General features: G+C 41.4%; 4 protein-coding genes across 4 annotated transcripts; 1 reads left to right on the top strand and 3 right to left on the bottom strand.

Annotated features, from left to right (window-relative positions):
• Window positions 1-1146: 1146 nt before the first annotated feature.
• On the bottom strand, window positions 1147-34556 carry slc8a2a (solute carrier family 8 member 2a). Its single transcript, XM_028594988.1, has 12 exons — window positions 34375-34556; window positions 14511-14927; window positions 14035-14172; window positions 12962-13189; window positions 12597-12875; window positions 11352-11786; window positions 10618-10979; window positions 9340-9443; window positions 6000-6112; window positions 4161-4260; window positions 2458-2730; window positions 1147-2258 (listed from the first exon to the last, which is right to left on the bottom strand). Exons 2-12 carry the CDS (start codon window positions 14862-14864, stop codon window positions 1882-1884), a joined length of 2763 nt encoding a protein of 920 aa, XP_028450789.1. The 5' UTR covers window positions 14865-14927; window positions 34375-34556; the 3' UTR covers window positions 1147-1881.
• A 2901-nt stretch (window positions 34557-37457) lies between these two features.
• Window positions 37458-44706, bottom strand: nccrp1 (P1, F-box associated domain containing). The gene is made up of 6 exons (XM_028596355.1): window positions 44429-44706; window positions 42810-42890; window positions 42270-42366; window positions 41606-41701; window positions 39564-39702; window positions 37458-37879 (listed from the first exon to the last, which is right to left on the bottom strand). Exons 1-6 carry the CDS (start codon window positions 44568-44570, stop codon window positions 37733-37735), a joined length of 702 nt encoding a protein of 233 aa, XP_028452156.1. The 5' UTR covers window positions 44571-44706; the 3' UTR covers window positions 37458-37732.
• Window positions 44707-63313: 18607 nt separating this feature from the next.
• ckma (creatine kinase, muscle a) lies at window positions 63314-68944 on the top strand. The gene is made up of 8 exons (XM_028596503.1): window positions 63314-63413; window positions 64730-64937; window positions 65124-65278; window positions 65518-65650; window positions 66436-66607; window positions 66888-67011; window positions 67410-67599; window positions 68424-68944. Exons 2-8 carry the CDS (start codon window positions 64745-64747, stop codon window positions 68600-68602), a joined length of 1146 nt encoding a protein of 381 aa, XP_028452304.1. The 5' UTR covers window positions 63314-63413; window positions 64730-64744; the 3' UTR covers window positions 68603-68944.
• Window positions 68945-73142: 4198 nt separating this feature from the next.
• On the bottom strand, window positions 73143-111959 carry mark4a (MAP/microtubule affinity-regulating kinase 4a). The gene is made up of 18 exons (XM_028595107.1): window positions 111706-111959; window positions 108556-108753; window positions 107551-107604; window positions 98681-98729; window positions 98208-98273; window positions 92641-92711; window positions 92485-92541; window positions 91465-91701; window positions 85512-85631; window positions 85326-85425; window positions 84424-84533; window positions 82150-82336; window positions 81044-81255; window positions 79920-80023; window positions 78588-78872; window positions 77401-77483; window positions 73423-73467; window positions 73143-73272 (listed from the first exon to the last, which is right to left on the bottom strand). The coding sequence occupies exons 1-18, from the start codon at window positions 111757-111759 to the stop codon at window positions 73208-73210; spliced, it is 2097 nt and encodes a 698-aa protein (XP_028450908.1). The 5' UTR covers window positions 111760-111959; the 3' UTR covers window positions 73143-73207.
• Window positions 111960-113468: the final 1509 nt, after the last annotated feature.

Raw genomic sequence — 113468 nt, 5'->3', positions numbered from 1 at the left:
ATACAAAAACTGGTGGCAGACAAGTAGGTACATATGAATGGTATGGATTTCTGACTCTGAGAAAAGAGTCAATCTGGCTTTGGAGCCCTACACAGCACAGAGACAGCTCTGTTCTGAAATTCCCTTTGGACCTTAGCACAGCACTGGATCCAGTCACCAACCCATCCTGCAAAAATGCTTTAAACATTGGATTGGCGTCTCAGATAGGGATTTTATCACTATCTTATATCTTACCTGCATGATAAATGTTGCTGCGTTGCCATGGTCTCCCTCCACAAAAAATTACTTTGATTGTATCTCAGAGTTCTGTTTTGAGTCCATGTTTTTTAGTCTCGCTTTTTTCATGGTTACACACTTAATGAAATATTCGGAAAGATTTCTATCCTTTTAAGACTCCTGAAGCCGCTATCTTCTTTTTTGGATGCACAATCCTAAAATACATGTTTTATAGCATGAAACAGAATTGAAGAGCATAACAAGTATTTAAGTCAGTGTGTGTCAAACCATAACAAATGCCCTTAATGACAAATCCAATTGCCTTACAAAAATCTTGATATTACCGTCTTCAAATCCAGAGACAATCTGTCTTCTTCTGCACTAATGAGGAAGTAACACTTCTAACCAGTGTGGCTGATCCAATTGAGACACACTCAGTTAAAATTTCAATGTAATTATTACAGCTTACAATAAATTACAATATATTTTTGTTCATATCAGCTTGTATACATTATATTACAAAGACATTAAATTACATAATTAATAAATAAACAGATAAGACTTCAGGGGTGAATAAATCATCACTTCTACACAATCACACTCAATGGCAGATACTAGGTACTTTTTTTTTTCATTCTACGGCTTATTAGAAATTCATTGCCTGTGTACTTCTTTGTCAATTATACATGTCAATACTATTATCAATACTTATATAGTGCGACTGAATTCAGTTGGTAAATAACATTTCACTATACAATGCCTCGTGTCACATAATTTAACAGGGAAACACAATTCATCAGTGTGAGATACTACAGCAGCTTATCTCCCAAACTGTGGACTGTGCTCCGATTTTTATACCACAGCCGCAGAAAACACCTCTAATTGGCTGGCAGTTCCATCCAAAATTGTACACCAAGACAACGCAAACACTTCCAGTCAACAGTTTTATTACTATTGTTCTAAATGTGTGCGCAGAAAAAACTGGAGGTAACCATAGCAACATCACTTTTGCTTCGAGCTACGTTACAGACCTCTAACTGGTCAAACAGACCTAATTATGGGGTAATGCTTACTGACGACAAACTTGGATGAAAGTTTCAACACAGCTTCTGTTTTTGCCTGTGACAAGCGGCCATGGTATAAGTGTGATGATATACTCAGAGGTGTCCCTACATTGCAAATCTGTGTAAAAGCAGCTGTCGTCATTTTTATCATTTCATTACTAGCTGAGGCAGTCTAATCTGACCCAGCCTCTAGAAGCGTGAGGAGAAATAAGACCAAACTTGAAATCCATGTTATGAGCCATCAGGCATTAAGCCAGTATCAAGCAAAATCCAGTGACTTCACAGAGTACATGCGTTCCTGCTTTGCTCTCTTTTATCAAAAAACTGCATGTTATTTAGTCCACTTACGTGAAAATGAATCAGTGCTGTCACAATAAATTGGACTGACTGGAACTGTCCTGCAGTGGATGTGACGTACAGGTTTGTGTGTGCGAAGTCTGTAGTGTGTGTGTGTGTGTGTTTTATGAACCATGGCAGCAGATGTAAAGTGATGATATGTCTTCCCAGTGGTAGTTACTGGAACAGAACTGTACAGGCGAACGGTCCCGGGTATGTGTGTTTGTTTGTTAGTGCAGTCGTTACTCTCCCCAGCTGTGCTCCCTCAGAAGCCCTGTATATGGCAATAGGCCTCCAAGCTGGAGAAGAGGATGTAGAGGAACCAGAGTCCACAGAGAAAAAGTGAAGTGAGGACTCTGGGGATCCGCGGGCCACCCAGTTCGCCGCCTATGGACGGCCTCCGGCGTATCATCAGCACTCCCATGGCGATGAAGGCAAAAATAGTGAAGAGTGTGACGGAGAAGGCCAGCGAGCCGGGGTCAACACGGAACACCTTACCTTTGACTTGCCAATATACGGCAGCCACGGACCAGGCCACCCCGATGCCCAAAAACACATTAACCGCGTTGCTTCCTGTCACATTTCCCACACATGCATCCGCATACTGGTCCTGAGTGGCAGCCACTTTACTGGCAAAGGTATCTGGAAAAAAAGTTAAAAAGAAAAACAATAGTCAGTAGTTCAATAGTTTAATCCAACACAAAATCCTTTCAGTACTTATAACCCTAACACTATTGGATTACATGCACTAACTTAAACACTGACATTACTCTGTGCGCTTCCCAGTTAGAGATTTACTGCATATTGCAAAAACTTGAGACTCACTAGTAGGATCACTTACCAGGTAGTGAAGTCCCCAGTGCTACAAAGACCACCGCAGTGACAGTGTCTCTCAGGCCGACGGTGCAGCCAAAATGGGAAGCTAGGTCTCCAACAATGGCTGTTAAGAAACCAATGACAGAGATTGACACCATGAAGCATGCCCAGCCATTCCAGTACTCTGTGGGTGGGACGCAAGCAAACAGAATCTTCCAGAAAATGCACGTTATGTGCATAAAGTAGTCGAAGCAGTTCGGCATTCGCTGCTCCTGTCCCTCCTCCTCATCTCCGTTACCTGTTTAAAGGAGACACAGTGAAGATAAATCAAAGCACACCTTCCTAGTCTTGCATTGCCAACTCTATCTCCACAGCGCTGTGGAGTAAGGTCTGGCTACACCACACATACATTCTGTGTTGTTTGCATTTCTTTAAACCAATCACGATGGTCTTGGGCGGCGCTAAGCTCTGGACTCAGTGACGGTGGCTCTGCTAAATAGTCTCAGGAAGGAACTTGTTTTGGTGGAACATTTGCACCCCGCAAAAGAAAATGCCACATACAATATTACATGAAGTTATTTGCTGACACAATACAGTAACGTGAGCTATTTGAATTAGCTGATACATGGTTAAAATCAGATCTTACCAGTGTATCTCCGTGTGTACTTTGTCCACAGCAATCCCACCAATCAGTTAGAGAGTAAACGCCGTAATGTTCTTTGTAAATCTTTACAATCATTCCCAGAAAGAACCAACCAGGCCTGACTTGTTGCACCATCCAAATGCTCTTCAAAACTTTCCTTTTTCAGCGTGTAGCTCGCTAGCTCGGATTTTGTTGTTGTTCCCCGAAGCGAACAGAGTTTGAGAATGACAACACACAGAGAGCGGAAGGTGAGGGACATCCGGGGTGATGTCAGGCAATTACCCTGGAAATGTACTGTTGATCTAGACTCACAACCTCCTCCTTGGTATTTCCCAAAATGTTGAACTATTCTTTTAAATTGGCAAAACAAACGCTTCTTGTGAATGTCAAGCTAAGGTAGCTAGCTGCAATGTGGGAGAAATACTTAAGGTCATATTCCTTCTCTGTTCATTGTTAGTAGAGCCCTGACGTTTTTTTTTTTTTACAGATCGGGCTTGGGTCGGACTCTGGCTTATTTTAGCTTCTCTCCTCATTGTGCCCATCTTAGTAGTGTGTGACGTGTGTGTAGCAGAGACAGCGCACATCAGAGAGCGTGCGTCAGAGAGAGAGAGCGCATCAAAGAGCACGCGCGTCAGAGAGCGCTTAAAGTGATTGATGTTGGTCTAGGGTCGGGCCGGGTTCGGGCTGAAAAAATTGCAGGCGTTGTCGGGCTGGGGTCGGGTAGGGCTTGAACACCACGGGCCAGGGCCGGGTTAGGGCTGGAGTTTTTGGCCCGTGCAGGGCTCTAATTGTTAGTAACATCAGCTATAGTGTGAAAATGAGTTGTGTTCACGTCCGGTCTGACGGTTCACTTCAACATTTACAAACTGATGTGAATGAACCACAGTTCATCCCTGGCCAGCTAACTAAACAGAAGAAGCAAACCTATTCAATTATAAACATTTATTCAAACATGAAACCCTCTAACGTCACATCTGAAATTGAGTAAATGTAAAACATAATCCACACGAAGAAAAAAAGAAGACAATATAAGTACACAAAAAACAAACTATATGATGTATACAATGTAATATATAGCCACTGACCTGCACTGACTGTCACTGCTTCAATGAACTGTTCTCTCCACGAGTGAGTGCCGAGCACTACAGCCAGATTTGTGTGCTTCAGGAGTTTGTCCACTGTGTTCTGTTACAACACATTAAATAAGTCAGTCCTGAGGCAGAGGTAGTATACGCTGAACAGATGGGTTTACATTTCTGTCCCTTCGCCCTTTCTGGATTGTTTGTCTAAACATCTCAAAAGGTTTAAACCTATCTTTACATTAGAAGAGAATTTAATTTGCGGGACTAACAGCAGCATGATGAAATAAAAAAAGTTGCTTATGGTAAGCTTGTTTCACAGGCTGGTTCATGCAGACTCGGCCCAGAGCAAATGTGGCAAATACGAACATGGCACATATTAATAGTATAAACCACTGGCTTCACTGTTCTGCTGCAGAATTTGAATTTGATTTGGAATTAACTGAGCCAAAATGTAACACACAGCACAAACAAATGAACACACATCTCAAATCAGAATGCATGCAATGCATGAGACAAGTTGAGAATGGAGAAAGGGTAGATATGAATATATAATGTTTTTGTAATGAGTAGAGTATAATGAGATTGTCATGAGGAAATGAGATGAGAAAAATCTAATCACTACCATCACACACAGAATGCTGGCAGAAAGTGTACCTGGTCTAGTACTCCATTGGGAGTCTGATGAGTAAGAGGGTGTGAGGTGGTTAATGAACTAAAACACAATTACTTAAATAACACATGTTTATGTCTGCAACAACCCCAACCCCTGAGGTGCTTATATTTGTTAAAGCTTTAAATTAAGAACGGATTGTTAATAAACTCGTGTGCCACCCGGATGTCAATTTACGCCAGGAACACCGTGAAGTGAAGATTTGTGCCTGATCGCGTGCCTGGCTGTTCATATCAGACGAGCAGTTCTCCTCTCCACTCTACAAAACATCTCTCTCTCTCCCACTGTGTGTGTGTGTGTGTGTGTGTGTGTGTGATGTGTCACTCTGTCTGTCCGTCTGTCCGTCTCTCTCCTTGTGCCTAATCGCGAGTCTTGCTGTAGACACAGCTGAGAAGTCAATACAGCCAAAATCACCATAAACTGGGTGTTTTATTTTGAAATTTGTTTTATTTTTGTAAAGCATCCGGCTTCACTGTGGCCTTCCTGTATGTGATTACCCGCCTGGCGTGACAAATTTGGTCGCGGCTCGCGGAAGAAACAGAGGAGACGGCGAAACGATCGCTGCAGTGCGCAGCCCCTCCGCGCCTGATCGCAGCCGCTGTGGCTGGACAGATTGGATAACATGGGCGCCGAAATGAAAATAGCTCCGCTTCACTGTGCTTCGCGGCTATTTTGTGGTGTTTCGCTGCTATTTGAGGCGCTTCATGGTGTTTCTGGCGTTAGACAAACTTCAACTTATGCCTGAAGCAGATAGTAGCTTATTCCACAAAGATTTAGTCATGAAACACGCTGATGTAATTATACATTAAAACCTGCCTTTAAAGCAACACTAGAGCACTTTCCCCGCTTTGGTCCCCCTACAGGTTGGAAACGGAATTGTTTGCCAGATTGGGGAGCGGATCTTTAGTCCGAATGAGACATAATGAGACATTACAACAGCAGTAATGAACAATTTCGCTTCCAAGCTGTAGGGGTACCGAAGAGGGAAAAGTGCTTTAGTGTTGCTTTAAGCTGCATATGTTCACTCAAATTTTCCAAAATAAAAACAAACCAATGAGCTCTGGTTCATATTTCCTAACGTACTTAACCTAAAACATACTTGTGTGTCCATTGTATTAAGTGATCTATTTGCTCACAGTAGGTGTAATGCCTTCTATCAGCCACTCACACACCTTAAACTCACAGGACTCCTCTATGATGACTTCTAGCCTGCTGTGCTCTCCTAGAATGGGTTTGCCCATCTCAGCGATCCTCCTGGCCTCTTCCTCCTCAGGGGTGGGGTTGCCTGTCAGGGAGCATTTCATTATCATGTCTATCCATTTATATCTATTGTGTCATTCACAAAACACACAAAACTAAACCTTGGCAAGCAAGGGTACAGGCATAAAGATGAAAAAACAACACTCCACACTGTCAAACATTTTTAAAGGCGCCGTGAGCACATTGAGAGGGAATTTTTCTTACATGATTTCATGTATTTCCCGTTGAGACAGGGTGTGGAGTGGCCCAAGAGGACTTTTTTTTGGCCCTAAATTGAGTATCTCAGGAAGCTTTATTTTCACACCTCAAACCCCAATCTTCACCCTGACCATACCCGTCTATAACTCAGAGCATATGAAGGACACAGCTAGCACTGCCTGTAAGTTTCTGTTTGAGAAAAATAGGCCCAGGCATAAGAGGAGGGATCATTCAAAGGTGTACACCAGTAGGATAGCAGTTAAAGAGAAAAGCATCAAGTCCCCACCCCCAGTCGGCCCTGAACATAGAAACTGGGCCCTGTCCCACCAGTGCAAGCAGCTGGCTGCACGGTGACAGGCCCCGCCCTCAGCCAGCACAAGTACAGGGGCACTTTCAATCTCAAAAAGGTGTGCATCGTTTTGCTACGGTTTCCGCTTTGAACGACATTTTTCCTCGGAACGGTGTGAAACGGTGTGCAACGGGCTTTGAGATATGTTTTCTCTCATTTGGTGGGTGTGTCTCTCTCGTTTAGTGGCTGTTTCACAGGTGATACCCGATCAGCTGAGACGTGTCTGTAAACTTGTGGTAACAAAAAGGCAGAGCGCCCGGCACACAACAGGGTGTTCAACCCCCCGTTTCAGTTTAAAATAAATGCGTTGCTGCGTTTTGTCGGGGCTGAACGTGGCCCTGATTTGCTGTCTTCCAGGAAGTAGAAGTAATAACATAATGTTTGTAGCCTATATCACAAAACAAAAGAAAAGTTGCATAAATGGAGCTACAGACTTCAGAGTTTCTGACAATGAAAAGTAGTGGAAGTGATGGAAGACTGAAACCACGTTTATGCTCCTCTTTTAAACATACATGCACAAGGCCAAGGAGTGTAAAAGGATAATCTCTAATCACTAATCTCAAGGAAAAGGTTTTTATCTAATTCAGTTTGATTTTTGGTGTGAGACTAAGGCCTCCAGTTGCCTCAGCAGATTTGCAATTTCACAATGATGTGTTGGTTAGGGATGCACCAAAATTCTTGGCCGAAGCCGACTACAATTTAAAACTTGGCTGAAGGCTGAAGCCGATAACCAAACGCGTTTTTTTCCATTTATTTTGCCAATTTTTTCATCATTGCATAAATTAAATAGTCAAAACGTGATTTTTACGATTTTGTCTTGCTTTTCACAGAAAAAATCAATTACAAAACTACAATTTAAACATATTTATTTAACACTGAACATTTTTTAACATTGCAGCAGACATTATACCAACAAAGCACAACTAACTTACAATAAATAAATTAGTAAAGTAAAATGTTTGGCCATCTTTGAGTCCCTCTTCTTGAATATACTATATTAGGCCAATAACTATGTGCTGAATGCTAATCTGTACGCCTACGTGCATTGAAAAGAGTGCCAAAAAGTGGATGGACCCACAACAAATGAATAATCGTACTTGACATAAGCCTACTTCTTCAGGAAAAGTGGCAAGTTCTTCTTTATGAAAAGTAGCTTCTCTGCTTTCTAACATGAAAGTCGGTTCCTCGTTACGAGAGTAGCGTTAAGTTAGAGCTGGAATGGCAAGGTGCATTGCCTGGGCAAGGTGCGTTGCATCAGTGAGTGTGTGGACATGGTGTGTGGAGCGAGGATTGAGAGTAGAGTAGGCTACGAGTGCTGCTGTGAGAGGGACCAGATAGCAAAGATGGTGTAAAGTGAGCAATAACAGTGAACAATAAAACAACAAGCTTCTCAAGACACGGGGGCTTCATCTGTTCTTAATACCGCCGCATCCCGACCCCGGTCTGGGCGATGACATGAGATGCAGCATCTCTCGCTGCTGCTGCTTGTGAATGGAGCAGTCGAGTACCTACGATCGGGAATCGTTAAAAAGTGCTGTTTTTTGACAGTGTTTCCACACTGCCAACATGCTGCATTTATAAAGCTTGCACGCCTCTCACTGGTTGCTATTTGATCGCGTCATCAAAAACGTAATTGTTCGGTAAAATGTAATCAGCCTTTTCACTTATTCGGCCAAAAAACAGAAGGAACTTTATTTGCTCTTTTCGGCCGAATAATTTCAATTGCCAAACATTCGGTGCATCCCTAGTGGCGGTATATAAATATGCTGCACATTGCACCTTTAAAATCCACACTATCTTACCCTGGTTTAGCAGCAGTGCTGTGAAGAAAGACAGAAAATGATTCAAAACAATATAACAACGCTATTGTCAGGGCCTAATACATTAGAGTGGCTTGAGAGAATCTAAAAAATGCAACAGGAACAAAAAACTGTATACTTTGTTGATGATATAAATGACTGCGCATTACAAACTGCTTCTTTTGACCTCCACTAACAAACACATATCCAGTTCCTGCACCGTTCTGTTGACACCTTGACAGGGAACAGGCAACTAAAGGATACTGCATTTTACAGTTGGCTGTGGCGCCTGCTCCACAGTGAAACAGAGACAGCAGTGAATGGCAGTATGTAATCTTCAGTTACTGGCTCTGACGCAGGTGCCCAGCATGTTGCTGCTGTTGTTTTGATACTAGATCTTATTGCTATATTGCTGCCCTCTACTGAGTGTACTATCTTATGCTAGTGTAAACGGACAATTGCTCTTTATCTATCACTTCATTCAGCCTTACTTCTAGGGCTGCTCGATTATGGAAAAAATCCTAATCACCATTATTTTGGTCAACATTGAAATCATGATTATTTAACACGATTACTCATTGACTTTTGGGAAAATGTTGCATTTATTCTACTTAAAATAAAAGTGAAACAGTACAGTACAAATCAACAGTGAAAACACCTTGAACTGTGAAATGTACCTTCACTTTTCCCGTTCATTCCGAACATGAGACAAAATAAGTACCTGCAAAACGTAATGTGCATTTTTTGGGTTTTCTCGATGACAGTGTTTTTGTGATCGTTTGGAAGCTGAAATTGCATTAGCGATTACAATTTGATTAATTTCACAGCCCTAATTACCTCATTACCATAACCATTAAAAGCCACATGTCACTTTGACATTATAATAGTGACATTTAAAATGCTTACCTGAGATTCCTCTCTTCAGCCATTTGGGGTCCTCTAGCACAATGAAGAAGTTTTCCTGCTTCTCGTACTCTTCCACATTTATAATGTGCACCTGTAAGGTCTGACTGGAGATGGAGACAGACACACACACACACACACACACACACACACACACACACACACACACACACACACACACACACACACACACACACACACACACACACACACACACACACACACACACATTACTGAATACACAATACCTCCACATCTTAAACATTCGTCCATCTAAATCACATCGCAAATTGAAGTGACCTAAATAATTAATTGCAATGGGCCTTTAAATAATTCATGCTTAAACAGTGTGCTTTTGCTCCTCAGTGGGACAAAGAAATAGCGCTACACTAAATTACTTGAAGCATAACAACAACACCCTGGTTAATCAACATCGGTATGGTTAATTTGTGGAATATTTTGATTAATTCTCGACAACGTGGAAGAAGAGTATACATGTAAAAATGGCATCATGGTTCCAGCAGGAAATACTATAACAAGGCTACAAACCCTTACACCTCTCCATTAACTATCATCTACAAATAGTTTTACCCTTTACTGTGCAGCATCTATTGCAGGGCCATGTTACAGCAGAGTCCTGCACTAAGTGTACAATTGTGCAAACACAGTTTATATAATCTGAAAAGTTAATGTGAAAAGGATCTGTCAGTTTAAACGGGGTGACTGGAGGTTCCCACACCTGATCAGGGTTTGGATAATCTTTAGGTGTCAGGTCGCCTCGTCATTCTGTCTAATTGGACTTTCTCCACCTGGTAATCTTTCAGTGCGGGTCAGACACGTTTCCTAAACACTAATGGGCCAGAGTAGCATAAACACATTTGTGATTGGTTTGCAGACAACCCTGAGCGTTTCTTCCCCTATACCAGAATGTTAACTCGTGCAATTAGACCCTACTCCTTCGCTGGCACAGGGGTTTCTGGCAATGCAAGACTACTAGTGCACCAAATCCAGGGCGTAAAAAAAGTTCTCCAACACATTTACTTCTTTTTAAACTACAGTGACCAGCTGTTCTATGAAAATCGGTAATGTAAAATAGGTAATGCAAAATGCCATGTTTTAATGTATAGTAGGTTGAAAAATGGGAAGATGTGACCTCATTAGTCGCAATGTCTGGCACTGCCTCCTTCCAGGAAAGGAAGAGATTGATGTTCAAAGTCAAATACACCCATTAGACTCTGTGGCTCTTGCAGTCATTGCCTCTGGGTGCTGACTGGGCCTCACCTAGTCTTTTCATTGGTGAATTCCAGCTCCCCTCTGGCCTCCTCGTAGTCCACCCCAGCCTTTGCACTGCCATCCTCAGTATGGTAGGGCACGGCGACGGTGCCCCTGGAGCCCGAGTTCCTCACCACGGTCACCGTCAGCGTGCCTGTGCTCTCACTCACCCGCAGCACACGCTGGCTAAAGGTGAAGATGCCAGCGTGGTCATCGTCCAAGATAGTGACGGTGGCCACCAGTGGCTCCACTAGCCGACCCTTTGGGGGAGTTCCTGCCCCTTCATTTCCACCTTCTTCTAACCTCAGGTTCTGAAGACGCACAAAGAAGTGCTCGTCCTCCTCAAAGACGTCATCATCCAAGATGCCCACCTGGAGGGCACAGAGTATTGTAAGTTCACACTCATGCAAGCATAAAGCCATAACAGTGTGAATGCAGACACCCGCTATAGAGACAGAGCGCACCACGTCACACTCTGAAAGCCACGGCCACCAGAGGGGAAAACAACTCTCCGCTCTCCATTGACTGAGGTTTCCTCCTCGTCTATTCCGTCTGATAGCAAACAACAGAAAAATGCCTAAAAGCTGCTGTGTGATGACTTCAATTCGCTCCGTCTCTATAACACAACTTTTAAAGTTGCTATTCCAGGGTCCCATTGATATAAAACCCTGAAACATTAGTTGGAAAGACCACCAGTATTTTAGAGTTTGTATAATATACAGTCCTCTTTTCCCCTTGCTCACCTTGATCTCTTTGTGGCTCTCCCCCGGCTTAAACACCAGGGTTCCCTTACTGAATTCATAGTCTTCCCCAGCATTGGCGGAGCCATTTTCTGTACAGTAGTCCACATAGAAAGTGTTCTGGCCTGTGCCCCCCTCGAGGATCACCCCGAGGCTCAGAGAGCCACAGTTCTCTGTGCACTGGTACTGGGCACTTTCAAAACAAATGTGCGAGCATGTGGCCTTGTCAGAGTCCTGGCCTGCTGAGCGACGCGAGTGATCAGCAGCATGTTTCTTCAATATGTTGCCGGCACCGATCAGCATGCGTGTCGCCTGGACACGGTAGAAGGCGCGGCTCTTCTTCTGGTGGACCAGGGAAGAGTAGTTGGCCATCTCAATCAGCTGGTCCAGGTCTTTGTCTGGGTGTTTCTCCTTCAGGTCTTTCAGGATGTGGACCACCTATCCAGGAGAGGAAACTGGTGTTAAAATAATGCACCATATTCATAAATATGTACAACAAAATGTTCTGTAAAAAATGCTCTTGGAAACACAAACTGCTCCAGTGCCTAGAAGTTTTAAGTTGTGACTACACAGACTGGGTGTGCAGTGTGGTCCTGCAGAGGGTTTGGTGGGATTCAGCGGCAGAATGAGAAGACATGGCTTAGTTAATAATGACAAAAGTATTGGTCTTTCTTGGGACAACATTTTTATGAAGAGCAACATGCAGACTAATGCAACTTTGGACAGTCCTAATGCTCAGCCTCCAACCGATCAACTTCCTGCTGTTAAAGACTCCTGCTGTCTGCACTCCTGCCATTCAGACTCCTGCTGGGATTGAATCCTAATAGCTCCAGGAAACCTAATATTACCCTTACATTTCCATTAAGTAGCTTAAAAGTTAGAAAAACATCATCCACAAGTGGGCCTGTTCCCCTGCTAGTAGCTTTCTTGCGTTCCTTCGGCCTTTTTTTATTTTTTTAAATGCATTTTTATTGGATAGTGCAGATAGACAGGAAAGTGGGGACAGAGAAAGGATGACAGACAGGGATGCACGCTCTACTGGGTGAGAATGTCCTCTTTCATCTTTGAGAAAATACACAAGCAAATTTGAGTTGAAAAACAACAATGATATGATTTAAAAGCTCTAAATACCAAATAGATGCCAAACCTGACATTAAAGGAAAAATAAGCTATAATTTCACACCATTTAAGCTTCAGTCTTGCAATGTGTGTCTACAGCAACATTTCTCCCTGAGCCACTTGTCTTACCTCATCATTGTTGTGGTCTAGTTCATTGCCTGTCTGCACGGAGACTGTCACACTGGAGGAGTTTCCAGGGCACGAACGGGCGTCTGACAACTTTCTATCCATGATCACGTCAATGCCTTTGGCCTCGAGGTCACCTTCCATTTCAACCACAATGCCGTGCCTCTTGTCAGCACGGTAACGCTTGTGCATGTATTTGTAGAAGAGTAGGCGACGGTCAGCGATCCAAGCCAAGATCACACACACCGGGAAATAAAGCAGTGTCACTATGGCCTCCCACACCTGGCGATACAGGCAATATGAGCATTACATAATGTATCCACTTGATTTGTTAGAAACACATTTATATGCAGTCAGTGGAAACACACCTCTACAATCCCAGGTGAGATGACAGCCAGTATGAGGTAAAGCCAAATGTAGGCAAAAATACTCCAGAAAGCCGTTATAAAAAACACTCTCAGGTGTTTGATGTGGCGAGACTCATCGTTTGGGATCACCCACACACACAGACCAATTATCACAAACATATTGTAGGCTGCACTGCCCACTATGGTGCTGGGGCCCAGCTCCCCTGCATCAAAGTTGTGCCCACACACCTGTCGACATTTAAGGGACAAAAAAAGACAAATGTTACGCACAAAAATCAAAGACCTTTCATAATGCTAACTGGAACTGAATTTAAGTATGGTAATAACCAAAATAACACAAATCTATTAGAATACGTTTTTTACTTTTGAGTGGGGGATACTCAAATATTAAATATAAATGAATATACTGTATAACTAGAAAAAGAAAACCAGAAAATGCCAGAATAGAGATTATCCATTTATAGGCTGAAATAAATCTATGTATAAATATGAAGTAAGTTTTGTTCACATTGGTGGTTGCCATGCCTTACAATTAACAAAGTGGTGCCCAGAGTGTACCCTAATTTTTATGTATAAGTCTGTTTAATCATGTAACATAAACAACTCCAAGACATACTTTTTGTGTCATTCTAAGCACTAGTGCAGTGCTTGTTTGGAGCATGTGCCTGTTCGGAACGGGCCGATTGCTTAGTTCCCAGTATTTGTTTGCGTGTAAACTCTCAACAACACAAAATGCAGTTATTAAACGCTTGGTTACAGGTATTACTTGGTACACCTTTCCTGTTTCAGGCTCAGGGGAGACGTTCCCTCAAGGGCCAATGCTCTTTCGGGGGTAACACCCTTCACTTTACTTTATAGTATTGTGCTTCCCGACCACGGTCTGGGAGCCTGAAACAGGAAAGGTGTGACAAGCAATACTGGGAACCAAGTGTTTTATAACTGCATTTTGTGTCACACGTTTGTGAGAATTTACACAATAAAGTTGTGGGGGAAAAGAAATCATCAGCCCGTTCCAAACAGGCCAAACGGGCAGTACACTAGTATGTTAGAAGGATGTGAAATGTCTTGTGTACCTCAATAACAGAGAGCAGGATCTCAGGCGCCGAGGAGCCCAGGGCCATGAGCGTGAGGTTGGACACAGTCTCATTCCAGACTCTTACTGTCGTTACTGTTGTTTCCCCATTGGGTTTAGTGATGGTCACCTCTTTCTCCTGCAAGGACACAAGTTTGTGAAAATGTCAAAGATGCTGTTCCTTCTGAACCCATGCACACAAGTTCCAGTTACTGCAATCAATAAAACATTTTACTCAGAGCATTTGATATCGACAACCTATTGGCTGCATTCAAGAGAGCCTGCAACATGTGGAGAATTAGGAACTTGTGGGGTATATATATATATATATGATATTTCTGAAAGGACACAGAGGATAAGCGATTCATTCTGTTTCATCAGTGTCTCATTTTTTCCCAGTCTTGAACAGAGAGAAACAAAACTGAGTAAGATCTTTGACCAAAACTGTACTTAATCCTGGCTGCAGTTCAACAATACCTGAGAGGTGATGACTTCTATGGATGCCATGAAGCGATCTGCGATGATGGATATACCCATGAAGATGTACATGAGACAGGTGAAGTAGACAAGAGCCCTCCCTGTCTGCTCACCCAGTGGAGGGTTGAGTGGCAACCAGACCGGGAGCAGGATACCGGGTCTACACACCACGACGCCCGGACAAGTCCGCTTACCAGACCCTGTAGAGTTAGCGAGGGACTGAGGCTGCTCGGAGGCAGATGCTCGCTCCACAACCTCGGGCCTGATGGAGGTGCAGGGCTGGGCCAGGAGGAGGAAGGAGAGGAGGAGGAGGAGGAGGAGGAGTGGGGAAAGGTGAACTGGGGGGGCTCCCATGATATTCCTGAGTGAGATGGGGGCCTGGGGGTCACTGGGGATGCGCTGGGTCAGAGGACGCTCCTGGGGGAACAGAGGAAGGCACATGGTTCTAATAAAAAGAGATACAATGGGGTGTAACAGACTTACAGTACATGTTTGTTTACCTCGCTTTTGTTTAAAGAAAGAATAATTTAATTGTATACAGGGGTAAGGTTTCTAAAAGAAAACAAAAGAAATCACCAAAATCTTTACAGTTCAATTAGCTGTTTGATCAGTTGTGATACTGGTTGCAAACTGTCTCTCTGTCTGTCTGTCTGTCTTTCTGTGTGTGTGTGTGTGTGTGTGTGTGTCTGTCTGTCTGTCTGTCTGTCTGTGTGTGTGTGTGTGTGTGTGTGTGTGTGTGTGTGTGTGTGTGTCTGTCTGTCTGTCTGTGTGTGTGTGTCTGTCTGTCTGTCTGTGTGTCAGACTGAAGAGAAAAAGTCCCAATACCTACTAATAGTTAGAAACATTTTGAAGTTAGTTAGTTACTCTTCTTGGTGTGTTCGGCCCTTTAGTCTTACTAAATTCCACTTTGTTGTTGAATGTTATATGTAAAAATAGTTTCATGTCATAAAAAACACCTGCATGATTACATAAAAGAACATGTACATGCAGTACATACATAAAGGCATTATATAACCTCACATGTAAGGGTTGCTTGTTTCTTGTTTCTAACGAGAGCTACGGTACAAGTGCCATTTACTTATAAGACCCATTTAAGTGAAGCTTTTAAGTGAACACTGCCCTAAAATGGACCTATTTTTAAATTTGCACCACCTCAGCTTTTTGTGTAAAAATACACCAAAAACGTTAACAGTGGCTGTAAAACACCTCAGCATTTCTTAATCAAAGCACCACATCTTCAACCTGTAAAAGTGAAACCTGAGCCTACTGCGTAGTATCAGTTTTGTGAGTAATTTGAGTATAAAATGTGCATTACTAACACTTGCCAAAACATTCTTTTCCTTCCTGTATGATAATCCCATGTAATACCCAGCAGGTGATGATTAGCCTACTAACTAATGCACACCCCCATGCATATTGTTTCAGGGATGTCTTTTGGGGACTGTGCTGCACTGTTTGCCAGGAAGCAGTTTTTTTTATTTTTTATTTTTTACCATAGCCACCAACACAAAGGCATCTTAATAGCAATTAAAAGTAAACTGAGCCGACGTAATTGAGAAGAGTAAACTCAAGCCAGGTTGTTAAGGCTCCTGTGGTTATCATTCTCTAGCACTAATCACTGAACCCTGGTGGTGAGAATGAGCGCTAATTTATAACTCGTGGTGTTTTTCTGCCTGCAGCCATGCAGCGCTGTGTCAACACCTCTGTGTGAATGCTACTTGAAAGCTAATTTTAGACAAACTTCTGAAAAGCCTCTTGAAAACCAGTTGAGCCAGCTGGTCAGCTAATAATATATGATAATAAATGGCATCTGGAGATGAAAAAGAGAAATGCATTCGATAAATATTTAAATGCAACCACTAATGTCCCTTTAAAGAATGCAATTATTCAATCAAGTCAATAATTATTGATACAATAATATAAGTTATTATAATGGTCATAAATCATCACAAGAGTAGCTTACTTCCTTGTTTATTGCTGCAATTAATAAAATGCAGAGGAGGAGAAAAGAGCATCTGTCTTCACAAAAATGATCTGTTGTGTTTGATGGTAATTTATTTGTGCTTTAGAACGTTATCACTGGGAAACAATAGTGAAATAAGCTTTATTTCTCTCTGTCTACTGTACAATGATAAATTAATTTGATCTCAACTGCTGCCAGAAAACGCTTGGTTATGTTGTGAACTTGGTTCTCTGAGTGAAGAGACTCTCTCCCCACCGTACATATGGAATAAGTTACGTTGTAACCTTGGTTCTCTGAGTGAAGATACTCTCTCCCCACCGTACATATGGAATAAGTTACGTTGTAACCTTGGTTCTCTGAGTGAAGATACTCTCTCCCCACCGTACATATGGAATAAGTTACGTTGTAACCTTGGTTCTCTGAGTGAAGATACTCTCTCCCCACCGTACATATGGAATAAGTTACGTTGTAACCTTGGTTCTCTGAGTGAAGAGACTCTCTCTCCACCGTACATATGGAATAAGTAACAGTGTAACTCATAGTTACACAGGAGAGAAGCCAGTCATTTGAGTTTGTGGCAAAACCTTTCAGTGCTCGTTTTTCATTTTGTGACTTTCAATTGAATTTTTCCAGTCTTATTTCTTCACTGAAGTTTTCTGTAAAATAGTGTTAAAATCTCGTCTCGTCTCGATCTCGTGAACACAATTTTGTGTCTTGTCTCGTGAGCTGGGTGTCTCGTCCCACCACTAAACATGTTTTAGTAGAAACACAAAATACAAGTATGGACTATATAATAGGTCCCCTTTAATCTGCCACTGTCCTCATTGACACCCATCACTGGTCAGTTGCACGAGTAAACTTTGTGTGTGCTATTTATTTATTGGCCATTACAGGTCATTACTAATCCCTGAGTTGTGATGTACGTGTCTTAATGACATGGTTCCGTTTTTTTTTGTTGTAATTGTAAATTGTTGTAAAAAAATTGTAATCACTAACCACAGTCAAGACACTAGCAGTGTAATATACTACCTAAACAAAGCAAGTGTTGATGCTTAAATTTAAGGCCTATCAATTGATTCAAATATTTAATCGCTTTTAATAGTACGATTGTCCTAGTTATTTTTGCGATTAATCGCAAATTTAATAGCACATTTTTATCTGTTCTAAATGTACTTTAAAAGGTTTTTTTTCTCACGTTTTTAAAGCTCTTATTAACAAAGGAGCGGAGAAATATTTATGCAAATGTTTGTTATTATTGCAACAATCCAAAACAATTACAAATACTGCCTAGAATAACCTCAAAAGGTATTGTATGCTCCAAAAATAAATGCTGAAATAAAATTGGCAAACTGAACACAACAGATGGGCATTTTGACCTGAATGCATCAGCCGTATGCTCGGCCAGCAAGTGGTATCTGAGACTGGACGTCCTCGGGTGGTAACATCGACACAGCTACAGTACATGAAATAACTTTAGTCTTGTGGAGAGTGCCATCTGGAGGGGCTTTGAAACTCACAGAACGCGTGTTCGGTAAGAAAATAGTGGCGTTTAAAGGAATTTGTGTTAACTCGTTATTACTGCATTCATTTTGACAGCCCAATACATTTATAAAGTTTCATTTTACTTTTGAAAAATGTGTTCTTTTAGAGCATTTCTAATGCATGTTTTGGATTAAAGGAAGGCTTAATAATGTCAAAGTACAGACATCAGCGGAGCAGACACATGTTAAAGGGTAGCAGGCAGTTTACAGCCTGAGCTTGTCTGATGATGTATGGGTGTGAGTACAGCTGGGTGGTAGAAAGCTTTCAGTCCCTCTGTGCTGCTCCTGGGCCCACCCCCTCCACTTTCCCTGCACAGGTGACACTGCACTATTGTGCAACGAGAGTTGAAACAGATACTGGGGTGCTGCATCTTTGATGCAGCCTGAGCTCTGCCAGCTCATTATGGAGTTGTGATTCAGAAACATAGCCCAGAGGGCCTGTCGCATCGCATTTCACTTTCCAAGGACTGCTATGGTTACCGTGACCTCAGACAGAGGGCCACCTTACACCAGGGGGTTAACTTCCTTAATGTTCATATTTTGGACAACAATAGTGCACAAGTAACAGAGCGGCGTGGCACAAGGCAGGGGGATTAGTAATAGAAATATAGATCTTCCTGTTAAATCAATTCTTATACGATATGATGGCCCCAGTGAAATATTATAATACTGCTAGGCTGTGACGAGAGTACCAGCTTTGTTTTTACCATTACAGCCAACACTTTCACATGAAACCAGCAATGTGTACTCACACCACCTAAGCATAAAGTGTGTTAACAAATACTTTCACATTTTCCTGGTTATACAACCTGGGCTACACAAAATACATTACATGTCATTTAGCTGACGCTTTTATCCAAAGCGACTTCCAATACACTTTTCATAACATGCTGTCTTTCGAGTCTACGTATGTGTGTGCGTCATTCTTAAGATCCAAGAGCAGATTTGTTTCGTAAGGGTTAGTGGTGCATTTTCCTCGCAGATAGGCCACGGAGGGCAATTTATGAGTGCTAAATCATCAAGGAGCCAGTGCTGGAAGAGCTGGATGCATTATTGATTGATGCATTCATCTAAATATATCTTGCTTTCATGTCACCTACAAGCCGCTCTGTAAACATCATTCAGAAGAGAAGAAAAGGGAGTCCTTCTTAGTCTTTCAATTTAAGAGAGATAAGTAAATAAGCGAGATAAATGGGCAGACTACTGCCACTCCCTGCCCTCACCTAAATGGATCAAAGCTTTTCTCTTTGTTGACACTGATTCAAGTCAACCTTATTTGTTTTTGCTCCAGGAACAATGTTACTGGGCACATACCTGTCTAACTGTTAGGGTCAGGGCTTCAAAAAAGGATAACAATGCTTTAAAAGTCATAAATGTTAAAGGTAAAAGGTGAGGGTAGTGAACAACATAAAGCAGGGGGGGAAAAAACTCTATTCTTACAAGCCTTTCTTATGCCTGGGAAAAGGGGCCGGTGGTCTCCTTGTCTTCTTAGCACACAGGAACAGTGAGCTGGGTGACAGCTCATCTTCCCTTACTGCCCAACACGTCCACTATCTGTCACCACCATCGATAAGTGATTGCCTGGGGTTATCTTACACTGATAGGAGTGACAGCAAAAAAGGGAGTTAGCACCTTTAACAGTGTCATATTTCCTGTAGCTGTCAGGTGAGGGGTGCAGAGCACTCAGGTGTGAGGGTGAGGCAGAGAGGATTTATCCAAGCATCAATGGGAAAATAATAAAGGGACACTTATTGAAACTTGACAAATGCTGCTCCACATGTTTAACTACTACCGTAAGAATACTTGATGTATAATACAGATTTACTTCACCACTGGTAATCTAGTCTATACCCACGACATTCCACTTCCAGGATTGCCCGGAAATTCCGCCGGATGTCCCTCTTTTCAGCCGGATGTCCCTCTTTTCAGCCGGATGTCCCTCTTTTCAGCCGGATGTCCCTCTTTTCCGCTGGATGTCCGTCACCTTCCTCTTTCTTTGTGTTGTAATTTTAAACTGGTGGATTTGTGAGGACTATGGTTAACTGCTCCTCAGATCTCTGCAGGGTAAATCCAGACAGCTAGCTAGACTATCTGTCCAATCTGAGTTTTCTGTTGCACGACTAAAACTACTTTTGAACGTACACGTTCCACCAAAACAAGTTCCTTCCCGAGGCTATTTTGCAGCGGCATCGTGGCTCCGTCCGCTTTCAGCCTGTCAGATTTTTTAAAGATATTTAGGCATTTCTGCTTTATTGGATCGTGTTAGCTATAAAATGAGTGTAATCTGGACACACAGTTAAGTCATCTTGTGATTTATTCCACTTGGTTTCAGTTTTAGTGAAATATGTAAAAAAAAAAAAAAAAAAGAAAAGAAAAGAAAAAGAGCATTGTTTTTTGAAAAAAGAAAGAATCAGTTAATGAATTTGGTCCAATTGGACAGTGCATTCAGAAACAGGGACCTAACTCATGTCTGTGTTAACACACACATGCACACACACACACACACACACACACACACACACAAACACACACACACACAGCTGATCTCAATCACCAATCCATTACAGACAGGAAGAAACTGCCTGAAACAAGCGGCTTCAACATTACCACTGACAAAGATCATCTTTCAAGAAACATTCCATGTATTAATTTCACAGACAACCAATTAAAGTCTGTGCTTGTGTTTATTCTTGAACAGTCACTTAGTAAAGCCCCATGCTGAAATGTAGAGAGTATTGCATTGCTGTAGCTCTCTGCAAACAACAAGGTTAATGGATACATCACTTGAGCCAGTGACTACACTGCCGGCCACAGCCTTGCCAAAGCCTTTTCTGCTGGCTGCTACCACAAGAAAATACCTAATGTATCCTAAAGAATCAAGGGGTTTCAATTATGCCCAAAGTCAGCAATATATATAAAACACATAAATTACCAAAAAAATACAAAGGGAACCTTGTAACCAGACATTAGATCATTTAAAACAATGTGCCAGATGCCTGTGTACACATCCAGCTGACACAGAGCAGCATTAGCATTCATTTGGAGTTGTATTTTGGGCCATCTCCAGTTTCACTCTCCTTTAAGCTCTGTTTATGGTCTTCATTAACTGCTAAGGGAAACATCTTTATCTGCCTGTAGTTTGGTGCTGGTCAGGTAGGGTGTGCACTGGGTTTATGGGAACTCTTTCACTGAAAACAGCTGCCTGCAGGTTGTGGAAAGCAGCTGTCAAACCAAAACAAAGAGCTAAAAAAAAATACTAATACACTGATAATTCTCTCTGTGGGGTCATCATTTGAACCATTTAACATATTGATTATAGTAGCTTTAAATAATTCTTCTAGGGAGACATTTAGGGCTAACCAGGCATTAGCCTAGCCTTTATTTCCTTTAAACTGCTAATTCTCCTGGGACAAGATAATGCTCTTTCTGTCAAGGGAATAATAATACAAAACATGATATTTTCAAGCAGCATATCTTAGTCCTTATTACAAAAATATATGTGGATGCTGTTTTTTCATTTACAATACTGAATGTGCAATCGAGACGGACTGATGATGACTCAGGGTTTTTCAGCGAGGACACCTGAGTCTGGCCAACTAGTTACAGTATATTCTATTGGTTTTATCAAACTAGTTTAGCTTAAGTTCCTTTTTGTGCAATCAGGGCAAATAAAGATCCTGAGAGGAGGTTTTATATCGTTATTAAAAACTCTTTTGTGGCACAAAAGAGTTGCACCAAATGATTGATCTGCTGCTTCATCAGAAAGGTTAGGGAATGTAGGGGAGAGTAACATGGTCATTCTTGTGGTGCTACTTAATGGTGGGTTTGCACTGTCCTTCACGGAGTAGGCAGTTCTTTCATGGGTTTTATGATGATAAAGTAGGTTTCGTAAGTGATGCCCTATCTTTGACTATTTATCTATGTTGGTTATTCTTGTTCATGTTAACTAGTTCTTCTGTTTCTATCACTGTTTGTTCTGAAACTGTTTCTTCCCCCTTTGTTTCTGTGTATCTGAAGTGTTCGATGTTGGCGCATAGCTAAGATGCTACTAGTTGTTTTGGTAGTGTTTGGATGGTCAGATCGAAAGGCTCTTACATGCAGTGTATTTGAGAAAATGAACTCAAGCAATGTTCCCTACAGGTGATTCAGTCTTTGATTTGAGCAATACAGTATAAAACATCCAATTACAGCACAATGATGCAGGGCTTTCCCTGCCATTTTGAGGTTTAGGTGCAGCACCCGAGCTAAGCCGGATTAATGTAACTAAAAGACTTTTCGGTAACGCTTTACTTGAAGGTATCGACATAATCGTGACATGACACTGTCATAACTATGACATGACACTGTCATGAACGTGTCATAAACGTTATAAACAAGTCATAAACGTTTATGACTTCTGTCATTAAGTGTCATTCATTTTTGTCATGACAATTTGACATTCAATTTGTTTGGGATGTCTTTGTAATGACAACTTGACATTAACCAGGATGACATTACCAGAAGATGTATTTGTCATGACAAGTTGAATTTCTTTGGAGTGTCCTTATTAAGACAATTTGACATTAAACAGGATGACATTATGTCAAGTTGTCATGACAAAGACATCCTCTGGTAATGTCATCCTGGTTAATGTCAAGTTGTCATTACAAATACATCCCAAACTAATTTAATGTCAACTTGTCATGACCAAGACAACTTCTGTTAATGTCACTTTGATTAATGTCAAGTTGTCATAATCAAGACAACCCAAACAATGTCAACTTGTCATGACAAAAACCAAATGGCACTTAATGACAGAAGTCATAAACGTTTATGACTTGTTTATAACGTTTATGACACATTCACGACATGTCATGTCTAGGGCTGCCACCTCTTAGTCGATTAGTCGACTAATCAGTCGTTTTGGTCTTAGTCAACTAAGATTTCTTTAGTCGATTAGACATTTTTTATGCTTATTCATGCTTAATTACTTATTTCCAAGAAACTTCTGAGCACATTTATGGTAAACACAAGATTTAAAGTGGTGCTTTTGCAGGATTAATTGTGGAGAAACTCAGTTTTACAGATGGTTAATTAACTACATTTATATTGTGCTTTTCTAGTCTTAACCACCTCTCAAAGCGCACAGCTCTGTCAATTAAATCTACTAATCCATTAGTCGACAAAATCGTATAAGTGTTAGTTGACTAAGAATTTCTTTAGTCAAGGACAGCCCTAGTCATGTCATAGTTATGACAGTGTCATGTCACGATTATGTCGATACCTTCAAGTAAAGTGTTACCAACTTTTCTCAGATCTAATGATTGGCGTTGGACTTCTTTAGCGAGTTTTGTCTTTAAGCTTTTTGAGAGTTATTTATTTATCATCTGCTCTAGCTTTTCCACCGTTTTAGACACAGACATGGAAATAATAATGGTCAAATTGATGTGAAAAAGAGACGCAAAACTACCACAAAGGGACACAAACCGACTACAAAGATACGCCAAATGACCACAGAGACCCAAAGCAACCCCAAAGAAAACAGAAATGACCAAAAAGAGATGCAACACGACCACAAAGAGACACAAAATCTATGGGCAAATAGCATTTTTTTTTTTTATATGAAAAACTTAAACTTTTCTTGAGGAAAGACGCCTAGCCCGACCATCAAGTACCCGTACCTAAGTCTTCCACCAAGCTAAGGGAAAACACTGTGATGTCTGTTCAAGTTACACACAAATCAAGGCAGTTAGATCTAGTCTCTGTTTCCGACTTTCTCTCTGTTTGCACTTAGAGCAAAGAAAGGAAAGAGATCCATCCCTTTAATAAGTAACACAGGCTTTGGCTTGCTGCTGTGGGCCTATCAATGTATCTGATGTATCCGAGTGTAAGATAATCCACTGGCCTACACAGACACACAGACAGATACAGATAGATACAGACTGGGCCAAACTACTAATGTGGCATTAAAGGTCTCTTGTGGAGGTTTAAATTGTAAACAAACATGGTTTAGTGTACATTCAACATTTCTTACTTTTACCACCAAACGCTGCAGTGTGTCACTGTCACACAGATGAACTCAAAATGGTGTCTCGCGGGTGCACTGTAACCAATCTTGACTTAATTCTTTTGATGTGTGTCAACCAGAAGTCTTTTCAAATGATGTAATTATGGGGTGCAACTGACGGTTATTTGCATTGTCGATTAACCTGGTGATTATTTTCTTGATTAATCGATTGGTTGTTCTATAAAATGTCAGAACATGGTGAGATTAATCAGTCAATCAGTGTTTCCCAAAGCCCAAGATGGCGTCCTCAAATGTCTTGTTTGGCCACAACCCAAGATATTCAGTTTACTGTCACAGAGGAGAGAAGAAACTAGAATATAGTCACATTTAACAAGCTGGAATTTTCTTTTTTTTTTCATAAGAAATGTCTCAAACCCAATAATTGATTATCAAAATAGTTGGCGATTCATTTAATAGTTGACATACTTATCGATGAATCAATAAATCTTTGCAGCTCTAGAAGTAATACAACATGTTGAAGAGTTTTACACATGCATGCCCTAAATCTGGGTCCTATAAAGAGATGCTATGCAAAGCAGACTAGGGGTTGTTAAAGAGTTATCCTGTTAACTGCTGAGTTGTTTTCCACTCTGCAAATGTTTAAACAAGTTTAAAACATGTCTCACACACACACACAGACAGACACACAGACACACACACAGACAGACAGACAGACACACTTTAAATTTAGCAATGCTTTAGAGACAAAAGCAAACTACTAAGCATTTCGTAGACACCCAGATCTTAAACTTTTCAAGAGTCATACTTCAACATGAGTAGCTGTCTCTTATACCCCTTTCCCACTAGCCAAAAAACCCACTAACACCCACTAACTTGTGACATGTACTAAAGTGATTCTTGACATTGTGCTGCTTCGCCGTCGCCACAGCTGCCCTGCAAATAAGACATACATACATACACTCTTCTCTTTTGGCGCTTTTCCATTACATGGTACCTACTTGCCTCTACTCTACTTGCCTTTTTTGGTTTTCCATTACGAAAAAAAGTCCCTGGTACCTGCTAACAGGTACTTTTCTTAGTACCTCCTCAGTTGAGGTTCCAAGCGAGCTGAGGCGAGCCGAGAAGGTGACGTGAAACCCTGCAGGCTACAGATTGGTCGGAAAGAATCGTCACTGATCACTGCATTGCTAGCGACAGATGTCATTTTTAAATAGTTTAGCCAGCGGTGTTTTTTTGCTGCCGGAGGCTCCACGCAGAGCTTTCTCTGTAGCATACAAGGGGCCTGATTTTTATACTTGTGCGCTGGTGTGTGTGTCGAGTCGCCGTGTGCCAGGACTCTAGAGTCATATAGTGAGAGAAACAAAGTGTCTCCCCTGTTCTTTCTGACCACGGTGGGAAATCTGGAGCAGTAAAAGTTAACTATCTTGTTGATTTCATGTTGTTGGTTGTTTACGGAGAAGGAGAACCAGGAAATGAGTCGGGGGAAATGCAACGCTACCAAGCCACGCCCACGGCAGTCGCTATGACGACCAGCCACGCTGAGGCGGTAATAAAATCTGCAATGCAAAAGGGACGCACAGTGCGAAGAGGCGAGTCGAGGCGAGTAGAGTCGAGGCGAGTCGAGCAAGTACCATGTAATGGAAAAACGCCATTTGACTGCTGTGAAAAATAAATGTTCCTCCCACTCCTCGAAAATGGTAAGTTTTCTTTTGCTTTTCTGAAATCTTCTATATAAACCGCTGTTGCTCATGTTGTGCCCGCTAGCAGTCCACAGGAAAGAGTGTGGGCGCGTGATTCTCGCGCGTTAACGTGTATATACAATAATAAATTGCTTGTTTTTAAAGGAACACGCCGACTTATTGGGAATTTAGCTTAATTCACTGTAACCCCCAGAGTAAGACAAGTCGATACGTACCCTTCTCATCTCAGTGCGTGCTGTTACGCTGTCTGACGGCTCCAGCATTAGCTTAGCCTAGCACAGATCCTGCAGGTAACTGGTTCCAACTAGCCTACTGCTCCCAAATGTGACAAAAGTGACAAAATAACGCCAACATGTTTCTATTTACATGTTGTGATTTATAGAGTCACAGCGTGTACAAAAAAACAACGTATATTATATATATATAGTTCCCGGTTTGTTTACAGTTAGAAGACGGCTGTGTCTCATGTTACGTTGTTTTTTGTACACGCTGTGACTCTATAAATCACCACATGTAAATAGGAACATGTTGGATTTATTTTGTCACTTATTCGGAGCAGTAGGATTACTGGAACCAGTCACCTGCATGTTCTGTGCTGGCCTTACAGCACGCGATGAGAAAGGTATGTATGGACTTGTCTTACTCTGGGGGTTACGGTGAATAAGCTAAATTCCCAATAAGTCGCCGTGTTCCTTTAAAATGTTGTATGCAATGTTAACCTTGTTAAGCTCAATTTCTAGTGTTATAGATTATTGGTGACTCATGCTATTTTAACATGTTCTGCGGGCAACTCATTGGGTTCTTGCGTGCGACCAGGTGCTCGCGGGCACCGTGTTGGCTACCTCTGGTTTAACCCCTTTTAAAAAAAAAAAAAATACATGTATACATGCAAATCTTGGTGAAAAAAGGGTATCAGAGTGCTGTATCATGTCTCTGTGCTGTGTGAAATCACTCTGTGCATACATTAACTACACTGGCTCAATCAGTACCCCAGTGGACCTAATTGCTTTTTGAGAAGTCCATGTAGACGAAAGATAACCCCAGTCATGCACAGTCTCTGTGGCCAATGGGTCGAAATTACCATCAATCTGGACAGCAGCAGTGCAAGCTCGGCTGAGCACGAGGCTTAGTTTACAGCACGGTGACGGCGGGCACGCTGCCACGCTGTTCACTTCCTCAGGTATGGTGATCTACTTTCAGTCACCACAGTTCAACTCCTATTTCTCCCACTGCTATATGTACAGTCCAATGGTGAAACTTTCAAGGTCTACGACAATAATCTTAAAGAATTTTACTTTAGAAATCTGACATCTATCTTGTGGGAAACTAGTCTTCTTGCCCTGTGGCCAACCCGTGATGTCAAAAACTGAAAAAATGGGACTGTGACATACACAGAATGATGCTCTGTGGATGAAAGAGCACTCCCCTAATAACTGTTAGCACTGTCAAAGTTTGAAGATCACATACAACAAAATAATCTGAAAAAAATAAAATCGAAAGATATCGAAATAATCCCATTCCAAAAAAGTCTCTCAATTTAGTTTCTTAGTTCTAACTTTTGAAGACCATTACTCTACTCACTGGGGCTTTGATAGGGATTTACATGTTTGAAAGTCATCACAGACTGTTGTGATCTGTAATAGGTCTTTGTAAACACACTTTATAGCCCACTAAATGGCTCATACCCTAACATGCAGTCTCATTTTTGGACACTGCCATAAAACTGCTCAATTATTTGGCCATGATGGCCTAGACCACAAGATGTATTATAGGTCTTTTATTATGTACTATATTACGGGTTTGTTCTTCATTGTACTAAGCTTATAATGTTTGTTACTGAAGTCAAAGTTGCAGTAGCAATGGTGTTGTTACATTATATTGTATTATAATAAGTTTCTGATATTCTTCCCCTCTCATGTTTGTAAATGGGGTGGACTAAACACCTAGTATAGTTCAATGAACAACATATAGTTCAATGAATAACTCCTATTTATACCTTGAAACCTACTATTATAATTTTTGTTACTTAGGTAGAATGTAGATGTTACAGGTGTACCTAATAGCATGGCCACTGAGTGTGTGTGTGTGTGTGTGTATAAATTTCTCTCTTTTTTAATAGCTTTTGTTTTCATGCAAATACGTATTATATTGTTTAGGTAATTTATATTGCATAATATGTGGCATCTCACTACACATTGCACTTTAATAATGATGTGACAAATACATTTGTTTTATTTGATTTATAATATTATATCATAATATTATATCATATGACCATGCTACTAATGTATATCCAAGGGTGATTTCAGGTTAAGCAGGAATTACATACTGTGAGATTTCAGAAGAGGCCCCTTGAGATATGGGAGGTGGGGGGTAGTTAGAGAGTTTAACGTCACTCTTCTCTAATCACTTTGACTCTGAGATAAATAATCCATTTGGCATCTCTAAGCCCTTTGCAGCTCTCGTTTCTCCCCCTAGAGTCATTCGGCCTCAGCTATAAACGTTACACATCCTTTTCTCGAGATTTCTCCTGCACATGTGCCTCAGGCTGGGCGCACTGTAAAACGAAGAGGCAGGTGGACAGAGAGAGGCCGCATGGGGCCGGAGGTAAGGTGGACAGAAAGGGGTTCGGTAGACTAACAGCTGACAGCCAGCAGACAGCAGCTCCGGAGGTTTCCATTACCTGAGACACCCTGCCCAGCCACTGGCAGCCCTGTCACCTTAGAAGGAACAGCACTTTTAACTCCAGTACGGACCCAGACAGGGTCACCGGTTTGGCAATATTCCGGTTACTGTCAGAAACATCAATAAAGGGCCGTCCACGCGCCAAGAACAATAACTATAACCAGAACTATAACGACGTAGGGGTGCTACGAATCACCAAACTCACGGTTTGGGTCACGGTTTGGAGTCACGGATCGGATCGGTTTTCGGTTCAGCACAAACACAGCAACCAGTGCTTACTGTGATATGAGAAATACTTTCAAAGTACTAATGTTTCAAAATGTCAAAATACACGGAGCTAAAGCAGGGCTCGACATTAAGGCTTGTCCGCTTGTCCGGGACAAGTGGATTTTTTGTAGGGCAAGTGGAAGAGAAATTTATTTGTCCCACTGGACAAGTTAAAACTCAAACAAACTCAAATGCCATGTTAGTTCACGTCATGTGCCACTCATTACGTCTATGTTACCGATTTGAAACAATAATTTCTTTCCACCGCAATCCCGGTCAGCGGACCGCTAACGTTAGACCCAGCCTGCTGTTCAGCTCGTTCTCTGTAAGCGATGCAGCATGAAAGCACGGTGAACCTGCCGGTGTTAGTTAGCTAACGTTAGCTTGCTAACTCCGCCTTAACGTTACCTCCTCGCCACATCGTTGACAGGAAAGGAGAGACCCGGTGCTAATACGGCACCGGTGCCTTAACCACCTTTATCTACCGGATCGAATTGCAACACGGTGCCACTGAAATGCCTGCGCTTCTCTCGGATGCTCCGAAAACGGACGTTAGAGGCAACCTAAACATCGCCGCATGTTACGCTAGTTAACACTACACTCAACAGCAAGTAACGTTAGCCTATCGTTAGCTAGCAGCTGGAGTAAACAGTTAAAATGCTGACAGCTAAACAGTGTAAAAGTGTGTCTGTATTTCACTGGAGAGGAACATATGGCAGTGTGCCGCTGCTGTTGTCGGAAAAACACAGATGTTGCGTTCACTTGAAATTCGCCCCACCAGCGTCGTGCTGCTTCAAAGTTGTTGTAAAATACCCTTTTCCTATCCAGTGGTTGTTTTTGTCGTTTAACAGGAACTTACTGGTGAAATAAGTTATTGTTATAAGTTATTGTTGTTACATTTTTAATAAATCATTTAATTTTGCCTTAGCAATAAACAAGCCATTCTATAATGTCGTTTTTTTGCTCCTTTTTGAAAAGAAAATATGCAGATTAAATATCAGGTAATAATCAACTGTAAAGTAGCTACACCTTTTTAAAAGGATCCTTTCGGTAAATCAGCCTCTGCCGGGTAGAAATTTGTGAAATTGTATAAAAAAAGTTAACACCAACATTTAGTGGCAAAATCCATTGTTAGGTCTACAAAATTATTTTAGATATAGTAGAAGTTCAAGTCACCACTACCTCTGGTCAAAATATTGATTTAGTATCTCAGAATATAAACTAAGAATCTCAAAGTAATGAGAAAATGTCAAATATTGACTTAGAATCTCAATATATTGGCTTAGTATATCAATATATTAATTTATCTCAAAATATTGACTTAGTATCTCAATATTGACTTAATATCTCACTATACTGGTTCAGTATCTCAATATATTGATTTAACTCAAAATATTGACTTAGTAGGCCTATCTCAATATATTGACTTAGTAACTCAGAATATTGACAAAGAATCTCAAACCAATAAGAACATTTAAAATATTGACTTACAATCTTAATATATTGACTCAATATCTCAAAGTATCGACTTAGTATCTCAATATATTGACTACGTAACTTAGAATATTGACTAGGAATCTGAAAGTAATGACAAACTTTAAAATACTGACTTAGAATCTCAATATATTAACTTCTGCACACCGGCGTACAACATATTACTTTGTATTATGGAGTCTGGAGATCCTTTTTTCTTGTTGAAGGGGAAATCTATTGTTGGGACACGTTTGTTTCTACTGTTTCAACTGAATTGTATTAATATTGATAGTTTGGATGCTTTCAACGGTTTGTTCAAATTCTGCATTAGCAAAACACAATTTTTTTTATAAAATGATGAATAGCCGGACAAGTGACTTTTATGCATGGACAAGTGAAACGTAAATGTACTTGTCCGAAGGACAAGTGCCTCAAAAAGTTAATGTCAAGCCCTGCTAAAGGATACTGCTGGCTGTGTGATGGTGTCGACTACACAAACACTGCTGCTTGCACTTTGACTATCACTACTGGACCTCCGTGAGCAATCACTAATCTTAGAAATGGAATTTTTTTTCCACCCGATGTAACTCATAAGGAGAACACCTCTACTTATTACCCAGTCTAAGGTAACATATTGCTTATAATGTACATGGTTGAGCAATCTAAATTACAACAGAAAATGAAAGCAAGGAAAAGTCAATAAACCACAAACTTTTTTTTTTTTCCATTTGAAACCATTTGTGGTGCCTTTTAGTCCTCACCACGGCCGCTTCAATTCAGGGCAACAATCTAGTTTAGACCAACAAAATGTTAACAAAATGTGCAGAGGCAGCCAGCAGGCCTGAACACACAATAGGAGTCAATGAAAACAAAACAGACCCCACAACAGGCACTCACTAACTCTCCTCTCCTCTCCCACTCGCTCACACACACACACACACACACTCACAGAGGCTGGTAAATACTATCCATTACAGCATGTACACCGCTGTAACCATTATAGTATCATTGCTTCAATAACTAAATGAGGTATAGTAATCTAATTCACTCAGGGTCAAAGAGACCCAGCCGCAGGTTTTCACTTCCCAAATTCAAGTGGACAAAAAGTCAAATATACAGTTTGACTGATTGATCGTAGAGGAGATGTGAGGTGTTGTATAGCCCTTTGTCCTGTGGCACCTGCGATGGGCACACGTCCTGTATCTTTTCCTGTATACAATGCCGCAGCATTGGTTTACTTGAGCCGTCACATACGGGAGATAAGTGTCAGTGAGCTGTTTGTATTGAGAGTCTAAACCCCAACACATATTGTCTTCCAGATTTCACGAAAGACAAGAAAGTCCTAAGACATTAAACTGCATACTGACAGACATCTTTTAAACGAGGCTGCCTGCAACTAACGATTGTTTTATTATGGATAAATCTGCAGATTATTTTCTTGATTTAATCGTTCTGTCTATAAAATGTGAAAGAGTTGTGAAAAAATTCCTAAGGACACATTTACAACAACGTCCACAGTCTAACATCTAAAGGCATCAAATTCACAATGATTTAAGAACAAAGAGAGAAGCAAAGGAGAAAAGAGAAAATACTCACATTCATGAAGCTGGTAACAGAAATGTTTGGCTTTTTTGCTTAAAAAGTGAACACAAATAAATTATAAAAGAAATAGTTGCTGATTATTCAATCAGTCCACTAATAATTTCAGCTCTATGTGTAAATCTACTCATAGCCAACAAAATAAGTTTTGTATTAATATAACAAAGATTTCCTGCAATTATGTGGCCAGGTTGGCTCAGTGGGTAGAGCAGGCGCACATATACTGAGAGGTTTATACCTTGACGCAAAGGTCCAGGGATCAAATCTGACCTGTGACATTTTCCTGCATGTCTTCCCCCTCTTTCTCACCTAGCTGTCCTATCAAAATAAAGGCAGAAAAGCCCCAAAAAGTAATCTTTAAATTTGCTGTAATATCACAGTCTATTGCTTTTGCCATTAATTATGTTGAATTATAGGGATGGAAAGATGCATCGTGAATCGGTTACAAATCGACAGAAATGTGTAAAGATTACAACCGGTTGAGATGAAAACTGAATGGCGACGCAATTTTTAAACAGCCTGGGGCGTAAACATGCTGTACGTTTGATTTCACTTGTTTGACTTCAGACGTCACTACGTCTTCTTAGTTTATTTATTTAAAGAGATTTGTTTCTATTTATTTCGTTATTTTGATGTGGGATTTGTTTTAATAATCTAATTATTCATTTGTTTATTTCATGTTCGTTTTTGAGGACACATCTGTTGTTTTGCACAGTTTATAGAAATGAAGGAATCATTTTCGGTCATTTGTCTGCAGCTCATTCTGTTGAGAAAATCGTATCGTGAACTATAAATTGGGAATTGTATCGTGAGTTGAGTGTATCGTTACATCCCTAATGAATTATCTGAAATGTAAGTGTTGATAACCTGTTGTGTGGTGCTGAAATAACCCAAAGTTCGTTTATTGTTATCCATTCGTAAACACTGCATATATGAATATTAAGTATAACGTTTCCAGAGAGCAGCCACAAAAGGCATGTATGAGTAAAAGAGAATGCAAAATCGAAAAAAGAGCCTTTTCGGATGCTTATCTGAAAAGTGATATAAGCGATATCATCTGGGTAATCAAATATAATGGATTGAAACTGGGGGGTGGAGCTGCAGTCAACGCCTGCTGTCTCACACATCAGCAACTCTCAACAAGCCTGTGGGCAGCCAGCACTCGTGGACACAAGAGATGGCCGAGTGGGACAGTGTATGTGGCAGACAATCTGCTAAATGAATGATGCTTTTATAAATATAAATATAAATATATAATGTCGGCTCGGAAGTTCAGCCCTCATCAGAAAATGTCAGGGAGAAAGCAAAGTGATCTTTCCGAATCAAACATTTTTGAAAATTTAAAAAAATTTTAAATTAAAATTTTTAATTTATTAAATGGATTTCTTCAACCAGAAGAAACTGGCAAAAAATGCTGCTGTTAAACAAAAACGAGCAAGCAGGGCGTTTTTCGGTAAGTTGGTGTTATTTCCTCAACAAAAAGTTTCATTACATGTCGATATTTATAACCATTAACCAATACAGCCTACAGTGGTGATACTCATTTTACAGTTGTGGAGGTACATTATGGTTTTGTATTATTGCACTAATGTCCCGTACATTTCTTCCTTTGTTTGGGAATCCAGTTGTTTCTTGTGCCAACATTTTTGACAATTTGAATCAATTTGACAAGTTAAGTATATTGGAAAAACCGTTAATAATAATTTTAAAAAAGGTTAGTTAAAAATTTACTAGCTGTACTTTTTTTTGTATTTCTAATGTAGATTCCTACTAGTGATTATGGTTTAACTGGTCCCCAGCAATAACAAAAAATGGTTTCTACTAGGGCTGCACAATTAATCGCAATTGTATCGAAATCGCAATATGGACTAGTGCAATATCCAAATCGCAGGGGGGTGCAATATTTGTTAATGGCAAAATATGTGTCAAACCATTGTGAATTAAGTATTGTGGCGCTACAGAGATGTCCTGGCCGACAAATCCTATCCTACAGACTAAAGAAAAAATCTCTGTTTGGTACAGATCCTTGCAAAAATCACACTATAATCATTTTAATTTCTTTTAATGTTAATTATTTCAATGAAAATTAGAATAATGATTTTTTTTTAAAACGATCATTCCCTCCAATATCGTGAATCATATCGCAATCGCGACATCACTCAAAATAATCGCAATTAAATATTTTCCTCATATGTGCAGCCCTAGTTTCTACTCTGATAGACAGTCTCTCACTGATATTTTCATTCTTAAAGATTAGCTTTGCCACTCTTATTTTGTATTTTTGTCACTTGTTTTACTGACCTCAGAAGTTAGCTACCTCTTATAATATGCATTTCTGTGCTGAATAATGTACGATAAGGATTTATTGAGACACTAACTAGCTATCTAATGAGTTTGAGAGGGCTAGCCAAATTTAACTCTGTCTTTGTGGGGAAAACTTTAAATAACCCGCTTCTCTAGTCTAGTCATTTAAGTCAGTATTTCGTAGGATATAGCTAAAGGGGTTGTGTACCTATTTAATATCACTAACAATCAATCATTATCAATCAAAACTACAGATGGGTCACGAGGGCGTAGCCTTTAGCAGTGTCCCCGCACCTGTTCCTCTACCCTTCCCTTCGGCTCTTACCTTCGGCTTTATGGCACAGCTCCACCAAAGGCTGCCATTGCTTCTGAAAGTCTGGAAACACACGCCCGGTAAAACTATCCCCGTCTCGACACACAGCTCAACTCACAGACTGAACTTTCCCGTTAACTCACATTGCCGTTTAACTAACGGTGGTGATGCTGCGAGCACACGCGGAGGATAACCATGCTGCGTTCACGCTCTCCTCCGAAGTTCCTGGTTCGGACATTGTGAAGTTGCAAAAGCGACTTATTGAGGCTGATTTAAGTACTTGTGCTCGGACATTATAACAGAAATGTGTACTCTGTGGCCATTGAGTATTCAGTGAAATTAAGCGTGGAACTGCTAGTTTTTGTTTCAGCAGAAAGATGCTGCATGAATGGCGTAATTGTATTTTATGACATGCTCTTCTCTTCCGAGTTGTTTTCGAGAGCATTTGAACGCGGCACACGCAAAGGGAAAGTGCGCAGCTGCGAAGCTGATAGATTGCTGTGGTAAGTGGGCTGCCTCGTCCGGTCGCTGTCAAATCTGCGTTTAGCTGCTCAGTTATTTCTCCCTTATTACTGGGCCAATGCTGCATATTTGCAACGCATAGCCTACCTGCTTTTTTGGGCCGTATTTCGACTGAGTGAGAGCACTCAAACAAAGTGAGCGCTCTCATGCTCACATGCATTCTTTTTGTCCTGCACCAGCAACTGGATGTGCAATATTGTCTTTTTTGTTACATGTTTTTTTCTTTTCTTTTTTTCTGAATGTGGGAAAGGACATTTATAAGTAGCATATTCATCCACTGGGTTTATTACAACTAGGGGTGCACCGGATCGGTTATCGGCCCCGATATTGACCAAACAGCTGGATCGGTGAATCGGAAAAACTAGCAGATCCACGGTCCGAGCCAGTTTATTTATATTTTCACTCCGTGACAGCACTGGGACCCATGTTAACTGCGTACCCCTTTCACTCACGGTAGTAACTTCATAACACAACAATTAATAACCCACAACTAACTCTCTTTAAAAGGATAAAACACCATAGCATATAGCAATTTGAGACAAACAGTTTCTAACACTAATAATTTTACATTTACAAATGTAGCTACACCGCCGAAGGGCATGCTGGGTAACATTACAGCTGCTAGAGGCTCCGGCCGCTACTGCACATTCAAGAACCGAGAAGAAAGTTAGCTAGATGATGAAGAAAGACCGGAGATACACCAGAACAACGTGTGCCCAAGAGAGGAGCCGTCTGTTGTTCCCAAGTTTTTTGTTTCTAACAAATCGGACATAATTTAGCCACTGTTGTTGCCCGTCGCTCTAACGTTACTCGGCCGTGCTAAGACCTGTCACTTCAAGCATGCAGCGGAGCAACATTATGAACGCAATCCACCTCCGGTCCCGCTACAGACCGTTGAGAAAGACGGGTTCAGAGCAATGATTAAAACACTGGATTTAAGAGGTCTGGCCTCGCTGTTGATTGTATGTGTATTCATTCGATTTGAGTTTATTTTACTACTTTCCAGTTTGCACAATACAAATAGTTTAGCTTCTGTAACTGTTTCATGGATTCTCCTTCATATAAAGTTATTGTATAATGTCGTGGAGCCAAACCCTTTAGTAATAAAAGCTTTTAGTAAACATGTTTTTGAGATATTCTATGTACTCCTGACAGTAAAATAAGCCATTATAAACCTATATAAAGGTGGCCCATTATTATTTATTTAAATTTATTTTAATGCACAGTTGTTTTTTTAAGTAACAAATAAATAAGAATTCAATACATTACATCTATGTTATTTTGTCTTAGTTAGGAAAGTAATGCTTAGTTAGGAAGGTCTGGTGCCTTTACTCTCTTCCATATGGTGGAAGGAAGGTATAAGGTGGAAGGTATACAGTTTATTATTAATTCAGCAACGGTATCGGATCGGTATCGGGTATCGACAGATACACAAAGCCCTGGCATCGGTATCGGTATCGGGACTGAAAAAGTCGGATCGGTGCATCCCTAATTACAACTCAGTTCAGTGTGTATAGGCTACATTTCTTTTATTTTTTTACAAGACAACTTTTTTTGTGTGTGCCATTTTCTCATAAGACGCCCTTTATACTGCTCATCCCAGTAAACAAAGCTTAAGGTCCCTTGTCGTTATCTAGGAACGTTTTCTTGACGTCCTGGGGACGTTCGTTATTGGTAGAAAACTTACGGATCAGGGAACGTTCGCGGAACGTTGTTCCCGAAAGGTTGTTTTCCTAACGTTCCTTAAGAGAACGTTCAGGAAACGTTCCCTGAAGGTTACCTGTTTGCTGGGGATGGCTTTATTAATGGTTAATACTGAATCCTTGAATGCTTTGTAGAGTATGTTAAGCCATTACTAAGAACATAGCCTACTTTATTTGGAGTTTCCCCAAGTTATGAATGTTGGTAGTCCATTGATATGTTAAAAAATAATGCCGCCAAAGGAGTTTTCACAACGTGGAAACCCAAAAGTTGTTCTATCAATGGCTTATTTTATTTATCAAGCATTAATAAAGCCATTAGTTACAACTCCCAGCCCCCTTTATAATGTAGCCTACTGAGCGAGAGTTTTACCTTAATGTCAAAATATTTCTGAATATATTAGAAAAGAAATAATACATGGAAGAACTTTACATAGACTACACAATTCTAACCCAGTTTCACGGTCAAATAAGATTTGTTTATGAAATGGATTTTCACTAAAACTACCTCATATTTTTGTTTTTCTATTTATTTATTTTCTTCTTTTGTTTGCTTGATTTGGCCCATTCACCTTCCTCTGTACATATTCAGATTTAATGCAACTACGTTTATATATTTTATTTATATATTGTCTAAATGAAAAATAAACTACCTCCTAATAATATTATTTTACCTAAATAAGTAGTCTATTTCTCAGTCATTCAGGACAGGATCATTCCCTACAGTAACATGTAAATCAGTCAAGAACCCACCATTTACATTAGACAAAATATACAGAAATCTCTAAATAAGGGTGCATATTTGTCTGTTTTATGTAGATTATTGTTTTAAGACACAGGTTTTCACTGCTAGTATGAAAATAAACTGTGAAATAAGAAAATTGGGTTTTATTATTGCAAAAAACAGTGTTTCTTAAAGAACAAAACTGAATTCCTTCCCCCCCCTTTATTTTTTATAAGACCTTAAAAGCAAATGTAAAATGAAAACACATTCTCAATATCTACCCCAACAATCAGCATAAAAAAGAAAATCAAATGACTGATGATTATTATTTATTTATTTGTATTCAAATCAAACCTATGTCAACTATTCTAAAAGTAAATGTGTTGATCTGGTTAGTGACATGGCAGTATCAGTAGGATTCAGCCTAGGAGCTGGTTTTGGTTGGTCTGACCATCACTGAGCTGCCGGTGAACAGCGTGGGGAAGAAATCGTTCAGGAAACTGTTCTTCAGTCGGTGCAGGAAGTGGACATATCTCACCCCAGGTCCATAGCCAGAGAACACGTGTGACACCTGCAGGCCAGCAGAGAGACATGCAATGAAAACCTTCAGTACATGCAGATTACTATCGGTCTAGTACTTCTTTCACACCACCTACCAGGGTTGGGCTAGGGTTGTCTGATCAGTGTTCAACATCACATACTCCAGTCCAGCTGTCCACCAGCAAAACTAATGTTTTGTATCTACTTGAATGTGTCATTGTGCAGGAGGGAGAGATAAATGAAGCCAATTTTATTATTGTTTTGCAGTGATTACGTTCTAAAGCACAAATAAGTAACCAACAAACACTTCTCAGATGATTTTGTGTAAATTGACTTCTCCTCCTCTGTATATTTATTGGAGCAGCTGGACAAGGAAGTATAAGACCAGCCCTGTGGCAATCCCTGCGGCCCAAAACAAATTTTCCCCATAGGCCACCATTGTAAAAGAGACCTTGCCAAGACACCTCAAACTGCAAACGAGGTCAGTTATGACTCTTTTTATTGTGGATTTTTAATCCATGGACTTTTAATATTTGTAAAAAAACTTCCCTCTAGCCGATGAAAAGAGATTTAAAAATGTGTGACATCACTAGGGCTGGGTCTCGCCACTGATTTCCGAATTGATTCCATTCCGATTCACAAGGTCCATATTCGCTTACATTTCCGATTCAATGTCGATTTGGGATATTTCAGTTGCAAAACCAATTTTGCTTGGATATGAAAGAGATTCTGCAATTGTACAAGGTTCCCTCTAACCTGCTGCATTCTTAAAAGTATCACTGTTTATTGTGAACACACAATAAAGTGTGGCTCTACAGACTCTATAGTCAGTGAGTTTTGAGTGACATTTCATTCAGATATCTTGAGGTGAGAGGTCGAGGGACCCCTTTGAAAATGGCCATGCCAGTTTTTCCCCTCACCAAAATGGAGCCTAACCTTGGAGCGTTATTTAACCCCATTCCCGACGAGCTAGCATTGCATAGTTTAGGATTCCTTAGGGCTTTTAGTTCCATATGTTAGAGAGATCAATTCTGGACTCTAGGAATCAATATTGGATCATTCAAATGAAAGTCGATTTAAAGGGGCGCTCTAGTACCTCACCTGGTGGAGCGAGCGCCCCACGTACCAAGGCTCAGTCCTTACCGCAGCGGCCCGGGGTTCGATACCAACCCGCGGCCCGTTGCTGCATGTTGTCTCCCTTCCCTCCCAATTGCTGTCTACAGCTTTCCTATTAATTAAAAAGGCAAAAAGCCTAAAAAAAAAAAAAAAAAAAAAATCGATTTAAAATTGGAAAATCGATTTTTTAAACCCAGCCCTAAACGTCACCACAATGTGAAGCCTATGGGCCGAGCGGGAACTCGAGGGCGGGGCCAGCGGGAGAAACACTACTGCACATATTCATCGGGCCACATATCAGGGAAGTAAACCCGGAAGCTGTTTTGGCGTATGCGCCAGGCAACTGACAAGGTGCCATTTTGGGATCCAGTACTGATTTAATATAATTTGTAATTTTAATAATTGCCTGTGCACACGCCGAGGACGAAAACGTACATTGTGTGGCAAAAAACTATCAAATTGGAGTGCTGGCTTAGTAGATTATTCACTTTTAGGACCGTGCACCCAGCCTTCTAAGTATCTATGTGAGTTGAGCGCGTCCAGTCCTATTTTTTATTGAGGTAATATAATCCATCCATGGAGGGGACGGAGTCACTCACCTCCTTCCAGGTGTGGGAGTAGGCACTGCGCTCCTCGGTGGGACTGACCGTGTGCTCTGAGAGCACTGTGCTTTTGTCTGCACCCAGTAACTTCACAGTCAGCTGGTAGATGGAATCATGCAGCTGGCTCTCCTCATACCTGACACAATGACACATTATCAAACAGTTATGGTGAACCCAGAAACCATAACAAAATGCAGTTCGGAATTGGAATGCTGCCAAACAGAAGAAATGAAGAAGTGTAAAATAACTTATTTTTACAGGTCTGCAACTTCCAATTTTTTTCCTACTAACTTCCAAGACGTTTTCTGGAAACAACTTTATTATTTGGTATTTATATGATGGAAAATAGAAGTAATGTTCAATTGGTACACTTCACATTGTTTAATTCCAGAGATTATTTTAGTTACAGCACAGCAGTCAGCTGAACATGCAGAATTGTAAGATTTTGTGTACATTCAAGCACACAATTCAAATTAACATATATGTATAATTAAGTTTCCAATAATAAGTTAATAAGGCAAGGTTAACAAGGTAATTCACTTATCATTACTGGGCTGAAATTCCTATTTTCTTTAGAATTAGTACAGTAACAAATAGCAAAGCCATTTCCTAGAAAATTAGTATGACATTTTTGGGGTAATATTTGGACCTGTAAAATAAAGCCTTATCAAACAGTGGATGGATATGGATAAGAATATGTATTCTTTAAATAATTCATGAAAAAGTCAACCTTTGTACCACAGAAGAACGATACAAAAGTTGTTAGTCCTGTTAGATTGTATACTTTAATGATTTATTACCTATAAGCATTTGACTAATTATCTTAATGTACTGTACAAGTTCATTTTCCACAAGCAATTCCAAATCCTAACACTATTTTTCTGGATGGCTGTCTGGCTTTCAGCCTGTGTGTTTGAGAAGATATTATGCATCTTCTCAAACACACAGGCTGAAAGCCAGACACCCGTCCATGCCCAAACTATTCAAACATTTTCCGAGATGAACCTAAATGATGCATGAACAGTCGAGACGCACAGCCTCTCCGTCCTCCAGCCTCCAGCCTGTCCTCTTTCCAGGTTCCATGGTGGAGAGGAGGGTGTGTGGCTCCGCCTCAAGCCGTTTGGCAACACCTGGATCCTCCTGGATCCATCTTTTTCATATAGGTTCACATTCTATGTATCATTTTCAAATGGATTGTCTATATTGTAATTCTTTTATGTTGGCCTATTATGTACACACAACATCTGTTGCACGTCTGTCCGCCCTGAGAGAGGGATCCCTCTTCTTTTGGTCGACCTAATTTTAGTTAGTTAGTCGATAGTCCCGCTTTGCCAGACCTTCCTTCACAGCGCTGCAGAGGAGGGTCTGGCTAATCCACACAGCATTCTGGGATGGGAGAAAAACGTGCTCCGGTTTATTGGCATTTCTTTAAACCAATCACAATCGTCATGGGCGGCGCTAAGCTTCAGACGGAGCAACGGTGCCTCTGCAAAATAGCCTCGGGAAGGAACTTGTTTTGGTGGAACATGTGTACATTCAAAAGTAGTTTTAGTCGTGCAACAGAAAACTCAGATTGGACAGATAGTCTAGCTAGCTGTCTGGATTTACCCTGCAGAGATCTGAGGAGCAGTTAACCATAGTCCTCACAAATCCACCGGAGGTTAGAACGACAACACAAAGAAAGCCGAAGGTGACGGACATCCGGCTGAAAAGAGGAACATCCGGTGGAATTTCCAGCGGCACCGGAGCAATCCCAGAAGTGGAACGTCGTGGATATAGACTAATTAGTTAAAAAGTTTCTTTATGGGCGTTTTTTCGTCGAAAAGGACAGAGGGTGTGGTATGCTGTAGAGATTTTAAAGCCCCCTGAGGCAAAGTTGTGATTTATAACACTGGGCTATATGAATAATTGACAGACTGTGAAACATGTATTGTTCACAGTGTCATCTCCATGTGTACCAACCAAGCTGATAAGACCACACAGTGATATGTAATCACACATGGGTGAGGTAGGCGGGTGGGGGTGCTCATTAACCTCACCAGTCTTGGATGACTATTTCAGGCTGAAAATCATCCAGCAGCTCCTCCCACAGTCCCTCTGCCTTCAGGTCCACAACCTGCTCCATGGAGAACCAGCTGAGGACCAGAGAGCACACACCAGTCACATTCACCACATCCGCTCATTATTTGGGATACACAGTGTTTTTTTTTTATATAGCCTCATATGGGCCAGTTTATCTATTGTATGTAGAGCTGTAACAATTCCAAACGTTACTGTAAGATTAATTGTCTCAGAAATAATTACAATTAACAATACAAATATGTCCTTCAGTCAAATTTAAAATTATTTATTTATGTATTATTTTTTCAAACAAATAAAGTGCTGAATGAATCGCAGGAAACATCTTTTGGTTATATATCACGGTCATGTGATGTGACCCAGATTATGTAATAACACAAGTACACAGCCTATGAAGTAAACCACGCCTCTTCGTGAGCATAAAACATTGTATTCTTTGCTTAAATGAACATTAAATTGACAATTACCATTAACAGTTAGACACCTTAGGACTAATGTTAGCAATTAATTGTGGTTAAACAAAGTAACGGCGATTATGTAAAAAAAAATGATGTAGTAATTGTTACAGGCCTAACTGTAGGTGAAGCATATGCTCGCTAATATCCAGCTGCATGGTAAACACACCTGTATTGAGGCAGTGCACAGATCACAGCCCCTGCTGGGATGCCACTGCTATCATAGGGGAGGATTTCTGTGCTCGTGGTCCAGCCACTGAAGTCGCCTAGGAATCAAAGAAATTTAAAAAAAGTTTACCTGATCCAAAACTTCATTCATTTCCTTTTGTTGTCATTTGCAGCCAAACATGCTGATTAGGGCTGCGCGATATAAGGAAAATGTGCACAATGCGATAACGTTGTTGAATATGGTGATAACGATAGTACTAGTAAATAAACAGATATTATAAGTGTGCTCAGTTCTGCATTTCTGCTGCTTTTAGCATTCTGCTAAAATACAACAAATGAATGAAAGGAAATAATTTCCAACATTCTTTTATTGAATAAATTAAACATTGGATTGAATATAAAAATGGCACCACTTAAAAAAGAATGACAGTTACATCCGAGTGTCTTTCGCAATGTGCTTATTGCGCCATTTGGTATCGCGATGACGATAAGAAATGGATATATTGTGCAGCCTCTAATGCTGATCACCCCTGTCGCTCACCCTCAGGTTGAAAGCGTGGAGGACCACGAGTTGGCACTTCAGGCAGGTCAGGCTCAGGTGGAGGGGTGTCCTTACTCAATCCTGTGTGGGAAATAAGACAAAGGAGCAACTGTGAACGGCGCCACACCTACTGAAGCCACTGTAATTCCACTGTAGGCTTCACAGAGCCAAAGCATGCATCTTTCTGACAGGGTCACTGGGTGTGCCTCAGTGTAAAATCAAACATTTTAAGGATTAGTCAGAAGCTCAGAAAGCACACGTCTGCATAAACTTCCAGTGTTTGACGTCATCCAAGAATCTGACTTTTCAAATTTGCATTCAAACACAGTGGTCACTTGGGTTTAGAAAAAATCCAGTTTTTGAGGAGTTGAACAGATGTTATTCCTTTTAAGTTATATTTTGGTTTAACGAAATGTAAATGTAGGTACTATAGGTACAGTACAGCCAAACAAATCTATGAATGCTTCCAGGCAACAACCAACATGAAAACTAGCTCTCTTGTCACCCTAGCCCTGCTTTTCCTGATTACAAAGTGGATTGGACCAATATCTTCTTTAATAATTAATACATCTAGGCTAAACAAAATAAAGCTTTACCAATCCCTTGGTGTTCTTATAATTGGTGCATATGCCTCTTAAAGCCGTATATCATCACATCCTGAGTCACTTTCTTCCTATTTCACTTCTCAGGTAGACCTTCATATATCCCTGAAATATCTTCCACGGATCCTAAAAAGCATCGCACCTTTTTAGATGCTTCGGACAACACACACACACTTCTTCCATTTGCCTCCAGTGTACTGGGTCTCAGTGGAGATCTCAAAACCAAAATGAACTATGTCTTGTGATTTGGATGAATTGGTCCTCTAAACTGAATTAACTCACCTTTTAAATTGAGGAATAGAGATAACCAAATTTGATGGCAACAGTATGCAACTTCATTGTATACATAAGAGTTAATTCATGTTTTCCTGTAATTTTATGACACAATTTGTGTTCTATGGTTGCCACTGTGGATATATTGTAGGCTACTTCTATTGGTAATAGAGACAGTTGGCTGATGTTCCCCTTTAGTACAGGTATCTAAGCAGTGAGCACTATGGTTTATTTAAGCAGATATAAGGCATTAAGGAAATCATTGAGTCTACAATGAGTCACACCACTGTTTAGACCCCACAGAAGAAAATACTGAAAATCACAACCAAACCAACTCATCCATTAGTCAGAATGATAAAGATGTAGAAAAAAATGACATAAGGAAGTCTGCGCCCTATATTGGCTCAATTGTTTCTGAAAATGAACTGGCTATGAACAGCACTAATCATAAGTTATACATATTAAAGTCTTGGTACAAAACACTGAAACCAATTCAGGATGAGCTTATAGGAGTTATGACGGAACTTTGAAGCTTTTTGAAATGACTTTACAATACATGCATATTCAAGTTACTGTAATACCATGTACAACATAGGCTACACAAACATCCTTGTGACAACTCCAACATCCGTGTGACAACTCCGATCCCTCCCGTGGATCGGCACTGTGAACACTAACTAACTAACTCCGTGGCTCAGTAGTGAACGGGAGAACAGCACGTGAGTCGTGTTTGTGTTGTGGTACCGTGAGGCGAAGGGTTCCTCAGCAAGTTCCTCCCGAACGGCTTGGCGTCACACACGGACTTCCAGTCCACGCTGTCGGGCATCGGTGCGCCCTCCAGGCCCCACTCAGCCTCACATCTCTTCTTCCATTCGGCGGCAGACATGGCGGGGCCGAATTCTGTGGAATAGTCAGATACATCCAGGAAGTCCACGAGGACCTGTATTATTTATCTCTCCGCCACACCCCAGTGTTGAAATGGAAGCAACGCAACGCACGCTGCTCCCTGCTCCCCGGCGTCTTAAAGTCACAGTAGCCTACCTGAATAGTGTAATGTAACATGGCAATGTAACTTATCAACAGTGGTGGTTTTAGATCATTTCAAATGGAGGGGCCAGGCTGGGGCCCTACGGAAGAGGATTAGGGCCACTGGTGAAAAAATTATTTTGGGTTCAGAATTCTGACTTTATTCTCAGAATTCTGACTTTAATCTCTAATTCTGACTTTAATTCTGACTTTAATCTCAGAATTCTGACTTTAATTAAGTCAGAACTCAAATACATTTTTCACCAGTGGCCCTAATCCTCTTCCGTAGGGGCCACATGCAATTTTAGGGTTTACCAAATAGATTAAGCACAAGTGTTGCATACCACCAACCCTCCATTGGTTTGGTTTTACAAAAGACTAACAAAACACACATAACAATAAACACAAGAATACTCATTCAGTGTTAACCTACATTCTATTTATCATTGCACATGAATAATGTCCTCTATTTGGGGGATAAAGATGAGGTTCAAAATGTATGAAAATATTTGCAACAGTTAGGGAGGCCAGAGGGGGGTCGAGGCTTAATATTACTGAACCGCCACTGCTTATCAATAATAATAAAAGGTCCTGGAGATAGGACGGGTGTCTAATGAAAGTGATTATAGACAGACTAAATCGTAGTAAAAGGTTATTAGACGAGTCAAACGCATAACTGAATACATCAAAACATTATGCTCAGTTCTGCATTTTTATGCTGCTTTCAGCATTCTGCTAAAATACAACAAATGAATGAAAGGAAATAATTTCCAACATTCTTTTATTGAATAAATTAAACATTGGATTGAATATAAAAATGGCACCACTTAAAAAAGAATGACAGTTACATCCGAGTGTCTTTCGCAATGTGCTTATTGCGCCATTTGGTATCGCGATGACGATAACAAATGGATATATTGTGCAGCCTCTAATGCTGATCACCCCTGTCGCTCACCCTCAGGTTGAAAGCGTGGAGGACCACGAGTTGGCACTTCAGGCAGGTCAGGCTCAGGTGGAGGGGTGTCCTTACTCAATCCTGTGTGGGAAATAAGACAAAGGAGCAACTGTGAACGGCGCCACACCTACTGAAGCCACTGTAATTCCACTGTAGGCTTCACAGAGCCAAAGCATGCATCTTTCTGACAGGGTCACTGGGTGTGCCTCAGTGTGAAAACAAACATTTTAAGGATTAGTCAGCAGCTCAGAAAGCACACGTCTGCATAAACTTCCAGTGTTTGACGTCATCCAAGAATCTGACTTTTCAAATTTGCATTCAAACACAGTGGTCACTTGAGTTTAGAAAAAATCCAGTTTTTGAGGAGTTGAACAGATGTTATTCCTTTTAAGTTATATTTTGGTTTAACGAAATGTAAATGTAGGTACTATAGGTACAGTACAGCCAAAAAAATCTATGAATGCTTCCAGGCAACAACCAACATGAAAACTAGCTCTCTTGTCACCCTAGCCCTGCTTTTCCTGATTACAAAGTGGATTGGACCAATATCTTCTTTAATAATTAATACATCTAGGCTAAACAAAATTCTGACTTTAATTCTGACTTTAATCTCAGAATTCTGACTTTAAACTCAGAATTCTGACTTTAATTCTGACTTTAATTCTGACTTTAATTCTGACTTTAATCTCAGAATTCTGACTTTAATTAAGTCAGAACTCAAATACATTTTTCACCAGTGGCCCTAATAATCTTCCGTAGGGGCCACATGCAATTTTAGGGTTTACCAAATAGATTAAGCACAAGTGTTGCATACCACCAACCCTCCATTGGTTTGGTTTTACAAAAGACTAACAAAACACACATAACAATAAACACAAGAATACTCATTCAGTGTTAACCTACATTCTATTTATCACTGCACATGAATAATGTCCTCTATTTGGGGGATAAAGATGAGGTTCAAAATGTATGAAAATATTTGCAACAGTTAGGGAGGCCAGAGGGGGGTCGAGGCTTAATATTACTGAACCGCCACTGCTTATCAATAATAATAAAAGGTCCTGGAGATAGGACGGGTGTCTAATGAAAGTGATTATAGACAGACTAAATCGTAGTAAAAGGTTATTAGACGAGTCAAACGCATAACTGAATACATCAAAACATTATGCTCAGTTCTGCATTTCTGCTGCTTTCAGCATTCTGCTAAAATACAACAAATGAATGAAAGGAAATCATTTCCAACATTCTTTTATTGAATAAATTAAACATTGGATTGAATATAAAAATGGCACCACTTAAAAAAGAATGACAGTTACATCCGAGTGTCTTTCGCAATGTGCTTATTGCGCCATTTGGTATCGCGATGACGATAACAAATGGATATATTGTGCAGCCTCTAATGCTGATCACCCCTGTCGCTCACCCTCAGGTTGAAAGCGTGGAGGACCACGAGTTGGCACTTCAGGCAGGTCAGGCTCAGGTGGAGGGGTGTCCTTACTCAATCCTGTGTGGGAAATAAGACAAAGGAGCAACTGTGAACGGCGCCATGCCTACTGAAGCCACTGTAATTCCACTGTAGGCTTCACAGAGCCAAAGCATGCATCTTTCTGATAGGGTCACTGGGTGTGCCTCAGTGTAAAATCAAACATTTTAAGGATTAGTCAGAAGCTCAGAAAGCACACGTCTGCATAAACTTCCAGTGTTTGACGTCATCCAAGAATCTGACTTTTCAAATTTGCATTCAAACACAGTGGTCACTTGAGTTTAGAAAAAATCCAGTTTTTGAGGAGTTGAACAGATGTTATTCCTTTTAAGTTATATTTTGGTTTAACGAAATGTAAATGTAGGTACTATAGGTACAGTACAGCCAAACAAATCTATGAATGCTTCCAGGCAACAACCAACATGAAAACTAGCTCTCTTGTCACCCTAGCCCTGCTTTTCCTGATTACAAAGTGGATTGGACCAATATCTTCTTTAATAATTAATACATCTAGGCTAAACAAAATTCTGACTTTAATTCGGACTTTAATCTCAGAATTCGGACTTTAAACTCAGAATTCGGACTTTAATTCTGACTTTAATTCTGACTTTAATCTCAGAATTCTGACTTTAATTAAGTCAGAACTCAAATACATTTTTCACCAGTGGCCCTAATCCTCTTCCGTAGGGGCCACATGCAATTTTAGGGTTTACCAAATAGATTAAGCACAAGTGTTGCATACCACCAACCCTCCATTGGTTTGGTTTTACAAAAGACTAACAAAACACACATAACAATAAACACAAGAATACTCATTCAGTGTTAACCTACATTCTATTTATCACTGCACATGAATAATGTCCTCTATTTGGGGGATAAAGATGAGGTTCAAAATGTATGAAAATATTTGCAACAGTTAGGGAGGCCAGAGGGGGGTCGAGGCTTAATATTACTGAACCGCCACTGCTTATCAATAATAATAAAAGGTCCTGGAGATAGGACGGGTGTCTAATGAAAGTGATTATAGACAGACTAAATCGTAGTAAAAGGTTATTAGACGAGTCAAACGCATAACTGAATACATCAAAACATTATAACGCTAGATAAATAATTAGAATGGTCAAATTGTGTTTGTGTAAAAACAAATCTAAAGCTTTATACTTAAGTATACCTATCACCAATCAACTGATAAAATACGTTAAACCTTTACTTTACTCTTCCATTTATCTTTCAATGTGTCATTTTATTTTTGATCTAAGGCAAAAAATAAAAAAACTGAGTGGAAGTTACAGGAAAAGTACAAAACTTTATATTTGGTTCTGATAATCTTTCACAGTTTGGATAGTTTAGATGAAAGTGACCACAAAACAGAGACTGTATAAAAGCAGGAGAAGAACGATCTGTGAGATGGAACGTGATTGGACAAACGGCTAATTATCATTTAAAAAAAATAATACATTAAAATCCTTTTTTTAAAAGAAAGTATTTTGATTTATTTCTGGTCATAATCTGAAGCCAGAAAAATTAAATACATATATTAATTGGCACATTACTCTTTTTTAAAAATATCTTTTATGTAATTTTTTACAGTATCATTTCAATTTAAGTGTAAGTAACCAATGTGTAAATTGTATTTAATTATTTCAGTTGCAGACTGTTCAGAACACACCTTTGAACAATCAGTCACTTATATACTTAGATACTAGATATCAGTCAGTAGTGGCAGCCTTGTCTGCTTGCCCCGAGCACTTTGGCCCTATATGATCTCTCCATGGTTACTAGATTGTTGGAGCGATGTGACAGTTATCGAGGCATAGTATCGCTTTTTCTTTTAAAGCCAACCCCTTTGCTCCCCCTCGATAACCCTCGCCCTCTATGCCCTCTTCTGCCGTACAGCCGTTACAGATACTGTCAGCGGGGCGGATGGTTAAGCCTATATTAAAGGAGTTATTTCAGATACTTCCCTATATTTAATAGGCCTACTGTAGGTATTGAAACATTATAGGTTCAAATATTATAAATATTATATTATAAATTCTAAATATTATATTATCAGAAATATAATTTCAAAGGAGTTAGTTCAGATACTTCCCTATGGTTTAGATTATTTTTAGAGAGACACACACACTCCTCGCTCGGTGGAAACCTGATGACGAGACAACAGGCTTTTGATTGACAACCTAGATGTCCCCCGTATGTGGAATACACAGCACACAGGAGATCTTTACAACCAAACAATTCCAATTGATTACTCACACTCAGACGGCCACTTCTGCCTTGGTCACAGAAGCTTCTGCTCAGCTGGAGGATCAAAGGCCCGCTTGTCAAATCGGTCCCCGGGGTTGCTGCAAACCACAAGCGGTTAAAGAGGAGCTAGAAAAAAAAGAAGTTAAAAAAAAAAGGGTCCCCTTTGGGTCCCCTTGCTCAAGATAAACATAGGTGGTTTTATTTTATTTGAAGCAAAAAGTTAACAAGAAAAAACAAATAAGCAAAAAAATGAATAAATGGAAAAATGAACTAAATTCGAAAATGCTCTTAAGACACAGGATGTCCCTACAGCAAGGGTTCAGGTCAAGAGAGCCACGAGCCACGAGTCAAAAGGCAAGGGCTAAGAGCAAAAAGGCGCATTCGTTGGCAGAGCATCACTATTTATATGTACATTTTCATGGGGTTCAACCCCCCTAACACAGTGAGGTGTGTTTTACCATCTTATTTTACCTTACATGGCAATACAATCTTAATGCAGCTATCAGGCTGGACATACGTAAAAACATCTTGTGTGACGATATTTCCTATGCATATGCAATTACCATCTAACATACGGTCTGGCTCAGGTTAAACTCTTTGTGAAACATGAACAAACAATGAACGCCATAGAACTTTCTTTTATTACTAATTTGACAGTGAGTCATTCTGGAAAAATAACATAAATAAAAGTTTAAAGTAGATTTTCTTCGGGGCTAAATTATGTGGTATCGGATTGGTGCATAAACTCCAGTACTTTCTGATACTCAATCTGTAATCCTGTAAAAACGCCCACCAATCAGTGCCTCGTGGTCCGCTTGGAACGAACCAATGAAATGCCACCTTGCCTCACTGAGCGTACAAATTGCCTTCTTTTGCTAAATATGTACGTTTTAGACATCTATCTGTTTATTATTATATCTGTAGAAAATCCAGCCCTTGTTTTCAGTGAGTCCTGTCTTATTCAGTGAGTAATAGTTCTCTTTCAGGATTGTAAAGTTGTTGGACAGCCTCCTTCAGCTGTATCATTACCTGGCGATGCTTTGTCTGTCTGAGGACAGTACATTCTGTATCGTGGCAGTATTGTATGTTTGTGATCCGCATCGATTTGATTGTTGAGTTGGAAATGCGGTGTCTCATAAATAACCACATCTACAGCAACCTTTTAGTGCAGCACAGATGACAGTGAAGGGCAGCAACAACATACACGGCAAATACTTTACAAATGTCTCCACCTTGTGGATTTTAGCAGCATTTTTTTGGGGGCACCAGGTGGGTGTGATTTTCCCCCCAACTGCCGAAGGCATAAGAAGGGCCCAGAGCCAGTGGGGGTTATGGTTGGCAGAGAGCCAGAGAAGCAAAACAGGGGGCAGCAGACACTGGGCCTGAAGAGTGAACAGCTGCAGTGCAACACACCGCATAGTATTGTGGTTCCAAATTCACACATACTCTAAGTACAACCCTGTGGGGGAGTAATACATTAAATGTAATGCCAAAGCTTTGCAGATATTGTTTGTTCTTTGACTGAGGCCATAGGCTCTGCTACCAAACATACTGTAAGATTATGTAACAGACATTCAGTAATACGATCGCAGTTCCAATTGTTAGACATGTGTCTAACAGCAAGAAGGCCTCACAGCAAGAAGGTTCTGGGTTCGAATCCAGGCCTTTCTGTGTGGAGTTTGCATGTTCTCCCCGTGTCTGCGTGGGTTTTCTCTGGGTTCTCCGGTTTCCCCCACCACTAAAAGCATGTTCCCCTCCCCCTCCCTAACTAGCTGATGTGTGGTGAGCATTCTGGCGTCTGGCGTCGTAAGGCGTTGTATGGCTGCCGTGCATCACCCAGGTGGGTGCTACACATTAGTGGTGTTAGAGAGCAGTCCCCCCCCCCTCCCCCCAAGAGCGCTTTGAGTGTCTATGATAAAGCGCTATATAAATGTAATAAAATAAAATAAAAATAAAATATGGACAGGTATTAATACAGTAAGACATCATAAGGTGTTGATGACGTTTTAAAGGTCCCATCACATGCTGCTCTTTGGATGCTTTTATATAGACCTTAGTGGTCCCCTAATACTGTATCTGAAGTCTCTTTAATATAGACCTTAGTGGTCCCCTAATACTGTATCTGAAGTCTCTTTTATATAGACCTTAGTGGTCCTCTAATACTGTATCTGAAGTCTCTTTTATATAGACCTTAGTGGTCCCCTAATACTGTATCTGAAGTCTCTTTAATATAGGCCTTAGTGGTCCCCTAATACTGTATCTGAAGTCTCTTTAATATAGGCCTTAGTGGTCCCCTAATACTGTATCTGAAGTCTCTTTTATATAGACCTTAGTGGTCCCCTAATACTGTATCTGAAGTCTCTTTAATATAGGCCTTAGTGGTCCCCTAATACTGTATCTGAAGTCTCTTTAATATAGACCTTAGTGGTCCCCTAATACTGTATCTGAAGTCTCTTTTATATAGACCTTAGTGGTCCTCTAATACTGTATCTGAAGTCTCTTTTATATAGACCTTAGTGGTCCCCTAATACTGTATCTGAAGTCTCTTTAATATAGGCCTTAGTGGTCCCCTAATACTGTATCTGAAGTCTCTTTAATATAGGCCTTAGTGGTCCCCTAATACTGTATCTGAAGTCTCTTTTATATAGACCTTAGTGGTCCCCTAATACTGTATCTGAAGTCTCTTTAATATAGGCCTTAGTGGTCCCCTAATACTGTATCTGAAGTCTCTTTAATATAGACCTTAGTGGTCCCCTAATACTGTATCTGAAGTCTCTTTTATATAGACCTTAGTGGTCCCCTAATACTGTATCTGAAGTCTCTTTAATATAGATCTTAGTGGTCCCCTAATACTGTAGCTGAAGTCTCTTTCCCGAAATTCAGCCTTGGTGCAGAATTATAGTCACTAGAGCCAGTCCCACAATGAGCTTTCCTTAGTATGTGCCATTTCTGTGTCTGTAGCTATTGAGGAGGAGAGGGGGGGCAAGGTGGAGGTGTGGGGGTGTGGCTTGACCAACTGCCACTTTGCTTGTTTGAAAGCCGAGCCGTGATGTCTCTCTCTCATGGGAGGGCCAAATTCTCTGGGCGGGCAGAGCAGAGAAGGGGAGGTAACCCAGGGCTCGGTTTACACCTATCACCATTTCTAGCCACTGGGGGACCATAGGCAGGCTGGGGGAACTCAAATTATTGTTAAAAAACCTCAGAAAGTGAATTTGTCTTGCCATGGGACCTTTAATAAACCCTGTACAGTCTAACTCAGGCTCAGTGGTGGTAGCAGAGTCCATTTGTAATGTCTTTATAACTCAAAGTCATTCAAATACAGTTCAGAGGAGTTGTATTTCAAGTAGCCTGCATGAAGACTAACCAATTTTGTATTTGATAAAAACATAGTAACACCATTGCTTGGGTAAGAAAATAACTTAAAATAACTGCTTCCATTGGCTCAGATTATGGAAAACAACAAAATAAATTCCCATAATTATGTGGATGACACACACATTTACATAACCATATCACCAGTGGATTATGGTCCAATACAAGCAATGAGTAAGTGCTTTGAACAAATCAACGATTGGATGTGCCCGAATTTTCTACAATTAAATGAAAGCAAAACTAAGGTGGTTGTTTTTGGAGCCAAAGAGGAAGGATTCGGTCAGTCGGCAATGTTAAAAACAACGGACAAAGCCAGAAATCTTGGTGTAGTCGTGGACTTCAGACCTGAATTTCAACAACTGCAATTACAAAGTCAGCCTATTATCACCTTTAAAATAATATATATCAGGGGTTAAAGGACTTATGTCTCAGCAGGGATTTGGGAAAACTCAAAGTCCATGCTTTTATCTTCAGTAGACGCGACTACTGTGACGGTGTCTTTACAGGTCTCCCTACAAAATCAATTAGACAGCTGCATCTGATTCAGAACGCTGCTGCTCGAGTACTCACTAAGACCAAGAAAGTGGATCACATCACTCCAGTTCTGAAGTCTTTACACTGGCTTCCTTTCTCTCAGAGAATTGATTTCAAAATACTGCTGTTGGTTTATAAAGCACTGAACAATTTAGGGCCAAAATACATTTCTGATCTGATGCTACACTATGACCCACCCAGACCTCTCAGGTGGTCTGAGATATGTCTGCTTTCAGTCCCCAGAGTCAGAACTAAACAGGGGGAAGCAGCGTTCAGTTTTTATGCCCCACATACTTAGAACAAACTCCCAGAAAACTACAGGTCCGCTGCAACTCTCAGTTCTTTTAAATTAAGGCCGAAGACCCACTGCCTTTACTAAATCAGATCATTAAAAATAGCTTTAACTGTCTTACTCTCTTGTAGCTTGTTTTTATGCTCTATGACTTATGTAAAGCACTTTGAGTTGCCTTCTTGCTGAAAAGTGCTATACAATCAAACTTGCCTTGTCTCTAGTGAGACGTGTAGGCTGTGATAACATCCCCACCTGGATATGTCCTTTAAAGTCATACACCTGTCATCACACCCTTGTGTAGGGTGGCCTAAAGCCTTTACACATACCTTTTTAGTGCATAGAATACTAAGCTATTCAAATAGCTAAATAATTGTAATAATTATAATATAAATATAATTGTTGGCGTGGTTTTTTAAATCATGTTTTAATACATACATGAGTCACAGTGAACCCTTAGGATGAACACTGTCTGTGGATGGCTACCTTAGTGACTACCTTACCTATAGGCCAGTTAGCAGTTGGGATTTATATTTGCTAATAATATTTTGGATTCATGTTAGTGAACAATAATTTGGAGGCCCCCCTGCATTGACTATGAGGACCCCCTGTTGAAGATACCCTGTGTTAGAGGACAGTGTTGGCAACAGCCTGCTGACTATGCTGCTGTACCAGCAGACTGCAGAGCAGCTTCTCTCCTCAGGCTGGGACACTCATCCTCCACAGTCCACCATAAAAATAGTTTGGTTTTCTTATATAGCATACAGCATAGCATCGTTGTGCAACACTGTGTTGTACAATGAAAATTAATTCATCTTGAACTCTGGCTCCCTGATAATTCACGAGAATGTTAATTGATTAAAGCAGCAACATTAGCTCTGTTTGTGGATGAAGAACAATCCCGTCTAATACCTACTGCTTTAACCCTGGTTAGAGGGGCACGTCACCGATTTTACACATGAAGGTCAGTTTACTCATAATGGGAAGTACTACACAGCCTGTGAAAGCAGTTGTATATCTTCTTTAGTTCTGGATGTAATAGTTGGTTCTATAAGGTGACATGTAAGCTACGTACTCAAATGGCCAGACAATTACTGTAGCTGGCAAGCTAACCGCTAACTAGCGCTAAACTTGGTAAAGAATCGCCACAGCGCTGTGGAGTAAGGTCTGGCTCCTCCACACATAAATTCTGGGATAGGAGAAAGAAACGCTCTGGGTTGTTTGCATTTCTCTAAACCAATCACAATCATCTTGGCTGACGCTAACCTCTGGACTCAGCGACGGTGGCTCTGCTAAACAGTCTCAGGAAGGAACTTGTTTAGGTGGAACATTTGCACCCTGCAAAAGAAATCGACACATCCAATATTAAATGAAGTTAACTGTTGACACAATACAGTAAGGTGAGCTATTTAAATTAGCTGATACATGTTTAAACCTCATTATGTCTTACCAGTGTATCTCCGGGTGTACTTCGTCCACAGCAATCCCACCAATCGGTCCCAAATCGTCCCAGTTAGAGAGGAAATGCCCTAAACATATTCTTTGTAAATCTTTGCAATCATTCCCTGAAAGAACCAAGCAGGGCTGCCTTGTTGGACCATCCAAATTTTCTTCAAAACTTTCCATTTTCAGCGTTTAGCTTTCTAGTTTGAAGTTTGTTGTTGTTTCCCTTAGCGAAGGGATTTGAAGCCTGACATCCTGGCATATAGGCTAGATGGCTTTATCCTGGAAACGTGCTTGATCCAGACTAGTGAAAATAAGCTCCTGGTCATTCTCTGTTTTTTCTCTACTGTTCTGTTTACTCCCTGCTAGCATTTTGTTCACCTTTACACACCATTTCGCTCAATTCAAAAAGTTAATGAAGAGGGAAAATGAAGCCCTCCCAGCTTGCGAACTGTCAGTTAACAAGCTTGTTAGCTTACCTCAGTTGCTAACGACTCGACATGTACAGTTAGTCACAGTTTATTAAAAAGATGTATTTGTACCAATGGCCTTTTTCTCATTAACTGTGTGTAAACCACTCTAATGAAAGCTGCTTTTGAGTTGCATTATGGGAATTGTGGAATTCAGCGTTTTTTAAGTTTGACTAATATTCAGGAGCCGGGATATCTCGGCCTCTGCTGCTTTGATTTTGACCATTTAAAAAAGAAAAGAAAAATTCTGTCCCCCACAAGTCCCCCAACTTTATGGAAGTGCAAAACTAAAAGTAATTGCTGGAATACCACCTTTAAATGTTAAGGACAAATTAAAAGTGCCAACCTGATTATCACTTTAAGAATCCATCCATTCAACGCAGAATCAGTCGCGTAGACAATAAAATAATGAATAAATGTGAAAGCAACCTTTTGTAACACAAACTGAGGACCGACCTTTAAAGGTGAAACTACATAATGGACATATTTTTCCCCCAGGGTTGTGGCACTGAGCCAGGTGTAGATGCATGTTACATCGCATAGTACAGCATGTGCAATGATCCATATGGTCACATACCGTACTCCATCCCAAGCCTCTGGAATGCCGGCCCAAATTCATTCAGATGCACTGACACAGATTTGGTATGCTTAAATGAACATTCTCCAACTAGAGCACATTGTGTTCATGTGTGTGGGTCCAGTTAATCCTATTGGAATGGCCATACCTATTTACATAGCAACAGCACCTGCATGACTCTCTTGTGGACAAATGCCACATCTCTAATCTCACTTGAACCACTGTTTTCTTTATAGAATAGAGTTTACCAGTGTTTTTCATTTGAGGCAAAGGTTTAAAATGTATATTCACAGTACAAATTATTAGTTTTTCAAATTTTGTGTAAAATAAAATAGTATCAAATTTAGTTTTCCTGGTGTTCTTGCTCATTCGACCTCTGAATCTGAATGAATTAGTTGCAGCACAACAGCGCTGCACTGACCACAACATTGGTGACACATGCAGCTTAATTTCATAACATGTTTTGCAAAGTTTAGTAAATGGGCACCACTTTTGTGCAGCGAAAGCTAGGAGAGAGATGGAACTGACTCGATGAAATTGAATCTGGGTCCTGGGTGGGCGGGGGCTCCTGTTTGACAGGGTGCAGATGGACCAGCATGCCTGGTATAATTATAGCCTCCCCCTGACCACACTACGTACACATGACCCTGACGGTTTCAATTTCAATGGAGGAATACCAGCCACCAACAGTCCAATAGGACTGCAACAAGTAAACCACCCCAGGCCTGAAAAGAAAGTAATAATATCCAGCCTTTAAATCTGCATAATCATTATTCAAAACTATTATAACAAAGTTGTTTTTAGGCTTTAGGCAGTCTATAGATAAAGTGTATTCTTTTTACTTGAACTGAAACACAAATACATCTCGAAAATTAATCTTTAAAGGACTACTTCACCCTCAAAATGATCATTTGTTTATCAATTAGTCACCTGTGGTTTTGAAGTATTCCTTTAGGAACCAATATATTGCTTTAAATGTTATGTTGTGTGCATGATCTGCATCTCCAGGCTAGTTCTCCACAGGTGACAGGTGTTGAATTTAATGTTGGAGAGAAGCTTTAAATATAGTCTGCCATAAAGGTGTTATTTATAGACGCTTGCTATGTCATTGTATTTGGTTGCCAAGCACATAATGTTACTTTTCCAGCCATGTTTCAAGATCACCATCTCGGTTTCATGTGAAGGAACTGCTGACAAGTCTCACTACTTGTGGCAGAGATGTTGAAATGATACCTTTCCCCAATTTCTGACCAATGTGACATAATGTGCCTAACCTGACCTAACACTCAGAGTGTGGCACTGGACACAGCTGCAGCTTGACACCGTGCTATTCTGACACAGGTCAGTGCAGTTGGTGTAGATTCCTTTCCAAGGGTCAAACTTCATATGTTCCGAAATGTTCTGCAAAGCTATGAACTAATGCCCACTTCCCCCGACAACACTCTGTGGGATAAGAAGACAGAAATTGTTGAAGTTCAACACTCTACACGCTGTTACCAAATTATTCCTGATAACAATCCCCAAAACTATTTTTCACACAGTTTAGAATATTCCATCACCCACCATTTTATCCCTGCCTTCAGTTGGAGAGGGTCCCATGCTGTAATGAGCGGATATTTCAGTGGCCTGATAGAGGTTTCAGCTTTTTGTGAAGCTTGTGAAGCTTCCTGGCCAACATGAGCTGAAGGCACAATATCATGTCACTGCCCTGTTGCATAACTGTTCTAGACTGGCATTAATTCAATTGCTCTGGCTAGAATGTCAGCACTTAGCAGCTCTATCTGGTGTCTCATGTGCAGGTGCTACTACTTCCTTCTGGAGGTTAAAGTTTGCCAAACTTACATGAGTTTTTGAATAAAACAACATCAATAATATCTGATGTGATAGGATGTCAAATTCCTACTGACAACATTGTTTTTTTTACTTGATGATGACTCTAAATTACACCTACTTGGGAGACGGAAGAAAGTTTGGCTAGCCGGCTCAACCGCAACCAAGAAAATGACAGCTCAGCGCTGGCTCCCCACCTCCCCAATTTTTCTGGACATAGTTATGCTTGAGCTCTCTACAGCAAGGATTACCAAAGCCAAGTCATTTACTATAGACCTATGGAAAAATCCTAATGACCTCAGCATCACAAGAATTAGAGGAAAGCGACTAGGCAAGGTGTGATTCCTGATCCCTGTTTTTTGTTATTTATTTTTCTTTCCTTGATACCGCAGAGGGTGGGGGGTGGGAGAGGGTTGTTATTCTTGTTCAATTGTGTTTGTATATTCTGTATGTTCAAAATATTAAAAAAATAAAAATAAAAATGTATCACAAAAAAATAAGCCAAACTTATTGTGAGTCTTACCTACACATATACCAGAAATGTAACTACAGTGTCTCAAACTCCAGCCACCTACAGTGTGCTACAATAATATGCCCATAAGACAAAACTAGTGTTGTGGGCTACATGAGGAAAAGGTGACAGATTGGTGCATGGAGTTATAGTAGAAACCTGCACAGAGTCTAATTTGGTGACCGGACAGGCAGCAGACAGCTGTGTAACAAGAGATAGGGTTATTAATTCAGGGCCAAGGCACCGTGACCAGTTGGCTCTACACTCCTACAACTCTCAACACTGGTGGCACCAAAAGCAGAAGAAGAGGAAAGAGATAAATACAAAATACAACAGGAGTATAGCTAGAGAACATATATGCGTGCCGGCATAAGGTCTGAAGTGTAGGCTTGAAGTATGTGGCAGGGTTGGGTTGGCTATTTGGGAGGGAGTGTTCTAGGTGCAGGGGTGGTAATGATACTGAGGATTGGAAGAAGCAGGTGTAATCCAGTCAGCTGCTAGTCGTAGAGGGCTGGGACATCCCACAGTCACAGCTGTTTGTTGGGATGCCCCCCCTTCCTGGAACAGTGCCTGTGATAAAACTCCTATGGACCCCCATTTGAATTGTTACTACACCTTTAGTACGTCAGCATTTATTTTACTGTATGACAACACCAGCATTTTTTTTTCTTTTTTACTTAAGTAAAAGTACTAATACCACACTGTAAAAAGACTCTATTACAAGTAAAAGTCCTGCATTGAAAATGTCACTTAAGTAAAAGTATGTAAGTATCATCAAGAAAATGTACTTAAAGTATTGAAAGTAAGTACTTGATGCAGAACTCTCCTCCCATTGTAGAAAGAGTAAAGGATCCAACCAGTTGTGTGTTTAATGGTCTCATCATCTCAGCTGGACTTGTAGCCGTTATATTGTTGGCTAATTTACATCAGATTTTATAAACTACAGGTGTTTTGTGTGTAAAAATCTTAATGTGTAAAGTAACTTGTAACTAAAGCTGTAACAGATGAATGTAGTGGAGTAAAAAGTACAATATTTATCTCTGAAATGTAGAGTAAAAGTAGAAAGTGGCATGAAAAGTTAAGTAGAAGTACCTCAACAATTTTTCCACTGAACACCAGTAGTGTTAGCACCAACTTTCCCTCCAGTGTAGATTTGGATTTGATGAGTAACTTTTACTTTGGCTGCAGAACCAACTGTGTTCCTGTAAAATGTGGGGGTGGTGTAGCTTGCTAGAACATTTATGAATCGCTGTGGAACCAACCTGGGTCAAAGAGCCCTGTTACCTTCTCTGAGAAGGCTGTTCTGAGTGTAATATTATATGGCCTGTCACGGCTGAGTGGATCAGGAGAATCCAAACGCGGGACACCGCAGACCGGTATTACAGGTTTTGTATAGCAAATGCAAAACCATGACTTAAATACAAACTAATCTGACAAGGAGATGACGTGCAGTTGGAGAGATTGCCGGAGAAACTTAAACTAAACCTCATGAACACAAGCATGGCGGTAAACAGGCATGAAAACAAGACATGGGCTACCAGGACATGACACATAAGAAGAGTGACATTAAATATAAAAATAAAACAGGCAACAGACTTCAACAGAGGTCTTCAACAGGGGGTCTGTGACCTCCTAGGGGTCCTACTATAAGACTAACTGCAGGAGGGCCGCCCAAATTATTGTTTGATCATCTTTTGAAAGTATTTTTTTTATAAATTAAAATCAAAAAATATACATTAACATGAATCCAAAATATAATTAGCAAAGATAAATTGGCATATTTGTTAAAAAAATAAAAACAGTGATGACAGATTTACCAAAGGTAGCCACTATGGTAGCCATTCACAGATACTGTTACATGTAAGCTTAAGGATTCACTGTGCCCTCCACATGTATGTTTAAGATTAAAGGAGAAATCAGGCGCAAAATGAACCTAGGGGTTAATAACACATTTGTACCAAATCAACCGTTCTCTGGGATATGTTTTCATGCTAATCGAATGTGACCAGTTTTATCACAAACCGCTAATTAGCTTATAACGCTAGTCGTCGGGGCACAGGTAAAGTAAAAAGAAATCTTCTATTTCTACACCACTAACTAGGCTCAAAATATCGCCACACTTCCACGGTAGCATAATGAAAGTCCCTACATGTAAACAGAAGTATTGAGAACTTTGTAAGTGTACAGACAGTTTATTAAAAAGATAATTTATAAAGACAGTACCGTTCACGTATACATGCGGGCGCCATCTTGGGAAAACAGTCACGACCAGTCGAACGACAAACGCATGTATACGTGAACGGTACCGTGGAAGTGTGGGGCTATTTTCAGCCTTGTTAGTGGTATAGAAATAGCGATTTCTTTTTACTTTACCCGTGCCCGGACGACTAGCGTTATAAGCTAATTTGCGGTTTGCGATAAAACTGGTCATATTCAATTAGCATGAAAACATATCCCAGAGAACGGTTGACTCGGTACACGTGTTATTAACCCCTAGGTTCATTGTGGGCTGGATTTGTCCTTTAAAACATGACATATAAGTAATATATAAATATCCATCCATCCATTTTAATCCATCCTGCCCAGTTTAATATGCAACTTATATATCAACGCAATTTAATTTACACAACAGTGATGACAGACTTACTAAAGGTAGCCACTATGGTAGCCATTCACAGATACTGTTACATGTAAGCAACTACATTTTCTACATTTTAGGTTGAAGCTAAAGGGCCCTTGGAGACACCTGCACTAGAGAAAAACTCCAAGACCATGACAGGGCCAATAGGTAGTATCGTAACCATACACATTTGAGTTAGTATCTTATATAAGTAGAAAGTTAGTCTGAATGATGAAGAATATGCATTTTGGACGTTTATCAACTAACTGTAATTTCAAATATAGGCCTGCTGAAGCCATTGCCATTGGCCTAAAAAAAAAAAAACCCTGACAATACTGCAGTTCTATGTTCTATAAACTGTATTGAAGTAATGCATGAAGCAGATGCGGGGCATAAGCGTTGGTAAAATAGTGTGAGATATTTGAGAGATTAGAAGGGAAGGCAAATGAAGCTAATGTCAAAGATGGCATCCTCTTTCATCCTCAACGTTCCATCTGACAGTCAGTATTCCCGTCATAGATTGGATGTCTGATAATTATATCAATTAGAGCGGGACGGAGTCATGGCTGTTTCGAGGTAGATTCTTCTGCAGGCCACTGGGGGTCAACATAGAATGGATGAACATGGCAACAATATCTGCACAATCTAATGCTGTCCAATACTATTGTATACTGCAAAAAGTATTTTTATTTTTTCACTCTTGTTGACTCTATGTTAAAAAAAAGCTGTACTAATTTCAAATACCAGTCATTAAGAAATGTCTATTTGACAGCAAATTCCATTTTGGTTTTGTCCTAAAAAGGACAACCGCGGCGACCTCTGCGTCCCCTCTCTGCTTGGCTTGGTTTGATCGGTTTCTTTTCTCCTCCGCTCTCAGGAAGAAACCACTCAGAGTGGAGGCTGTTTATGGCCAGCGTTATGGATGGTAAACTCTGTCGCTCGGTCACTGAGGGATGAAGTTCCAGCAATGGTCGGAGTGAGTGTGGTGACGCGAGTGTTGGGGTTTCCCCATTGGTTCATTGCCCTTTCAAAATGTATTGGCCTCGACACAGACCTTACCTCCGCTATCGCCTATCAATCAGCTGATTAACTTCCTCAGTACACGTGGATATTGTTGTTGTTGTTGTTGTTGTTGTTGTTGTTGTTGTTGTCACCCATTTTTTTTTTTGCATAACCTTGATTAATGTATGTTAATAACAGTGGTGGAATGTAACTAAGTACATTTACTCCAGTACTGTACTTGAGTCCAAATGTTGAGCTACTTGTACTAGTCTTTTCTTTTCATGTCACTTTCTACTCGGCTACATTTCAGAGAGAAATATTGGACTTTTTACTCCACTACATTCATCTGTTACAGCTTTAGTTACTAGTTACTTTACACGTTAAGATTTGCACACAGAATACATGTAGTTTATAAAATACAACATTTTATATTAAATTTAACTGAAAGGATGGACCGATTAAACGCTTAGTTGATTGATAGAACTGTTTGGATCGTTTACAGTTTCTACAATGGGAGGAGTTTTCTGCATTGAGTAATATTTACTTGTAATACTTTAAGTACATTTTCCTGATGATACTTACATACTTTTACTAACACTTTCAACGCAGGACTTTTGCTTGTGACAGAGTATTTCTACAGTGTGGTATTAGTACTTTCACTGAATCTGAATACTTCTTCCACCACTGGTCAACAGTTTACTAAAATAATCTTCCTCCTCATGACACAATTTCCCCTGCCATTCCCCTGTTGTTGAATACGGCATAGCCATACTTTCAATGGTGCAAAACGGACCATTACTCATCACCAAGGAGGTATCTATCATGTAAACCTCTTGAATTAACATAGTCGCCATATCTGTTTCTTTGGACAGCATTTCAACATGGCAGCCATTTGATAAGTGAAAGAATACTAACTCTGTCCAACCTTTACGCCTCACACTGGGGGCCCTGATCTCCCAACTCCACATGCGTGGCAAAAGTGAAGCTCAGCTTTTTTCAGTTGCGTCAACTACCTCCAACTACCTCCCCCCACCCTCGTGACCCCTCCTCCCCTCTCCAATACTCCCACCGTCTGGTGCTATGTATGGGCCAGGAGTGGGTGAGGGGGGGTTGAGGGTACAGCTGCTCTACCCATCTTAGATGACTGAGATGTAAATGCGTCCCCTTTCATAAACTGTTCAGAGTATCAGTACAGAGGATCTGGCCAATGAGGGTGCCGCAGGCACTAAAATGGACAGCCAATGGCTGAGTGTCTGCCCGGTATATAAACAGGGAGAAAGACCTCCAAAGTTGGGTGACCCCTATTTTGTCTACGGTGAACAGGATCTGATCCCAAGGACTGTTACCTCTGTTTCTTGTCTGCTGTGAAGGTAAAGAAATATACCAGAGATTATTAGTTTTGTGGAGTTAAAGAAGGAGGAGCAGATATTTGGAGACGTGCGGATTCAGAGAACCTTTCAAACATTTAGAACTGGAGAGAATAACTCTTTTTGGCTGCCTTTTTTTCTGGCCTTTGGACTCAAAGTCTGTGATGAAATCAAAGGATAAATGCACAACAATTCTGGGATGTTTGAATCTATATGATGCATTCTGGGGGGGGAAAAGAGACCTATTGGGTATCAGAGGTCACTGAATTTTGTCAGATTATTCTCAGTGATGTTATTAAATGGAAAAAACAAACAAACCTGCATGAACATGATGTTTTAGCATAGCGGTAGCTGCAATGCTGTTGCGTGAACTTGTGTCACAACATATATTTATGCGCTCTGCAAATGGTTCTCTCGTTTGAGCGCTGATTTATGTGGACAGGTGCTTCATCGTTTTCAGGCATGTAAGAGACTGCCTGGAGACACTGGATGTCCACTGATTGATTTAGCAATTTAAGAGTCAACTTTTTAAGATGGACCTTAAAAAAAGTTCTTAGCAAAATGCATCAAAAACGCTACTTTCATATTTGGCTTATTACCAAAATGCCACACTGCAGCTGCATTTTATGTGACGTCAGAAGTGCGTCATTGCATTCATGTGATAGGCCTATCAGGGTAAGATGAAACAAATTATAAAAAGGTAACATGTACAGATGATTACAAGTAAATAGATCCTGGGGGATCATGGGGGAGGGTTCCTGAAGGGACAGATTTCTGTCAGCATAGTGACAACTTGCACTAAGTGTTTGAACCTGCAGGGTGAGTGGTGATACAAGTGTGATACAAAGAAGGTGCAGAGTGTTTTTCAAAGGGCATAGGTATGTAAAACATGGCCAGCAAAGACTTCTCCATGCGTATTCATGTGTCAAAATGTAAATTGGAGAACCGCGGTGGTGCATGTGTCCAGATAATTAAAATACTACTTGTATGCATATGTGCTGAGGACATTTGGAAGAAAAGGTTATAAAGTCAGATGTGCCAATGCTAAAAATATCCAGCCGACGCGCTCCTCCCCCGACTCTATTTTAACTGGACATTTGAGCAGTCGAGAATTGAGTGACAATTGTTACCAGGATTCCTCTGCCGACCCCACTCTCCAGCTGTCTTGCAGAATATCCCATGTCTCCAAATGCTGAAATGTTTCGTGGATATTCAGATCACCTTCGCAGACTAGGATTAGATTAGGAGGAACTGGTTTTTGATTATCCAGAGCCTCTGTTTAAATTCATCCTCATCCTTGTGCTTCCCTCTCTTTGCAGTGTTAGAAAGCAATCATGCCTTTCGGTAACACCCACAACAACTTCAAACTCAACTACAAAGTTGAGGAGGAGTACCCCGATCTGTCCAAGCACAACAACCATATGGCCAAGGTCCTGACCAAGGAGCTGTATGGCAAGTTGAGGGACAAGCAGACACCCAATGGCTTCACCCTGGATGATGTCATCCAGACTGGAGTCGACAACCCCGGTGAGCCAAGAGAGACACACCTACATTTAGACAAAGATCCCTTTTATGCAGCATAAAATCATTCAGACACATACTGTAAGTCTATACTGAAACAAAACTGCACATTTCTTAGTTTAACCAGTGAATAAAATCACCAAATGAAATACTCATAAGCTCGTCTCTTTCCTCTCTGCCCCCTGAATTCAGGTCACCCCTTCATTATGACTGTTGGCTGCGTTGCTGGTGATGAGGAGTCCTACGAGGTCTTCAAGGATCTGCTTGACCCCATCATCTCGGACCGTCATAATGGATACAAGGCCACCGACAAGCACAAGACCGACCTGAACTTCGAGAACCTGAAGGTGCAGTAGCCCAGAGAGCGCTATGGTTCATTAAGTAAAGACCTTACACGAGAGAAAAACTTACTTACTGTAGGGTTAGGGTTAAGTTTAGACTGGTGTTTCAAACCAAACACTACACTGAGTCATTTCACTGATTTGCACACCTTCAGCGAGACAAATAGGAACATGAAGATGCAGAGTGCCCTGCATTTCTGGCCTCTGTTTCACTTTGTAATCAGACTTTATTATTTTGTCATTAGGGTGGTGACGACCTGGACCCCGCCTACGTTCTGTCCAGCCGTGTCCGTACTGGCCGCAGCATCAAGGGATTCACCCTGCCCCCACACAGCAGCCGTGGGGAGCGCAGAGGCATTGAGAAGCTGTCTGTTGAGGGTAAGTTATAATTGGTTTGAGGTCATAGAAGTATGCAAAGGGTTAGGGTTAGGGTTAGGGTTAAAACCTAGCATCCGTAATGGGAGCTATGAGGGGCACGAGCACAAGGGGACCATCCGTGGCTCTTTTAAAGGGGCAGTGGTGGCCTAAAGATTAGAGAAGCGAGCTTGTGACCGGGAGGTCGTCGGTTCAATCCCCAGACCGACAGGATCAAATCTGGGTGGGGAAAGTGAAAGAGCAGCGCTTGTCCCCTCCCTCATTACCACCACTGAGGTGCCCTTGAGCAAGGCCCCTTAACCCCAACCGCTCCAGTGGAGCTGCTCAGTGGCCAGCAGATCAGACTGTGGTTGTACTGGGCAGCTTCCAGGTATGAATGTGGAACTGTGTGAATGTGATCAGGGTGTTCCTGCAAAAGAGAGGCTGCCTCTCAGTGAACCTTCCCTAAATAAATAAAAGGTTAAAAAAAAATTCAAAAGGATAAAAGTGTTTAAAAAGATATTTAAGGATGGTGGACAGGATGGTCAGCGGGAATTATATTACTTTAAAAAAGGGGTTAGGTTTGGGTAGGGTTTTCCCAAACAATGTTCACAAGAAAAGGAAAGTGTGACCCAACAAGTAAAGGGTTAGGGTGGTTGTGCTTGCTCATGTGATGCTAAAGCAGTAACAGGGGATGCTAAGTGACAGATGAAACTCAACTATAGCTCCCACCCCTCACTATTTCTTGTTGAGATCAACGGCAGAAGAATATTCAGTCTCCTAAATGTACTGTACGTGTGTCTCTCCAGCTCTGACCAGCCTGGATGGCGAGTTCAAGGGAAAGTACTACCCCCTGAAGTCCATGACTGATGCCGAGCAGGAGCAGCTGATCAATGATCACTTCCTGTTTGACAAGCCTGTCTCTCCCCTGCTGACCTGCGCTGGCATGGCCCGCGACTGGCCCGACGGCAGAGGCATCTGGTGAGTGTGACCGATAAGTGAAAACACCTCGTCACAAGTTTAGTTTAGTTTATTGGTTTACACATATACAAATACTACAGATGAATATACACATAATCAATAAAAGATGTGATGGAGAGATGCTAAAAAAAAAAAAAACTCATATGGGGCTTAATCTGGGCACTCTCCAATGCATAAAATAAAATAAAATACTGGGGGAAAAAAGAGAGACTCTCATTATGCTTCTGCATCACCTGTGTGTCTTACTGTATGCTGATCCCTTGCATCTATCTCCGTCCAGGCACAACGACAGCAAGACCTTCCTGGTCTGGGTCAACGAGGAGGATCACCTGCGTGTCATCTCCATGCAGCAGGGTGGCAACATGAGGGAGGTCTTCAGGCGCTTCTGCGTCGGACTGCAGAAGGTACACATAAATAAAACCAGGTCAAAACCAGTGGTGGAATGTAACTAAGTACATTTACTCAAGTTCTGTATTTAGAAAGTAAACTAGCCAACAATATAACGGCCTACAAGTCCAGCTGAGATGATGAGACCATTAAACACACAACTGGTTGGATCCTTTACACTTTCTATAATGGGAGGAGAGTTCTGCATTGAGTATTTTTTACTTTTAAGTACATTTCCTTGATGATACTTACATACTTTTACTTAAGTAACATTTTCAATGCAGGACTTTTACTTGTAACAGAGTATTTTTTTCTGAATACTTCTTCCACCGCTGGTCAAAACAAGTCAAAGAATGAAAGCAGTGTGGATCACAGCTGGATGTTCCTCCTGACTTTTATATTTCCTATCTCCCAGATTGAGGAGATCTTCAAGAAGCACAACCACGGCTTCATGTGGAACGAGCATCTGGGCTACATCCTGACCTGCCCCTCCAACCTGGGTACCGGCCTGCGTGGTGGCGTCCACGTCAAGCTGCCCAAGCTGAGCACACACCCCAAGTTCGACGAGATCCTCACCAGGCTGCGTCTGCAGAAGCGTGGCACAGGTACAGTACAAAGAGACCCACTCTTTAGAGTCCACTCACCCCCTGCATAAGTCTTATAAGCCACTATAAAGACCCTCTAGCCAAGAAAAACACGTACAAACACTCCTCAACATCTTGAATATAAAGTAATGACCCACACACCCACACAAGCACTGTCACTTTGCACTCATACATTGTATTTTTTTCATACTGTGTTAATTTTTTTTATTTTTTATAAGCTATTAAGGGCTGCACGAGGACAATGTGCCATATGCGATAGCATTGTTAAATAGCGCGATAACGATATCACTTGCGATAAATAAACTGATCTTGAAATGTACTCAGTTCTGCTACTTTGAGTATTCTGCTAAAATACAACACATTGCTTGTTGGATTTAAAACAAAATAAAAGGAAATCATTTAAAACATTTCTTTTTTGAAGAAGAAGAAGAAATTGATCATTATATTGAACATAAGACACTGCTAAAAAGAAATGACAGTTCCATTTTAACGTGCAGTGTTCTGATCAGTTCTTGTGTCCGTTGCGATACGTCGCAGCCTTTCGCGATGTTTGTATTCCGCCAGATGATATCGCGATGATGATAAAAAAAAGAAAATAAAAAGATATATTGTGCAGCCCTATAAACTATAGCACCTTTACTGTCCGAGTTTGGTTTTTGCACTGTATGTAGGCCTAGAGGCCACATCTGAGACAATTTTCTGTCATGGCAGACAATAACATTTCCTGTATCAGAATCAGCCTGGCAGGTCCATTTAGACCTCTACTGAGACCCTGGGAGGTGAGAGGCGTAACCTGTAATCTGTCATCCCCTTATCCTCTTCAGGTGGTGTGGACACCGCCTCCGTGGGTGGTGTGTTCGACATCTCCAACGCCGACCGTCTGGGCTCCTCCGAGGTGGCCCAGGTCCAGATGGTGGTTGATGGTGTCAAGCTGATGGTGGAGATGGAGAAGAAGCTGGAGAAGGGAGAGGCCATCGACAGCATGATCCCCGCACAGAAGTAAAGAGGGACGACCTTCGCGTTTCTCTCGTGACCATTCGCGTGCAATCGAAGCCGGCTGATGGGCTTGCAGAGGAAACAGCCGCTCCACCAAGAGACTCTTGACTCTGCTCGCCTATTTCTTCCTTCCAGCTTTTGGTTTTCTTTTTTTTCCTCGTTCCACTGACCCTTTGTCCTTTTTTTTTTTTTTTCATGTTCTCCTGTGTTGGTTGGTAACATCCTGGGATCAGCCTCCACTGAGCTGGGCATCGCCTGGCAGACGTGGCACCACCTACTTTTTCTTATAAAAAGTAATGATTATTGAAGCTGTTCACACTGCTCAATAAAACCCCATGAAACAACTAAACGAATAATTTTGATCTTTTGTGTCGCAGCACTGGAAATAACAATGAACAAAGTAGAATCTTCACTTATTATACTCACTTAGCTATGATCAAAAAGCTAAATCGACAAATATTCATATGGTGTGACCAAAATGAAGGAAACCAAATGCCAACATCAGTGAATTTTTATTAATCTTCAGCTCCATGTTCTCCCTTTATAAACCACATCCACTCCATCTCAGTGTACAGTTTGTTTCTGAGGGGAGGAATTCAACAGCAGAGCAGTGTAAAATTTCTCATACAGGTCAAACTGGGTGGGTTTCTCCAGTCTCTTTTTGCATATAACATCAACCGTTTCCAAAAAAAATCACTTTTGAAATGACAGTGCATGTTAAATGCTGAGCCCCCCTGGGGGTCCTAATACTGTACCATCCACCATCTAAACCACACCAGCGACAAAGCGTCTCTGAGCAGGTACACACGTTTACTTTACAAAAATCTTTTCAAGAAGGTTTCACAGTAGATTCCACCTTAAGACAATGTTCATCCATCATATACTAAGAGTGAGTTGTTTTACACCAAGTTATTTGCTTCTTTTTTTATTTTTTATTTTTTTTTAGCCCGTTTTATTTCATTTAATTCCCACCGAAGAAAAGGCTTCGCTAACAACATGATTCATATTTGCGATCGGGAGACAGTGACGGGACATTTCTATGGCTTTGAATGCAACCCAGGGCTTTCAACATGTTAGGGACTTTTTGGGGTATCGGTGTAAATTCAAGTTGAAATAGAAGCAAACTGCACAACTTATTCCCAAATGTACAGTGAGTGTCCTCTCTGGATCTACCACTGAACATGTTTCTGTACGCTGTGGTGCGTCTCACGGCATGTTGAAATACTTGTAGGAACTCAGAACCCCTCTCGCGTGTACTGAACCTGTATCCTCTAGCGAACAAGGTGGAGGAGAGTCACTGTGTTTCACCAAAGCCTTCTTGTTTGTTTGTGTGAACGGGAGGGTTGGGGGGGGAGGACCAGGTACCACATTTAGCACCATTTCTCTGTATCAAATCGTGTCTAAAAACGATCCGTGTCTGCATTCCACGAAGCTTCCAACCCCAGGTGTGCATCATGTTTCATTCCCCCCCACCACCACCCCAAAACCAAAACTCTGAAGTCATGCAGGATTGCAGGTCGGTTTTGTTCCCCATCGTCACTGACAGAATCTGCTTTAAACTAGAATTACTTCCCTTGCTCTAGCTATAAATAAACTTTGAGCTCTAAGATATATACTATATTCATATATTTTATATACAGCCATCGACTGGCTGATATAAATCCTGTTTGTTTTTTTTTGTTTTTTTTTTTTAAATGATATTATTCTAAAAAATAAATAAAGTACCTGTGCAAATATCCACAAATTGAAGTGTTTCACATTTAAGACATTGGCGCTCTCCAGTGGCTAGTTGGGGGTATTACCTGTACAGGTACACTGGAAGGAGCTGATTCAAGTCAAAGCAAAGTGCATTGAGGTCTATATTACCTAATGCTAATATACACCACAATGAGAAAAAAAACGTCCAGGGAGAGGACAAGGACAGACTCCGGGTGTCCATGTTGGTGTCTGCTTCTCACCCTGGGGAGGGAGGTCAGGTGGACACCGGTCCCCCCCCCCCCCCCACCACTGGGCTCCATGAAACAGCACACGCCAAACGGGACTGAGAAGATGTCGTACGTTGGGTCTACGCTGTGAGAGTGCGGATGATGGCTTAAACGAGAGAGAGCCGAGGGAAGCCAAACGTCGCTCATTGTGACGATCGGAAAAAAAGTCGGTGGTAGGGCTACATACGAAGGCGGTGGACAGCTGAGGTGGGGCGTCCCTGTTAAATGTAGGGAGTTGGGGGAGCTTATGATGGATGGGAAAGGAAATGTGTGTGTGTGTGTGTGTGTGTGGGGGGGGGTGGATCACCATGAGCAAAGCCACAACTGAGAGATAGTATTAACAGTAAATCAGCAGCCAAACGACATGTTCTCTGTAGCCTACGCAAATATCACAGTAAGTCATTGACTGAAAACAGGGAGGGAGAATAGAAAGCTTGGAAAGGAAGTTTTTATCCATGTCTCTCTCTCTTTCTCTCTTTCTCTCTCTTTTTGAAACATTAAATATGCACTGTATGAAGGCGCTGGGGTTTGTTCACTTGAAAAGGCAACCGGACTAACAAGAAGAAAACGCTATGCACACTGCCTTCATCAAGCCTTTTTCCAGATTCAGAACACTCCCACCACCCCGATCCCCACAGCACACAGTCATCAATAATGGACAGACCAGTTTATAGACTGTGCCACAAAAAAAAAAAAAAAAAAGAGAGGGTGGACATTTAGAAGTGCATGTTTCTGTGTGTGTGTGTGTGTGTGTGTGTGTGTGTGTGTGCGTGTGTGTGAGATCGAAGAGGTTTCGCTGCTCGGCTGATCTGCTTTTGGTGTTTCCCATCCACCTACGGAGAGGACGGCTGAGGTGAGATCTCATGGCACAGAATAGAACCAAAGAATTGCATTGCACTGAAAAACAAGCCAAACTTACAGTATCTCTCTTTTGTCGCGGGACGGACAAGTGACAGATTTCAAGGGCAAGGTTTGCACGACAAAAAAAAAATAAATTAAAAATAAATCCACATTTGTCGCTCTTGCTTGCTTTAATCACCTTGAAGGATCTCAACAGTTGCAGGCTTCTAGTGTAGTTAGAAAGATATTCTCTGCCGCCCGTGAAGAGGGATGAAACGGGGGGTGGGGGGCTTGGAATAATCCAAATGTTTTGAACTAGTTTTACTGACGATGACCAGCGCTGACAAACAATGAATCCAGCCAATCAGAGAGCAGCGTGTGTGCACACAGTCTTTGCAGGCCTCTCTGTTCATTCTTTTAGAGAGCTAGCATAGGAAAAGTATTGATGACAGCAATGGTATAAAAGTTATACAACCTTATACAGTACTTAACCAAAAATCAGCTGTGATTATTTAATTGTGACGTTAGCAAGAATCTCAAATGGAGCCTGGCATTACGGCACCACAACGGAGCTAACCGTGGGGCTTGTTTGTTTCTCAATCAACATCTAAAATGTGTTCATTTTTATTTGCTAGTCCCATGCAGAGAAACTAATGTGATCGAGAGAGGCGACGACTCTATCAGTTCATGAGGCGGGGGTGGGGGGGGGGGGGGGGCGTCGCCGGCGTTTTGGATTCCGGGTCAGCCTCTGATTGGCTGTTTTCAAAAGGCCCTGTCAACCCTGCTCCCACTGACCTTAATCCAGTGCAGTCGTCACTGCTGTATGTACACCGATCACAGCCACGCACCGCTCGCCGGCTGCTGGTCTGATCACCGAGTCGGACCACATCCACGTTTGTTATTGTCCCCAGGTGATGAAAAATCGGCAGATGATCACGTCATCGGTAAAGGGGGTGGGGGGGAATGGCGTACGTAAAGGTGAGATATAAAAAAAGAATAAAAAAAAAAAAGAAGGACTGGCTGGTCAATTAGGACCAGTACACAGGAGAGGATTTTTTTTTTTCTGTAGTGGTGAAAGTGACAGTGGGTAAAAACAATGATCAGAGCAATACATAACAAAATAAAAAGTCATTATGGCTAGAGTAGCAATAAAAAATATTGAACTAGATTCCGTCTGATCCAGGTCCAGTGGGTGCAGTCGCTCAGTGAAGAAGTTGGCTGAGCTGGGTGGGGTGAATGGGTGGGGTGCCTCAGTCTGCGTGACTTTACGGGTCAGGTGTGTGCGTTTCTGTGTGTGTGTTTGTGTGTGTGTGTGTGGGGGGGTAGTCATGGAAGAGAAGGAGAAGTCTATTCTCTCGGGTCCAGCCCCTCGCCCCTTCTCTGCTATTTTTTCTTCAATTATGTCCACCCCACCCTCCCTTTGCGCACACACACACATCAACGCTCACTCACACACACGCACGCACGCACGCACGCACGCACGCACGCACGCAAACACACAAACACACCCTCCGTTCAAAGTTCAAGGTCCTTAGAGATTTGGGTGGCAATGTCCCGAAAAGCTAGCGGCGTCCCCCAGAGTCGCGTGTAGCGCACCCCGTTAGAAGTCTCGGAGGTGCCCGTGGAAAGTTGGCACACCTCGGCCTCGAAAGCCACGCGGCCCCCTGCCACGCCGTGGTTGCAGGAGAGCAGAAAGGGGCCGGCATGGTGGACCTGGCAGCCACATCCCAGCGCCGCCTCCCGCAGAGCCAGAACCACCTCCGCAGGGTCACGCCGCACACCGCCTCTCAGATCCCAGCCACGTCCGACGGCCCGGGGCTCGGACGCTTTTTGATACCCAGGTAGATGGCAACTAGGGAGAGGTGGTGGGGGAGGGTGGGGAAATTAGATATTATTTAGAAATTATTTAGAAAATGTTCAGGCATTGGACTGTGGCCGCTACTACTAATCTCATAAAAACAGAAATGAACTACCATCTATTTTGAGTAATACGTGTACTGACCTTGTGACCGCAAATCTCCTGATTCCCTCAGATTCATTTGTGACCCTGCAGGACAAACAAGTCGAGTAAGGCCACTACACTACAATGAGTACAGCTGTTCCCATACAATACCAGTATCTGCCTAAAATGCAGGTATCTATATCAGCAAGTACGCAATGATGTGCACTGATCCGATACCAAGTATTTTAGCCCCAAAATAGATCAACTTTTAAAGTAGTTCTGGATAAAATTACCATTTGCTACAAAAAAATCACCACTAGCTCTCTGCTTTTCAGACCAACCGGAAATCACTGTTTCTTTGCCGCTCTAAAAACAGCAGTCTACACAACAAGTTGTGCTGGCAGCTACTGTTTTTAGAGCAGCCAAGAAGAAAAGAAGAATTGATCTCCGGTTTGGTCTGTTCGTGGAGGCAAATGTGAGTTTCCTAGGATGGCGAAGCAGTGTAACGGACATGGATGTATAACAGAGTGTAATGTTACTCAGAGCTTCCATCCAATTCCCTGGCATCTCATTCGCATTGTTCATATTTTACAAAAGGTTTAACCCCAGCCATGCCATTTAACAATTATAGAAATCATATCATACGGTGTATGTATATATATATACAGTGGGGGAAATAAGTTTGACCCCTTGCTGATTTTGCAGGTTTGCCCACTTACAAAGAATGGAAAAATCTACAATTTTAATCATATGTACATTCTAACAGTGAAAGACAGAATCCCAAAGAAAATTCCAGAAAATCACATCATATGAATTTATTAAAATTGATAACCATCTGATGAGGAAAAACAAGTATTTGACCCCCTGGACAAACAGCATGTTAATATTTTGTAGAAAAGCCATTATTGGCCAGCACAGATGTCAAACGGTTTTTATAGTTGGTGACAAGGTTTGTGCACATTTCGGCAGGGATGTTGGCCCACTCCTCCTTGCAGACAGCCTCCAAATCATTCAGGTTCCGAGGTTGTCGCCTGGCAACTCGAATTTTAAGCTCCCTCCAAAGATTTTCAATCGGATTCAGGTCTGGAGACTGGCTAGGCCACTCCAGAACCTTGATGTGCTTCTTCTTCAGCCACTCTTTTGTTGCTTTGGCGGTGTGCTTAGGGTCGTTGTCGTGCTGAAACACCCATCCTCGACCCATCTTCAGCTCTCTCACTGAGGGAAGGAGATGTCGGTCCAGAATTCCACGATACATGGCCCCGTCCATCCTCCCCTCAATACGATGGAGTTGTCCCGTCCCCTTGGCTGAAAAGCACCCCCAAAGCATGATGTTGCCACCACCATGCTTGACGGTGGGGATGGTGTTCTTTGGGTTGTACTCTGTGTTCTTTGCCCTCCAAACACGACGAGTTGAGTTGAGGCCAAAAGTTCTATTTTGGTCTCATCTGACCACATCACCTTCTTCCAGGCTTCTTCTGAGTCGTCCAGGTGGTGAATGGCGAACTTCATGCGGGCCTGTACATGTTTCTTCTTGAGCAGGGGGACCTTGCGTGCGCTGCAGGATTTCAATCCATGACGGCGTAGTGTGTTACCAACCGTTCTTTTGTAACTGTGGTCCCAGCTGCCTTCAGTTGATTCATCAGTTCCCCTTGTGGTTTTGGGATGATTCCTCACCGTTCGCATGATCAGGGACACCCCACGAGGCAAGATCTTGTGTGGAGGCCCAGACCGAGGGAGGTTGGCGGTGGTGTGGTGCTTCTTCCATTTCCTGATAACTGCACCGACAGTTGATCTTTTCTCTCCAAGTTGCTTTCCGATTCTCTTGTAGCCCATCCCAGCCTTGTGCAGATCAACAATCTTGTCCCTGATGTCCGTAGAAAGCTCTTTGGTCTTGCCCATGGTGGTGATGATGGATGCTGGTTGTTTGGGTGTTGACAGGTGTCTTTTATACAGGTAACGAGGTGAGGCAGGTGTATTTGATGTAGATAATTGGTTCGGATTGGGGCTGTGTCTTAAAGAAAGACTAACTGGCTTGTAGGAGCCAGAATACTTGCTGTTTGTCCAGGGGGTCAAATACTTGTTTTTCCTCATCAGATGGTTATCAATTTTAATAAATTCATATGATGTGATTTTCTGGAATTTTCTTTGGGATTCTGTCTTTCACTGTTAGAATGTACATATGATTACAATTGTAGATTTTTGCATTCTTTGTAAGTGGGCAAACCTGAAAAATCAGCAAGGGGTCAAATACTTATTTCCCCCACTGTATATACATACACACACACACGTTATGGCATGCTGTTAAGGAAATTATTATATACATGTGAAGTTTGAATATATTGAATGAATCTTATTCTGAATATATTGAATGAATGTCTGAAAATATTAAATGAATGTCTGAATATATTGAATGAATGTCTGAACATATTGAATGAAAGTCTGAACATATTGAATGAACGTCTGAATATATTGAATGAACCTTGAATATATAACAAAAACACAAGATGGTGGCAGACAATGATGTCAGATTCCATTTCAACCTTCATTCAATATATTCGGACTTTCATTCAATATACTGTTTATTTTCTGTTGGAATGTACTGTATTTTTACAAATGTTTATCATGTGAAGCACTAGTGACTTTGTTTGTAAAAGGTGCCTATATCAAATAAACTTATTATTATTATTATTATTATTATTATTATTATAGTATTCAGACTTCCATTCAATATATTCAAGGTTCATTCAATATATTCAGACTTGCATTCAATATATCCAAACTTTACATACATACATTATATACAGTACAGGCCAAAAGTTTGGACACACACATGTTTTCAGTTATTTCACACTTTTTTGTTAAGTACATCATTCCATATGTGTTCATTCATAGTTTTGATGCATTCAGTGAGAATCTACGATGTAAAGAGTCATGAAAATAAAAAGGAAACGCATTGAATGAGAAAGTGTGTCCAAACTTTTGGCCTGTACTGTATATATATATATATATATATATTTTGTAATACTCTGGTATCGGATCGACACAGTTCAGGTATCGGAATCGGTATCAGGAGGGAAAATATGGTATTGGAACATCTCTTACACTGAGTCTTCTGACTAAGCCACAACCCTCAGATGAGATGGCATTCAGTAGTGGATCTCATGAAGTCAGAGCTAGCAAGCACCAACAACAACAAGCACATGATGTGCAGAACCGTGTGTCCCACCTTTACAGGTATACACTTTTCCCCTTTTTCACAAGTTTTAAAGCATGCAGTATGTAAATGCAGTCCTTCTGTTCATGGGACTACACATTACCATCCATTCTTGCCAACAACAGATGGAATAAACATGTAATGACTTTCGACCCATCGACCACAAACACAAAATGAAAACATCATTGTTTCTAAGGGAACACGGACTAATTAAAGGCAGTCTGTGCTGACAATGACACTCAACCTGAAACTGAAAGTTGAAAAACAAAAATCAAAAAATGAATGTCTCCTTGATTGCAACTAGCGCTGCACGATATGAGGAAAATATGCGATATGCGATAAGGTTGTTGAATATCGCGATAATGATATTTCTTGCGATAAATAAACAGATATTAAAATGTACTCAGTTCTGCTGCTTTCAGTATTCTGCTAAAATACAACAAATTGCTTGTTGAATTTAAAACAAACCAAAGGAAATATTTTCCAACATTATTTTATTGAACAAATTTAACATTGAATTGAATATAAAAAGGCACCACGAAAAAAGAATGACAGTATGTATGAGTGTCTTTCGCGATATGTCGCAGTCTTTCGCGATGTGTATGTTGCGCCAGTTGATATTGCGAGAACGATAAAAATACGATATGTTGTGCGGCCCTAATTGCAACCATGCTTGAAACCAAGTGTGTGGGACCTTGACACTACGATGATTAACACGTCATGCAGACAAGCACTAATTCATAGATAGAGGTATGAAGAAGTCAGGCCGACAGACAGGGGCAGCACAGGCAGACAAGAAAGAAGCCAGAGACATGCAAACTTACTAACTGTTTTTGATCCTTGTGGAAGAGTACAACCCGAGACTGATTTGTTTGAGCCCTGGCGCTTGGATGGGTCAAGGTTAACCCTGATGCCATGACAAAGGAGGGGGGGAGGGAAGCACAACAAGATAAAGATGGAGAAAAGGGAGGGAATACGGTGTAAGAGCAGAGGGGTGGGGTTGGGGGATAAGAGAGAATATAATTGAATCACAGGAGAGCAAGTGGTGGAAAAGAGCGCAGCGCAGCAGCTGATTGACAAGGAGAAAGCTGAGGTTTGATAAGATTAGACATGTGTGATTATGACGACTGGGGGAGCAGAGGATAATCCGGGACCACAGAAGGCTTGCCAAAAGGCCTGGGTGAATACAGTGTTGTGATATAAGCATGGATCCATATCCAGGCTGTGCTCAAGCTGAAAGGAAAGATTGATTGATTTTCTTGGTTTTCGATTTCGGTTTCTGAAGACATATTTTACATTTGAGCAGCTGAAACGGCAGAGCAAGGAAATTAAAATCCACCAAAAACTATCAATGCAAACATCAGGGCTGTTGTACCCTTTTCTTTTCCCTATGACCACATAAGAACATTTGGGAACCGGGAATAAAATAAAAGCTATGCAGAGTGGAGAGAGGTAGGAAGGACAGTAGCAACTGATGGCAGTAGCTTTAGAAATGAAGATCTCATCTAAATATAGACAGATAATAGCTCTAGTGTAAACAAAAACCCTTTGAATTCCAGCCATAACAGTAGTAGTTGAGCTTATACCAGCTGCAGTTCTCTGAATAGTTTGACATTTTGGAAAATATACTTTCCTGCAGAGTTACATGAGAACATCGACACCACTCTCTCATGTCGGTATGGTAAAAATCAACTTAGCGGCGACAGACTATTAGCTTAGCTTAGCACAAAGACTGGGGACAGCGGGAAACTCTGTCCGGAGTTAAAAAACACGCCTACCAGCACTGTTTAATCTGTGCAAAAACCAGCGTAGTGCGCTTTTATAGATGCTGGTAGGCTCTGTTTGCTTCTTTGAAGGGAGCCAGGCTAGCTGTTTCCCCATGCTTCCAGTCTGTATGCTAAGCTAAGCTAACTTCTACTACAGTCTTCAGGCTGTAGCTTCATATTTAACGCACAGACTTGAGAGTGGTGTTTCTCTGGTGATATGTGCCATGTGCCATGCACGCATATACCTGCGAGTGAGTTTGGAGGTCAGCTTGGTGAAGAGGTTGGAGGTTGCCCTGGTGCGGGCGTGCGGCAGAGGGCTGGTGTCATGGTGGGACAAGGTGGGCGAAGTGGGAGGGGCTGAGTAGACTGGGGGCCCACGGTCCCTCAGCTGTCCCCCGTGAAAGGTGCTGCGGATGGTGGACCCTCGGGTCAGGCGGCATCGATCGGAAGAGGAAGAGGAGGAGGCAGCTCCAGCGCCAGAAATGCTGAGCGTGGAGGGAGACGCTGCAGGCAAGCGGTGGCCCAGGGAGCTGCAGACGACAAACAGGGATGACAGCGTCTTCAGCTAGCCCCAGGGCTGGGTATCGTTAAAAAAAAGTTCAACATTGATGCCGGTTCCGATACCGGGAATTCCATACCGGTTCCTGAGCAATCCTTATTTCGATACCATTTTTATAAAATTTGAACGAAAAGAAATTACAACATTACGGTAGGGCTGGGCAATATATCGATATTATATCGATATTGTCATATGAGACTAGATATCGTCTTAGATTTTGGATATTGTTATATCCTGATATGACATAATTGTTGTCTTTTCCTGGTTTTAAAGGCTGCATTACAGTAAAGTGATGTCATTTTCTGAACTTACCAGCCTGTTCTAGCTGTTCGGTTATTTGCCTTTTTCCCACTTAGACATTATGTCCACATTACTGATGATTATTTAACTAAAATCTAAGTGTGAAGATATTTTGTTAAAGCACCAATTGTCAACCCTAGAATATCGCCACAATATCAATATTGAGGTATTTGGTCAAGAATATCGTGATATCTGATTTTCTCCATATCGCCCAGCCCTACATTACGGTACAATTGTTTGGTTAGTAGTCTAGCCTCTCAAAAACAAAAAAAAAAAAAAATGAGCCAGTGTTGTAATGCACCAAGCACAAATACTTCTGTACTTTACTTTGTTCTTTATATTTCTGGAAACCTTTACTTTGATAAAATATATACTTTTACTCCAATACATTTCCCCTAAGCATCTTCGTTACTACCAGATAAAATCAGAAGAAATTTGTTAGACTGAAGAAAAAAAAAAAAAAAAAAAAGCAGGTTTGGCGAATCATTGCTCCTCGATTGGCAAGATAATGCACGCTCCGTTCCAGTTGGTGATGTAATGCCTGTTTGCTGCCAAGCGCCAAAACCATAGGACAAAAATGAAAGGAAAAAAAAGAAGGAAGCATAATAAGTGACAGCGTGATGGAAGCACCTGCTGCAGACTCCGCTGCAAACGTAACAGACGATGATCAGCCTGACGACAGCGACAAAGATTAAAAACTCCAACACAAAAGCGGTACCTGTTGTCTTTGCCGTTCTGCAGGAGGGAGTGTCTGTCAGCACCTGTGCGGTCAGTGCACACATATGTATTCCTGCGTGTCATGGCACTTCCAGGGATGTTGTTCTACAGAGAGAGGAACAAGGTAAGATATTGAGAGTCACTTTGATATTCAGTGGAACCAAAGCCACTACACACTGTTACAGTATCACATTCAGTATACACAAGGACTATGTTAAAATGTGACAGTATCATCAAACGGACTCACTTTCTGTTAAAGTGTTTTGTACTTCCATATATAGTCCTCGTGTATATGTCTGAGTCACGCTGCTCACAAAATATACCACATAACTTATATATTTCATTTATTTAACCTTTATTTAACCAGAAATGTCCCATTGACCATCCTGGTCGAGATGGACAGCAAAACTATAACTGACAAATATATAGTCTGAATTTCATATTTTTCTTGTGTACTAAAGGGAGAAAGCCACTAAGTCATATTGCATCATATATGAATGGGGGGTTGTGTATACAATGGGCGGAGGTCCAAATGAAAATAAAGTGCTTATTAGAAAAAATGAGAAAGCCATTTTGCACAGACTTTTAAGACGGCCCCTAAATTCAGCTCTACTGTAAAGTCGTGAACAGTGCAGACTTAAAGATCCCATCACGTGGTGAAAATAACATCCGTGTGACATCAGGCAAGCTTTATTCCGCACTCCAAAACTGATCTGGTCAAAAACATGTATTCACTGATTTACAGACATCTCTTGTGCCATGTAAGTCTATGGGAAAAAGTATTTTCGGGCCCAAAGGTATTAAGTGACAGGCCTGGAGTTGTAATTCCACTGTTTAGCCGCTATGTTCAATTTGCTTGGAGGCCTGGCTGACTTCCTGGGGGCCTGAATCTGAATTTCCAAAAGTCAACACTATCTACACCTGTGTTTTTGTTTACAGTTTGACAGATAGTCAAATGCTTTGGCTACCGTGAGTTGCTGTCAACAGTCATCTGCATTACTTTGATACTGAAGAAATAGTCTGGATGTGATTCTGATGAGATACGATCAGGAATTAGAAGCACTGCCTTTTAGTTTCTAAATGGATGTGTCTCCTCTCTCCTTGAGGGGGACATCTGTCACTTACTGTGGTTGCGATCATGTCTTTGCGGCGGTCTGGGATCTCAGACTTATTGGGGTTGTTGGCACTGCTGACCATTGGGCTGGAGGGAGGGAGGCTGTGGCTCCCCATCACGCTGCAGCTGGCCTTACGTGAAGGCATCCGTCCCTCCCGCAGCTCACGGTCGCCCGTGCTTGTGGGGCTCCGCTTGGGGTGCATGACGGGCATGGAGGGCCCGCCTTTGTTGTGGAGGACAGCAGAGCGCAGACACACAGAGACTCGTATAAGGAATATTCTGCATATACAGTATAACCCCTCCATAGAGCTAGTCACAGCCCAAGGCCTAGCCTTCCAAGTGAGGATATTAAAGCCATCCCCACACTGAACTCTGCACTGAAATCAAAGACATATAGACACAACTGTGCAATTTGATTTTTTTTTTTTTACTTTTAACATGCATATGTTGATAGTGTGTAAATGAGTTGCATGTGTGTGAACGTGAGATATTTTGAATAGGTATATTTAATGTATTTAAAGGGATACGCCACCGTTTGTTGAAATAGGGCTCATCACGGTCTCCCCTAGCAGTAGATAGGTGGACCAACAATTTTTTGTGAATGCATTGTTTTAGTCCGGTGCCACACCGGCAGCGCCGCCGCTAGTTAGCCTAGCGTACTGAATGGAATCCTATGTTGCCGGTTAGCATGTTGTGAGTAAAAGTGAGCCAACAAAAGACAAAAAAACAACCTAATTACTTGCACTGAGACAAAAAATGCGTTGGCCCACCTATTTACAGCCAGGGTAGACCGTGATAAGCCCTATTTCAACAAACGGTGGAGTATTCCTTTAATGTATGTTAAAAGGATATTTTTGAGCCCATCTGAATCTATGCATCTGAATCTCATTGTATGTAAATGCAATGACAATAAAGGAATCTTATCCTATTATAACTGGTTTAGTTTTTCCTAACAACTCATGAGAGCAAGTCTTTAAAATGTCTCTCTTCAGGTGTGAAGACATCTGTTTTTGTATGAAAAGACATGAATATATAAAAATGCCAGGTTCCAGGTTTCATAAACGTACAGCTCAGCTATAGAGGTAAGAAAAATGAAGAAGTTAGAGAAGAGACTCACAGAAGTCGCTGTGTCGCCGCTGCCTGTGGTAGGTGGCGGCACTGCGCTGGCTCTTGTTATGTGAGGAGGAGGTGGAGGAGGAAGAGGATCCCGTGGCTGAGGAGTGCTTGTTGGTGCCGTTGGTGATGGGGCTGGGTCGTACCCTCGCCAGGGACAGGCTACTGGCTGTGCGAGCCTCACTAGCCTCCTGCGGCGTTGGATAGAAAAGGGGTCAGTATGAAGAAGCATCCACTTCCTCACTAACTATTTTGCTATTTTGTTAACACATATAGACATGTACTCCCACTAGGTTTTCTGTATTTTCTTTATTTAAAAGTTCCTACATCAATTAACAAAGACGAAAGATTGATTTTGTTTGAATGCATGAATCTTAATTACTGGATGATGTAACACACCTGATTATCGACCTCAGAACTGAGACCTGATTGGCCAGTTTGAACTGGAGAGGCGGACTCTCATCCTATATGTAAGTAGAATGTGAGAGTTTTCGGTTGGACGGTATTGTTTGAGGAGCAGCACCAGAACAGAACAGAGCAGAGTAAATAGGAGTTCCCTCTATGTTGAATGTTTGTTTTTTTTTAAAATAAAAAATAAAAGTCGACCAGTTTTCCCAGCAAACCATCCTGCCAGCGTGAGGTTTTATCTGCTTCGTGGTTCCTCCACAGCGAGGAGGATGGATGGGTGATTGAGTGGACCAGGGGCTTTTGTCACTCTCCCCCAGAACGAAGTTTCAAATGGCAGTTCCAATAAGAGAGGTAGGGTATCGAAGCTGAATGCTTTTGATTAAGATGCGACTTGAATACAGTCTATCACCATAATGTAAATTGGCATTGGATGCTTGTTCAGATTCGTAATCATATTCTCTAACCAGATATTTCCTTTTTTCCCTTTCATTCTTTATTTCATGGGCGGTGATGGCGCAGTGGGTATGACACATGCCGTTGGTGTGGGAGATCTGGGTTCAATTCCCACTGAGATACATCAACCAGTGTGTCCCTGAGCAAGACACTTAACCCCTAGTTGCTCTGACATATGTAGCAATCGTAATTCGCTCTGGATAAAAGCGTTAGCTAAATGACATGTAATGTAATGTATTTCTAACATATTCTAATCCTCGACCAACACAAAGAACAAAGAATATGTTTAGGGCATTTCCTCTCTAACTGGGACGTTTTGGGGCTGAGTGGTGGGGATTTGTTATGGATGATATACACACGGAGATACACTGGTAAGAGCCAATGAGGTTTAACCATGTATCACTGGCCTTTAAAAATAAAAATCTGCCTGCCTCTATGGGAATTTAACATAGGGGTGTACTTACTTATGCCCCCTGTATTTTAATGAAGAACATTTATTTATTTACGATACATTATTTATTCACAAAGAAAATTGGTGTCCTTAAAGGTCGGATTTTTGCTCATTTTTTTAATTAAGGCATTAAGATCAATTTCCAAAAGATGATTTTTTTATTCCTCTTTTTAGTCAACTTTAGCATGGGTGTCCTAATTTTTTCACATGACTATAGCCAGAGACTATTTAGAGCTATAGCTCATGTTACTGTATTGTGTCAACAGTTAACTTCAACTAATATTGTAAAATCATTTTACTAACCTGCTCCCAACAATATAACAGAGGGGCATTACCACGTCATATGTCCGGACTGATATGACAAAGATTACAATAAAGACACACTGTGATCTTCAAGTCAGTGCACACAAGTAAAATGTAACCGTTGGTAATCCAAGTGTGTGAGGACGGTGTGATATTTTTCCATATTACTTCCCCATTTTATTGATATAGATGAATGGAGAAGATCTTAATTATGTCTGTACAATTATAGTCAAAGATATTTGTGAACAAGTTAATAACTCATTATATATAAGGGCCCCATGTCTCTTTGTTAGTTTTGTTGTTGTTGTTGTTAAACAAACATTTCAAAGGATGCTAACATACTGTAGTAGAACGGAGCGGATGATATTTTATGTACTTATATATAACCCCCTAACCCTAACCCTAACCCTATATACTATATATATATATACACACAATATGTTAATAATAATAGTAAGGTGTAAAAGAGTACTATTAGGTACAGAAACAAATTAAAATGATGCCCAGCCCTAATGATAAATAATTTTGCATTTACAATGTGACCAAAGAAAAGGTCAACCTGGTATTTTATTCATTGCCAGTTGCTCTGGTTAGTATGTCATGTAAATACATCATATTTACATATATACATCAATAAGTAATGAGTTGATATGTATAACTCACATCGCCTTTGCGGCCCAGTAGTAGGTAGGTGGCGGTGACTTCATTGTATTTCTGATTGAGCAGAGAGTCCTTGATTTCCTCTGAGGTGAAGCCCATCCCCACCATCACCTCTGAGGAACACAAACAACCACTTAGAGAAGGTACGACAACAGACATGATGACAGGAAACAGCGTGACCAGGTTTGTTATGGGACAGGCCTCTTGGTAGCAGTGTTGTGACCAAATCACAAGTAAAGGCTCGTGCACGCTGGCTGCGTGGCGTGAGCGTGGCGTTTCTGTTGCGTGTCAGTTGCGTGGCGGCTGTGTGGCGTTTTCTATGTCTTTGCACACCAGAAACGTGCTCTAAACTGTTAACATGGGAGCCGAAATAAAAACAGACACGCCACGCAGCCAGTGTGAAGGAGGCTTAAGTCTAAAGTCATTTGGTCCAAGTCTCGAGTTTTTGTTGTTGTTGGGCAAGTCGAAACAAGTAACAAGTTATTTCAAGTCAAGTCAAGTCGAGTCCTAAGTTAAGGTGAGTCAAGTCCCAAATAAAGTCACTTTTTACCAAAAAAAACCCCTAAACCTCGCATTCAGCTGTTTGCTTTTTTCCTTCTTCGGTAAAATTTTGAAATCCAAAAAGGACCACTTGTGGCACAGATGCAGCCGTTGTGGCGGTCTGGTCGGACTAATGAGGCTTCAACAGGGGTCTTTGATGCTACCTGTTGCCATAGCGAGGAGTTTGACTGACAGCCAGTCGTCCAATCATGACAACCGTATATCGGGGAGCTTTGTGAGTCATCCAATCATGATTCACAGTTTGCGCTGCTGCGTCAAGTCAAGTCTCGAAACGGTGACTCGAGTCAACTCAAGTCTCAAGTCAACATCTCTGCTTAGTAGTACCAGTGGCCCAGCTGACTTACCTATGCGAGCTGGATCACTGAAGTCTTCAACAGGTTCTATGTGGGGCTTCAGGTCATCGCCCTCATACCCTGAATTTATCCACTTGTCCTTCATGACTTGCTGTAGTAACAGAAAGATAGAAACGCTTCAGCCTTGTTTACATTCCACCTGAGCTAAGTTAGACCTGTGTGCTGCGAGGTTCTCACGTCTAGGGTGCAGCGTTTGGTGGGGTTGAGCACCAGGAAGCGGCGGAGGATCCCCTCACAGTCTGTGGACATATAGAAGGGCACGCGGTACTTTCCCCTCAGCACACGCTCCCTCAGCTCCTGTTGGCCACATCCACATCCACATGTTACACATACAGCACATTTCATATTCAAACTCTGACAACAGACGCTTATTACTCCATATGCCTTCGATGCCATTTTTGACACAAACATGGTGAAAAGGGGCCACTTTTTCATGGGGCATTATGACTTTTACAGCGCGATGCATTGCTACACACTCCCCCACAATCACTACTTTTGGATTATGTTGAACTTTTAAAAGGTCCCATGGCATGACAATTTCACTCTATGAGGTTTTTTTAACATTAATATGCGTTCCCCCAGCCTGCCTATGGTCCCCCAGTAGCTAGAAATGGTGATAGGTGTAAACCGAGCCCTGGGTATCCTGCTCTGCCTTTGAGAAAATGAAAGCTCAGATGGGCTGATCTGGAATCTTCGCTTTATGTCGTCATAAGGGGAAAGGTTACCGCCCCTTTCTCTGCTTTGGCCATGGCAAGCTGGTCAATGCCTTACCCCCACCCTCCACCTTGCCCCCCTCTCTCCTCCTCAAAAGCATTTAAAGCTACAGACACAGAAATGGCACATTCTAAGGAAAGCTCATTGTGGGACTGGCTCTAGTGGCTGTAATTCTGCACCAAGGCTGAATTTCGGGAAAGAGACTTCAGATACAGTATTAGGGGACCACTAAGGTCTATATAAAAGAGACTTCAGATACAATATTAGGAGACCACTAAGGCCTATATAAAAGAGACTTCAGATACAGTATTAGGGGACCACTAAGGTCTATATAAAAGAGACTTCAGATACAATATTAGGAGACCACTAAGGCCTATATAAAAGAGACTTCAGATACAGTATTAGGGGACCACTAAGGTCTATATAAAAGAGACTTCAGATACAATATTAGGTGACCACTAAGGTCTATATAAAAGAGACTTCAGATACAATATTAGGAGACCACTAAGGTCTATATAAAAGAGACTTCAGATACAGTATTAGGGGACCACTAAGGTCTATATAAAAGAGACTTCAGATACAATATTAGGAGACCACTAAGGTCTATATAAAAGAGACTTCAGATACAGTATTAGGGGACCACTAAGGTCTATATAAAAGAGACTTCAGATACAATATTAGGAGACCACTAAGGACTATATAAAAGCATCCAAAAAGCAGCATGTCATAGGACCTTTAAATACAAAATATCCAACACCAATTTCTCTGATAAGACCAGTCTGATGTAATGGTGTCTTTTTAATCCAACTCCCCAGGCCCCTCCCTGCAGGCAGTCTGCTGGGCTGCGGTCAGATATGAGAGGGGGGTTAAACACACATTTGTCTCCATCCTCTGGCGGAGCTCCAGGGGGCCATTCATTGCCATCTGCTGGATTTTGGATAAAAATACTATTCTACTAGGTTCTACTACAGGGTACAATAACACTCCAGGAGAGAAGACAGAGAACAAGGCTTCCACACTAGGGCTGCAACCAACCATTATTTTTCATGTTGATTAATCGATTAGTTGGTCTATAAAATGTCAGAAAATGGTCAAAAATGTGGATCAGTGTTTCCCAAAGCCCAAGACGACGTCCTCACGTCTAGTTTTGTCCACAACTCAAAGATATTCAGTTTACTGTCACAGAGGAGAGAAGAAACTAGAACATATTCACATTTAAGAGACTGATTAATCAATTATCAAAATAGTTGGTGATTAATTTAATAGCTATCAACTAATCGATTAATCTTTCCAGCTCTATTACACACTACATTTGGAATAGAAACTAAATGGTCAATATTAGCTAGCCCTTTAAGATGGCAAACAACTTATTCTATACACAAAATAATACTGTATGGAAATCTGATTAGAAGAAAAGTATTTTTATTTAAACTAAATAGAATTTTAAAACAAAATACTGTCTTCTCTACCAACCAGGCTCTAATGGGTTTTTTGTTGTTGTTTTTAATCTTGAGCCTTTCTGAATAATCAAAAGGGTTCAGGGTGAAAAGTCTTCTAAGGTTGCCACAATGCTACGGTCCACTAACTGCATGAAAAGGATGACGCTACATTAACTGTGTCCATGTCATACAAATGAATACAAGCGAAATCTTTGAAGGCCCATGATTTCCATCAGAACATACTGGATCTGTATACTGTTCCACACAGACCCCAGTTCTGTCTGATCATGACTGGCTGATTTTGACTTGAGCACAGGACACAAGGACCAACAGAAATTCAACTGCATGCTGATAAACAACTGACCATACTGCGTCTCTTTTAACCATTACATCCCCACAAGATGATTAAGATCATTACGGTATATTCAAAAGAAATACCAGACTCACATGACTGCACTGGACCGGAAATTGACAACTTTACGTCGGGCTTTAAGCTGCGGCGGGTGCAAGATAGGACCCAACATGTTGCTCCATGTCTACACGTGTGTAAACAGGCAACTATTTGCTAACATGTTCACCATGTCAACCTCATATGGAAAAATCCAGTATTGGTCGGGCTATAGTTTCTTTCTATGGTATTCTTCTTTTCATAGGAACATATTTTTATAGAAAAAAATGTCGCATTTGTGCAGCTTTTAAAAAGGAAAATAAAAATTCTGGTGAGCTTTAGCCTAACTATCAAGGCAGTGAACATCATATGCAACCAATATGAATAAATATTTTGTTCCACACATCAATAGAGAAGGAGAAAGAGAAGGAAGACTGAGAAAAAGACGAAGGTCCTGGACCACATTCAATACCAGGATGGTCACTAGAGCTGGAACAATTCCAAATGCCTTACAATTAAATGTCTCAGAAACAATTACAATTAACAATATAACTGTCTCTTTCAGTTCATTTTAAAAACAAGTATTCATTACTTCCAGGAACCATCTTTTGGTTTTATATCACTGTCATGTGTCCCTTATAATGTAATAACACAAACACACAGCCTAAAACCACACCTCTTTATTATCATAAAACATTTTTGTGTATAGGATCAAGTGCCAACAACTAACAATTGAAACAATAATACAAATATATAGTCCGACCAATAATCACTTATATAATTACAAGTTGGCATATCTAAACAAAATCAACAATTACAAGTCATACGCCTTAAGACCTTTAGCTAATGTTAGCAATTCATTGCGATTAAACAAAGAAACCGTGATTATATAAAAAAAATTGACAATTAGACATTTATGTAATAATTGCTACAGACCAAGATGCCACGTCTACGCGTCACACACTGATGCCACTACATCCCTGGATTTGATTCAGACTTTATCCAACAACCCCAAAGGGCAGGGAAGCCTTTGGGGCGATCTATCACATTCTATCATCCACTGGTACTGGACTGTAAACTGAACTCAACTCTAAGATAACATTTAAAGCAAAGCAAACAACTCATCCCCAAATGATGCCCAACAAGGCACACTTTAAACTACAGTACAATAGAATGGTTCCTCATTAAAAAAATACCATATCTTCATCATATATAGAGGACAAAATATAGCAAAGCAGAAACACAGACTGGGATATCTGACAGTAAACACTGTTACAATCGTTTTTTTGACACAAACCGGAGAAAAGTGGGAATACTGAAAACGGCAAATTACAACCTTTGTCACAAATTAATTCTGGGGTGCTTTGGTATTCCAGACACAGAAAGCACACTGCACTATGTATCTGGGGTTACATTTTTCATGCAGAGATTTATTTAGGATTTTAAGAACCGCACACTGGGGCGTGGGGGGCAGACTGGGTAAGGTAAAATGGAAATTCTTATTTTTTTTGTTCTAAGTTTCCTGTGATCCTGTGTGGAGCCCATCTTGAGAGGGTGACGTCCCTGGCTGCTACTACTCAGCAGTGTCGGTGTGGTAAATTAGTTGATTGTGGGATGGGCTAGTTATCAGTGCCTCCTGGGGGCACCTGGGCCCAGTACTCCAAGATTATTCATTTAGGCTCTGCTACTTATTCCCCTCTCACTCTCCGCCAGTCACCCTCACTGATGATGTGGCATCTTTGGGGGTCTTGGATTGTTTGGACTTTCGAACCAAATACAGGAAGCTCTGGCAGGCTATTGTCGTGTTATAAGACCGGGGAAGCTCAGTGTTTGGTGTATAGGCTATATGAGAGAGAGTGACGGTGAATGCGCTCAGAGCAGACAGCTGTAACAGTGAATAAATTGGCAGTTTAGTAGCCTAAATTTATGGCGTAGGATTCAGCTTGTCTGCAGCTCCTCCAAACCAAGTAAAGTTCCCGTGTCTTGCTTCTCAACAACGCAACAAAACATAAAAAGAGCCGCAGCAGTCAGTTGAAAAAACTCAGACAGAGATACGAGAGGACGGGGGGGGGAGGCTGTCTACAAACCAATCAACTACAAGTATCGGGAGACGCGGCTCACGTATGTGATGAGGACAGGACGTAGTTTTGTCACGTATAGTTCCTTAGTGCGGAACTGCAGTAGGGCTGGGCGATATGGAGAAAATCAGATATCACGATATCATTGACCAAATACAGTACATTGATGTCGATATTGCGACGATATTGTAGGGTTGAGAACTGGTGCTTTTACAAAATAGTTTACCAATGAGATTTTAGATAGATAATCATCAGTAATGTGGATATAATGACTAAGTGGGTAAAGGGAAATGATAGAACAGCTAGAACAGTAATGACATCACTTTACTGTAATGCAGCCTTTAAAACCAGGAAAAGACAACACTTATGCCATATTAGGATATAACGATATCCAAAATCTAAGACAATATCTAGTTACATATATCGATATCGATATAATATTGATATGTTGCCCAGCCCTAAACTGCAGTGTGAAACCAAAACTAACTGGATCAAATGTATACAATGTCACAACAACACTTGTTACTTTCAGGTGTGAAAAGGCCCTCAGTTTATCCTTGGTTTTCTTCTGCATACCTTGTATGGTATACAACATAGCACAGCACACACGCCACATTGTTATACATGCACACCTTAAATTACTGTTCTTACTGACATTCACATCTCACGGTATGAACACATACACTTTGTTATGCTTTGCAACTTAATTACTATGTTGAATAAATTACTTTGTCAGGTGGTTGTTGGAAACATTTCCATATTATGTAAACCCATTACTGTTAACATCGTCTATATCGATAACAGTTTAATTACAGGATAGTTCCGGTGTCCCTCACTTTCCACTTTCTTTGAGTTAACTTTAAACTCCGGTCGCATCGAGCAACATTAACCGGAACCTCTGAGCAACGTTACAGGCTGAAAATGGCGATTTTTAAGGTAAATTTGGATGGTGCAACAAGGCAGACATGCTTGGTTCTTTGGGGGAATGATTGTAAAGATTTACAAAGAATATACGACATTTTCTTCTCTAACTGGGACGAAGTCCACACAGAGATACACTGGTAAAATCAAATAATTTTTAACCATGTATCAGCTAATTACAATAGATCACCTTACTGTGTTAACAGTTAACTTCATTTAATATTATATGTGGAGTTTTCTGCTACGGGGTGCAAATGTTCCACCTAAACAAGTTCCTTCCTGAGACTATTTAGCAGAGCCACCGTCGCTGCGTCCGGAGCTTAGCGCCGCCCAAGATGATTGTGATTGGTTTAGAGAAATGCAAACAACCCAGAGCCATTTTTTTCCCTCCTATCCCAGAATGTATGTGTGGTGTAGCCAGACCTTACTCCACAGCGCTGTGGAGATAGGTCTGGCAATGCGAAACCCTGGTTACCATAACCCCCCGGAGTAAACACCTGACCCTGAATGTACCAAGACAGACAGACAGACAGACAGACAGACAGACAGACAGACAGACAGACAGACCTTCTTCCCTCCCATCCACTTGCCTTCAGGTTCTGCCCATCAAAGGGCAGCGAGCCGCTGACCAGCGTGTAGAGGATGACTCCGAGGCTCCAGACGTCCACCTCGGGCCCGTCATACTTCTTCCCCTGGAAAAGCTCAGGGGCAGCGTAGGGCGGCGAGCCACAGAACGTGTCCAGCTTGTTGCCCAGCGTGAACTCATTGCTGAAGCCAAAGTCGGCGATCTTGATGTTGGCGTCGGCATCCAGCAGAAGGTTCTCCGCCTGAGTCATATACATGTATTGATGCAGCGGAGGGGGAGGCAAGGATGGACAGGAGGGAGAGAGTGCCGAAAACACAGAGGGAAAAGAGGAATGGGAGGACGCAATAGTGATAGTGCGTTCCATTTACCTCGGAACTCGGAAGCCGAAGCTGGGAATGACGTCAAACCCGAGTTGAATGCGTTCCATTTACAAGTCAGATTTTCATTGTTTTCGTTTGGCTAGGGCTGGGTTAGCCATTGTTAGCAATGCCAGTTTATAACCACGCATTACGCTGCTTTTTGTGCTTACAAACATCTTAACAATATGTCCACAGATAGAAGTTGGACAGGACTGTGTGTACAACTGTATGTTACTACAACTTACACTATTGTAGATGCACGGAGCAGCCGTGTTGAATTTTGAGCTTGGTGTACCCGGAGGTTATGGGAAATCCGACCTCGGAAAATCGGACTTCCGACTACAGATGGAACGCACTATTGCTGTACATGTCTATGTCATGTGTATACAGTATGTCGCTGTGCGTGTTTAGGAATGTGATAATCTATCAGAACAGGAGGAGGCTCTGGCTGCCTCCTACCCTCCTACCAACGTCTCCACTAATCAGTGTGTTACTGTGTGATTAAGATGCTCGGGGCCCCTCTTCACAGACACAGATTAAGACTAGTCCCGGATTATAACTTTCTGTTCAGTGTAATCTGTCAGTGGAAGACATTTTCCTAGTCTTGGACTAGCCTTAATCCGCCATCTCTCCAAGCAGCCCAAAACATCTGCTGAGCTTCTCACCTTCAAATCTCGGTGGACAATGTTCTTAGTGTGGCAGTAGTGGACAGCGGAAACAATCTGTGGACACAGGGAGACAGACACAGCTCAAGCACTAACCATTACACGTGAAGATTGGCACAATGTGGGCATCGAGCGGGCAATGTATTCCTACAGTACCTGTCGGAATTTGGCTCTGGCTTCCACCTCCTTCATTCTCCCATGAGACACGAGGTAGTCGAACACTTCACCTGAGAGCAGCAGACACACATCAGTCAGCTCATAAAGCCAGGAGCACTATAGCCATACTTTTATTTGATTAAATACTGCTGATGTACACAATCAATTTCAATCACGTCAGTTCAGTTTAATTAATATTTATAAGTGCTCTCAAGACGTCAACTTCAGCTTTATTAGGGTTATGTATAGATAGGGTTGCTGCGTAGCCACGGGAAACAAAGAATGCACACAGACTTAAAGGAACCCTCTGACTTCTGGGGGAAACGCTTATTTGCTTACATGAGAAAACCAATAGCATTCTCATAACTGTCCATGCAATGTTAAACTGCAGCTAGTTATCTTATTTTAGCATAAAGACTGGAAACAGGGGGGAAAGCTAACAAAATCCACCGACCTAAAAGCCCCTCTAAAGCTCTACCTAACATGTTGTAGTTTGCTTTATTTAGGTGAGACAATGTCATTTGGGAAGGAAGAAATAACCTTCTTCCTCTTAAAAATGAAACCGTTGTATTCACGAGGAATAAAATGCAGCCTTGCTCAACATGGGGTTGTACAGTTGTACTTGGTCTGGTATAACATAATAAAAACATTTCCAGTGTTAATGCTAAGCTAACCTAACCACAAGAGTGGTATAAATATTGTGAAAGCAGACAATAACGATACGATATTATTGCAATTTATATATATATATATATATATATATATATATATACAGTGGGGGAAATAAGTATTTGACCCCTTGCTGATTTTGCAGGTTTGCCCACTTACAAAGAATGCAAAAATCTACAATTTTAATCATATTTACATTCTAACAGTGAAAGACAGAATCCCAAAGAAAATTCCAGAAAATCACATCATACAAATTTATTAAAATTGATAACCATCTGATGAGGAAAAAAAAGTATTTGACCCCCTGGACAAACAGCATGTTAATATTTTGTAGAAAAGCCATTATTGGCCAGCACAGATGTCAAACGGTTTTTATAGTTGGTGACAAGGTTTGTGCACATTTCGGCAGGGATGTTGGCCCACTCCTCCCTGCATACAGCCTCCAAATCATTCAGGTTCCGAGGTTGTCGCCTGACAACTCGAATTTTAAGCTCCCTCCAAAGATTTTCAATCGGATTCAGGTCTGGAGACTGGCTAGGCCACTCCAGAACCTTGATGTGCTTCTTCTTCAGCCACTCTTTTGTTGCTTTGGCGGTGTGCTTAGGGTCGTTGTCGTGCTGAAACACCCATCCTCGACCCATCTTCAGCTCTCTCACTGAGGGAAGGAGATGTCGGTCCAGAATTCCACGATACATGGCCCCGTCCATCCTCCCGTCAATACGATGGAGTTGTCCCGTCCCCTTGGCTGAAAAGCACCCCCAAAGCATGATGTTGCCACCACCATGCTTGACGGTGGGGATGGTGTTCTTTGAGTTGTACTCGGTGTTCTTTGCCCTCCAAACACAACGAGTTGAGTTGAGGCCAAAAAGTTCTATTTTGGTCTCATCTGACCACATCACCTTCTTCCAGGCCTCTTCTGAGTCGTCCAGGTGGTGAATGGCGAACTTCATGCGGGCCTGTACATGTTTCTTCTTGAGCAGGGGGACCTTGCGTGCGCTGCAGGATTTCAATCCATGACGGCGTAGTGTGTTACCAACCGTTTCTTTTGTAACTGTGGTCCCAGCTGCCTTCCGTTGATTTATCAGTTCCCCCCTTGTGGTTTTGGGATGATTCCTCACCGTTCGCATGATCAGGGACACCCCACGAGGCAAGATCTTGTGTGGAGGCCCAGACCGAGGGAGGTTGGCGGTGGTGTGGTGCTTCTTCCATTTCCTGATAACTGCACCGACAGTTGATCTTTTCTCTCCAAGTTGCTTTCCGAATCTCTTGTAGCCCATCCCAGCCTTGTGCAGATCAACAATCTTGTCCCTGATGTCCGTAGAAAGCTCTTTGGTCTTGCCCATGGTGGTGATGTTGGATGCTGGTTGTTTGGGTGTTGACAGGTGTCTTTTATACAGGTAACGAGGTGAGGCAGGTGTATTTGATGTAGATAATTGGTTCGGATTGGGGCTGTGTCTTAAAGAAAGACTAACTGGCTTGTAGGAGCCAGAATACTTGCTGTTTGTCCAGGGGGTCAAATACTTGTTTTTCCTCATCAGATGGTTATCAATTTTAATAAATTCATATGATGTGATTTTCTGGAATTTTCTTTGGGATTCTGTCTTTCACTGTTAGAATGTACATATGATTACAATTGTAGATTTTTGCATTCTTTGTAAGTGGGCAAACCTGCAAAATCAGCAAGGGGTCAAATACTTATTTCCCCCACTGTATATATATAATTGCTTTTTTCCAACTTCAAATTTTTCCCAATTTCAAATAATATCCTTAAAAAAAAAACACAAAATCAAAGCTTTGTAGTCTCAAAGTACACCTGTAAAAACTGTGCTAATTGCATCTCATTATGCAAAGTCTTATTACACAATTTTGCCCATTTTCCTGAGTAATACGATAAAAGAGATAAGTTCCTCTGATTGTTCATCTCACTTCAGTTGTATTGCTGCAAAATGGGATTGTCAAGCAAACTGACCGACACATGTATAATAATAGATCGATGCTTGGCATCTGTGTTTCGATACAGTATTGCCACAGAAAATATTGCGATACTGCTGTATTGCTGTCAGTAACCTGACATGTTCAGTGCTGTACTGTTCACACAACACTGACCAGTCCCATTTACACAAAAGTGACATTTATTTTTGAAACCAAAACTTCTGACTACACCAAATGTGAGTATGTGTATGCACTACTGTTAAACACCCATACAGCATAGCATTAATCAGCTTATGGCATGGGCCTTAGATTGAGATGGATTATTCACACCATCTTTTTCATTGCTGCCACACAGGCTCTCGCAGACGACAGGAAATATTAGATACATCTTTCCTATGACTGAAAAGCTTTTCTGAATGAAGAAGAAGAAGAAGAAGAAGAAGAAGAAGAAGAAGAAGAAGAATGCCTTAGGGACTGTACAAAATGACAGAGGTGGCGTGGGTGGGGTTACATGTTATATTTGGTGTTTTAAGCCCCCATGCATCACTAGGATTAGGCAATGGTTAGGGTTAGGTGCCTTGAAGTCAACGGTCGCAGCGCTGCCTTGAAGTTGACATTGGGGGCTTAAAACACCATCAAGCATTATATTTCACTTTAGAAAAAAGCAAATCCATCTCCACTGTTCTCTATTGTATCGCCACAGAGTAACATATTCCATATGTACGGGGGACTGACCCACTGGGGCGGTTGATGTGGATACCACTTTAAGACACACCACTACGTGGTCCATGCTTGGGCATAAAAGGCCCAGGTGACTGGGATGGGGTTACGTGTAATATTTCACTTTGAAAAATGCAAATCCATCTCCAATGTTCTTAATGGTTTCTTTTGAGCCTCCACAAAAAAAAACTGCAATAAACTACCCACAATGTCTCAAAATAGTGGATTTATGGAAAACAAAATGGTCTTAGTACCTCTCTCTAATCTGAATGGTTAGGTTCAGGCTGCTTGGTCTTAAACAGTGTGATGTCTTTGCCCCACCCTCAGTTCTAAATAATAAGAATGTATTTGTTTGGGCTTTTGTTTTTGAAAACATCTAATAAAAAAGAGAAGAATGAAATAAAATATGAATCTGGGATGACAAAGAGATGAAAGGCCCTCCCCTTCTTTCCTTTAAAAAAGCAACAACTACATAACCCCGCTCCCTTTCTGACCCACCAGCTTCTCACAAACATGTTGTACAGTACCTTAGATGTTGTTAAAATACCACTATGTTTGAGAGGCGGCTAGATTTGGATTAACAGAGCGAACTGTTGTTTAATATACTGAATATGAAGATAGATAATACATTTTAGTCTTCATAGGCATTTGGGCACCACTGCAACTCCCTAATGCCTCCGTATGGTCTTTTTTTTTTATCTAACTTAAAGTAATCTGGGCTTGAAAGGAAGCCACATTGGAAACTGCGTCTGTTACATTCTCCAAGGTCACAGTGAGCAAATGATGCGGTTCGGGCCAGAACTCAGGGAAACGGGATTGGTGACAAGAAACTGACACAAATAGAACCATAAAAGAGACTAATGGAAGCAAAAGAAAAAGGAGAGCAGTATTAGATGCAATGTGCTGGCGTTACTCCTGAAATTGTGTTTAAAGTCAGTTTAAAGAGCGGCACCATTACTGCACAGAGGCTGCTTACTTATTTATGTTGTGGTTTCATACTCTATTAAGTCCACAGCCAGCTTACGGTGACTACACTATCTCAGAGTGCCTGAACATCATGTGTTTGGATGAGTAACGAGTAAAATAATGATTTGGTGAAAGCAGAGGCATAGAGTTCCAAAAACTCTGAACAATTCCACTCTATATTCACTATTGAAACAAACTGATGTATATTGAAAGAAGGCCACACTTTGGTGTCATCATTTTGAATAAAGCTGAAGATCTTAAAGGTCCCATATTATGCTCATTTTCTTGTTAATACTTGTATTCTGGGTTTCTACTAGAACATGTTCATGTGCATTAATGTTAAAAAACAACAATTAGTTTTTTTCATACCGGCTGTCTGAATATCCCTGTATTCACCCTCTGTCTGAAACGCTCCGTTTTAGCGCCTGTCTCTTGAAGCCCCCCCTCCTGAAAAGCCCAGTCTGCTCTGATTGGTCAGTGTGTCTGGGACTTCCAGCATTTGCGCTCTCGGCGTCTCTGCACCATCACTGCAGTCGGGGAATGACGGTAACGGCATTGTAGCGGCACTTCCTACCTATACATAGTATAGTTGTGACATCGCAATCGTACGGAAGTCCTGATGGCTCGTTTAAAGGCACAGTTTCTGAATACGGGCCGTGAACGTTTGTCTGTGGATTGAACGTTTCGATACTTTCACAGTATTTATCCAGCACCAGCAAGACATGGAACTCTGACTTTTTACAATATGGGACCTTTAAAGGTATACTGCAACATCTTTGAGAAACATGCTCTCTCATATGTATCTGAACTGTTAATCTGAGACTACAGCGAGCAGATGGTTAGCTTATCTTAGCATAAAGACTGGAAACAGGAGGAAACAGCTAGCCTGTTTTCTTTCTTTTTAACATTGTCTTTTAAGTTCTAGCTTTACAGTATATTTTGCATACAGACATGAGTGGTATCGATCTTCTCATCTACCTCTGCGCAAGAAAGCAAATAAGCGTTTTACCCAAAATGTCAAACTATTCCTTTAAACTGAACTTCAGATATGGAGGGGGAAAAAAAACTCAAATGTACCAGGGTTTTTGCAATTGTACCCTTAGCTACTGTGTTTCCCCATGCATCCAAATGGAGGAACTAACCTGTAAAATGATCCAAATACTGATCACACACATTGCCTGTTGGAGCTGCATTTACAAGATGCAGTTTCACCAAATCTGTAACCTTCTGCATCATTTGTACTCATAGTATTTCCCGGAAGTGGCGGCTGATGTACCCACCTCCACTGGCGTACTCCATGATTAGGTAAAGGGTCTTATCAGTCTCAATCACCTCGAACAGCTGCACTGTAGTCCAAAACAGAATCAGATTCAAATCAAAATATACATCAACAAATCCTGCTCACATTATAAATAATAATAGCACGACAGCTGCCTGTCTGTCTTAATACCAAGGAACCTGCTGCTAATGCTGGGTGTGTTTGTGTGTGTGTGTGTGTGTGTGTGTGTGTGTGTGTGTGTGTGTGTGTGTGTGTGTGTGTGTGATCCATATGGCATTTCAGCTTTATGAAATCCAACATCGTGACCTCTATATGAGATGTTGCTTGCTATAGTTTCGTCAATGAATGCTATGAAGCCTATTTAAAGCATTACACTTCCGTCTGGTCACACACATGGAAGCAAAACACACACGCATGGACGCACACTCAGACACACAAACATAAAGCCCATTGAGAAGGATGCGTGTGCCATACCTATGTTAGGGTGATTTAAGCCTTTCATTATTCGTACCTCCCGAAAGAGCTGTGAAGAAGAAGAAACAGAATTTTAATGTCTTAAGATTATTAGACATAGATAAACCTTGTGTTGCAGCTGCTGCCTTTGAGTGTTTAACATCAATGGCCCTCCACATTGATGTAAATCTGTGCTTTCAAGTGTAGCAATGACGGCATCATGTTCTTGGCAAGAAATGCATTTACATGATAGAGAGCCATGTAGGTTCTGAGGGGCTGACGTGGGGTCTCTCAGAATGTTCTGCTTTGTGACCCTACCCTTGGCTCCCAGGTCAGGCTGGCATGTGAAAATGAGCTGAAACAGGAATCGTCTCTTAATCTCTATTATTATTCATTTCATTGGATTGGATCATCACCGAAATGTTTGAGTCCAAAAAACAAAACAAAAAAAACAATCTGTCCAGTAAATCTACCTGAAATAAGTTCATCAGATTCTTCCTGCAGAAACCCACCTGGATGGCAGTGTTTCCCCGAGAGGGGGAGGGGATGCGGAGGTGCTACCACCACACCAAACTCCATACTCAATTTAACACTATAAAGTTTCTTTAAATATGTGTCAGTTATTTTTCGAAACCCACGTGAACCACTCTTCACATCGGCATGAATTGGATCCAACGCAGAGCACTAATTTAAAAAAGAAAAGCTGGTTCACCGTCATTCCTTACCACCAATGTACAAAGTAGCATTTTTTTAAAGGCTATTTTTCAAAACGGATTCCCGGCGCCGTGCTCACTCCACATAAACAATACACCACATCACATCCAGCAAACTTCAGCGAGAACAATGAGGGCAAAACAGCACCACTGATCAGTTTGAACTGAATATTCTCTGGTCCAGCTGAGCTAAAAACACAAAAACACAGAATAGCGTGTCGTTCACTCCCAAGCCTGTTTGGATGCAAAATTTAACACACACACACATATACATATACACACCAAATACCTCGATATCGATACCGCAACGATATTGTAGTGTTGACTATTGGTGCTTTCACAAAATATTTACACAATGAGATTTTTGATAAATAATCACCAGTAATGTGGATATAATGACTAAGTGGGTAAAGGCAAATCATAGAACAGTTACAACAGTCTGGTAAGTTCAGAAAATGACATCACTTTACTGTAATGCAGCCTTTAAAACCAGGAAAAGACAACACTTATGCCATATCACAATATTACGATATCCAAAATCTAAGACGATATGTAGTTTCATATCATGATATCGATAGAATATCAATATATTGCCCAGCTCTCTATATAACATATATTAAGCACCTGCAGAATTTTTTTGGAGTTCAATATAACGTGAAATTAACATACTGTAACCATAGTGACTGTACTAGCATATAAAAGGGTCATCAGAGTCTGTTTCCAGGTGTTAGGAAGTACTACTGCATACATTAAAAAATACATTTAAAGCCTTTTGTGGCTCCAGGGGAATTCTGAAAGATGTTCTCAAGTCACTTGAGTCCACATCGGTTGGCAGAGGTAATCCAGCCAAAGTTGCTTGGATATTTCAGAACTAAAAAGTAATTTGGTTATCTTTTAGTTGAACCTTAGTCTATATCCTTTGCGTTCCACTTCCGGGATTGCTCCGGTGCTGCAGGAAATCAGCCGGATGTATGTATTTTCCGTTTCCTTCTGCTTTCTTTTTTGTTGGAATTTTTAAATGCAGTGGATTTGTGAGGACTATCTGCTCCTCAGATCTCTGCAGGGTAAATCCAGACAGCTAGCTAGACTATCTGTCCAATCTGAGTTTTCTCTCGAACGACTATTTTGCAGCGGCTCTGTGTGGAGTTTAGCCCCGCCCATGACCATTCTGATTGGTTTAAAGTAGGGCTGCAACAACGAATCGATAAAATCGATAAAATTCGATTACTAAAAAAGTTGGCAACGAATTTAATTATCGATTCGTTGTGTCGCGCAACTATTACGCCACCTAGTCGCGGAGATAAAAAAAATTTTGTGGAGCAGTGCGGAGCGAAAGAAAAGAAAAAAAGAGCAGAGCGGGGTAGAGGAAATACGGAGAGAGACCGGAGAGACCCGTAACGTTGTTCTGAAACACTCGGCGGAGGCAGAGATATCAGTACGACCCAAGTCATCCAAGGTGTGTTAGCATTTCACACTAAATCAATCAAAAACGTGTTAATTGCAAGATAAACAAAAGCGACACGGCATGGCAGGGGCGCACCACGGTGATGAGTCAGCCCCTAAAACGTAAACATGATGGAGTCCTTGATGAGGAGGAAGGGAGTTCAACAGCAGGGTAAAGTCACTACACTATCCTACTTCTGTTCCGGTCTGAGTGAGGAACGTACCGTCCCTCCAGTAGCTCTTCTGGTGCTGCTGTTTACTCGTTATCCAGCTGACTAGCATGACAAGCTAGCGTTAGCTTGTTAATAACAGTAATAAAGCAGGGGTGATATAGTTTGCAAGACTAAAGACACGGTTTTATTCACTCGCCTTTTTTGGCCCATTAATTTTTCAATCTGTTGTCATGTATATATTATGTGCTTTGTCCCATATCAGTTATTGTTGACAAATATATTAGTGTGTGGTGTATAAATGAACTTAACTTGCACTTACTACAATGATGGTAATAATTTAATGAATAAGTGTGTGTTTGTGTGTCTGTCTGTCTGTGTGTCTTGTCTGTATCTGCTATTTGGGTTACTTACCTTTACACAACTATTAACTAAAACAACAAGTATGTATGTATTGAGTAGGGCTGGGCGATATGGACCAAAAGTCATATCCCGATATATTTTGGCTGAATATCGATATACGATATATATCCCGATATTTTTTTCCGCAAAGTGAGAGCAAATGTTCAGTCAAAGCCAAAATCAAATATGACATGTCACAAGTAGTTTCATAGAGACAGTTGCAAAATCAAATAAATAATAAACCGGTTTCTTCACCTGGTTCATGATTAAATGCTCAGCTGTTCAAATAACAATAAAATGTAAACCTAAATACTGTATAACAGGAGTACCTTTTTTGAAATCAAAGCTCCATATTTGTGATTCGTTCCAAAGGTCAATTAAGCTTTTGATATTAATATAATCTACTTTGTTCAAAATGTAATGCCTCATGCCTGTAAGCCTAGGTTTATAGTCCCATTCTTCCACTTGATACTGCTTCCACTTAAGTAAACTAAAAGATGAACTATCGACTACAAAACAAAGAAACTAATTAATGTGTTAATACAAAGAATATTTATTATGATCGGTTCACAGATCTGAGTCCAAACGGAAACTTCACCCTTCTGAACTAAGAGTTTCTGCTTCAAGGTGAAGTTTAAAACAGACTGAAATGTCCAGGCTCATTCCTCCACTATTTATTTCTGTATGTATTTATGCGTTACATGTCATTTTAACGGGCACTGAGCTCCAGATCCTGCAGCTGCAGACGGTCTCTGCTGCCCCGCTGTAGCTTCTCTCCGTCCGCCTGCCGCCGGCAAACTTAGTGGAACTTTCCGCCGATATCGACATACAGGTCGTCCTGGACTACGTGTAAGATCCTACCGATCACCACTCTGTCTTTGGCTGGTCCGATTTGGATCAGCGGGGACCCGGCGCAGCAGCGAGGCAAAGCTGTGTTTTCCCGGGGAAGAGACGCTGCGGCCGGCCACGGAGCTCTCCGCCTCCCCGCTGCCGCCGGAGCTCAGGTTGCTGGTCGAAGGCGGCATACATAATCATAAAACACATTGTCACCTGTTAAATGTTATTCATTGCTGTTTGTTCTTTTCATTTCCTCTATCAAACATAATTAAGCAGTACAAAAGTCCGGCATCTTTAGCGTTGATCTGAATGCTTCGCACCCCTGTTCCAAGATGGCGGCGGTTTTGACGTATGTTTAGAACCTCAAGGCGACATCTGTGTATATATCTATGGGAGCAAGGATCACATTTGAACTATATCGATATATGCGATATGGTCTAATTCCATATCTCATTTAAAAATATATCGATATATTTTTAATATCGATATATCGCCCAGCCCTAGTATTGAGTTGATGTAAATTAATGCTTCTTTTTTTTTTATCCGATTCATCGAAAAAATAATCGACAGATTAATCGATTATTAAAATAATCGTTAGTTGCAGCCCTAGGTTAAAGAAATGCCATTAAACCAAAAGATGTTTTTTCCCCAATCCCCGAATGCTATGTGGAGAAGCCAGCACTTTGGAGGAGGGTCTAGCAAAGCAGGACTACACACACCTAAACCCCGCCCGTAGCTGCCAGTAGCTCCTCACAGGATGCCGATTGGTTGGGTAGTTCGGACACAAAGGCATCCCTCGAAGCCTGACAAGATGGATTTTCGTGTGATATGTGATCACGCGATTTTCGGATGATCTCGTGGTGTGGAACAAGACAGGAGAAGGCTTTGCTGCATTCATTTTTTAAACTGTCCATAGTGAGTCTAACAGTATTACAGGAATGCAAAGCTAAATGGGTGGAGTACTGTTTTAATACACCTCTTCAAAGATTACATTAAATGGCCCTGTGCCTTGGTTGTTTAATGTATATTCTATTTAGCACACTAATGTGCAATCAATTCTGATGTTGAAACCAAACTAAGATCCCCTAACACAGTGGTTCCCAACCTTTTTTCCTTGGCGCCCCCCCTACTCATGTCTAAGAAAAGCTGAGCCCCCCCCCACCCAAAACCGAAGTTGAGGTAACTCTCGAGATAGAGCCTCTCTTTCTTTTTTGATACAGAGGAGTTATCAGCACCGTTTCTCCGGCATGTTTCATTCATAAAATAGTGATGCCGTGGGGCAGGAAAATTGAGGATACAACAAAATATATAGTTTTCATACAGACTTTTGTATACATTAGATATTCTAGTGTATTATAATTTGTTTAACATGTGCAAAACATTTTTTTTTACCTCAACCTCAAACCAGATAAAGACTCGCGCCCCCCCTGTGATCTTTGCCGCCCCCCCTGGGGGTGCCCGGACCCCAGGTTGGGAACCACTGCCCTAACAGATCGGGGTGGACCAGGACAAGCAGACAAATGTACACTTTTGTCCTAAAAATGATATTCATCCAAATGACAATTTGCGAGGGTGACAACAACCAATCAAACCCTCCTGGCTTTACAAACGGCTCACACGAATGTTATGAATCGGCGGCCAAGCACAGACCAACTTCTACTCTGGGAGCACTTCTCACTGCGTGCGATATGTCTACTCTGGGGGGGGACAGATTTGTACACTTTGTCAGAGCACAGCGGGGGAATAAATTTGAGCCAGCTCCCCTGGTTTTCATAACAGTCCACTCACTCAACAAAAGGCCATCGCTGAAAACCAGTGGCTCTGCTCCACATCGTTAACTCCCAGCTGGAGGGAAAATAAAGATGGTGCGATAAGCTTTTCCACCCTCTTTTCTCACTCAATCCTCTCCTGTTTTTCCAACGTGCGCCTCCCTCCATTCCCACCTTCGTTCAATTCCTCTTGCAGTCTTCTCCTCTAGCAGTGCCCCCCAACGTCACTGTTGCCATAGCGACCCAGGTATTAAAGACCGGGCTTCTTTCCCAGCTTCTCCAGCTGCGCTAGAGGGAATCTTGGGATACGTAGTGCTGGAGCGTCTCATCATCCAGGCGTCCCATTAATCCCCTTGCTCGTCACGGCCGGGCTGAGCAGTCAGATCCGTCAAAACAATAAACAATCCCCCGGCAACATGTTCGGCCCCGGTCATCGCTAATGACCGCAGATAAATAGCAATCCTACCATAAAGCTGACAGGGATGGACACACATGCTCTGTGGCAACAAGGCTCCTGGCTTCCATTCAAAACCAAGCAGACGGAAACAAATGGTATTCAAATGTAAGTTTCATCTTATACTTAGGGCTGGCCGATAATTCAGTACCATGATTTATGGAATCACAGCGTGATGAAATCATATATCGAGATATCGTGATATACAGTAACGTTTTCTAAATTGCGCACACTACTGCTGTTGTGAAACATTTTGAGGGAATATCATTTAAAGAATGGCAGATCTGTTTTAACATCACACTATTTTTTTGCATGCATGTAAACATAGTCAGTATATACTGTAGCTGGAAAAATAAACTTTATTTTTTGTCTCTAATATTTGTCTATGATGTCTATGATTATTCATCTGAAATCTCATTGTAAAAAAATATTTTGTGAAAGCACCAACTGTCAATCCTACAATATCGACATTGATGTAATTGGTCAAAAATATCGGGATTTTTGATTTTCTCCATATCGCCCAGCTCTCTTCTTTAATTGAATTTCTTACTGACACATATTTGGTTTTCAGGTGTCCTCCATGCAACATCAGAAAGAAAAACTCCTCCTGTAATCTGCTATTTCCCTTTAACGGATGTTGAGGTTGGATTTTTCTCATCTGTGATTTTACTTACCCTCTTCTTTTCTTCCTCCCCCTCCTTTACCCATCCCTATACAATACATCTCCCTCTTTCCTTCTCCCCTCTACATACATTACCGTCCAGATTATGCTAATGTGGGTTCTTTCATGTCTTCGGTACTAAGGATTTTCTCTAGCCCGGGGTATGTAAAGGAGCCCGCAATCATCACCAACCAATTGCAGTACAGTATTCTCTCCCATCAGTAGCCAATCCTTTCGCCTCTCTCCTCAATCCTGTCCTAAATGTTGCACCATTGTCTCTCACAGCAGGCAGTCTGGTCCAAGAAAATGCCACAGGCAAGAAGATGGGATAACATACAAATTGGGATTACAGTTCCTGCAAAAGCATCTAATATTCTAGCCAGGTATGGTACAGAAGAATCCATTTTCTTTCATGATATAAGCACCAGAAATATGATGAGTCAAGGATTACAGGAAGCCAGTGATCAAAGGGACAACTGATGGCTAACTCAAGCCTTGATAACACTGTAACAACCCAAGGTCATTGCTATTTTTAATGTTAATACAGAGATTGAGGAAAAGATTTTTTTTTTTTTAAGTAAACAGGAAATATTAATCAAAAGGATAATTTTCTTTATTCTCTATTTATGCTGGGCAAATCTTCTTGGACAATTTTTTTTTACGAAGTTGTTACCAGTACAGTCAAAGATAGTAAAAATGATAGGGGTCCACAACATTTCCTTCAAGAGGATGTATGACATAACGATTAGCAAATTTCCTTCAACTGGGCCCTAGAAATCCAGCTGTGCCCCTGCTACTTTAATTCTACATCTCGTGAAGAAAAACTGGTCTTTTTTGACGTATGTGGCAAAACATACAGACATCTTCCGGTCAAGCTAAATCACACGCATGCCACACACGTATAAAGAACAATTATTTCATCCCTGACTTGATCCTTCTGGTCCACAGGCAAAGTAGCTCATGCAGGCGAGAGAGAGCGAGTGCGAGAGCGAGAGAGAGAGAGAGAGACACTCATGGCTAAATGAAGGAGACACTTTGGCCCATATGTGCATATAAGCAGCATTATGGCTCGATTCTATGCTTGTCTGCATCCTTCTTTTCTCTGTGCCGTCATTCACATGTATTCCTTCGTTATGAGCTCCTTCTATACCTCACAGCGCGTGAACCAGATTGATGTGCTCGTGAGATAAGATGGAGATCTCTGAGCATGTGATTAACCCGTGATCAACTGGCCTCCCGTGTCATCCATGTTGTGTCTGGATATCTGTCAGTCCAGGTCTCCTGCTCCAGATGTCTGATCGTTCCAGCGCCTGAATCGGAATCAAGTTGTGTGTCTGCGCCATGCCGAGGTTGCGAGTGTCCACTTTTCCGCCTCTGACCTCCATGCGCAACAAACCTCAAAATGTCCACCATTCAGGCTCAACACTCAAACTGCTGACCAGCGGGGTAAAAACAAGAGGCCAGTCCATCAAAAGCCCTCCCTGTGCTACACTTAAGCTTTTCTAAAGACATCTCTCACAACCAAATGGCCACAAAACAGCTACGAAAGCACCAGTGCGCGCGCTGTTATGCACAGCAGAGTGTGTTTGGGGGAAGACTAGTCTATATCCACAAAGTTCCACTTCCGGGATTTGAATTACTGAGGACTATTGTTAACTGCTCCTCAGATCTCTGCAGGGTAAATCCAGACAGCTAGCTAGACTATCTGTCCAATCTGAGTTTTCTTTTGCATGAATAAAAACAACTTTTGAACGTACACACGTTCCACCAAAACAAGTTCCTTCCCGAGGCTAATTTGAAGCGCCCCCGTCATTGTGTCCGGCCCTTAGCGTTGCCCCAAGACGATTTGATTGTGATTGGTTTAAAGAAATGCCAATAAACCAGGGCACGTTTTTCTCCCATCCCGGAATGCTGTGTGGACTAGCCAGACCCTCCTCCGCAGCGCTGCGGAGGAAGGTCAGGCAATGCAAGACTAGGGGAAAACGAAGGAAGAACACAAACGCACAAAAAAAGAATGGGTTGGGTGAGCGCGGTTTCCTGAGATGAGTCACCCACTTCTCAGGGCAGTGATTAGCCCAGAGAGAGACGGGCGATGATCTCTGGAGCAGAGGTCTCCTCTCGCTCCCATCCGGTCCCTAGCACCTGCCAAACAGCATCACATCCCACGAGCCCTCTCTCTATCAGCTGCTCTCTCTTTCCTGCCCCCTCTGAGGCGGAAACAGCTGAGGATAAACCTGAACCTCTCCAAGTCCCCAACGGCATGTCGGTATTTTGTTGAATTACATCAGTGTGACCAAACCATCCATGTTTCTGATGCCTTGCCGCTGCTTATGAAGGAAGATGGTATTAGACAGTGTAGCATGTGTTTCAGTTTGGTACCTGAGGACATGATACACATGTACCTCCACAAACTAATCCGTCAGTATAAAGAAGAAAACTCACCTTTTGTAGGCTGGTTGGGTTCAACTGAGTTTTGTCAATGATTTTTATTGCCACCTGGAAGAGACGTGAAGGAGGTTTTTGATGAGGAAACGTAAACACACCACCATTAGAATTTGCCTTTGCTTATAACAGCCTCCATTCATGATGCTCAGAAGCCTTTCCTACTGCTGCCATTAATGCCACTACCTGCCCTATTGTACAGTATTCAGTCAGTGTACCATCTGTTTGTGTACCACTTAATGGCTTTATGACTAATAAATCATTTACCAAAGCCATTTATAAGAACACATTTTGGGTTGCCAAGTTGTAAAAGATCTTTTCTCAGTGTTCATCCTTTCTATCCAGTAATAATAGTTATGTTTTGGTTTTCTATTAAGGAGAAGGTAAGTGGTCATACTATCATAATCAGTCAACCTAGCATCCCTAAAGTTAAGGTTTATAACTGATGATTACGGCTTTATATATTTATATTTATATATTTATATGCCGATTTAATACTGGACTTCTTAATGACACCAGCAACATCAACTGACCACTGCCTTTCCTTACTCATCATCCATCATCTACCCATTTATCAGGGCTACACGATATGAGGAAAATATGTGTAATTGCGATAATGTTATTGAATATTGCAATACCGATATTACTCGCGATACATAAACAAATATTAAAGTGCACTCAGTTTAAACTTTTTGTTGCATTTAAAACAAATAAAAAGAAAATAATTTCCAACATTCTTTTATTGAACAAATTAAACATTTATATTGCACGTGAAAGGCACCACTAAAAAAAAGAATGACAGTTACATTTGAATGTGCAGTCATCTACTGATATTTTCTTTCAACTAACACCAAATATCAACAATATTGCGATATGTCGCAGCCTTTCGCGATGTGTATATTAAGCCAGTGCCAGGACGATAAAAAAAAAACAACATACTGTGCAGCCCTACCATCTCCTCCTTCCCTTCCCCCACCCCCGGCCCTCTGCTGCCCCGTGTCTCACCTCCTTGCCCGTCAGGATGTGGCGGGCCAGCTTGACCTTGGCAAAGTTTCCCTTGCCGATGGTCTTGAGCAGCCGGTAGTTGCCGATGTGCGGCTGCTCGTCGGAGCAGGAGGCGATGGAGTTCCTGCAGCGGGCGCCCAGCGAGCGGCTGGACTGGCTGGTGGCCTTGTCTGAGCGGCTGGCCCCCAGCGACGCATGCTGCAAGGAAAGAAAAGGAAGGGGGGGAGTGTTAAAGAGAGGGGTGGTCACTTACTCTGCCAACACCAATAACACATAGAGCAGGCTGCCAAAGCACCCCCAGGACTGCCTTTACCCATGAAGCACTAATGATAACTGATCTGGGTTACACTCGTCTGTCCCTGCAAGCTGGTTAGGAACTCGACTCTACAGCTGCAAAGTTTAATCGATTAATCCATTAGTTGTCAACTATGAAATCGCCAACTATTTTGATAATCGATTTGAGTCATTTTTTGTGAAAAAAAAATTAAATAAAGTAGGAAAAAGTATGTGATGTCAGCTTGTTAAATGTTTATACTGTTCTAGATTCTTCTCTCCTCTGGGACAGTAAACTGAATATCTTTGAGTTGTGGACAAAACAAGACATTTGAGGACGTCATCTGATCATTATAGACCAAACAACTCATCGATTAATCTGGAAAATAATCGACAGATTAATTAAAACACTGACAATAATCGTTAGTTGGAGCCCTACTCTGCTCACCAAAGAATATGGAGACAATATGCTGTTTTTAGGCAGCAACTAATCAGTTTAAAGGCAAAGGGGCAGTCACCCTGTGTCATTGCTCACACCATCGGCTGTATTTGTGGAAGTCACTGAGTGATTGTATATCACCGGCATAAACTGCACAGGTAAACATGCTTTCCATCTTATCTATTGATAGATTTAGAAAGGGACATGTCTGTGCCACATGACTAGAATTATTCCACCAGGTGTTGCACAAAAAGGAGTGATGCTGAGCTGAGCTATAGCTACGTGTGAATACATGCCCCTCATTTCTGGGTTAACAGCTGTCCTAGCACATGAACATTGGAACATATTTTCCATAGTTTCCATTTTGGGTTCAGCATCATCTTCTCTAGAGGTCTACTGACTGCTGGAAGATGTCTTCATGCAATATATGGTAACACTTTCACTGTGATCCGAGGGAGCCCTGAAGCATCCACAGCCCTGTGAATGGGTCAGCTGTGCTGCTGCTGCTGCTGCTGCTGCTGCTGCTGCTGCTGCTGCTGCTGCTGCTGCATGTTACCATGCATGCACCTTGAATCTGAACCACAACGCTTCAGAGCATCGAATCCCAAGCTTGAGTCACAGATAATTGTTTCCAGCCAGGAAGCGGAGCAGAAGACCAAGGCAGGAGAACAATGTGAATGTACTGAAACAAAGCTGGATGTATGACAGCATGAAGCAGCTTCTTGTCATGTGACAAACCAAGGAGAGATAAAGAGGAGGAAAGACACAGAAGAGATGGTGGGGGGAGGAAATAAAAATGCAATAGCAGAAACCAGGATATCGGATAGAAAAGAAGGAAACGACCGACTAAAGGGTGGGGAGAGGAATATAGGAGGAAAGAGTAAATAAAGGGAGCAGATGCCGGCACAGTAGTCCCTGGCCAGTCCCAGGCCCTGAGGCATCACACTTCCACCCCCCCCAGCATGTCATCTTCTTGCTCTCAGCTTCACACACACACACACACACACACACACACACATACAAACACAACCATGCATCCTTAAGCCCCACCTTCAGACACTCCCTCCTTCCCATGCATGCCCCATGTAGAGCCAATTTGGACACTCTCTCTCTCTCTCTCTCTCTCTCTCTCTCTATAATCCAGACACCGACAGGTCCCAACCAACAGCACTGGAGGCATACGCAGCAGCGAGCAGCGGAGTACATAAATACCCAGCAAGCCAAGCCTCACCTGTGCCAACATGGCAACACAACATTTCACCGGGGTCAATTCACTCATCTGTCATCATCGCTTAATTGTAGAGTGACGGCAGAAGATCCAGATCCATTTTAATGGAAGGAACGGCTCTGCATTCATAATCCATCATGCACCGCGTTAACTCGCACACTTATGCACATGCACATCCAAGCGCACACACACACACACACACACACACACACATAACCATCCCTCTGTGCTGAAAGCTCTGCTAACAAACAGATGGGGGGAGTCTTGCCAGAAGTGTTTAGGGCAGAGAAATGCCATAATGCAACGCCAATCAGTCATGTCACCATTTTGATACAGGCTACATTAATAAGGAGTGTGAATAGATAGATAGATAGATAGATAGATAGATAGATAGATAGATAGATAGATCCTGTTATGTTCTGTCTGTCTCCCATGAATACATCCCCTATGCTTGTGTCTTTATTAGAGGCCGCTACTGTTCTCCACTGTAGGCTACTGAATGTATGGCGCTGTCTGACACCCACTGGCTCTCGGGCTGGGCGCTTTGTAGGCTGCGCAGTACGCTGTAATCCCCCTCGCTTCAATACGAACAACCCAGATATTCTCTGTACATTTATTTTGGCCTTCTGCGCTCTCGTCCCACCCATCAGATTTCTGGGGAAACGCACGCACGCACACGCGCGCGCACGCACGCACACACACACACACACACACACACACACACACACAAACACACAGGCAGCAGCAAGGAGTATAATGTGACATCCCTATCTCTCCACAGCCTTATAATAAGAGGTGACGGCTGGTTTTCAGGCTCTCTGCGCATATCCGCTGAGTGTTATCGTATATGCGGATAGACTCATTCCGGGATGTTTGCCTGCCATCAGCTCTTTCCCTGCGCTCAAGGTTAGCCCATTTCCAGAGAGCCTGTTCTGCTATAACATCCATCCAATACCACCACCAGAGTCCTTTCACCTAATGAGGAAAATAGCACCATGTCTGACCCCCGCCTACACCGCGAACAAACCCAGTGATTGCCAAAGGCCACATATATACATATACATATATATATATATATATATATATATATATATATATATATATATAAAAGGAGATCTTTTCTTTTTCTTTTTTAGGGATGTAGCCTACGATTTCTCTTTTGCATGCAGACAGATAGAGGCTATATAGCCTAGGCTGGAACTGCACTTACATGGTCTCCAGTACTCCTGTCGTTTCCAGACGGTAATGCAGACCGAGAAGACATGTTGTTCTCTCTCTCTCCTCTTTCCCTGAGTAAGAATCGCGGTGTGTCGGCGCCGATGGTATTTACAGGCTCCACAGACCGAACCACATCCGCAGATGAGACCCACCGTCCCAAATCAATCTGCCTCTTCTCCAGCCGGCCGAGCCGCGATCGAGAGGAGACCTCTGCCTGTCATGGCAGCAATGGATATCAGGAGGGGGGGGGGGTGTCCTCAAACAAGCTGCATTTTCCACCATGCACTTTGCAAAAAAAAAAAAAAACGGCCGATCAACGATGCAGCAAATGCAATGCAATGCAAATCCCGAGCCTGGAATGAGCGCTAATATGCGGTGATGTTTGGCCGGAGCCCAGCGTCTCTGTGGCGACTCTCCACCCCCTGCCTCATTTCGCCATACAAAACAAACACGGCTCCCTCCGGGTAGCTGTCATCTCCGTTTGTCCTAATACTGACCGCTATAAGCGCTCACTGTAACCCCAGCGACGCCAATGCAACCCGCTCCCCTTTGCAGCAGCTCGCAGGAAAACACAGCTTATACGGTGCCGCGGGGGGAAAAGGCCGAAATGTCCAGAAATCGGTATTCCCGGTCGGTGAGATGCGCACCACCGTCAAGTCAGGAAGAATACACAGAAGCACGACTTCCGGTCTCTGGTTTTTGAAGTAATAGCCTTTATGAATCAACAATAATTCATTGTGATACTACCTACACTAGTTGCCAGTTTATGCGGCGGGGAAGAAGTATTCAGATCCTTTACTTACGTAAAAATACTAATATCACACTGTAAAACTACTATGGTACAAGTAAAAGTCCTGTATTGAAAATGTTACTTAAGTAAAAGTATCTTGCCTAAGTATCACCAGGGAAATGTAGCCTATAGACTAGAGTATTAAAATCAAAAGTATAGTCAATGCAGAACTCTCCTCCCATTGTAGAAAGAGTAAAGGCTCCAACCAGTTGTGTGTTTAATGGTCTCATCATCTCAGCTGGAAACATCAGATTTTATAAACTACATGGGTTTAGTGTGCAGAAATCTTAATGTGTAAAGTACCTAGTAACTAAAGCTGTAACAGATGAATGTAGTGGAGCAAAAAGTACAATATTTCTCTCTGAAATGCAGCGGCGTAGAAGTAGAAAGTGGCATGAAAAGAGAAGACTCAACTAAAGTACAAGTACTGTACCTTAAATTTGTACTTAAGTACAGTATACGCTACTTGAGTAAATGCACTTAGTTACATTCCACCACAGGGTACACCTAGCTAAAATAATGCAGTCTATCTGTTGGATAATAAATCCTCTTTCATGAAGGTTCTAATGTTACCCTTGATATACTGACAGCCATTTCTATTCTTTTGTGAGGGTAGACTAAATAACAGAAACACCTCTCCTAATAAAGTCATACCATTTAAAAGGCTCACTTTTCAAATAATACACATACTAGCTCCATCAAAACATCAGAACATAGGCCAACAGTAGAACAAATAAATGAAGCCCAAGACAAAAGTAGGACCATTAGTAGTTAGGCTATGCCATAGTCTATATCGGCGACTTATGCATAAACAAACAAATGAAGAAAAATGTATAGATATAGTTTTATTCGTTGTTGTTCAACTTGCTGTCACCCTTTACTGTTTTATTTATATTTATTTTCTTACATGTGTAACTACGGCTATACTCCTCCCTTAAGGGCTCATTGTGGAATAGACAGAGAAG

The sequence above is a fragment of the Perca flavescens genome, chromosome 13 (genome assembly GCF_004354835.1).
Source record: "Perca flavescens isolate YP-PL-M2 chromosome 13, PFLA_1.0, whole genome shotgun sequence".
Taxonomy (NCBI): Eukaryota; Metazoa; Chordata; class Actinopteri; order Perciformes; family Percidae; genus Perca; species Perca flavescens.
The sequence above is the reverse complement of the archived record's forward strand: the minus strand, read 5'-3'. Positions and strand labels throughout refer to the sequence as shown.

Bases quoted from the DNA above. Each gene is read 5' to 3' on its own strand.
- slc8a2a (XM_028594988.1), bottom strand. From the start codon at position 14,864: ATGGGAGCCCCCCCAGTTCACCTTTCCCCACTCCTCCTCCTCCTCCTC. The intron at 6,113-9,339 runs GTAAGCATTTTA...GCTCCCTGACAG, and splicing joins GCTGAAGAGAGGAATCTCAG to GCAACCCCACCCCTGAGGAG. The intron at 2,259-2,457 runs GTAAGTGATCCT...CTTTTTTTCCAG, and splicing joins ACTGGGGACTTCACTACCTG to ATACCTTTGCCAGTAAAGTG.
- nccrp1 (XM_028596355.1), bottom strand. From the start codon at position 44,570: ATGTCTGCCGCCGAATGGAAGAAGAGATGTGAGGCTGAGTGGGGCCTG. The intron at 42,367-42,809 runs GTGAGCGACAGG...TTTGATTCCTAG, and splicing joins TCCACGCTTTCAACCTGAGG to GCGACTTCAGTGGCTGGACC. The intron at 39,703-41,605 runs GTGAGGTTAATG...TCATTGTGTCAG, and splicing joins GAAATAGTCATCCAAGACTG to GTATGAGGAGAGCCAGCTGC.
- ckma (XM_028596503.1), top strand. From the start codon at position 64,745: ATGCCTTTCGGTAACACCCACAACAACTTCAAACTCAACTACAAAGTT. The intron at 64,938-65,123 runs GTGAGCCAAGAG...CCCTGAATTCAG, and splicing joins GACTGGAGTCGACAACCCCG to GTCACCCCTTCATTATGACT. The intron at 67,600-68,423 runs GTACAGTACAAA...TATCCTCTTCAG, and splicing joins TCTGCAGAAGCGTGGCACAG to GTGGTGTGGACACCGCCTCC.
- mark4a (XM_028595107.1), bottom strand. From the start codon at position 111,759: ATGTCTTCTCGGTCTGCATTACCGTCTGGAAACGACAGGAGTACTGGA. The intron at 84,534-85,325 runs GTAAGTCAGCTG...TGTGTTCCTCAG, and splicing joins CAGTGATCCAGCTCGCATAG to AGGTGATGGTGGGGATGGGC. The intron at 73,468-77,400 runs GTAAGTTTGCAT...TTTGTCCTGCAG, and splicing joins ACAAGGATCAAAAACAGTTA to GGTCACAAATGAATCTGAGG.